This window comes from Epinephelus moara, chromosome 23 (genome assembly GCF_006386435.1).
Source record: "Epinephelus moara isolate mb chromosome 23, YSFRI_EMoa_1.0, whole genome shotgun sequence".
NCBI classification, from domain to species: Eukaryota; Metazoa; Chordata; class Actinopteri; order Perciformes; family Serranidae; genus Epinephelus; species Epinephelus moara.
This window is the reverse complement of record NC_065528.1, coordinates 22,687,155-22,828,628: the sequence shown is the minus strand read 5'-3', so window position 1 is coordinate 22,828,628 and position 141,474 is coordinate 22,687,155. Positions and strand designations below refer to the sequence as shown.

At 41.0% G+C, this 141,474-nt stretch overlaps 5 protein-coding genes and 1 long non-coding RNA gene across 12 annotated transcripts in view; 4 read left to right on the top strand and 2 right to left on the bottom strand.

The window, feature by feature from the left end:
- The first annotated feature begins 16,340 nt into the window (after positions 1-16,340).
- Positions 16,341-16,904, top strand: lepb (leptin b). The gene is made up of 2 exons (XM_050036517.1): positions 16,341-16,496; positions 16,584-16,904. The coding sequence occupies exons 1-2, from the start codon at positions 16,341-16,343 to the stop codon at positions 16,902-16,904; spliced, it is 477 nt and encodes a 158-aa protein (XP_049892474.1).
- An 8,948-nt stretch (positions 16,905-25,852) lies between these two features.
- LOC126385200 (transmembrane protein 53-like) lies at positions 25,853-33,001 on the bottom strand. Its single transcript, XM_050036795.1, has 4 exons — positions 32,896-33,001; positions 31,801-32,043; positions 29,159-29,748; positions 25,853-26,572 (listed from the first exon to the last, which is right to left on the bottom strand). Exons 2-4 carry the CDS (start codon positions 31,824-31,826, stop codon positions 26,211-26,213), a joined length of 978 nt encoding a protein of 325 aa, XP_049892752.1. The 5' UTR covers positions 31,827-32,043; positions 32,896-33,001; the 3' UTR covers positions 25,853-26,210.
- Positions 33,002-46,508: 13,507 nt separating this feature from the next.
- Positions 46,509-80,439, top strand: prrt4b (proline rich transmembrane protein 4b). 2 transcript variants are annotated; one of them, XM_050035758.1, is made up of 4 exons: positions 46,509-46,673; positions 56,321-57,471; positions 67,446-67,589; positions 77,702-80,439. In XM_050035758.1, exons 2-4 carry the CDS (start codon positions 56,412-56,414, stop codon positions 79,744-79,746), a joined length of 3,249 nt encoding a protein of 1,082 aa, XP_049891715.1. In that variant the 5' UTR covers positions 46,509-46,673; positions 56,321-56,411; the 3' UTR covers positions 79,747-80,439. The 2 variants fall into 2 exon arrangements, with proteins under 2 accessions (XP_049891715.1, XP_049891714.1); XM_050035757.1 differs by having other exon boundaries at positions 46,509-46,677.
- A 2,645-nt stretch (positions 80,440-83,084) lies between these two features.
- impdh1b (IMP (inosine 5'-monophosphate) dehydrogenase 1b) lies at positions 83,085-104,384 on the bottom strand. Of its 6 annotated transcripts, none has more exons than XM_050035759.1 (16): positions 103,605-104,384; positions 98,118-98,216; positions 97,859-97,939; positions 93,260-93,308; positions 91,487-91,588; positions 91,311-91,385; positions 90,272-90,478; positions 90,064-90,151; positions 89,772-89,971; positions 89,205-89,295; positions 88,186-88,281; positions 87,455-87,598; positions 87,131-87,275; positions 86,886-87,029; positions 85,313-85,396; positions 83,085-84,641 (listed from the first exon to the last, which is right to left on the bottom strand). In XM_050035759.1, exons 1-16 carry the CDS (start codon positions 103,814-103,816, stop codon positions 84,620-84,622), a joined length of 1,839 nt encoding a protein of 612 aa, XP_049891716.1. In that variant the 5' UTR covers positions 103,817-104,384; the 3' UTR covers positions 83,085-84,619. The 6 variants fall into 6 exon arrangements, with proteins under 6 accessions (XP_049891716.1, XP_049891717.1, XP_049891719.1 ...); XM_050035760.1 differs by having other exon boundaries at positions 97,859-97,936; XM_050035762.1 differs by lacking the exon at positions 103,605-104,384 and adding an exon at positions 100,272-100,531.
- Positions 104,385-116,733: 12,349 nt separating this feature from the next.
- Positions 116,734-119,688, top strand: LOC126384638 (uncharacterized). The gene is made up of 2 exons (XR_007569328.1): positions 116,734-117,107; positions 119,057-119,688. It is a non-coding gene; the product is annotated as an uncharacterized LOC126384638 (long non-coding RNA).
- Positions 119,689-127,835: 8,147 nt separating this feature from the next.
- si:dkey-159a18.1 (sortilin) overlaps positions 127,836-141,474 on the top strand; it is a 19,409-nt gene continuing 5,770 nt past the window's right edge. The window contains exons 1-15 of the mRNA XM_050036398.1: positions 127,836-128,300; positions 129,103-129,165; positions 130,788-130,864; positions 130,948-131,044; positions 132,539-132,706; positions 132,894-132,967; positions 133,191-133,237; positions 134,587-134,723; positions 134,853-134,936; positions 136,878-136,938; positions 139,266-139,418; positions 139,899-139,996; positions 140,106-140,205; positions 140,342-140,516; positions 140,621-140,814. Coding sequence (XP_049892355.1) covers positions 127,863-128,300; positions 129,103-129,165; positions 130,788-130,864; positions 130,948-131,044; positions 132,539-132,706; positions 132,894-132,967; positions 133,191-133,237; positions 134,587-134,723; positions 134,853-134,936; positions 136,878-136,938; positions 139,266-139,418; positions 139,899-139,996; positions 140,106-140,205; positions 140,342-140,516; positions 140,621-140,814 — 1,966 coding nt within the window. The 5' untranslated portion in view covers positions 127,836-127,862. The remainder of the gene's footprint in view (positions 128,301-129,102; positions 129,166-130,787; positions 130,865-130,947; positions 131,045-132,538; positions 132,707-132,893; positions 132,968-133,190; positions 133,238-134,586; positions 134,724-134,852; positions 134,937-136,877; positions 136,939-139,265; positions 139,419-139,898; positions 139,997-140,105; positions 140,206-140,341; positions 140,517-140,620; positions 140,815-141,474) is intronic.

The window sequence follows — 141,474 nt, the reverse complement described above, 5'->3', positions numbered from 1 at the left end:
AAGAGTGCAGCGAACCACCGAAGGACCGCCCTGCAGATTTACTATTGGTTCTGCAACGTAGGGAGTTTTTTTAAACTCTGAAATTGTATCCGCCCATCTAAACACAAAATCAGGGAGAAAGTCATCAGTCTTTAGTTAAGCAAAGCGTCAAAAGACTGACTTGTGAGTCTAATCTCTAATACGATACCGATACCATACAATACCATACCATACCATATATGATATGCTTCATAGTCCATGTAGGGTAATTTGTCTTGGACTCGGGAGCTGCACAGGTATTGTTGCCTTACAATAATAGTCCAGAAGAAATAAAAAGCGTACACCAAAAAACAACATAAAAACACATACTACACATAACAGCATTGCACATCAGCCAGTCATGTATTGCACATACAGCACACAACAGAGCACCATAAGCAAAGCACAGCACAACCCCTAAACCATCAAGCATCATTATTTCAACTCTTAATTGAGGTTGGCACAAATTAATTTTCAAAATGGTTGATTTTGAAGGTTTTTTCTACCTGAATTTCATTGGCATGAAGAAACATAGCAGTATCGACATAGAAACTCACATCAACAACAGCTATATATGTTTCAGTTGATTTCTAAACCTACAAACAGCATCAGATTTACATGAAGGAATAATGTATCAAATCCTTGTATTGTGCAACAAGGTCTCCAAAGACATTTACCCACTCAACTTGCAGAGAAGATCACGCTTTAAATGTTCAGTTATTCACTGACACCAATCTGAACTTCCTTAATTTAGTTTCCTTCCGTCCAGGAGGGAGTCACAGCTTTATATCGGTGCTTTTGGTTGTACACCATGTTGCTGCTGAGGTAGTGAATGGAGCTTGGATTAAGAAGTAACTCAAGATGAACATGATGGTCTTTTGGTGAAGTTATGACCAAAACTTCTCGCTAATCAAACCCCTGATCGGCTCTAAAACCCGTCAGCACAATTCGTTTCATCACAGTTTGATGTAATGACAGTGCTGCAGATTTCACCGTGCGGCTATCGGAAATCAGCTGGATGTGTTTCGGTCAAGACCAACAGTCAAAGTGAACACCATCCAGCCTTCAAGTCTCAGTTTAACATCTGATGAAGACTTACTTCTCACCTAATCATCGACAACCCAGAAGAAGTGAACGGACTCATATACAATGTGTTTGACAGGATGTGATAAAGTCCTTCTAATGGTGCATCGCATTATTATATTTTTTCCTGCATGTATTATTTAAAAATGTAAACTTTTTTTGTCTGCTTCTTGTTCAGCTATAATTGTATGTATCCTTATTTTAGTGCTTGTGCTTTGTTTTAACTGGACTTTATCTTGCATCTATGTTAAACACAGAGTGCTGCCATTGTAATGTACACACCACCTTTCCTTAAAGATACACTATGCAAGATTTTCCTAAAAAAAAAAACAATGTATAGGGCGTCGATGGATTAGTGGGTAGAGCAAGCGCCCCATGTACAAGGCTGTTGCCACAGCGGCCTGGGTTCGAGTCCAGCCTGTGGCCCTTTGCTGCATGTCGTCCCCTCTCTTTCTCTCCCCCTTTCAAAATTACCTGTCCTGTCCATTAAAGGCAAAATGACCTAAAAAATATCTTTAAAAAAAAAGAAAGAAAAAAAAAGTGAATCGTCACTAGAAGTGTGTGACGGTTTATTTTTCTGCAGAGATTTTACGCTCTGCCTATATTTACTTATTTTTTTCTTATTCTCTATGTTTAGGATGTTTATGGGGTGTACCCCACAGCGCTCAGGTGTGGTCTGGGCTTTATAAAAAGGTAGCGACCAGGTGCCAGACTATAAGCAGCAGGCATCAAAGAGACAAGAAAATAGCGCAATTAAATGTCAAACGAGAGTGAATCTGGGGTTGGCTTTTTACTTTCACTTTCAGCAGGAAGAGTGTTTACAAACATGCCCAAAAATTCTGCACAGTATACCTTTAAAAAAAATCATTAAAGATGAAGATAAACAGAAAATATTCACATCTGAGAAGCTGGAACTGGTTAATTTTTTTGCCATTTGGTTTAAAAAATGACAATAAATTGGTTATCAAAATCAAAATGTCAATTGATTCATCAAAAAAATCAGATTTTCACAACTTTTGTTGTGATAACACCGTACTAACAGAAGAGATGATGATCCGGCAACACAACAGCATCACGGGAAATGGTGGGCATCCCAGAAACACAGCGCTGAAAAGATGCAAATAAAGCGAGCCGAAATGCCAAACAGAGAATCTGGGGCTGGCTTTTCAATTCACTTTCACTAGAGAGCGTATTTACAAACAGTAACCAACAATCCTGCATAGTTTTCCTTTAAAAAAATCCAATTATCAATTAGTTGTCATCTATCAAATGACTGTGCAACTAATTTGATAATCAATTTGAATCATTTTTTTTTTTAAAGAATGACTCAAAATAGCTTCCAGCTTCCTAAATGTGAATATTTTCTAGTTTCTTTTCTCCTCTGTGACAGTAAACTTTGGGTTGTGGACAAAACAAGCCATTTGAGGATGTCATTTTGGCACTGGAAACATTTTTCACCATTTTCTGACATTTTATAGACCAAACAACTAATTGATTAATCGCGATAATAATCAACAATGCAAATAATCATTAGTTGCAGCCCTAAAACATTTAAAAGAAAGAAAGAAAATGTGATGAGAACGATACATGGATTCAAACTCATGGCTAATTAATAAGGAAGAAAATGATGGTGTAATTCTTGCATTAAAAACTTTATTCTTTTATTTAGATTTCATCCAGTGTGTTTTTGTCTGATGTAGCAGCAACATGTTGTCACATTTCTGTCGTCCTCCAGTCAGGGGGCGTCTCCTCTCGGACATTCGGCGTTAACAAGCATGCACAACCAATTTCCTAATTCATCACATTCAATTATACCCGTGAAACAATATTTCATGAGTCCAGCTTTGGGTTTTTGTGGGTTCACTTCTGAAGAACGCAGCAGGAGACGTTCTGTGGATGAGGCCTGTTGGGCTCTCTGTGAACGATGGATGATTCATGTTTAGCAGGAGAAACAGTTTGAGCTTTTCTGGACGGAAGAGTCAAGAAAAGGGGGTTCAAAGAAATGTGAGGTGTCCTGGTGCAGATTTTTGAGCTTACACTCCACCAAATCGAACACTTGGTCATAAATTCCAGATGTGCTTATGGCTCTTTTTCTTTCTACAGATGCTGAGGAGATCACCGCAACATGATGAAGTCACATTTTTTTGTCCTTTGCGGGTCTTTTTGCGGTCTGGGCTTGCTGTTCCTAAGGCAGTAGCCAGGAAGCCCTTACCCCAAAAAGTATCTGCACTGGATTCTGGCATCTGAACCAGGCGTCACCTTTCTTTCTTTCTTTCTCCCCCTTGATGGAGCCGTGAGTATCTCTCATCTCTGTGGGTGTTTCAGAGCCAGGCATTTGTGGCACACATGCAGCAGCAGCAGCAGCAGCACTTGGAGGTGCTTTAAGATCGTTCGCAATCTGAAATCGTCAAACGCTTAGCCAAAGTTAGGTGTGGCTTTGGATGAGTTGTGAAATACAAGATTTTTAAATAGGAAGCATTTGAGAGGCATCATACAGGATGTGGCCGGACAGATGTCTCAATCAGAGCAGGCAACATGAGAAAAATCCGATTGCAAAGAGTCTTATTACAGTAAGAAACAGAGAGCAGCTTTACTCCTCCTGACCTCAGATCGAAGAGTGTAAAGCTATACTTTCTAAAGTTAACACTAATATCAAAACTGACATCAGTAAAACACTTATAGTATTTAATTTTGTCACTTTAATATACAAGACAGTGTAGATATCCACTGTGCACAACAAGGGGCGTGCCGTTAGGCTGCAGATAATGCTGTTTTCACAGAGAAATCCAGGTAAAAGACATTATTAATTCCTTATGTTACATATTAATCCACACTAGTGACTATAATAACACAGGAGCAGGTGCAGACAAAGAAATGCAGATGAGTTAGTGAAGATCTGAGACAATCCAGATGTGGATTTTAGGGGAAACATAAGGTTTAATTACTCAAAATGCCAATGACATTCTACTTATATTTTATACCAGTAATGCATGTGGCTAATTAAGGTGTCATCCTGTTGTATAATCTTATTTTAATTTTAATATACTACAAATTGAACATCAAAAACAACAACAGAAAACAAGTATGGTACTAAACAGAACATTCACAGTAAGGCATCATCTTAATATCAACTGCTACGACAGGGCAATACAGTGAGTACTTTGCATTCAAGAGATTAAGACAGGTAGACATCTGTAGCCTTCTCCCTCTCTAGAAATGTCACAAGACGTCCCTGAATCTTATCAAAAGTAGAATATTTACCCTTAATTGTAAAGGTACGTTTTTCTATAGCAACAGAGTGTGACAGTCCGGTAAGCCAGGTATGTAAACTTGGTCTAATAGTGGATTTCCAGTGTCCGGCTATGGTGTGTTTTGCTTGTAGCGAGCAGGCGAGTGTCATGTTGTATGATCTAATATTTATAGGTAAAACACATTTTCATGGGCAAAAATTTCAAAACTTTTCAATGACCTGTAAAAAAGAACCCTATGTTTTTCAAACATCAGATTCAAACTCTGTTCAAATATAATTTCAGTTATCTGGCATACACCAAGGGAGAGACAGAGTGTGTGGGGGGGGGATGAAGAAACGTACATGGTCTGGAGGAATTAAAAAAAAATAAAAATTTGGTTGGGGTAAAGAAGGGGCAAGGTAGAATTTATGCTCTGAGTGTAGATGGAGGTTAGAATATCAGTTTTATTATCTTTTTTCTATCCTTTTAATTAGTTGTGATTGAGTTCTGCTCAAAGGTGTTGATGCATAGCACACCAAAGTTCTTGTTTTGGACCCTATCCTGAGTATACGGATATATGTATCTTTAATTTGATATTTTTCATTAATTTTTTGTTATTTCGCTTTATTCCATGTCATTATGTGAATGGAAAGCGATGTACATAAGGTTTGTGGGATTTCCAAACTGAATAGATGAGCTATGTAAGTTCAACTTCTGTTAGGGCACTTTCATATGAATTGTCACCTCTAGGATGAAAAAAAAAAGAAACAATAAAAACATCACACATCAACGCATATCGGAGGTTCGTTACGTCAACAGCTTCAGAGAATAAATTTGCAGTTATAGTACATTATATGGAAGGTTAACCACTGAAGATTACTGTAATAATTTCATCACACACAACAAAATTCCTCAACACTTCCAGCCCTTGAAAATGTGATTGTGAAATTCCATGACTTTTCCAGGTTTTCCATGACTGTGGAAACCCTGGAACGCAGATCCTTCAAGTCATGTCTCACCTGGAGATTGTTTTGAAAATGAAATCAGCCACTAATAAGCTGTCGTCATGAATTTGTGTTGTGATATCAGTGATTTTGCATCATGTCTGATCTGTGAATTGTCAAAATGTGTTGTGGAAATGACTAGACATAAAGACTGTCAGTGCCTGGTGCTTTTCACACCCACAATACAAGGGCGTATGTTTCATTTTAACACTGGTGGAGGTGGGAGGGGGGCACATATGAAATAAGAGGGTATGGGGGTAATCTGCAACTAAACTCTGAGCATCAAACACGTAATTTCCTGTATTCCTATGACTTTAACACAACAATTTGTGGCTCTTTTTGCATCATTTGATGGTGTTCGTGTCCGAAATTTGTCACAATAAAAGTCCTCAGCTACTTTCATGCTTTTATTGGGAGGGGGGGACAAATGCTCATGCTCTAAAAATACTGAGGGAGGACGTGTCTCCTGCGTCCCCCCTGATACCTACACCTGAGCCCATGACGTCAAAGGATTCATTTTCTTAAGCTCATCAATTTATGCACACAGAATATTTAAGATTATAATGCTACTACATTTACAGATCATATGTTACAGGAGCATCTCTGTCATGAATGAATGTACACACAGGCCAGCATTTACAGAATCACCTCCAGGAGCAACACACAGGATGCACACACTGAACAAATGAGCCGAGGGGGAAACAAACGTGCAGCTCCGAGCCTCTGACGCACGCTGTGTTACATAAACGTCATCATTTATCCAAACCCACGAGCATCCACAATGTGGTTTTTGTACGTCAGAACCCGAAGGCAGCTCTCGTGCGCTGACGAGCACACTTGACTTGCATTAACGGCTGTATGACTTCATCGCGTGTGCTGTGCATACAGTGCACGAGCGGACATGTGACGGGTAAACACGATTAGGAGTTAAGTGAGATTATGCAGATGTGTTTCATCCCTCAGTGCCTCATGTTACATGCTCAGAAGTGAGAGCTGGACGTTGTTACTTGTTAAATAAAGATTTATTAAAAGATCAAATATTGTCTTGTTGTCTGTCCAGTACACAATAAGCAATATAAACATCCTTCTGCAACCATTTTTGTACTTTGAGTGTATGTCTATGAAGAAACACATAGACTAAATATTCCTAAATACTGAACAACACTAATACAAATGTTGCAATTATAATTTGTCATAGAAAAAGTGAACAAATTATGATTTTTAATCCTCTTTTCAACAAGTACAAATACACCACAGCTACTACAGGAGCAAATCAAAAAGAACAATGCTCTGAGTATTTATATCTAAAAGGCAAATAACCTGATAATCACTTCTCTTCCTGCCTCGTGGGTGGCCATGCTATCACACAGATGACCACGAGCTGCATGTTTTCCACTAGACCGGGCCTCTGCATCCATTAATTGACCTAACGAATCTGCGCCTGACCTTCAGATCGGAGCCCGAGATTCCCGGTTAAAGCCCAGCCGTGGCCCACAAACTGTGTGTGTCACACATCGCCCTGGGAAATAGGGCAGTGCCTCATCCGTGTCATCAGATAGGGACGTGGGTTGGTGGATGCACTTTTGCTCCTCTCCTACTCATAATGGAGTAAATTAAATTGGTGACCACAGGCAAAAGACAGCGGAAAGAGATTTTTTTTTTTGGTCTCGTATTACAGTGCAAAATCTATTTTTAATTTAAAGTCATTTTATGCAAAATAAAATCGATGTTGAGGGTTTAAATTTGGGTTGAACTTTGCCACAGGCCCGATGAGAATAAGAGTATTACTGATACAGATAAAAATAAAAGCATCAAAGCATGCCAGCTTCAATGAGATAAACACAGATGTTGAAAAAAGGAATTGTTTTCGAGGGAGTGAAGGACAATACATTTAAAGCATGAAGTGCTTTTTACAGGAACATTCTTGCCGATGATCCGCTGTAACTCAAGGAAATGACTAACAGAGGAAGAATCTCATACAGTGTTGAGACACACTCTAAACAAGCCGGTGAATGGCTCCTCGCTTGAATCTCTGGGTGAGTAAAGCTCTCCAGAGGACGTTTAGAGAACTGCAACCACGAGCACACGTTGCAGCTCCATCACACAGGCAAAGAACAGAAAAAAAAAATCCAGTGTTCCAGTAAAGTTTCTCATGACCCAGTTGGACACAGACTGGGCACAGCAGATAAATGATGATATATGTGTACTGGTAGTCTCCTCCTCCCTGATGTTTTCACAACTAAGTTACGGTAAAAAGCGTTAAACCTGAATAATTCAGCGCCTGGTCTGGTGAAACTAAATCTGCTGCCTCAGGAAAAGTTTGCTATTTTTGGCCAGCAGCCTTTCAGAGATCTGGTCCGTCATGGTGTTTTTGTTAAACACTACCAAGTATTTTGTTTCAAACTCAATGATGTGATTAAATTTAATTGCCAAAAGCCTCCTTGTAAAAAGAGATGTGAAGTGACTTGAGTGGACTCAGAAAATAGATCTTGGCAGGGAATAAATCTTGTTCCAGTCATTCGTTCTGCCGGCAGGACTGGCAATAATATTGTGTTTTCATTCAGGCCACTGGAGATGACGCAAAAACCACATCTAGCACTTCTGGTAGATGAGTTTCATTCCTGCCAAGAGCAGCCAGTTGTTTATGTTGAAGTTATGGTTAAAGCATCATCCTGAGGAGCTCAGTGAAATGTTATTAAATTGTGCATAAACAGAGGAAAACCTGCTGATTACAGTGAAGGAATGTGGTCACATTAACAAGAGAAAATTGCCTGTGTGCATTTACTTCAACACTGCAGCTGCAACATCTTGTAGAGCTACACACAGTGTCATGGAGTTGTGAACTTCATGTAATTAAACCAGCAATTTAACCATATTTTGCAGCAGCTTGCTGGTAATTCAACGACATTCATGTTTGTATAGGGATTCAAAAAGTTAAATGACTTATTTTGCCATTTTTTGTGTAGTTAACAACTGAAACTACAAACAATTTTGGGCCATAAAAGGAAAGGAATGAATTTTTTAATTTTTATTTTATCATTGCTTGGCGACTCATTCGACGGAGCCCCCTTTTCTTTCATCCTTTCATATGAAGGCACCCAGGCATTCATCAGGCAGAATTCCTGAAACTAAACTTGAATGTATTTGGTGTCAGGTAGTCAGAAGCATTAATTATTGCTTTTTATTTACAAATGTTTAGCGAGGTTGTTGCATGCTGTGTTACATGTTACCTGGTTAACAGAGTAAGCCTACTTGGTGTAACACTCCCACCTGAGTTTCTGAAGGCAGGTGTCTTGCACTTTCCCCATAAATAGTGTTTTGTTTTGTTTTTGTTTTACATATGACAACTGAGCACTTTTAGCAATATATTTCTGCCAGCATGCTAACATGCTCATGCTGACAATGCTAAAGATCAGGGCCGTATTCACAAAGTTCTAAGAAAATTTACCTAATTTGCCTAGAATTTCCCCTTAAAGTTAAGACTAGGTCCTTGTAAAGATAAAAAGTTATTCACAGAGCATCTTAGACCTCAAAAGAACTCCTAAGGTGAAAAACTGTTAGGAGTAGGGAGGACGACTTTTAAGGGGTTTAAGAGTTTGGCAGAAACACAGAGGTCGGAGAAATATTCTATAAATGCTGGATGACAGTGAGTAAATGAATTGCTACAGATTAGATCATGCACAGATAATATATGTGGTAAATCTCATTACGTATATGTACACATTTCCCACCTAACGCTATAACTCAGTGATGACTGGTGTTGTGTCGTTCGCAAACGAATCGTTCAAAAGAACAAATCTGTTGAGTGAACGTACTGAACTGAATCACTTCCAGAACTGATTCGTTCATTTCTCAGTTCAGTTGAGCTCAGCAGCGAGCGTGCGGGCCGGGAGTGGAACTGCCGATTCGGTCCACACGAACGATGAATCACTCGCGAGTTGGGAGGCAGCCAGGGTGCAGGGAGGGACTGCCTACCGCGTGACGAATCACTCGGTGAACGTCGTAACCCCGATCCCTGAGTGATTCAAGTCAACTCTTCTCAGCGATACACTTTCATAGGGACCGTTTTCTCCAAGCTCACGGCTAATGTAGCCAGGTGTCAAGCCACATGAACACAATCACACACCTCCCCATTGTTTCAATAGACTTAGTTTCCAGATAAACAAACTTAGAACGTTAGGCTGGCCAGTAATGAGACTCACCAGTGCAGGGCAGACGCAGCAGCAGCTCAGCCGTGTAGGGCACTGAACGATTCAGTGAACGAATCTTTTGAACAAATCTTTTTAATGAACTGATTCTAGTGATTCAGTAACATCTAAAGAACTGCTTTGCCCATCAGTAGTGATGACTTTGGTCTGTCTCAACCTTCCATCAACAGAGTGAAGAGTGATCACACTAACAATGACAACACTTTCACAGTCAGCTGTTCATTTCATTTCCACTGGGTGTCCACACCTTGTAGTCTCACTAAAGGGTGCGTCTGTGACAACCAATCACATCTGTTAACAGAATGCATCACACCTAGCAATAGGGTCGACCACACCTTCTCACTAAGGTAAAAGTTTTTGTCTCTTCCTCACTCAGAGTTACTCTGAGAACTTTCCTAAATCACTCCAAAGCTAGGACTCCTCACTAAAAAATGTTAGGCTAAGTTTGGAGCTCGTTGAGAGGATTCTCAGAATGTTTGTGAATACGGCCCCAGACTGGCTGCACAAAAACACCTTAAGTTTCCTCCTTAAATATGACACTTAAGGCTTAATTTCTCCTTAGCTAAAGAACTTACACAGCAGTTTCCCTTAAAATATGTCATTTGTTAAGAAAAATATTAACTCAATTACTGCATTAAAAGAGATTTGACAGCGGTAAAAGTTTCCATGGAGATTGTTTGTTTGCTTGGACTCGAGCTTGTGATGTCTGTTATCGTCTCACAAAGTTGGATCATAGTTAGATGGATAAAAAATGGCAGAAGAAAAGAAGACAAGAAAAAGATATTGGTCAGAGGAGCAAAAGATTATACATCTGGAGGAATACAATCATCCTATAAAGTAAATTTGATCCCCAAATTCCAGAAAACAGAAAATGACTGTAGGAAGCAACAAAAATTAATTCAGTCAAATCTATGGTGTAAAATCAAAAGTGTGAACATCTGGTTCTCCTGGTCACAGAACACTCTTCTTGGGATGTGTTCGTTTTTTAATTTATCACCATAAACTTGTGTTGCAGTTAAGAGAGAGTCAGAGGTACCTTAAGTTTTTTTGGTGGCTAAGGTCTTTTGTGCAACGGTCTTGGGATTATTTGAGTAGAAAACCAAGACAAGGAGAAAACCATAAATACTTCAGTGAACATTTAAAGGAAACCTTAAGGAGAAAACTTAAGGGTGTTTTATGCAACTGATTTCATTTTGAGGAAAACTAGGACTTTAAGGAAAGTCTTAGCTCAAGGTGTTTTGTGCAACCAGCCCTCAGATGCTTAGCCAGTAATAATATTTACCAGGTTCACTATCTCAGGTTAGCCTGTTAGCTAATGCTAACATGTGCTAATTAGCACTACATGGAAAGTACAGCTGAGGCAGATATTTAGTCATAAAACAAATTCACCTAATGGGCAAATTAAAATTTGAAAAGTGATGTCACGAGATGAAAAGTTAAGGAATCGCTGACATTATTAGAATTTATCCAGAGGGGGACAACGTGTTGAAATTTCACAGCAATCCATCCAATAGTTTTAAGATACCTCACGAAAAAATAAAAATGTCAACCTGGTAATGTGCTAAAGGAAAAGTCAGGGGATCACCCATCAGAATTCATCCTCTGGGGATCATGAACGTCTCCACAAAATTTCATGGCAGTTGTTTTTGAGATATTTCAGTCTGGACCAAACTGGAGGACCGACTGACCAACTAACCAACAGACTGACATCACCATCAACAGAGCAACATTGCTACTGTGTCTGAAATCATGTGAGTGAAAGTATTCTGGTTTGAAATGAGGTGAAAAAGTTCAGATAGTAATTTGGTAGAATGAAGTAATTAAGTAGATTTAAGTCAGTCAAGACATCCACCACATCAAACCACTCAAAATATTACATTTTTTGACCAATTTTATTTAATAGTTTTTTTTAAATTTGAAAGATACGAAGGGAAAATGTGCAACTTTGAGATTCTATAACGGATCTTCAGACAAATCTGTAAGTGATATCCGATGCTCTGGGAGCTTTAGGTCTGCTTTACATTCTCATTCCTTAGTCATGTGTATTAACCACAACTATTTCCTGTGCAGAGAAGTCATCGCCTGGTCTCTTTGTTCCCTATCACAGTGGTGCAATAAGAGATGTTTTCACCAGAAGGGGGGGGTCGTTTTTTGGAGAAAAAAAAAAACAAAACTGCAAAGGGGGTCGAACTGAGTCAGCCATGAGCCACGTCAGCTTACTGGAATTGACCAAAGCCGGCATTCCAATAAATGGCTCCTCCCTGAGTCCTACTTTTGTATCATGTACTTCAGGAGCAAAGTATTTCCATCTGCGTCACCTCCGACATAAAAGAAAGATGTGTTTGTGTGCAGCAGACCTGACTGGATGGACGAAAACAGCTCGTTTTTACAAGCTACTTTTAAGATTTGCTCAATCTCAACAACACACATTAATTAAATGTGTGTTAACATTGACATTGACATTAATTAAAGTTCTGGGAATCTTCCTGTGTTGCTGCGTCGCCAACTACAGAATTGATTAATGCTGGTTTAAAGGGGGAGAACAGGGACAGGAACAATGAGTTTGTGAAAAGAACAAAGAAGAAGAATCATTTACTGGAAGAGCTCATGCCTCAGTGACTGATAAATATAATAATCCTGTAAGACATTACAATGACAAACTCAAAATTATGACTCTGTTTCTCAAAATCATGAGAAACTCTTTAAAACAGTGGTTCCCAACTGGGGGGTTGCGGTCAAAACATGAGTCACAGGTCCATTCTATACGGACAGCAAGTGACTTGCAAATGTGTCAAGTTTGTTAAAAACACACTTTATTTTGAAGTACAGTGAATTTCTGGCACAGTGTTTATTTTGGAGTGCTGTTTCCTGCCGTAGAGTGAGTGGCTAAGAGACAGCAAACTAGCTGGGCGACATGGCCAAATACAAGTATGATTTTGAATATATCAAACTGTGGGACCTTGAGCTAATAACTAAGGAGAAATCTGGACCCCATGGCTGGACCAGTTGGGAACCACTGTAGCAAAATTATACCTTAGTATATCCAAAGTATGACTTAGTGTCTCCAAATACTGATTTATTATCTCAAAATTATGACTTAATATGTCAAAATACTGACATAGTATCTCAAATAATTACTTGATACCTCAAAATCATGATTTAGTATCTCGAAATATTGACTTAGTATCTTAGATAATAACTTAAAATCTCAAAATTATTACTTAGTCTCTCAAAAAAAATTAATTGTATTCTATATAATGGCTTACTACCTCAATATTATGACATGGTATCTCAAAATTCTGATTTCATATCTAAAAGTTCTCTTAGTATCTCCACATACTGATTTAGTATCTCAAAATTATGACTGGATACCTACAAAATTATGACTTAATATGTCAAAATACAGACATAGTATCTTAAATAATGACTTAATACCTCAAAATTATGACTAAGTACTCAAAATACTTACTTAACATCTCAAAATAATGAATTAAAATCTCAAAATTATGGCTAAGTATCTCAAAAACAATGACTTCATGTCTCAAAATACTGACTTGGTATCTAAAATAATGACTTAATACGTAAAAATTATCACTTAGTACCCCCAAATTATGACTTAAAATCTTAAATAATGACTTAAAATCTCAGATAATTACTTAAAATCTCAAAATTATCACTTAGTATCTCAAAAACATTGACTTTATATCTTAAAATACTGACTTGGGATGTAAAATAATGACTTAAAAACTAAAAATTCTGACTTAGTATCTCAAAATTATGACTTAGTATCTTAAATGATGATTTAATACCTCAAAATGATAGATTTTTAAAAATGACTAATGATATGCTGCATAAAATGAGAAATGAAAATAAGCCATTATTTTGAGACAGTTTATTGTTTTCAGAGATTAAGTCATTATTTTTGACATACTACAGTAACTCATTTCGAGAAATTAACTAATTTTGAATTAATGAAGTCATTATTTTAAGAGACTAAGTCATTATTTCGAGAAGGTTTTTCATTATAACGACCTAGAGGATCTTTTTTATGACATTGGGGGAAACTGGTTTCCATACCTCATCTTTATAAGAAGGCAAGATAATTGCTAGAGAAACCAAAAACTTTAATCTCGACAAATGTAAATATAGATGTCCTCAATCAACACAATCAGAAACTCAAAGAACATTCTCCATGTTACGTGGTTAAACTTTGCATAGTGCAGCCTTTCAGTGTCTAATACTTTTTGTTCCACTTGGAGCTTATTAATCCAGCAGTAAACACAGCCAGTGGTTCCACCTCTTCAGTAAATTTATCAACCTCAGCAAATGGTCACTATATTAAGTCTAACTATTAACAACCAACCTACAAACCACAAAATGTCTGCAAGGCTTCATTTTGCATTCGAGCCACGCCTCCTGCATGATAACCACAAATTACCATAGCAAGGATTCCCTCACAGTGAAGGAGGAGGACACAGCCTCCAAAAGTCGTAACTGAAACTTTTAATTGTGAACATGAGCGGCTTAAAGACAGGCTGCCTCCCTGACCTCACATATGCAAGTGTGTTTTGGAAAATCTGAGAGGTATTTAAAACATGCACGTGTCTTTGTTGACTTTGTGGTGTGTCGTCAACTGGAAAACATGACTTCAAGTGTTTTTGTGTGGCTAGTGTCACATTTTTATGTCACTATACCAGAGTTTGCTCTTCACAAAGTCTCTGCAGGACTCTCTAACCTGAAATAGTAAGGTCCAGGAAATAGCCATAGCCCTTAGAGGCTTGGACGTTGGACACTGACACTCTTAAGGCATTTCTCAATACCAAGGGCCTGCCCCAATACCCACACTTGCCCTAGAAATACCCACTTGCACTTGTGTGCATTCACCTTTAGGCTAGTGGTGTCCCAAAACAGAATTGAGGTAGTGGAAGTGGTTTCCAACACTTAAAATCCGCCCTAGATTCCAAGGGAGCCCCGACCCAAACTTTCAACGAAGTGGAAGATGAAGTCAGCAACTTCAGCAAGTTTTGGAAAACAATTTGTGACTGTACGATCAGAATATAGGCTATACAAACAACAGATGGTTGGACTAGCGTAATCTCATCAGCAACTCGGTTGAACACAGCGTCAAAATATTTAAACAAATCGACTTACCCGAACAAAATCGATCAGAACTAGAGGACGTCATAGGTGCCCCCTGTTTTCAGCATTTCTTCTCTGTTGATTCATCAGGCGAAGAATAAGCATAGCACACGCCACAACACAAGCGCTGGATCCTGCATTTTCACTGCGTCACTATTACGCACGACGTATGCCTACACGTCGGCCACGCCGACTTGCATGAAGTGGTGTCCCATTTCTTAGGGAAAGAACTCTACCCTAATATTTCTCACTTCCCTCATCAAGGGTTATCTCGCAAACGAGGGCAGTCAATACCAAGTGGAAGATTTAAGGGGTAGAAATGGGACAGGCCCGAAGTACGCCAAGTTCGGACTTGCGCACTTGGGAGTTCGGACTTGGCAAGTTTGACTCGGGAGTACAAACTCCCAAGGACAGCTGCCATTGCTGCTGGTCTGTGAGAAATTTATTCTTGGATACCTGGTTGTCAAAAGTCCACACAAGTAACCTCCTGATGCATCCCAGATGGTACGGACTGTACTTGGCTGGATGCGGACTTTGAATTGGAACAGTACTTGGGCTGCGACGGATGACATTTCACAAGTCCGCAAGAACACAAGTACAGGCAAGACAGCCGATTGAGAAACGCCTTTAGCCTCCTTTCTGGGACGTTTTTTAGCATACATTTGGGGTGAAGGCCTTTTTCTGACGCACAGAGGCTTTACATGCCACAGAACGCGACTTTGAAGCATCCACAGAGAAACATTCTTGCAGTATGCAGCAAAATGGAAAAATTAATCTTTCCCACACATACAGTAATTAGTCAGGACTTGAAAAACACCTCCGGAAACCACAACAGTTTACCAACTGTGTGTGTGCTGTTATTATGTTTCTAATTTTAGCTTTTTGTTGCTGCTTTAGCCTCTGACAACAGAGTCATAAACGCAGGTGGAAAGACGTCACAGGCACCAGCAAAAACAATTAATGGCGCAGTTCTTTGTTCCATGTTCATCTTAAAAATTGGACCACTGTCAAAGACACACGTAAAGTAAATCCATGATGACTCACTGCCTTTAATCTATATCACAAGAAGCATTTCACCTGTGAATGACGTCGCATTTACCAACACATATCTTTTCTTCATCTTGATTAGCACACATGGGTGTTAGAGGCTTTGCACCGTGACGCCACAGCTACAACCTACCTACACATTTTCCAGGACTTATAAGTTAAGTCTGAATTGTTAACATAAAAGAAAAAAAAAGGCTTACATCAGCAGACGCTCACGCATCATATGAAATCATCTTACAGGAAAACAAAACTCAGAACAAGCGTCTGACTCAGCAATGTGACCAATTGCTTCTTCTCATGGTATTTACTGTGTATTCCTGCAAAAATCAGAGCATGTTAAGTTGACCCATGGGGGTCAGGCTCAGGTTGGAGTTGGGGGGAGGAGCGAGGAGGGGAATGGACCCAGACTGGGACTATTTAAATGGAGGGGGGAAACCTGCAGAGGCATGTGTCATCTCTCTGTCATTCGGTGTTACAGGAGCACAGACACAGTGGAAAAACACAGGTAGGTTTTGTGTCAAGCTTAATATATTTAAAGAAACTGTATACAATTTGAAAGGCATTTGATGTTTGTTATGGTGTCTTAAGTGGTTTAATTTTCCTTTTTCAGGATGCACATCTTCCGGGCCCTTGTCTACGTCTCTCTGGTGGTGGCTCCTGGGTGCTCAAGTCTTCCAACAAAGGGAGACTCCATCAGGAATACGATACACAGCATCATAAACATAGCTCAGATAACCCTGGTCCACATCAAGAAACTACGGACGAGGGTATGCACTGTTTATCATCATTTAATCAAAGTGTCTGATATGTATCCTGCTTTATTTTAATTTCCCCTCACGTTCTTGTTCCCTTAGTTGCCGGTGGCTCCACAGATCGAACCCAGCACCCCCTCCATTGACGGACTAACCAGCATCACTCAAGATCTCGGACTTTTGGACAATGAACTGCAGAACCCCGTCACGGAGCTCCTCAGCCAGATCCAGGCTGACGTCTCCAGCCTGGAGGGAAGGGTGCGCTCCTTCGCCCTCACCATGGACTGTCCCCTTCAGGCTAGACCGAGCGGAGCGACCAGCGACAGCGTGTTCCCCGACAGCCAGCTCCATCTGACTCTGACCAAGGTGCAGCGCTACCTGGAGAAGTTTATTCTCCACAAGGACAAACTCAAGGTCTGCTGAGAAATCCATATCATATTTCATATGCTAAGCCTTGCCATGATGCAAAGATGCAGGCTGCACTAGTAGCTCAGTGTAGCCAACAATTTCATATTTATCATATACTTTTAAAACATATTTCAGCAATAATGCTCTTCCTCTGGTTTGTGCATGTAATGCAGCTAGCTATTGAAGTGCATATTTTTATTTTTTGTACTGCAAAGCTTTTACAGAGGTTTGAAAAATATGCTGTAGATTTATTTATATGATCTGAATTATATATAAAGTGTTTTAATATTGATGCAGTTTGAAAGATGTTTTGTGTGATGGTAGAGGTATTTTATTATGTGCAAGATATTTTAAGGAACAGTGTGGAAAACTCATGTGCAATAATGAAAGTGCAATGTTAATGGTATTTGATTTGACAATGAAACATTAAGCTAAGGGTCAGTTAACATTACTGAAATGTCATTTATATTGTAACATATAATAAAGATTTTAGTCTGACGCACAAATTTAGACTATAGGAGGAAGTAAAAATAGCACATTTAAATCACTATGAATGTGCAATGTGATGGTATTTGATTTGAAGATGTATGTTTATTGTAATATTTGAATAAGCAGAGACTTTAAGCTGATGGTCAGAAGGATGTAAGACTGAAATGTCATTTATATTAAACATAGCAATAAAGATTTTTGTCATAATTTGTTGCCTGGAGAATTTGTTCAAGGTGGGATTTTTTTCTCTATGATCTATAAAGTGCAGGCATATTTTTAAAATGATGTCATGATGTGTGTGTTATTTTTAAAACAAATCTGTGTGACGCACAAAATTTCACCCTTGGAGGAAACAAAAATAGCACATTTAAATCACAGGTTTCTTAAATTATAATTTTTATATGCTTTAGAAATTAAAATGTAAAAGATATTAACATAAATTTGATTTATTTAACTAATTTCTGTACTTGATTTTACTCAAATAAAGCACTGAATCAATGTCAATAAATATACCAAGTATATGTATAGTATGATTATAGCTGAATATGTAAAAAGCCTGCTAAATACTAAATTTAAGCAGTCAAATTGTAATGTATGTGAAATAAGGTTTTTATTACAATCATGGCAGTGTGACACCACAAATGTGTTTGTAATGATAATATTAATAAAAATAATGTTTGTGTTTGTTGATAATAAACTGAGGGGCACTGTGAGAAAGGAATTATTTAAGATTTATGACAAACTCATGGCTATGGTAATTATTTGTTGTCAAAACCAAAAATGTTTGGGAGCATGAGCTCGGGGCAAATTTGACGGATCAATGTTGGGATAAAGCTGTGCATAATATACGCTCAACTACTCCTCCATGTGTGTCAGGCTGCAGCTTCAACAGTTCAAGGTATTACACAGAGTCTCGACTATCTGAAATATATCTAAATATTGTGGTCATATGTTCCTCTTCTGCCCCAGACTACAGAAATTGTGACTTTTTATGGTTTTAACAAAGGTTTTAGGAGTCCAGATAAAAAAAGGATGCTTTTATTGCTGTATTTGGGTTATCATGTGAACAACTCCAGATTAACTCCTCACAATCAGAAGGATTAGCCTTTACTTTCCTTTCGATGAGACGTCACATTGTACTCCTGTTGAAATATCCTTAACCCCGATTTATATCGTTGTGGTTTAAGGATGTTATGTGCTTTCTTAAATTGGAGAAAATAGTTTAACAGTGAAAAGCTCCTCTGATAAGTTTACCCTGAAATTTATTTTTTTTTATAAGCTACTTTAATTCCATAACAACCCAATTTATTTTAATTTCATTTATTTATTTCTACATATTTTTAGACTTAATTAATTTGCTTTGAATTAATAATTTACAATTTACAAATTTGATTTTTATTATTCCATCTACCTTTCCTTCTTTCTTTTTAACCAAGCTTACTTTGGTGTACACTTACAGCCGAAATATAAACACATTTCATTGGACTGTTTTGTTTGGAAAAATATTTCATAATACCAACATAATTTCTGTTTTTTTTCCCCTCAATGCAGGACAATTTTTATTTTTATTGTTCCTGTTCTGTAGGAAAAAAAAAGGGAAGGGTGTGTTTGCACTTGTAATTCTTTATTGTTGTTATCCATCTGTTCCTAATAAAACGATAAAAAAAAGAAAAATATATAATTTGAAATCTGACTAATAAAGAGTATTTGTGGTGACAACATTTCTTTTATATTTTGCACTTGAATGTTTGTTGAACATTGAAAGAAATTATTGCATTATTATTATTTATTTTACTGCAGTGAAATCTTTAGTTATCATATTACGCATTTTTACATGCATTTAAAAATGTGTTGTCTTTTGTTTGAGAAGTTAAATGCACTTTTTCCAATTATTTCCTCAGTGAACAATGGATAAAAAAATGACTGAAATTAAACAAAACACCACGTCGAGATGATTCTCTGTAGGTTACTGCAGAGGTCAACATGCTGCCCGCTCGGCTATTTGGGCTAAGCACAAACATGTGAAGGTTTATGTTGTCCGACATAACAACACACTAATACTGACATCATCATGCAGCGTGGCTCTGAGACACACACACACAGCTGTGAAGTATTACAGTACACTGCTCACACATACAGAGGTGAGTATTAGAGAGCGGCGAGCGTTTATACTGTCACATTTTATGCATTTTTACACGCTTAAGCAAAGAGATGAGGATGCTTTTTTTGATAACCTTATCATGCTAACATCATCATGGAAAATATAATAATAATAGGATAAATCTAAAAAGAAACCTCAGTGCCAAAGGTCAGTCACTGCTGTGGATTCCACCCTGTTACAGTACAGGTTAATGGGGGACATCTTTCTCTTATCCAAACTGAGAGTGTTATATGCTGCACAAGATAGTTTAGTTTTATTTAAAAAGGGACAGTGCAAATTAATAAATACACATTGTATAAAAATGCCAGAATTAACCAAAGGCTATTTTTCATCTGTAGTTATTTTTATTTGTCTGTATAAATAAAATTGACTTGAAGTAACATGTTACACTTTATGCCCTAAGCATATAGTGATGAGAAAGCATAATGTTTTTTAAAAGGCACAAGACTTACTTTTTGATTTACTGTAAAATATAATCCAGAACCAGGACTCCTGAGGGGCACTCTGTGTACAAAAGCGGGGGGAAAAAGGATATATAGGTCAAATATTAAAGTATCTTTCTCAGCATAACAATGTTCAACATGTTAACTCTTCTATTTGCTACATGGCTACTGGAAAAATATCTTAAAAAAGCTAATACAAACATTATTCTACAGATGTAAATAAATGCACTTTAACCCAGTTTCTCTAATTTGTGTGTTTGGCTGTCAGGACTTTCTTATTCGTTCCTTTGGTTTTGTACAAAAGTGAACAAAACTTGGATGACAGGGCTCGGTCATCAACAGAAGCTCATGTATTAAATCTAAATATTAATGGACAGCATATCAAACAGGTCTCAGAGGTAGAATACCTCGGCTTCATGTCAGATTCACAGCTAAAATTTGAGAAGCATGTTAAGATGGTGAGTGGAGTTGCAAAAGCAAACGTACATACATTTAGTGTATGTAATTCTTTACCTGCAGAACTCAAACTGGATCCTAATTAAGATCACTTTAAACTCAAACTGAAACAGTTTTTGAAGCGGAATCAGTCATGCAGTCATGAATAATTCAGTGTTTGTATTGTTCTGTCTGTACTTTTATTGTTGTGTGCACTTTGCACTGTTACTTGTGTTATTGCTGCTGAGTCTTTTGGATTTTAAGGCCCAGCTAGAGACGGGCATTGCTACATACTTGCCCCTATACAAATAAAGATTAAATAAATAATTTAATTAAGATGTAAGAAAAGCAATCTGCTATTTGTAATGTATATGTATTGTTCAGATACAAGGAATTCAGGCTCTTTCCTGCATCATTCTGGGGAAACTTATTTCCAAACAGTGGAAAGAAAACCTACATGTGCCACGTAGACACACATCTGATTAAATATTAGTCATATAGACATGATGAAATGTGAGAACTGTATAAAGAGTTGTGGCAGCGATGCATATCAGGGGCTCGGGTGGGGAACACAGGGGCAGAACTAAGCACACATGTATAAGGTGTACAGCACAGTCTGTATAAAGGTTAGAGGTTAAAGGGGCACTGTAGGGTTTAAGAGTATGATATTACTTGCCAGGGTGAGTGTGAGTGTGTTCATGCTTGCTCCTGACAACACTCTACAGTTATTAAAGGTTATAAAGTATTCTCCATCAGAGTTAGAAACAGTCTGATAGCTTAAACTGGCCACGATAATGATAGTGGCTCCATGCTGAGGTCTGACTGAACACATATTTCTTTGGTATACTTAAAGAGCTGAGAGATTAAGAGGAAACGGCTTAACTGGTTTAACCATTCCTGGGCTGAGATGATCGGCGTGTTCACCTCAGCAGCTACAGCATACACCTCTGTCTGTCCAGCGGTGGAACGTAACTACGTATATTTATTTACTCAAGTACTGTCATTAGGTACAGTTTTGATGTACTTATACTTTACTTGACAGTTTATGCTTTTACTTCACTAGATTTGGGGGTAAATATTGTAATTTTACACCACTAGGCCTTCAATAATTTGACAATCTAACTTTGGTTACTAGTAACTATGCAAATTTAAATAATTAATACAAGATATAAACCAACTAATACATGAAGATATATTATCACCTGTAAGGATTTAGGCCCATCATAATTTATTAGTTGGTTCAAAGCTGGTTTAAAAAAAAATATATATTGTTTGAAGTTGTTAATTTTTGTCTGGAACAAGGATGTTTTCTGGCACAGGCCAAGTTTATAAATTAAAAATGACAGCAGATCAAAACATTTTGTAAATCACATTTCTTTCTTTCTTTTTTATATTTTAACTTATTTATTTTGGCACCGAGGACACGATTTGTCTCAGTTCTAAAGAGAAGTGATAAGGTGATAGCTCCACCTTCACCAGCTGCAAAAATAACAGTGATGTACGTTAATGTATCATTAATTATAATCCAGTTTTATGATGTATAAGATTCTGGAATGAGCCGTTCTGCATGAGTAGGCCTACCTTTACTGAAGTATATTCTGGCGCGGATACATGTGTACTTTTAGTTGAATAAGATAAAGTATTTTTACACGGATGTACTGCTACTTTTACTTTACTTTCATTGGCAGCGTGCTGAGGTCTAAATGAACACATATTTCTCTGGTATTTACTTTAAAGCTGAGATTAAGAGAAACATTTTGACTGGTTTTATAACTTCTGGGCCAAGTTAATCAGCTGAATTAAAGAAAACCTGTTCACTTCAGCACTTTCTGGAGTACTTGTTCTTCACTTTAGTATTTCCATCTTATACTATTATATATTTTCATTCCACGACACTTCGGGTAATAGTTAGGCTAACAGTTTTGGGGAGGTTGTTTTGGAAACATAGCTTGGTAAGCTGTACATTACTACACACAGAAGAAAATGAGCTACAGCAAAGCTAGTGAGTAACCTTAAAATATTAAATTGACAATATAGATGTGATGCAAAATATAATATGCCACTCAATTAAGTTTATTGCAAAAAAGTCAATGATAGGCTAGTTGAAAAGCAATGGTAGAATAAAAAAAATTAACAAATGATTCCTTGTCTTTTATGGCCAAAAATATTTTTATGACACCAAATTTACAATAATATGCTTTAAAATTCACAGTTACTGTTGTTGTTATCTATTTCTATTCAGCACTGTATGTCAATAGTTTGGTATTCTGGTGTATCACTGGGTGACACAACAACATGCTAAAACTCCAGCAGCTGCCATTAAGGTAGCTTCAAACCACAAAACATGGCGACCAAGCCTCTTTCTGGCAACTAGCACACCTTACACTTATGTCTATAACATCACCAGTTAATATTAGTGATGTTACTTTGGAAGAAAAGGACTCAAATCTGTTTCAGCGTGGTGGCCTCATATTAAAATGTAGGCTTCTCATGCAGGTGCGACACTAGAGTTTGTCCAGCAGATGCCGCCATTTTGAATTGCTTCGAAACAGTGAACGACGTGACAGTTTATTCATTTTGACTCACAGCGCTTCAGGAAGTGTCATTTCGACTCAGCATTACAACTTTAGGGACACTTACTTATCTTTATATGAGTCACTCATCCTTCTTCTAACCAGCTCACACCGGCTGCAGTGTCCGCCATGTTCTCCACCACCTGTTCTGGTAACAGGAACACACCTCCCGCCATTAACCACTCCTCTGCTTCCTCTGGAACCTGATGCTGCGTTCAGGTGCTCCTTGCATGTTCCCCAGTTGCGACGTTTAACTTTGGTGTGTTCAATTTGAATTTAAGGGCATCAAAGAATGTGGTGACAGAGACATGTGCGTGTTTTTCTTGAGAGGCCACTATGTTTGAATAGGCCTAGTTGATGTTTTATTGTGGATTTTTGTATTATATTTTATTTTTGTTGCGTTTTAAATGTGCTTTGATTGCCCAGGTCTCTCTTGTGTGTGTTTCAATCTCAATGGGACTTCCTGGTTAAATAAATAAATAACAAATTAGATTTAATGTGAAACAAACATGGACACTAAAAGGATGTTGATGACAGTTTGATGCTTTATATTACAAAATAATTTTGTCTCAGACTTGCTGCTACAAGGGAACATTCCCTAAATCTAAATATTGTTTACCTGATTTAAACTGATATATAACTTGTCTAACTAATCTAGGTCACTCTGTGGACAGCTGCTGACAGTTGCAACCTAACACTTAACTACAAAATAAATGTGAGCAAAAACCTGACATTCGGGAAGTGCAGGCAGAATCTGATTGGTTATGGGAGGAGGCAGGTGAATGTGAGAGCAGTGGAGAGAAGGAGTGGTTCAGGGGAAGAGCTGAGGAAGACAGGTATGAGATGGGGCAAAGAGTAGCGGATGTTTGAAAGTCTTTGGCAGCACACAATGTTTTTTTTTTTTTACCGGCAGTGAGATAAACATTTCCTTCAATTAAACTGGTGAACTGGTTTATAAACAGTGTGCTGTGAGATCTGCCGCTGCGCACCTCAAAACCGTGCGTAATAATTGCGCGTAATGACACGTAATGATAATAATGAGCCTACAGATATTAACTACGAGCCGCTCCGTCACTGACTGCTCTTGTCCTGTCCTCTCCCTCTTCTTTCTCTCCTGTCCTCTCTGACTATCACTAAACTCTGGCTTTTGAACAATGCAGGAGAATTGTTGCAGACAGTTTATATTATCAGCCTGGGCCTGGGGCTTGTTGTAACAGTAAATGGGATGTGTTGTAACTTGTGTAAGTTAAACTGTATCTGCGAGTGTACATCTTACCCCACATGATGTGGGCAGCCGGGTCCAGCCACACGCTGCAACTGCTGCCAAGTACTAACGGCTGCTAGCCCCACCCGTTGGAAAGAGTGTGGGATATACAGTACCACTACTAGCAATGGGAGGGGGGGACTAAATCTTTTAAGACTTAAATAGCACATTATTGCGCTTTTATAATGAGCACCGCTTACATTGTGCTTTTAATAAATACTACTGCATTGTTCAAAAATTATTAATTGTGTTTCAAATTATTCTAGGGGGGTACAGCTTTATTGAAGGGGGAGTCATGTCCCCCCTGTCCCCCCCGGGATTTCCACCCCTGCCACTGTGGATCCTCCTGGATATGAACCTCCCTCCACCGACTTGTTCAGACACAGTTGCATCACTGCTGAAGAGATGGTAACAAATAACATACCAGAGTCAGGTTTAAAAATCAACTGACCCTTTACTTTGAAACTTGTGTACCAACATTTGAACAGACTTTCAGAGATGTTCCAACTTGAGTGGTCATTCACATTCATATTTTCCAACACCAGGGTTATACCTCTCATGGGCCATTTCAATCCTCAGGTGCCCCACATAATGCCTCTTCAAAACCTGCATGCTACCTGACCCAGGGGTGCATTTCATCAGGCTATTCTCATTTCCAAGTTCGCACGTCCTTGTTTCCTCTCCTCTCATCTTAGTCCCCCCCACACCTGAGATGTGAGCAGAGAAGGTGAGAAAGAAACACAAGGAGAAAGGACTCAAGGCAGCAGGCATTTAACAAAATGAGACATCCATGTGTCGGAGCTGTCATTTTAAAGAGATGTCAATTAAAAATGACGTGTGGCACAGCTGCATCATCAGCTTTATACATCACAGGTGCCGAAAAGACCTCTGCAAAGGACACACCTATGCATCCTTGCTCATAGCGCCTCTGGCAAGCCTTGAGATGTTTTTTATGGTGCTTTCACACCTGCCCTGTTCGGTTCGGTTCAATGGAACTCAAGTTTGTTTGCCCCCTATGTGCCTTGTGTTTGGGCAGGTGTGAACACAGCAATCGCACTCAGGCGTGCACCAAAACAACCGGACCGAGACCACCTCTTCAAGAAGGTCTCAGTCCGGTTACAAACGAACTCTGGTGCGGTTCGTTTGTGGTGAGAACGTGTTCCGACCTCGATCTGGACCAACTGCAGTCGCATTACACATTGGGTTAAACAATCATGAGCATGATATCCAGGTTCACAGGCAGGAGAATGAAGATGAGGAGGCACAAAATAGACAAAGAAGAAAAGTGAAGTCTGCTACATACTTCCTGGCATCCTCTCTTCTCCTTTGACCTGGAAATTGCTCCCCTACAGCCATCATGGAAGATCTTCCCATCCCTTAAACGCACCTTAAGGGGAGAGGAGGCTACTCGAGGAGCATAAAGCAAGGAAACATAGGTGTATCCCACGCATCTCTCTCTCACATCCTTGCTTGAAGGAGCTAAAGTGCGAGTGAGGGAAGCAAGGAGACACGTTGGCATAATGAAAAGCACCTTGGTTCTTCCTCTCAAACAAAATCCAGCCATATGTAAAAGTGACGCAAGATTAAAAAGAGATTAAGGACAATCTGAGTCACATTTGAGTTTTATTTTGTTGTGCAAAAACCAGATCTCTGGTATCAAGGTGCAACAACAGTTCATTCAAGAACACTTCCTGTGCAAAGCAAGCATCACATGACAAAGGCTCCACAGTCATGAATCATAAATAGTGCATCACCTTAAACAGAACATTGGTTAGAATCGTAACAGAGTCAAACTATTGAGAATAATGCCTTAAAAGAGAGACATAACGTCTTTGTTAAATTACACCGTTAATCATGCAGCTCAGAGATAAAATGATCAAAGTGTCGTCTCTTTAAAATCATAAAGCTTCTGTACAGTTTTAAAGTTCAGTCAAACCAAACCTCTGCTCCTCCACTTCACATTTTTGCTTTGATGGAGGGAACGTGCAGCGAGTTCAAGTATTTCTCCAGCGTGCAGAGATAGTCTTCTGGGTGGCATCGCATGTGGGCTGCGTGCTTGGACACCTTCCACTTCCTGCTCCTAACAGTCACGCCTCTCTTCCTCCAGAGGTCAATTATCTTTTCCAGGTCAGTGTGGTCGCACAGGGGGTCGTTTTCGCTGTAGAAGAAGAGGGCCGGCGCTGTAACCGGACTGTTGTGGAACACCTGGATGCCGTTGTTGTAGAAGTCTGCCGTCTGGCGTTTGAAGAGCCAGAAGTAAAACATGGCGATGTTTTTGATGAAGCGCTCCAAACGTGGCACCAGAGTCCTGCCGAGGCCTGAATAACAAGAGACAGGAGATAATCAAGAGGGTTAATGTTTTATAATCAAGAGCAAAGTTACATACACTGGTCTTTTTTCTATTGGCGTGTGGGAATCATAAATATTTGGCTCATTCAAAGCCCTGATTGGCAGCCAGTGTGAGCGATGATAACATTTAAAAGGAGAAAGACTTGAGTGGTGCAATGGATCTTTTTATAGTGCGGAGCAAATTACAACAGCACCAGTGAAGCTCATGTCGTGATAAGAGTGATAACACATGTTACAGGAGCTGTTGTGCACAGCTATAAATACAGGTGTGCCTTGAGATTTTGGCTTGCCCCCTTTCTACAGACTAGACAAGTGGATTTTTTTATTCTAAATACAGTGTAACCTCGAAGTAGTTAACGTTATTAATGTATGACAACATTAAATGTCTGTCTTAGTTTGAGCAGTTTACATTTCTTTGACAGAAATTATATAGAAACACATAACATACATTCATTCATTTTCCCATAACTGCTTATCCTGTTGGGGGTCACAGGGGGGCTGGAGTCTATCCCAGCTGACATTGGGCGAGAGGCGGGGTTCAACCTGGACAGGTCACCAGACTATCACAGGGCTGACACATAGAGACAGACAACCATTCACGCTCACATTCACACCTACGGACAATTTAGAGTCACCAATTAACCTGCATGTCTTTGGACTGTGGGAGGAAGCCGGAGTACCTGGAGAAAACCCACGCTGACACGGGGAGAACATGCAAACTCGGCACAGAAGGGATGCTCCACCCTGTATAAATGTGTAGCCTATACAATAAATAAAATCAATGTTGTAACATCTCGTCAACTATGTGCATGATACTTTTGCGGCCTGACGCCTTTTCCTAAAATTTGCAGTTCTGTGAAGCGAACAGTGATGGCTAGTCTAGAGTCTCCTTATTAAGGCTAGCTGTTGATTCAAAATCCAAAAGAAAAAACAAAAGTCTCAGAGAAAAATAGAGAATTTCATAGTGTGTGGACAGATTTATTTGCTTTCACCACTAACGCTGCAAAGTTAAAGTACCGAATAATCATAAATAGCTCACTGCAGAGTAGCCTTTATTGTAAAACATATTAATGAATGCTTATTTAGACCTATTAAGATTGTTTATAGGCTAATTTAGATGAAATAGGATGTGTTGTTGTCACTGAATTGCACAAATGTGTATTGCGGCTCCAGATGAGTTTTTAAAAAAAAATTTGGCCTGGTTCTTTTGATACAGTAGTCCAGGTTTCCGAACCCTGGTTTAGGGGGTCGATTGGGAGAGGCGCAAAGAGTTATGCTGTGGACTACAACTTAGAGCTGTATTTGATATCTCTCATATAAATAAGTTTATAGGGACACAATAAGGATATAGTGACAGTTATATTTAATAAAGTTATCAACTGTAGCTTTCGGCCACATTATATTTATTAGCAGTCTCTATTAAAATGAGTGTTTATAATAATATTTGAGAAAAAATATTACCTATTCTTAAATGTAAGAGACTGCTGCTTCTCCTTGTCTCACACTTTATTAAATTAAATATCTTTGGGTCTTTATCTGGACAAAGCACCCATTGCTGTAAGGTATTGCCACAGGACTGTTTGAATACTATTCATCACGTCCACAGGGACGTTATTGTTCTCTCCGACGGCTGTTAATCATAGTAGTGCTGACGTGACAAGCCTGGATTACCAACCGGATAAAGCAGTCAACCACTGCTTGGCCTAAGTCAGACAGGGGCCCCCAGAAATCCCTGGTTCAGTGTGTAGCAACGGTGTGAAACAATAATAAAGCTGCAGCGAATAGTCAATCAAAAGAAAAGTAACTGGAAATTATTGTCATCATTTCAATAATCAGTATTTTTTGGCTTTAATTATAGCAAACTGATTGTCTTTGGGTTTTGGACTGTTGGTCAGACAAAACATCTGATGACGTCAATTTGTGTTGTAGGATTTTATGATGGTTTTCTGATGTTAATGTCTTTGGGCTGCTGTGAAACTGTGCCTACTTGGGGCAACAAAAAAGTCTGTCTTTGCTGCGTTGGTAGTCTTATAGTCTTATTTACTTTAGACATCTGTGAACAAAAAGGTGCTCAAAGTGGGGAAAAAGATTAAAAAGATGTAACGTTTCAGTGCTTCACAGAACAGATACAGACACAGACAGATTCCTATCAGGTGTAATAAATCACTCAGCTGGTGCCACTAATTACATGAAATCAACTCATGTGATGAGGCACACATATCAGCAGTACTGATGACAGTCAAGGACTGAATGTCAACATTTACCCTAGTGAGTGGGTTGGGGAAACTGTCATAGTCCCTCTTTTTGTAGACTAAATGATCAATCACAAATATAATATAAAGTAACCAATAACAGCCAATTTTATATATGTATGTGACCTGATGAATGTAATAAGTGTTTGCAGACACTGTGCTAAAGTTGGAAACATGCTGCCACATATATTTCCTGAACTCCTGCCAAGCTGCTGCAGAAGGTCAGCTGGCTGGTAAATTATTTAAAGATCTGACACAGATATCCAACACAAAAGTAACCCGAGATAAGTCACACTCACTCACCTATCGCCATGCGCTCCAGGGTGCCCACCACCAAGCTGTCGTAGATGTGCCCTATCACCCTCTGGGCCAGGTCTGTGTGTTTGTTCCATCCCTGGGAGATGTGGATGAGCGTCTGGGTGAAGGTGTAGCCACCAATGGAGGATGCGTGGACCAGCACCGGCCTCCCTGAGAACTGAGGCTCCTCCAGAACTTTCAAAACCTCCAGCCCGTATTCCAGCCCCCATCGAGGCCACAGGAAGTGCATTACATTGCTCTGGACGAGGAGGAAGTCCATGCCACGGTCCAGGTACAGGTCCCTGTACTTGCCTACCGCAGCCAGCGGGGCACCGAGCCACGAGAAGAAGACAAGGAGAGGACGGGAAGTGGCAGGTGATGAAGGATCTGCAGAGGGGGAACGGCTTTTGGGCAGAGCTGAGGAAGACAGGGATGAGACGGGGCAAAAAGTGGTGGATGTTTGAAAGTCTTTGGCAGCACTTAATGTGTGTTCCCCCGGCTCTGAGATCGGAGTGTAATAATAAGTTATGCCAATGCGGATCCTCTTGGCTATGAACCTGCCTTGTTCAGACACAGCTGCACCGGTCCTGAAGAGACTGGAACAAACAACAAACCAAATGAGTCACTCCCACACCCAAATATTTCATATGCTGTTTCTTTGAAAGACAGATTTAACTGTACAGTATATCCTCCTGAGACCCACGAAAACTAAAGGCTAGGTATTGAAGTTAATTCTAGATTATATAAGTTTAAAAAAAAACGAAAAAAAAAAAAACAATGTTTAGAAACGTTGAAATATTTTGTGTGTCCCCAACTACAGTTCGGAGCCAGTATGCTGTCACTAAGAGAGGTAACATGATGCTAATGCTAATGCTACTTTTATGCTAGCAAAAAACAGGCTTAAAACCTTTCAAACAAAATGTGCGTACCAAAAAAAACTGAACATCCGACTCCTTAGAGGGGCTTTTAGTACAACCAAATTTTTTTAGGTGACCTGAATGTTACAATTAACTTTTAAGAACTGAAATACACACTGAAATAGCGATAGCTGACGCACTACGTCAGTACATCAACACGAACTGAGGTTTTTTCCTTCAACAACTAACGTACATGGTTGGGTTTAGGAAAAAAAGAACATGGTTTGACTTTAAATCTTACAGGACACAAACATCGCTCTCCAGGGTGAAAGTCAATGTTTGTTTGAACCCATCTACCACCCCCTGACGCCGTCGAGCACTGTTAAACTATAATAGCAACTGGTCGCATATAATGCTGACGTTAGAGGACGGCTTATTTCGTCATTGTCTGACGCTGCCCAAGTCAGACAATGACACTGCCCAAGTGCTGGCGACGACTTCAGAGTGAGACTGGGTTGCATTTTAACATGGAGGTCTAAAGGGATTGACTCACTCTTGGAGCCAGCCTCAAGTGGCCATTAGCGGAACTGCAGTTTTTGGCACTTGTGCGTTGGCTTCAGTTTTCAGCCCCGCAGGTAGCCGCTTGAAGGCTCCAAGTCCAGTCACATGTATTATAGGAATATTATTGTGATATTATACAGGGTTCAAAATGATAAACTGTTAACTCCCTTTAAAAAAAAAGAACAAGAAAAAAAGTTAGCATGCTCTTAGCAGTTTCTATAGGGTACTGTGTTTATGAACAGTATTAGTGATTATAGTATTCAGCGGCTGGGGAAGATCCTTACTATTGCATCAGAATTAAAACAAGGATTTATGACCAAGTTAGTTTTCATTTACAAGGAACTTGTAAACACCTCAGTGTTTGGTAAACATACAGTAAGGAAAACACAGTACACAGTGTTTGGTAACATCTAAAGCAAACATACTAAACAAATTGAGTGGTTTTATCGACATAATCTGCAAATGTTTGGTAGTTTCTCATATTAGCAGTCCATTTGGGATGTTGTTTTGAATGTTTTATTATTTTTATTATTAATTCATAATTTGTTTGTGTTTCTTTTTCCTTTTCCACATGCTTTGTTCTGTACATGCAGGACAAAATAATATGGTTATAAAATGACAGTGTCTTGTTATCCAAAGTGCGACGGGTCAAGAAAGGCATGTAACTACAATAAAAATGTATGAATGAATTAATATTAGGAGTAAATAAAAATAAAGGCAAAGTACCGCAACTGCTTATGATGAAATATAAAAAGAAACTATACAAATGCTGTAACATAAATATGTACAGCTGTTTTAAGAGGAAGTATAAGGCTGTACTGTTTGTGTGGGATGTGTAAAAATATCGAATACTACAATATTATATTAGATTAAACAATAACATTATTATTATCATCATTATCATTATTAGTACTCATCATTTTACTGTTTGCATTCCATATATACATCAGCAGGTTTCCATATGTCAGATAAACACAGGGGGCAGCCAGGCTGTGAAGGCGTTACAGCGTCACTTTCACCAGTACAACCAGTAAGGTGCATTAAAAATGTGCATAAAAAAAGGCTTCACTATGTATGTGGAAGATGTGGCACAGCATACACCTGCCTTTTTTAAAAGCCGTGCAAGTTCCGCTACAGAGGCCACACACACACACACACACACACACACACACACACACACACACACACACACACACACACACGTTATATGACAGTATATCATGGTGTTACCCGGTGGAGAGCGGCAGGTTTCCCATGCTGTGAGGCGACGGTGTGCGGGGCCGCCCTGCTCCTCTGCAAGTAAAGTAACTTGAGACAGCGGGTCAGATCTGCCGCGGTGCCGGTACGGATCGGCGTAGCTCCTTCTTCTTCTTCTTCTTCTTCGTCTTCTTCTGTTTTTTTTTTTTTTTTTGGACGATTGGAAGGACGAAATGGCACATTACCGCCACCAACTGGCGTGGATACAAACTGTAACTGTAAAATAAATAAAAGAATGAATAAATGAATAGATAAATAAATAAATAAAACATATTTTTTTAAAATTATAATTAGTATTATTATTATTAATAATAATAGTAAGAATAATAGCACATTTTATTTTAAAAATTATACTTAGATTAAATTTGCAAAAGAAGCCAAATTTTGCAAGGCTTCTCTCTGTAAATATGATCAAACTTGTGCAAGTACAACTTTAGAAATAAAATAAATTTAATTTTTTTTTTAAAAAAACAAATATAAATTGAATGTAATTATAACAATAATGACAGTAATAAATTCTGCCACCTTTCCTTCAAAACTCTAAGGCAAAACTTGTGCACTTGTGCAAGTTAAACTTTAGGAATACAAAAAATAAATGAATGAATGAATAAATAAATAAATGAATAATAAAAACAATTAAATAACAATAGTAATAATAATAATAATGATAATGATAAATCAATTAAAATGTAATTCTGCCTCCTTTCCTTTGAATCTCTAAGACAAAACTTGTGCAAGTACAACTTTGGAAATGATGAATAAATAAATTTAAATAAATGAATAAATAATAAAAAATAAATAATAAACAATAAAACCAAAATCTATTAGTATTAATATGATAATAATAATGATAATAACAGTAATGATAATTCATTAATTATCAAAATGTAATTTATGTAAATGTTATTTACATAACTGTGTTACAGGCATATTTAAAAACCAAAAGCTGAGCTACTTATGAATTTCCTTTGATTCCAGTATAAACTGATACCCATAGAAACATCATACTCATGTGAATTCTTTATCATGTCTGTTGTAATAATGTTGTAATAACCAAAATATCTGTACCTCAAACGGCAGATCCGTCCAATAAAAGTATTGTAAAAGTTTACTATCTCCACACTCTCTGTCCAGTAATTGAAAGTCCACATCTGTCCCCCTGAACATAGTAACAGTAGAGTTAATCAGTAAAGTGGCATATTTTAAGCATGCCATAACAGCTTAAACAGTGCCTATCTCTGGATTTGGTATTTATAGTCCAAAGGACATTGTGACCAGGACAAGTTATCACCATGACAATAACACATTGACATGTCACTTCACCCGAACAGGGAAACATGAGAAGGTCATCAAGTAAATTTGTTCTAACCCACTAATCAAATAACTGCAAGACAGTTCAGGGCCACACGATGGAGCCAGAGGCTAACACAGATTAAAGAGCACATACCTCAGTGTGTGGAGCACTTTGATGATTGTGTTCAAATTAAACTTGTAGAATTAATATTGATTACATCGTAAAAGTGGTCAATGTGTCATTTCTATGAATTTTTGAGGATCTGATGTCTTTTAAAGTGACTCAAGCCTTGTGGTGTTCATTTAATCCAGCCCAGGAGAAATGTTTATAAGTAGATAGTCACTGTGCCAAATTTAATACAATCCAGCACTTTATCACGTTCATTATCCTCATGATAATTAGCTTTTTTTCAGCTGCCCACTTTTCTCAAACAGATCTATCTGAGCTGTGACCCTGCAAACCATTTGCAGAAATCACTCCAAAACTGCCCTCATGATACAAGTAACAACTTCCATAGTTTCCCCTGAAATGTAAAGGTATAAATTAGTGTTGAATCAGTACTGAGATATTCTACTTCAGTAAAAGTAGCACTACCACAAATTCTTTGTTAAAAGTAAAAAACCTGCTGAAAAGTACAAAAGTATTAGCATCACAATATACTTGAGGTATCAAAGTAAAGGTACTCATTGTGTTAAATGGACAGTTCTGGCTATTATTAGATTATAATTATTGATGCACTCATGTGTTTATCTCTTTTACATTACAGCTGGTAAAGATGGAGCATATTCAATTACTCAGTACACTGTTGGGTGGTTTAATCTATAATAACACATCATAATGTATGAGCTGATTTACATTTTGTATCAATAATCTGAATATGCAAAGTGATTAGTAACTAAAGCTGAGTAAAATGTAGGATATTTAAAATATAGTATAGTAAAAGAATACAGCAGGAGAAAATGGAAATACTCAAGTTAAGTACAATTATCTCAAAATTATACTTACGTACATCTATGCATCCATTTGCATCAGCTGCTTATCTGAAGCCGGGTCGTGGGGGCAGCAGGCTGAGCAAGGTATTCCAGACGTCCCTCTCCCCAGCAATGCTTTCCAATTCCTCCTGGGGGACCCCAAGGTGTTCCCAGGAAAGACAAGATATGTAATCCCTCCAGCATGTTCTGGGTCTGCCCCGTGACCTCCTACCAGTGGGACGTTCCCGGATCACCTCCAGCAGGAGGCGTCCAGGAGGTTCCTGATCAGATGCCCGAACCACCTCAACTGACCCCTTTCGACGTGAAGGAGCAGAGGCTCTACTCCGAGCTCCCTCCGGATGTCCGAGCTCCTCACCCTATCTCTATTTCCCCACAGAGGAAACTCATATCAGCCGCTTGTATCCACGATCTCATTCTTTCAGTCACTATCCAGAGCTCATGACCATAGGTGAGGGTTGGGACGTAGATGGACCAGTAAATCAAAAGCTTCGCCTTCTGGCTCAGCTCCCTCTTCACCCTGACAATTCGGCACAGTTGCCGTGCCAAACCGCCGATCCATCTCACGCTCCATTCTACCCTCACTCCTGAGTAAGACTCCGAGATACTTGAAGTCCCTTGCTTGTGGCAGTCCTAACCCGGAAGGGGCAATGCACCGTTTTCTGGCAGAAAACCATGGTCTCAGACTTGGGGGTACAGACTCTCAACTGCCCTAGTGCATGCTGGAGGTCATGGTGCGATGAAGCCAACAGAACCACATCATCTGCAAAAAGCAAAGATGCAATTCTGAGGTCACCAAACTGGACCCCTTCTTCCCCCCCGCTCTTTGAGATCCTGTCCATGAATATCACGAACAGAATCTGAGACAAGGGACAACCCTGGCGGAGGCCAACACCCACTGAGACTGACTTACTTACAGTACTTGAGTAAATGTAATTAGTTACATTCCACCATTGCGTATAATTAAAATACTCAAGTCAAGTACCTCAGAATTGTTCTTACGTATAGTGAATGAGTAAATGTTCTTTGTTACAACTTGTCCAAATAGCTTGTTATTAATGTGTTTATTTTATATTGTTCTAACTTAGTTTCTTCTGTTGTGTTTTTTATTTGTCTTATTTTAAAGCACATAATTGCTTAAGTTTATTACATAACTGTATGTGAAATTGTCTGGTCCTCTTCCGTTTCAGTTATTTATTTAAAGCTTGTTATCTGATCCTGAGATGCTGACCACAAAATCTGATGTTTACAGTCGTTTTAGATCATTTTCAACCAGGAAATTGCGTCCTGATGTGTCACGTTGTCTACATTTAGACGGCTCAGTGGGAACAAGAAGTGTCCTCAACCAAACTGAAAAACTAGTGCAGAGACAAAATATACATCAAGACTTTCCTTAAACCCCTTTAAGTTTTCCCCTTTGAATTCCCCTTAAAAATAATCTTATTCCACAGTAACAGCATCGCATATTCATCATCTTGTTTAGCTCTTCATTCAAGCTATTGTGTTTATACTGAGTGTGATAGTCCAAGAAAGAGTCAGTGTTTTTCATGGCTGCATTATTCCATTAACTGTAAATATTTCCTAATAATTCAGCCTGATGTATTTGGTATTATTCCAAACTTTGGGATCTACACTTCATTTTAAAATACACGTGCATAAAGCTTGGCTTCACAACACGAGTTAACAGATTTATGTTACTTGAATTAAGCTCACATGTATGTTACTTTTTTCATTGTGGCTTTTAAAACCACAAAAATGTCCGTGTGACATCACCGTCAGCTCATGTTAGTGTGGCTCGCTGTAAACGTGAGCCGCGGTTGTCATGACAGTGTTTTGTGTAGGTGACTGTAAAAATGGCTGCCACAGTTGTGAGCAAGTCTTTCCATTCTTTCACATACAGCAGCAAAGGCACTTTTAGGTCATCACAGTCGCTCTCTGTCTTTCTTTTTCTCTTTTCCTGGATCTATTTTCCGCTGTCATTTGCACCTTTACACACACACACACACACACACACACAACCTTATGTTTTCCAGTACTTCTGTTTTATGTTTGACCTTGGTTATGAGTGTGGTATAATATTAGAATTTATACTGAGGTTTGTTTCCATTTACATGCACATCAATAACCCCGTTGTGACTGGATTTTTGGTATCCTGGCAACCCACCCAATCACCAGAATAAATGTTGGCGTCCTATGTCTCTGCAAACCACAGACATGTAACATTTGCTCACTATTATGTAGCAGATATGTCGAAATTTTCTGTCTCTAGTGTTTCAACAACCCTGTGGTTTATGTGTGATTACGTTAAGGCACAAAAAACATTTGGTTATAGTTAGGAAAAGATAATGTTTTTGCTTAAAATTACTGATTTTGGTGCCATAATCTGTACTGAAAATGGCACCAAAATCTTGGTGGCACAAACGAAGATGGAAATGCTGCTGATGTGTCACAAGAAAAACACCCGTTTTTTTTAATCTCCACCATAAAGGCCATCGATGTCTTGCTAAAAAAGCACCTTCTAGTCAATTAAACAAAAATATTCAATGATGGAGGATGTACACTTGCCAAATGCCCCACTATGTTACCAGCTACCAGCTACTTACTAACTTTCTCAAACCAATGAGCTGAAAGACGTGAGAGTGGCTAACAGTTCGATTTTGTGTGTTTGTGTGTGTGACAGAAAAAGCCAGAGATTTTCTTTGCCTGGCTCAGCATGATCACTTTCAGGCTCAGTCAGGCAGAAAACTGTTTAAGTCCCACAAAAACATAACCCTCTCCCCCTCGGCCATGCGCCTGCGTTACCCTCCGCACTAGCTGCCCCTCTCTACTCTACATCTCTTACCCCCATCTTACGTCAACCTTTTGAACAACTCCCCCTCATCCCTGCTGATTCTCTATACATTCCCCTCATCAAAACTCCTTCTCCCAGGAAAAGAAAGCCTCCATCACTCTCTCCTGACCCCCCCCCGTAAAGACTCCGAGGCCCTCTCACCCGTCTTCCCCTCTCAGCACCTCAGACCACCCCCATATTGCTGCAGCACAAACCCCCGGCCTTTCCTTTTTGCATTGTTTCACCATGGCCCCTGTTGTCCGAGCAAAGAGCGAAAGTTGGGAGGGAGGGGAGGCAGAGAAGAAAAAGAGGGGAGGAGGGGAGAATGTGCCCTCTCTGTTCTCCGGGCAGGAGGGGTCCACCCACATCAGGGTGTGGAAATTCCGTTACAGCTTCCTGCTTTTTCTCCCAGTCTTTCTCTTTTACACCTCTCACTCATCTCTGTCAGATTTCCTTCTGGCATCATGTGCCTCCATAACTCAACACATACAACACGGAATTACCTCAAGTGTGTCTGAGGCATTAAGACACTAAAAGATTTGTCTTCACTTGAGTTTGTAGGAGCAGTTGACAGTGATGCCATTTGAAGTTAAATGATCACAACAGAAGCATCAAAATGAAGGTATTGGTACTTTTTAAAATACAAACGACAGCATTAGGAGTGGAGACTACAACCAGAACTAACCAAACACAGGAGGAAACATATGGAAATTTGCAGTTTTATGGTTACTCATGCTTGGAAAGCAGAGCAAATCATAATGAACCAAGAGAAAAACAGTCTGGAGTTGTGCTTTTATCCAGCAGTTCTTTTCGTGTGTTCTTCAGGGGATTTATTGTGCTCATTTTCATGTTCATACTGTTCATACTAGAACATGTTTACATGCTTTAATGTTCTAAAAACACTTTATTTTCCTCATATGGTCTGTGCTGGAACACCTGTATTCACCCTCTATCTGAAGTGCTCCAGTTAAGTTCCTGTCACTTTAAGTCCCCCTCCTGAAAAAGCCTAGTTTCATCTGATTGGTCAGTGTCTTCAATATGTTGGAGTCTCTGCACCATCATTGCAGTAGTATAGAGTGGTGCAAGAATGAGTCGTAAAACCCGGGATTTGGTTAGCATTTTGCTAGTACTGGCTCCTCGTCTCAAAGTCAGTGTTTTTTTAATGCATTTTTGGTTAGATGCCTAAAAATAAGGTCTGTGGTTAAAGCTGAAGAGACTTTCCCTTTACACACAAAAAACCCCAGCAGGAAATACCCCCGTTGCTAACAAGTGGCTAAATAGGACTACAGAACGTCATCACGCCAATCAAGTCATGCGACTGTAGCGTAGTTTAATGTTAACTTTTTACTTCTGGCAATAGCATTTACGCCTCAAAAAATCGTAAAAGTGGTGTTCATTTGTGAAGAATATCTTGAACTTGAACTTATTTTAATTTAATTCAATGGGAAAATTCCACAGGCTTTTGGAGAAGGGAACCAGGGCGATGCTAACTTCCACGTCAGCCTACAAAAAATGTCATCTCAGCGGCACTCTATGGTGGCATATTTCTATTTCAATTTCTATTTCTAAAAATCACCAATAAAAGCGTCCAAACACAACCAGACATACTCCAGCAAGAGTTTGAGCTGAAACTGGGGAGAAATTAACAACATCAGCAATCAAGATTACATGCTTCCTTGACGTTAGCAGGTAGCTACATGTAGCAGTGCATAATGCAAACGCTTGCAGTGACGTACATGGAATGCATAGAGATTTCCGAATGGTTTGAAGCCTGAGGTTTTTGCTCACAGCAATTTTCTTTACATGCGTCATTATTTGAAACTTTGGCCACATTTAATAGCCTATGAACATCCAACATTGTTACATTATATAACAGAAAATAGGGAATAGGTCCCTTTAAACATCAGACATTCATGGTAAAGGGCACGACATCATGTTCAGCTTGGATCCAAACAATGGAAGCCAATGTATTTTTGGTTCATCCTGCAAATGAACTCTACGCTAACTATGAGTCCGTCTGACTTCTGGTTGCAATCCCTGATTTGCTAGTATTTACAGTACATTGTGAATCTTGATGACGCCCTCATTTAGTGCCATGTGTTTAGTCACTTGGCAAACCTTAGCCCTATTTTTAGCTCTAGTTTTGGTCTCCACCATCTCCTGAGGGAACTACCCAGCTCTCTCTTTAGCTCTCTAGTTGCTAATTTTGTCGTCTGTTTGATGCTGAACAGATAAAATACAGTGAGATGGAGCTTTCTTACGACAAACACAAAGTTATTTAATCCATTGTTGATGTAAAAATATGATTACAGCTGATTTAAACACTATTTAATCTAAATCTCTCCAAAAACAAGGAAGCAGCTTTAAGGCTAACACAACACCGTGCATGTTCATCAGCCATTTCTTTATCTCTCTGCTGTCTTGCCCGTCATTCTCCCCCTTCCATCCATCTCCATCCATCTTCCACCCTTCTCCATGTGAGGCCTGTGATTTGCATTCATAACATGCTTAGAGGCTGTTGTAGCTCATGTGTGACACCTGTCGTCTGTGGGAGGAGCTTTTTTTTATTCCATCAATCTTCCTTATTGGTATGGAAACCACGTTAAATCCCAAGGAGTTGCACAGAGCTGATGTATTATACATACAGTCATTGATTACAGATGGTGAGCCCCCATCTCACTGGGCCCACCTGCACCAAAATCCCATCTGAAACCTCTGGCTGTCATTTGGTGTTTGAACAATCTGCTGTATTGTTAATTGAGGTGTACCATGGGCAAGGAGAGTGCTTGGTTTTGATTGCCTATAACAAGGCATGCAGGATTTACGTCGCTGCAGGTAATCATGGCTACAGTATTTCTTTAGGCTTCTTCAGGCTTTAAACTTTATTGTTTTGGTTCAGTCTAATGGTCCTCATAAGCATCGTTTCCAGATGCAGAAAAGCAGCAGCTACAGAGCGAACGACTGCGCTTTCAGTACATGTCCCTTTGTCATGGATACCACCATGGCCAAGTTATGCAAATAAAGTCAGCTGACAAACTGCTGCACTTTAAGCATGAATGCATCTTTAAACTGAACTCTCACAAAGCCTGTTTACACCTGACATTAGCATGCGTTTGGGTGATCCGAACTCAAGTGGACAGCCACGACACATCACTGTTCACACCTGTGTCAATCATGTGTCTCCAGCTTGTGCACAGATTCTTTTACTGCCTATGACACTTACGTGAAAAGGTCATAGGGCCCCACACACAGTTATTTATCCATTTATCTAGTATGCTTGGTAATCACGTTGGTTAAGGGTTAGGGTTAGGAAGTTATAGAGAACTAGTGGTGGTGTCAGAAAAGGTGGGGACGCATCAGGACGCGTTCACACATTGGGTCAAATATGTCCCAGACCACCTTGGCAAGTGGTTTGAGTGATCAGAACACAAACCATGTTGTTCATGATTCGTGATGTTAACACCAGGTATTAACATGCGTCAGTCACACTTGCTTTGTAAAAGGCACGCACTTCTGTTACAGTGATTGCAAAGTGATGATGGCACATTATTTGTCCCAGAGGCTTTTCTCTGTATCTCTCAAGGTAATGCAGATGATTTGTCCACCAAGGTCATCTCTGATCCTCATCTACCAGCCCTAATCAGCTGTATCAAATGTGCAGGGAAGGCTGAGGACACATTCATAAAAACACACCAGAACTTACACACACAGCAGGAGTGAGACTTGAAACACACACATGGATGTTGCGTTGCGTGTTAAGAGTCACCGAGTGAGGATTGGATTTCTCCTCCAGTCAGATTGTCTTCATGGATTTTTTCAGAGGTCGCATTTACACTGTGACTGCTTCTGTTCCATATATTAAAACCCCGATTAACGACAAGCCTCAGTCTCTTTTCACTCCAGTGAATTATCATTGTATTAAATGTGAAACACTGTTAACAAATATTCATAGATGTTAACATACGATGAAGTCACGTGCCTACACTATGCAGGCGGACATATGCACAAAGACAGGCTTTTGTTAATGAAACCAAGAGTTAAAAAAAAACTTTTCAGCTGAAGTTTTTGGGAGATTTGGGGTCTTGACCTTGCTGTCACTATAAAAGGCTCTGGGCGGGGTCCATATATAGATGGCAGAGCCAATACACTATTGATAGAGTCCATTGTTTGTTTTCAACACAAAGAAACTTTCTTTGACCTCTACAATCTGCCATTGTCTGGCACTTTCCGAGCGCTGGAGCCAGCTGACTGTACAAGGAGAGGACATCAATGTGAAGTCACACACACACACACACACACACACACACACACACACACACACACACACACACACACACTGAATTCTTAGTATTCTCTGGGGGATGCTGATCTGCTTCACAGTGTCCTCAAGATGCCAGGCAGACCTGAGAAAGCACAAAATATCGCTTTAACACACTGAAGTCCAGTGCCATTAGTCACACTGATAAAACAGGAGTATGTGTAAAAGTGCATGACATGGTGCACAGAGGTTATCTTAAATTAGAACTGGAAGTGTTTTTAGTATTACAGTGGGGAACTGAAGCTTCTTTGATGAGGGGAAGTGGAAGCTAAATAACCTCACAGCAGGGGAAAGAGCAGGAGAAATAAATAACCTGTTGTCATAAGAGTTGCAACTAACAATTATTATCTTTGATTATTTTTCCTTTCTGATTAATAAAATGTCAGAGAACAGTCTCTGATCGAAATTTCCCACAGGCCAAAGTTACATCTTTAGATGTCTCGTCCAAAACCCTAAAATATTCAATTACAATGATATAAAACTTAAAAAGAAGCACATCGTCACATTTAGATAGTCAGTCATTAGTCAAGTAATTAATTCATTATTAAAATAGTTGCTGATTAAGTTTCTGTCAATCAACTAATCAAATGATTGACGGATTATTTCAGCTCTATTGCCATATACTTATATGTAGGGCTGTAGTTGTGTTTGTTTCAAGGAAAAGTTACATTTTAGGAGATATCTGAAGCCCTTGTGAAGAAATGGATTTGCACAGACAATGTATCATCATTCAATGGTTTGTATAATATCTAACAAATTAGCCCCTCACAAATGGCATCATCACGTTACGTAGGTTAGGTTTTAGGTACAGAAACATGGTTGCCCATCGTCACATTATGTACCTAACATTACGTTATGTACTTGATGTAAAGTTATGTAGGTTAGTTTTTAGAAAAAGAAACATAGTAGAGCATCACATTACGTGCTTAACACAGTTACGTAGGTTAAGTTTATAAAGAAACATGGTTGGGTGGTGTCATGTTATGTACTTATTAACGTAGGTTAGGCTTAGGAAAAGAAACATGATTAAGTGTTGTCACATTACGTACTTAATGTAAAGTTACATATGTTAGGCTTAGGAAAAGGAACAGGGTTAGGACTTGCCATGTTACTTACTTAACATAAAGTTATGTAGGTAACTAGTTTAGTTTTAGGAAAAGAAACATAGTGGAGCATCACATTACGTACTTATTAAAGTTACGTAGGATAGGTTTAGAAAAAGAAACATGTCTGAGCGTTGCCACATTACATACTACATGTAAAGTTACAGAGGTAAGGTTTAGGAAAAGGAACAGGGTTAGGCATTGCCACGTTACTTACTTAACGTAAAGTTACGTATTTAATGTAAAGTTACGTCGGTAAGATTTCTGAAACGAATCACATTACATACTTAACGTAAAGTTACATAGGTTAGGTTTAGGTTAAGACACATGGTTGGGTTCTGTCCAGTTACATACTTAATGTAAAGTTATGTGCTTGACGTAAAGTTATGTAGGCTATCTTTAGGAAAGGAACATGGTTGAGCGTTGTAATGTCATGTACTTAACGTAAAGTTAGGTAGGTTAGGTTCAGCGTAACGTAAAGTTACATAGGTTAGGTTTAGGAAAAGAAACAGGGCTAGGCGCCACCATGTTACTTTCCTAACGTAAAGTTATATCGGTAAGGTTTATGAAAAGAACCATGGTTGAGTGTCGTTATGTTACATACTTAACGTAAAGTAAAGTAAAGTTAGGTATGCTAGGTTTAGCTAAGGAATCATGGTTGGGTTTTGACACATTACATATTTAGCATAAAGTTACGTAGGCTATGTTCACTTAACGTGAAGTTATGTACTTAGCATGAAGTTACATAGGTAAGGTTTAGGGAATAAAGACATGGTTAGGCATTGCCACGTTACGTACTTAGCGTAAAGTTACATACTCAATGTAAAGTTATGTAGGTCATGTCTGGCAAATGAAACATGGTTGGGCTTCGTCATGTTAGAAACAAAATAAACGTACAGTTATGTAGGTTAGGTTTAAACAAGTAAAATTATGTAGGTCTAAGTCAAGTTTTTTTTTTTTTTTTTTTTTTTTTTTACTCATCCACCACGTCCACCTGCCTCTTTATGTGGACATTTGCTCTGCAACTACTTCCTTCTTTACTCAGCAAATAAGTCACATGATCACAGCCTTTCCAGTCGTGTGGTTTATATACAAATTACTAGCCTATGATTACGTGGGTTATCCAAATACTGGTGCATTACTTGTTGTACATATACACACTAACAGTGCTTGAGAACAACCTGGCACTGATCATGATAACATAAGTATATTATGCAAAAAATAATTTTATTATCTTCCAGTCAAGATCTACCAAGTATTGCAATGTTTCACATCAAATATTTGCTCAGCTCTCTCTCAGTTATGTGTTATATTTGTATTACTGCAAAGACAACATGAAAAAATTAAAGGAATAAAAAAAAACCAAGAACAGTATGAGGATATAAATAAGTAAAGACTGAGCTGTGACTAAAGATCCTTAATTAGAACAAACATACTCTGTTGCTGGAGCTGTCCTCGAGCACAGTTTAAAGATCAGCTTACTGTGTCCCAAATTCATAACTTCATAAGACAGAAAGATTTCAGTCTGTCCTGAGATCAGAATGAGTTTGGTAAGCAAAGCCTTTGGGCTGTGTGTCTGCAGTTATTACAAAAATTATTTGATTTTCTTCTTCGGCATGAAACCAGGCTTTAAACAAACCTTGTACAATATCTAAAAAATGAGCTGCTTTTACCAATAATAGTACATTCTTTATAGTTAGTTAAATCTTTAAAAGACTGGATTTGTTCCTTCTCCAATTTAGTTTAGTGATGGGAATACATTCGGTGTCAATCTCACAGACATCACAGTATTAGCATATGGCTTTCTTGACTACCTTTGAAGGTCAGAATAACGGAGTATGAATATCAGGTGTTGCGGATATACATCCTCAGACAATGCGTCCAATCTAAATCCAATCATTCTATATAAAAACATGACAATACATCGGCTTCAAAGTAGAAGAAGCAGCCATCTAGCAAGTCCCTTCTATCTCACAGGGGTAAAAGTAAAGGTGGTAAGAATAGCAAGGAGAGTCAAGGTCAAATATGTTATTAAGGCAATGTTGCCGAGCTGGGGAGGGGGCTTCATCACAGAAAGGACCGCTCAGCCTCAGCTCAGGAAATTATGTTTCCTTGGGCTGGGGGTTCACTGATTGTTTCTATATTTAGGAAATTCCTGAGGATCATATGGAGGCACAGATTGGGGAAATGTTGCGCCAAAGTGGGTGCACAACAATGACCCCCGCCAATGATTGGACACCTTAGATGTGGATGCAGATAGGTCAGTGACACTGTGTCTGTATCAAACTGTGTCAAAGGTGAGTTTCCTCAACCTCGTGTAAACTTTGAATAGGGTTGGACATGATGTAAGTGGCTCTGTGCTCGTAGGGTGGGAGGAAACTTATAAAACAGATGCTTTAAAATGGAACCTGGGTCTTATTTTGTAGTTTTGGCAGCCCAGCACCCAGAGGAATTTTGCTCATATTGGACATTTCTGCAACCTCACAATTAATGTCCAGTGCCAACATTCAGTTCCAACTATAGACTGTATAAAAATAACGAACAAAGCCACTGTGACATCACCCATTGGTGTGTGGACTCCCTTTTTCAGGCCTTGAGCTTGGCATTTAGGTCGTCGCCATCTTGGATTTTTTGAGCCAGAAGTGACCAAAGGTGACCATACTTGGACGCCTAGCAGCCCGTCACTCAAAGGGGCCACACCCTTAATTATGTGTAACTAAAAGCCGTAATAAAATTTTAATTAGTGAGTTATATAGAAATTCACCCCCCTACACATTTGCCATGACTTGCATAATGAATTGCGTCTGGAGCCAGCCTCAAGTGGCTATTTGAGGAACTGCAGTTTTGGTACTTCCATGCTGGCTTCATTTTTCAGCCCCAGAGGTTATAACCCATTAAGTTATTTATATTCCATTAGTCCATAAGGGTCCACTGCAACAACAAACATGGCTGAAAGTGAAATAATTAGTGACTCTGCGGTGGATTAAAAAGAGGAGCAGCTTCAGTAGTGTGGAATAAACTGTGGCATCCTGAATGTTTTATGAACAGCCCCGGACTTCTCAGACTCTTTTAGCAAGTTACTGCTCAGAGGGAACTCATTCAGCGGCTCCTCTGGCAGCAGCACAGCGTCTCTCCCTCTCCTCTCTCACCGTGTGCACACAGGGAGTCGTGTTGTCAAGTGATTTTGTCACAAACCTTTGGTAATGTAAACCTACATGACGCTTGCAGCTCAACAAAAAACTGCATATATGTGAATGTGCGATAGCTGTGGTATCATAACAGCCTGTCACAGGTTACAGCGTGATGATTAGAGGAGAGATGGCAGAGCATAAAGGTCCAGGTGGAAAAAAACCAAACTCAGTCATTTAGGATTTTACTAAAAGAAGGAAATCACCTGCTGATTTATATATATAGATCCCAGGAAACATTTTTTTGTATTTGGGAGCTGTTTAAATGTGTAATTTGTGGTAGATTTGTATACAGAATCTGAGTCTCACTCGGAGTTACTGTTGTTGTTTACAAACTAAAGAAATGAGATCATTTTTGTTTAGGTTTTTACTGAATATTTGAAGGCAAACTATAAAACGACATCGCTTATTTTGTCGCAATACTGTTTTGCTTAAATTAATTATATATATATATATATATATATATATATATATATATATCGTTATAACAAAATACCCTGAAATATTGTGATATTATTTCAGGGCCATATCGCCCACCCCTTGCCCCAAACATAGGCTAGTAAGTTTTATGGTAAGCTAATTTTCTATGGAGTGGTGAGTAGTGTTTGCTGAGCCAAAAAGTGAACATCAGCATATTACATATTAGGTCTAAATATAGCGCTTTGAAGCAGCAGTATTCAGATTTTTACAAGCTTTCTGCTTGTGTGTGTGTGTGTGTGTGCGGGTGTGTGTGCACATGCAGGTGTGTTGAGCCTGCACATGTAATATTCAGCATGTATGTTTGCACAACTCCTGTTTCCCAGTGTCCACAGCACTGGCTGATCTCCGCTAATGAACAATTTGCTCGGTGAGGTGTGACCACAGGCATTGTGATAGGACCCACACAGTGGACTACTGATGCAGTGAACGAGAGACATAGAGAGGAACAGAGGGAGAGGCAGAGAGAGAGAGAGAGCGAGAGAGAGAGAGAGAGAGAGAAAGAGAGAGTGAGAGGGAGGGCGACTGGAACTCAATTCCACACAGACAAACCTACACTGGCTCAGAACGACGGTCTCTCCTGCAGCACACACACTGAGACACACACACACACTGCTGGCTGTGGATTCGTCTGATTCCATACATCTGTAGGTAAGACGTGTTTTCATCTGTGTGTTCACAGAGCTGTACCTCTCTCTGTGTGTCTCTCTGCATGTGTGTTAATCAGCTGCTCTGCAACTAGGAATAGAGATGTGTGGCTCTGACTCTAATATGCATGCTGTTCCCCGCTGAGAAACACACTCTAGCTGCAGCTATAGGTAAACACACACACATATTGTATTTCCTTTGGCTCATGTAAGGGGAGCTTGTGGTTGATCTAGGTGCTTTGATGCCAATTAAAATGGAGATTAAGGAGATCAGAGGGAGTCATTGAGTGGAAAATCTATAGGCACACAAGAAATGTGTATGTCGGCAGGTGTATTTATGCCAGGAGTGTGTGAGTCATCTGGATAAACCTGATACATAAAGCTTAACATCTGTAATTTTCATGGATATCTGGCGTGGATTATGCAATCCATGTTTACTCTCTCCATTTTAGCTTGAGGATGTACAGAATATTCATGCAAATGCTCCTGCGAGCATGGATTGTTTGTGTGTGTGTTTGCAACTGGCCATTTGCATGTGAGTGCAGCACACTCCCGCAAGCGGAACAGCGGAGTCCAAAAGGTGCTCAAATCCCGGGGATTAGCGAGACGTCTTTGGCTTCAGCTGTCACCATGGCAAAGGCAGCCGGTGGAACGCCTGCATTTGAGAGCCTCCTTTGTAATCGGCAGGTTCACCGCATTCATCAGCTCTAGGGCTAACACAAGCATTAGCCCGGCCACAATTAATGTCAGTCTCAAGCATGGGGAATATGTTTCATGAGTGGTCAAAGTGGGGGTTTAAAGAGGTGGATTATGAGAGCCAGGGAAGATGTGTGGAGAGAGCCAGGCTAATCTGAGCGAAAGGGGAAAATTGAGGGAGTCAACAAGTTTTCATGGAGAAATCAAAGTCCAGAAAATGTTATTAACCATACTGCCAATATTCTGAAAGGACTTACGCATGTGGAAACTGGATTTGTAAAATGGCATGTCAAAGAATCACCAGAGGGAACCCCGCGGACTAGAATAGCAAGGCTTTAATCTTGTTTGTAAATAGCATGACTCAGGAAGTTGTTTGGTTTTAAAGGCTACAGGACATACGTAACCTGTTGGAGTCCTGCATGGGATGCTGCTCATTTGGCCGCGGACATCAGAGCAGCTTTCATTATGGTCAACAGTGTCCAGGCACTATTGACTGTGGCTGGTTGCACCATTTCTATCTGCGGATCTGTCACAAGTTGGACGTCAGAAATTCAACTTGAAAATGATGTCAAACATGGACTCATACAGATAACTTAAACGGGGACTGATGAAACACAAACAGTAGTAAATTCACAGGTGGAATTGTAATTTTATTTTATTACGCTGTTGTGTATTTTTTGTCTTTTATATAGTGTTACGATGAAGGATGCTCATATAAAGCGTGACGAAACTTTAAATAATGTGCTAAATGTTTGTCGATGTAATCCCTATGAGCAAAATCCTCAGGTTTCCAATCGTTCTGAACACTTCGTCTCCAACAGTTATTTCTACTCTGGCTACATGATGTCATAATGTCTGCTCCATGCACGCTACTTAAACTGTTAGCATTACGCAGCCTATACTGTGTTACCTCTCTCAGTGACAGCTTACCAGCTCCGAACCAACACGCTGGCTTATTAACATTAATGTAGCTTGGCTCGTTATTAGCTGGTAACTAGCTTCTAGCAGTCCGGACCAATCTACAGAAGGAAGGGTGGCGAGGCGTTCGGATGCTGTTCAAAACAATGCCTTTATTGCAGTCTTCACTACAAAACAAACAAACACGGCCTTCTCAGTAGCCCCGATCTTATCTAGACACTTAATTCAGCTGACTATCATCACTGCTGCCCGCCATCTTCACCATGACACCCCGAGAGAGCTTCTCTTCCCACACACAATGAAGTACACGTCACGCCCTCACAGGTTACCCACAAGGCCACCGCCCTGAAAGGGGAAAAAGGCTGAGCTGGTAAAACTGCTACATGTAGCTACATGCTAACATCAGGAAAACATGTAATCTTGGTTACCGATGTTGTAAATTTCTCCCCGATTTCGGATCGCATTCCTGCTGGAACATGTCCGGTTGTGTTTAGATGCACTTAGTGGTGATTTTTCACAGCATAAAGTGCCAATGTTTATAGTTACAGCCATTCCCCGGCTGCAAGTACACTGCTAACATACTTGTAGCTATATGCTAACATCCAGAAAACATAGGTCCAAAGGTAACGCAATCCACCTCCAATTACTTTGGTACACTGTGTTTATTTAATCTGTACAAAAACAAAGTGTAAAAATAAGTACTTGGCTAGAGGCAGTAATTCCCCAGAAACTCCAAGACAGAGTCAGGCTAATTTTTTCACCTGTTTCCAGTCTTTATGCTAAGCTAAGCTAACCTAAGCTAAACAGCTGCTGGATGTAGCTTCATGTTTACCGAACAGATACAGATATTCTCATCTATCTTTCAGCATGAGAGCAAAAAAAAGTGTTTTACATAAGATGTTGAACTATTCCTTTAAAATCAGTTGCATTGAAACAGACAACGTATGTCTGTCTCTGTTTTTAGGCGACAAATTGGGCAGTGGCAATGTAACTACACACAATATACAGGCATATCATGAAGACATGATACTGTAGAATACTAGCAATGTTAGTGATTCATTTTAAATTACAATATTGATATGGCATAAAGTATCTAATCAATATTTATTGATGTAAATATCGTAGTGTTGTCTGTAATGATCAAACGAACGAAGCGTAAAATGAATCCTGGAACGTGGAAGAAAATTAATAAGGTCTTAAACAGTAGACAGTTGTTTTTTGGGGGAAATGATAAAATTGTATTTACTTTTCTTGGTTGTTCACCCTCTTTTCACACTGTCACAAGAATTAGCCGTGACCACGATGACGACAACTGATTGATATATGTATAACCAGACACCCGTTTGCTACGTTAAGCTCTCTAACTCTTTATAAAGCCCTTCAAATGTACTGCTTTATGCAGAATAAATCCCTGCTGGCTTAAAGCGGGCCAGTCAGATTGAATCTGTGCAGTATTGACATCCCGGCGTAGCGTCAAAGTCAGGAGAGGACAACAGGAAAAAGCCATATGTTGACTCCTTAGATGGGCGATAGAGCCGTGATGTTAAAGAGCTGCAATCGAAAACTCAGAACACAGCAGCACGGGGGAGGATGTGCATGTAAATAACAAGCGCACCTACATATAACCATGGAAATAATAACAGAGTGAGAAGTAGTGCTTGTAAATATGCACGCCCACACAGCAGACTCAGAGAACTGTCACCCACAACAGTAGCCATTTGCAGGGAGGTAAATTACTCCATTATCCCGGACTGTGGCATTGATTCACACGCCTTCCCGTGCTCATAGCAAGTTTGTTAAATAGTAATGACATAGGCCGCAGTCAATTCGTCTCCATTTGTGACTCCCCTCGGTGTAGAGCTTCTCCATTTCAATCAGGAGAGACACACACCTCTAATTCAGTCACTGCATTTGTCTTTCACCTTTCTTTTAATCTTACCGTCTCCTTTCTACTCCTCTCTTCCTCGTCCTCTCGCGCATTAGTGGCCTTAATATGATCACAGTGATCACAGAGGGGCTTGTAACTCTGTAATACTGCCATCAGATTAATTTAGAATGGAGCATTTTCCATAGAGAAATATGTTACAGCAGGTTGAAGGCTGATTGAGATCAGGAATGGCTGATGGTCCTGGGAGAAGAGAGCCAGTGGGGGCTTCTCGTGAGCACACAGACTAAATTGAAAGACAGGAGTCTGTTTACAGAGTTAATAAAAGAGGCTAGCAACAAACTAAAGTGAGCATTAGGGAGGCTGCAGCAGAGTTTACACTCCTGGAATGCGAATGCCACCACTGAATGTCAATACAATGTCTTTGTCTCCCTCTCTCCCTATCCTCTGTTGCCCTTGTCTTTTGCTCTCTGCCCTTCTCTTCTGCCTCTCCGTCTCTGCTCCATTGAGCACGCTACAGTGGCGGACCCCGTCTTTGTCAGGAGCAGCGAGACAAAACGCCAGCGAAATAATAGCAGGGACTTGTAAATTCCCCACAGACACTTTTTATAGTTCCTTTCCACTTGCTCTGTTGCCTGTCAAAGCAGACAATGCCTCCGCTAACAGGCATGTGTTTGATGTGGTGACAAGAAAGTTAAAGGCCCAGTGTGGAATGAGAGCAAAGCACAAGCTGTGGTGTGGTTTGTGATTCATTAGTGGCTCGCGCTGTGGATAATTTGTTAGCTTGATGGTTGTTAAAAAAATGTAATTGATTAATGCACTTCTGCACCGAGGCATTGGCAGCTGGACACAAGCTCTTCTTAACTTACAAAAAATGTTTTCTTTACATGTTAAAGCTGCTTTTATCCAAAAATGAAGCCTAAATAAATAAATGTCTACTGTTATCTTTGTCATTTGGAGCCAGAGTCTGTGCAGTCGTGATCAGAAAGTGTCGCTGCAGTATTACAATTCCATCCAAGCACCCATTCGACCCATTCGCGACCCATTTATTGACACACACAGCTGTCAATTATGACATCACACCCCCTTTCTAGAGCATCAAATAACTATAGAAAACCAAACTTATCAGAAAAATGAACACTAGAACATACATTAGTGTGATAAGAATGACCTAAAAAAGACAGAAACCATCTTGCATTTTGATTTATTAGTTTGTTGGCCCTTGTCCCATCTGCTAACATGGAGGGGGCGGGGTTTATAAACCTATACTGCAACCAGCCACCAGCGGGTGGTCCAGATGTTTTGGCTTCAGTTTGGGCCAGCTGCATAGAAAGTATAAAATAATGGACGTAGCTAATGTGATATTACCCGTTAGTTTGTTGGCCTCAAATTCGCACTTCAGCCATCGCTGTCTTGGTTGTCGGGAGTCAGAAGCGACCATATTTAGACCAGAGGGTGGACTCTGACTCGTAGAACGTAGCGACACCTCGCAGACAGCCTGTTACTCAAGCAGCCCTGCTGTTAAATATGCTTAAGTTTTAGCCTTAATAAAATGTAAGCGGGTGGGTTATATAAAAATGTACCCCTGTACAGTTGTCATGAATGTTAAAATTAGCAACGGAGATGAAAACAGTTTTTTGAACGAGGCTGTGAACATGTATATTTCTGCTGTAAAGTTGGGCATTTTAACATGGGGGTCTATGGGGACTGACTCGCTTTCAGAAACCAGCCTCAAGTGGCCATTTGAGGAATTGCAGTTTTTGTCACTTCCATGTTGCCTCACTTTACAGTTGCTTGGGGAGTTGTCATGCTGTCCACCTTTATATACAGTGATTGTGACAAACCCGTGGAAAATTATTAGAATTATTAGGTCATTATTATGGATTCTAGTGTCTTTCAGCTCATTGTTTTGGTTTTTGGGCTGCAGCTTTAATGTTTTGAGTCACTCTCACTGATCTCATTGTCATGTTTTAGATGCAGGAGTCAGCTGTTTTCAGAAAAAAGCTCCACCCACAGTTAGACACTTGCTAATGAACACAGTAAAACATTTAGCAGCTAAAAAGCCAGATTGCTCTGAGGTGGAGGGAATATTTGGATGTAAATTCAGGTGACCAGAAACACAACTCCAGATGAATTCCAATAATGCTACAGTTTGCTGACAATGATCCTTGCTTGATTCCACCAAAAGTGGCAAAAAAACCCATCAATTATTGCAGGTTTTGGAGCAACATTACAGTATACTGGCCGATGTGGTGGGATCCAGGAATACAGCATATGTTAGAAAATCCTGACCTTGAAGTGTGTATGTGTATATTTCCATGTTTAATTAACTAAAAACATCTTCTATTGGGCTTTAAAATGGTAGATAATTGCAATGTGGTGATCAAATCCGAGCTGCAGTAAATTCTGCTACTTGACTGAAGGTGAAAGACTAAAAGGCATCTATCTTCAATCATCTAAAGCATCAGCATGTGTGCCATGACAGGATGAGTCAGCCATCAACAAAATACCATCTGCTATGCTACTTGAGTCAAATCAAACAAAGTACGAATGGAAAAGTCTTCTACTCAGCTCAGTGATCGGAAAGAACAGGAAGGCATGCGCTCAATTCTGCCCCAAACTGCTCCTGTGGTGATAACGTGCATATAAAAATCTTTGTGATTGAGGGATTCTATAATCATAGACTTAAAAACATGCTGGTAGATATACTGTGACGTGAAGAAAATGTTTTGTGCTCTACATGAGTTTCCTTTTACCATGGTGCTGCGCTAAAGTGATACTGAAGTGAAATGTGAGAATGTTAGCCAAAATAAATTATACATATCCCCCACTGTCTGAATTATTGATCAGTTATGCATCAAATCAACAAAAAGGCAATCAAGGATAGAAGATCATTTGCCTCGAGCTTCAAAACTAATTAAAACGATTCTATACTTAATAAGAAACTTCTCAACAAGACATCTCTCTTTTCTCTTTAAAGGCAGATTTAATAGTTTATTGGCCTTTCTGTAAGCACTTAGCTGTTAAAATAACTTGAAGAAAGTGTGTATGCGTGGGTGGGTGTACCTACTACAGAACAGTACATGTGGGCGAACAAGTACACAATTGCGCTAACATGCAGAGTCAGATCCAAAGTCATCTACAATCACATCTCTGCACGCATGAAATGTGACCGTGTGTGGGTTGCTTGGTGCAAGCTGAAGTTCACAGGCATCTATAAACAACCTCACTTCATTGGAAACTGATTTTCACACTGCTCAGTCAAAATGCTAAAACTAGGCAGTGAGTAGGAAGCTCTATGTTTGACCCCCCACCAGTAGTCAGTCTTCATATCTCTGTATCTGACGGTATATATAGGCTGGTTTCATCCCCCCAGGTGGGAACGGAGGGGGAGATGGCAGGCAAGTCTCTGTTCGCCTGATCAGTGACAGCAATCCTGAGACTCATACGGTAGTGGCTAATTGTCTTGTGTGTGGGTACAACAGAAGAAAAGGAAGAACGTGAGAGAGTAGAGAGACAGCTGAGTCACCAGAAGAAACTGTTGGCACTGTATGTTTCTGCAAACCATGGATACGTTACATTTGTACATTTCATACGTATCATATCAATGTTTCCAAAGAGACGTACTTCTGATTACATGTATAAGAGCTGACTTTCATCCGGAGGTGGAGGTTATGGATAGCAGGACACCTAGGCAATATGGCTGCCAAACTGCAGACCACTGTTTGAGACTAACAACAATTCTGGTTATTCATCAGTGAGACATATGCAGCATTTCCTGCAGCATTTGTGGAACCTTATCAGGTGATTTTTAGCGACACATTGCAGCATTTCCCGTGGCAATTATGCCACCAAACCCAAGTGTTTCTTAGCAAAACATCAGCTGCGTTTTCAGCAGCGTTTGTGCCAAACCTAGATGATTTCCAGCGCAACAAACCTTCTTGTTTTTTAGCATGACATCTACAGTATTTCCAGATATACTTGTGCCACCAAAACTGGGTGCTTTTAGAGACAAATTTTGACGTTTCCAGTGGTGATGGTGGCACCAGACCAGATGTTTTTTAGCAAAACATCGACAGCGTTTTCAGTGGTGTTTGTGCCAAACCTGGGTGATTATTAGGGACACATTACGGCATTTCCAGTGGTGATGGTGGCACCAGACCAGTGTTTTTGAGCAAAACATCACAGTGTTTCCAACAGCAATTGTGCCACCAAACCCAGGTGTTTCTGAGCAAAACATCTGCAGCGTTTTCAGTGGCGTTTGTGCCAAACCTGGGTGATTATTTGGGACACATTACGACATTTCTAGTGGCAAATGTGCAAAAATCCTGGGTATTTTTAGCCTTACATTGCAGCATTTCCAGTGGCAATTGTGGCACCAAACCTGGGTGTTTCTTAGCAAAACATTGGCTGTGTTCTCAGCAGCGTTTGTGCCAAACCTATGTGATTTTTCGTGATACATTGTGCCATTTCCAGTAGCAGTTGTGCAACAAACCTTTGTGTTTTTAAGCATGACATCTACAGCATTTCCAGCTGCAACTGTGCCACCAAAACATGTTTTTTAGAGACAGTGATGTTTGTGTGGCAAACCTGGGTGATTTTTAGGGACACATTATAGCATTTCATGTGAAGTTTTTTTGGCGAAACATCCGCAGCATTTCCTGCCACAATTGTGCCACATTATGGCAATTCCAGTGGCAATTGTGCTGCCAAACCTGGGCGTTTTCAGTAGCCTTTGTGCTAAATCTAGGTGATTTTTAGTGACACACTGTGGCATTTCCAGTAACAAACCTGGGTGTTTTTACCACCTGCAGAATTTGAAGCTGCAACTGTACCACCAAAACCAGGTGTTTTTAGAGACACATTATGCCATTTCTAGTGACGTTTGTGTGTCAAACCTGGGTGATTTTTAGCAAGACATCAGTGGCATTTCCTGCCGTGATTGTGCCACATACTGGTGTTTTCAGCAGCAATTGTTCTGCCAAACCTGGGTATTATTAGCTATACATTGTAGCATTTCCACTGGCGATTGTGCAAGTATTTTAAGCCAGAGCATGATCATTTCCTAATTATAACCAAGTGGATTTTGTGCCTAAAAATAACCACGTTAACCACAGCTATATCTGCTAAATAATCATGAACAAATGTGACATTTCCTTGGAGTGTAGCAAGATACACTGCCAACATTCATTCTGACAAATGAGTTGACACAGACGATTTGGGAAAAAAGTAAGTTGTGAATAAACTTGTCAGAGAAAAGAACAGAGGCTGACAATGAAAAAAAAGTGTGAAATAACACTCATGAAGACAATGACAGCATGATCGAGAAACAGGCGAGAACTTCATTGTGATAGCGGATTTCTGTGAATATTGATGTTTTTGTTTCTCTCCCACACAAACAGATCTTATTCATTCTGCTTTAAAGAACAAATAAATCTGAGATTGAAAGAGAGCAAGGCCAAAGCTGGGGGGGAGTTAAGTACAGCTAAAGCATACAGGTTGTTGTTCTCACAGGGGAAATTCCTTTGGTGCTCCAGTCTTTTCACTGAGGCAACAGGCTAGTGACTTTGAACCACTCGGCGCTCCACAAAAGAAAAAGAGGTCCCTCCATTCTTATGTTGGCAACCCAAACCCTAATTCTTCACTAGCCTCCCCCAACCCTACTCACACACATTATGTCTTGACCACTCAATAGAATACACATGGATGGAAGTTCTTTAAGTTTTCTAATTGGTCAGTCCGTGTAGGCACCCAACTGCTGCAACACAGCATGCATGTCAGCAACAGCGTGACATAAATACTGACCACCACATCTAACAGGACACCACTAATTGTGGGGTGTCTATACTACTTAAGTTCTTGTTGTGATTTGTGGCATGTGACATATTTTTTTTAGCCTGCTAACTTCAGCAGTTGCTTGTAATGGGTGGCATAGTTTCTATACTTGATTTACTTCACGGTCTGGAAAAACAGCTGAAAGCAGGTCACACACTCTGAGAAACTGACCCTCAGCCTTCCAAAAGTGTTCGATGAAAAGAAAAACCAACAGATGCGAATTCCATCAAGTTTTCGTCAACTCAAATTTAGCTGACCGAGAGAGCGGATGAAAAGTGTGTCACTCTGTGTCCTGTGTGTTCTTGTCTTTTAGGCCATTTTGCCAGAGAGCCAGCCAAACCCGCCTCAGGGAGCAGGAGAATGGAGAACAACATGTGACCGATCCGCGCGCCACTGTCGACAGCATGCTTCGCCTCCTCCCGACCTTGGCTCTCTGCTTCTGGTGTTTTTTGCTACTTCACAGGCAGGCTGTGGCAGATGAAGAGGCCTTCTGGGGACCGACGCCATCGAGAGAAAACACACCTGAAGTCAAGCAAAGCTCTTTCTGGTGGGCCCCGTCTCTGCCAAAGCTCCCTCCCCTTCCCTCGCTTCCGTTCCGTATCCCCTTTTATGGGAGCTCGGATGAGAACGATGAGGCTGCTGCATTGACCACAACCGCCAAAGAGTTGACAGAACCAATCAATCGCTTGCAAGAATACCTGGGTTCAGGGGAAGGGAGCATTTCTGAAGCCTCTGAACCACCCACCACTGTGACTCAGGGGCTCGTAATCAGCGTGACAAAGATAAGAGCAGAATCACTTCCCACGGGGACATCAGATTCTCCACACAGCAGCACAGCACAGATCGACAATGATACCCTTGTTTCAGACTCCTACTCTCCCACAAGCAGTTCCATCAGAAACACTCTGTTCACCAACAGTCCCACCAGCACAAGCACTCCTGAACAAAATGCAACACATACCCACCCGCCGAGGGGCACCACAGGAGCAGCTGGGCCCAGCACGGGTGCCACTACACAACACCTCCCAGAAGAACACACTGATAAAGAGGAGGCTGAAGCTTTTACAGGAAAGATATCTTTGACGATAGAACCAGAAACTACAGTTCCCACTGCCTTGACGTGGGCAGCAGCCCAAACCACAACAACAACCCCAGCGCTGGTGAAGACCACACTGACCAGCAGACACCCTCTGGGGCCTGTTACTAACCCTGAGTCCTCACAAACCACGTTTGTCAGAAAACCACAAGACCCGACTGTTAGTATTACCCTCCATGCTGGGGAGGCTGCATTCACAGAAACTCAACCCACTCAGGCTGACCTGGGCTTCTCCCAGGCCAGGTCAGGCCCTGTGGAGGAACAGCCAGGGGTAATCACCACTGCCATGGGGATCGATCCCAAACTAGTGCTGGAATCCATAACGAGCACAACCCAGAGCCAAAGGGATAACTTCCCAATAGCAAAAGGTAAGCAAAGTTAAACCAATCAATAGCAGCTGGATTGACTCTATAGATGTGATCAATCATGTGCAGGCAGGTCTAAAGTGTTCAATAGAGGGCTGTCAAAAGGCTGCAGACAGTTCCGCTCGATCGATGACATTTCTGACATGGTGACAGGTCAAAGGTCTGACATTAGCGTAAATCCTGATCTTGTTGAAACCCTGTCAACACTCATTAAGTACAAGTCTGGAATGACTGAAATGACGAGTTATGCGTTGGAATTAATGTTTCTGTAAAAGTATCTTAAAGGTACGGTTAACATTTTTTCCTATAGTGTGGTTTTATCCGTTGCCGCATCGTACGCTGTAGCCTAATGTGCACCTCCCCAGAAATGTAACTACATGTCACTGCGACGCAGACCTCCTGTCTATTTTTGTAATCTGAAACCATTTCCCTCAGTGGAAACAAAGCTTTTATTTACTTTACTTTGCATCCACAAAAATAGCATTTTAAGTCTTGTGTGTGATTTATCCTGGCTTCATATGAGAAGAGGAAATCTCCCCGAGGCTAATTTATACAATGTAAAATGCCATAGGCTTGTGCTAAAAACGTTAGCATGTTATATTTGTTTGGAAAACATGTTTAGTATAAGACAGTTGTTTTGTTGATGAACCTTGTGAGTTGTAATGGAGCTGAATTTTGTAACGTTACCTCTGTTAAATGTTGCTGTTGTCCCTGGCTTCATATGAGTAGAGGAAAAGTCTGCTCGTTGCTAGGCTAATTTACACAATGTAAAATGCCATAGGCTTGTGCTAAAAACATTAGCATGTTGTATTTGTGGGGAAAATGTGTCAAGTGTTTGTCTGTGAATGCTGCGAGTTATAGTGAAGCTGATTTGTGTTTGAAATTGTCTCTATTCATTCATATTTAATAAGTGTTTTGGTTGTGTTTTGAATCAACTAAACTTTACAGCACTTCACAGAATCCTCGCCGCTGACTAGTGTTTTGGAGGTGTAACTGCAGCAGACGCACCACCTGACAAGTAAAAATGCTCACAACGGCGTAGACTATCTGCATAGAGCTGACGCACTAGTATAAATCCTGCCTAATCCTGCAGACATATACATTTCAGCAACACAACAGCTCAAGAAATGGAAGTTGTTCCACAGTACAGCAATCAGAACCATCCACAACAGAATTAAACATCTTTATTGCATTTCCAATGCTTGTTTCCCACAGACTTTGAACCATAATAGTTCCATGACGCAGAGAAAGAAGAATAAAGCATCAAAGTCTGTTGTGCAATCTGTTGTGGATAGTTAAAAATCTTTTTTGAGCTATGTGTTGTTGTTGTTGACTAATTTAAGTTTGCATTTCACAATCGCTGCCAGCGAGTAATTCATACCACCCGATTAAAAAAAAAATCTTAACTGTCCCTTTAACAGTCTATAATGAGTTTTCAATCAGCAGTTCCACTCCAACATTGCATAAGCCATTACCTCAGTGAATGGAAGGAAATAGTATTTGATTGAACGCTGCTCAGTGGGGCTTTGGCTCTCCACAGAGCATGAAAAGGGAAAGATGATGAGCTGAAACCGCTTCTAGTAGCCAGTAGGTTTCAGGAGACTTTGACTCGACATTGAGGCAATACCTCCTTCTTCAAGGCCCATCCCCCATCAGTCGTGGCAGTCTGGTGTCTGTATGCTTAATGAGACTTCAGAGGAAGGTCCTCCTCCAGGTACAGACGCATTCATCATGTAGGGTCAAAGGTTGGGACAGAAAATGATGGGTCGATTATTCTCAGCCGGGGAGGGCTAGTGTCCAGCTGATAAAACCATGATTGTTTGGTGGATGTATAGTGTCTGCAATGTGTTGGACATAATGATATTCTGCTTGTGCAAAGTGATTTGCTTTTATGATTTAATGCTGACATCCCACAACATGTCCATTAATATCAGTGCCAACATTTATGTTTTTGAATTTGAAATTTAAATGAGTCCATAGATAATTAAACAAACCATCGTGCAAAATAATGATGAAGCAATTAAAATGATTACCCTTCATACAATACATAATCTATGTGGTGTAAAAAATCATATTGTACTAATGCTTAATGCTATTTATGCTCACACATTTTCATATTTATTAATTATTTAATCAATTTTAATCAGTCAAGTGTTCAGATCCTCACTGCACCTGCTCCAAATGTTTATTTGTTTTTCTAAAATGCAGTTTTCTCTAAAATCATCTCAGCTTTCTGTTATTTTAAATAACCTTTAGCTTATTGCTCGACAAAATCTCATGTTACGGGTGATTTAGTAGCTGTTCTGGTGCTTTTAATCATATAATACAATCTCTCTCAGCGGACAGCTGAGTTGTCATAGAATTGTGGGTGTTTCTATTTTTATATGCGCCTTTAAGGGACAATTCACCCCCAAATCAGTTGCCGAATGTTGGAGATACCGTCCGTAGAGATGTGTCTGCCCTCTCTTAAATAAAATGGAACTAGATGGCACTCGGCCTGTGGTGCTCTAAGCACCAAAAAAAAGAAAAAGAAAAATCTCTAATATTCAACAGCAATGTCTCTTCACAGACTCTAGATAATCCTCAGACCTTGTTGTGAGCAGTTTCATGTAGGAACTAAAACACATCATCACTTTGACCTCGTCACATATCAGCGTTTGAATATGGACTTTCCATGTCCAGATATGACATGCAAGGTACTCTGAGTGCATTGGTTGTTCTGGGACACCCTTTTCAAGTTCTGCCTGTTACATGCATTGTCGTCCTTCAAAAAACACTTACGTTTACCACAGCACTATACTGATACAACACAATGAATTGACGTTTCATTTCCTTCAACAACTAACGCACATGGTTAGGTTTAGGCAACAAAAGCCTGTGCTTAGGTTTAGGAAAAAATGTCAGGGTTTGGCTTTGTGATCTTACAAGACGTGAATACTGCTCTCCCGGGCAAAATATGGTGTTTGTTTGCCCACCTTACTTGTATTTTCGACTCCCTGACTTCTGTTCTTGTCTACCGTTAAACTATAGCGCCAGCCAGCTGCGTACAACAGCGACGTTAAAGGATGGCTTTTTTCGTCTGTGTCTGACAGTGGAAGTCACTGCCCAAGCGCCGGATTTTGTCAACTTCAGAGTGAGACTGAGTTGGTGCAGAAGGAAGTGTACATCTACTGCAAGCGTACATAGCACCACTGAGCTAGCTAACATTACAGCTCAGCCAAGAATGACGCATTAATGTTTACATCTCATATTGTCAGGAGCATTTTTTTTCTTCTGTGCTGTGAAACGGTTGGTGGGTGTAGATTAGTACAAAGTTCCACATGAAACTGCTCACAACAAGGTCTGGGGATTATCGTGATTTACCCGGTCATGATTTCTGAAAAAGAGACATTGCTGTTAAGTTTGTCAAATGTGTTTTTTGGTGCTTTGGGCACCACAAGCTGAATGCCATCTAGTTCTTTTATACTGGAGAGAAGGCAGACATCTCTGCGGCCAATATCTCCAACACTCGGCAACTCACACCAAAACAATCTAGACTGATAAATAGCACTACAGGTAAGAGTAAGAACATGCATGTGCAATACGATCAAAAGCTTGAGAAGAGCCACCAAATGGACCTTTAAATGAGGTCCAACTGCTGTTTCCCTGGATTTTGAGGTTCAGATCTTAAATACTTAAAGATAGAAATGTGTCCTGCACAATGTCAAAAAGTACATTAACAGTTACTTATCTTCAAACAAAGGTTGAAAGTGAATGGGTTATTCTGCAGTGTAGGAATTCAATTGTTCCAGACCTCACATGCTGTTTTGCGCTGCTTGAATTAAAACTGGTCATGTTGTGTTTTGTCTGCAGCACCCTGTGTTGTGTCTGCACTTGTTTTCGGCTGTGCATCGTGCGGCGGCATACAGAAAAGATAGGGGCCTTGGCCCCGGGTGGGGAGGGCTGCTGTGGCCGTGTATCAGTATTCCAAGCGCACACTCAGCGAAACCACCTCCTCCCCATTGGGACCATCCGCTCGCCAGTCGCTGTTCATGGATGCTGAACATGCTTCTTGCCATTTAGTCTACATCCTCCCACCCTGCACCCCTCCTCCTTTTGCAATCTTTCTGCCTCTGTACAAACACAAATCCCTGTCACTTTTTTTTTTTTCCCGTGGACAGACATGTCAGCTACGGCTGCTTTGAAGAGTGAAAATGTCCTGACAGGGATCAGAGAAGCTTCTAGTCATCCATGGAGAAATGAAAACCAATACGGAGCTTTCTCTGCACCCCAGTAGTCTGCTTGGTGTGGTATTGTGCTGGAGTCTTGCAGCGTTTAAACGATCACACCTTGCCAAAGGACACGGGAGGAGACTAATAAGAAAATGAAAGCACCTGCATTATCATACATTATCCCAACATGAACACTCTGTCTGTGCGCTGTAATGTATTTTTAAGCTTCACCCCTACAGGAGGTGTGGAACATCTTCACCACACAAATGAGTGGGTTACCATTGATCGAGAGAGCGTTTGCCATGTGCCGTTGCCCTTGAGGAGGCTGTCAGCTTTGAAAAAAATGCTCTGCATCTGTGTCAAATCCTCGACTAAGGGACACTCCGACACTCAGATGGCGAGGGCAATTATGAGAAGAGAGCGAAAGCCAGGGAAAAAGAACTGGAGGTTGAGGCTGATGAGACGTGGGGGTTGAAAATGTAGGTTTTTTAAAATTATCCCAGATAGCCACTGCTGTAAATTTCCCTCCAAAAGGCTTTCCTTCATCCTGCTCCTTCTTACCCCTCCTCCCACCTTTTCCATTACTGTATGCTGCACTAATAGGCAGCGGCGAGACCAGACCCTTAACACACTCCATTAACACCTGCGAGGATATATTGTCTCTGATTCGAGCGCTGTACCAAACAGCTAAAGCTAAAGCACGGCCATTGACAGATTAATTGATTAAGGAAATGGATTTAAAGGCACAGCATGTGACATGAATATTTAACGCCCCTGTATAGAATTGACATGGAAAAAAGGGGCTTTAATGCAAATCGAAAACTGTGCGGACTTTAATATTATGTTAATCTCTTCATAATGACTCCTTTGACTTGACAGAGTTCGCGAGTTTTAAAAAACTGCATGGATTAGGCCTGTTTGTTTATAGGATTTGACCGCAGCTCTCAGGCTGTGACTTCCAAATATGCAATTATAGAACAATCTGGATCATTTCTTCACCTTCATTCAGACTGATTTTAAAGTAAGAGAGTGTAATGGAGTTGGAAAACGCCATAAATCCCGCAGTATCTATCTTAGGAACGAGCCAAATTAGCAACAACGTGATGTAATTTTGTGCAAGTACATTTGAGATGAGCTATCTCAGTCATAATGTCCCATTTTTATGCATCTGATTATGCGACTCTCTGCTGCACTGCTATCCAACCCCATTCCCTTTTTCTGTCTTATCACTCCGAGCTCAGTGTGTTTGTTACAAGCTCGTGTATTATTTCACAAACTCACTCGGGGCTTACGTAGATAAAACGGAGTGTAATGGAGTGCAGCATCATCTTTTGTTTATTATTTCTGGAAGCTGAAGATAATGAGGAGAAACACTATATGCCGTGAATAACTGCCGCGCCAAAATGGCCATCAATACCTCAAAGATTTTGCCCACTGTGGGCGCTACTTTAAATTCAATTTACGCTGTATCTCGGGATGAAACCTAAATTAGAGAAATATCCATTTACAGCCTGAAGAAGAAGATTCTTCTCTTAGAAAGAATGGATAAACAATCATACTTTAAGGTCATAAAGACCAAAAGAAATGGTCTGTGTACTCATTAGGTAAACAGCAAAATGATAACAAAGCAACCCAGTTGCCAGAATAATGGAGGATTTATACTTCTGCGTCAAAAGCCTGCATAAGCTCTGCGTCGATGTAGAGCCTACGCCGTACCCTGTGCCACATGCTCCTCCCCAGAAAAGTAACTACACGTCGCGGAAACGCAGACCTCCTGTCTGTTTTTGTAAACTGAAAAACATTTCCCTCAGTGGACACGAAGCTTTTATTTACTTTAAATTCACAGATGAGAAACAATAAATTGCGAAGACAATAAAGCCTGCACAAAAATAGTATTTTAAGTCTTGTGTGTGATTTATCCTGGCTTCATATGAGCAGAGGAAATCTCTGCTAGTTGCTAGGCTAACTTATACAATGTAAAATGCCATAGGCTTGTGCTAATAACGTTAGCATGTTATATTTGTTTGGAGAATGTGTTTAGTATAAGACAGTTGTATTGTCAGTGAACCTTGTGAGTTGTAATGGAGCTGAATTCTGTAACTTTACCTTTATTAAATGTTGCTGTTGTCCCTGGCTTCATATGAGTAGAGGAAAAGTCTGCTAGCTGCCAGGCTAATTTATACAATGTAAAATGCCATAGGCTTGTGCTAATAACGTTAGCATGTTGTATTTGTAGTGAAAATGTGTCCAGATAAAGACAAGTGTTTGTCTGTGAATGCTGCGAGTTATAGTGAAGCTGATTTGTGTACTTGTGTTTTAAATAGTCCCTATTAAGCTATGTTTAATGTGTGTTTAATGTGTGAATCAACTAAACTTTACAACACTTCACAGAAACCCCACTATCGACTAGTGTTTTGGAGGTGTAACTGCAGAGTGACACAGACACTCCACCGCACAAGTACAAATGCTCACAACTGCATAGACCACCTGTGTAGTCTATTATGTAGTGCGAACTTTCTTTATGTGTCAACAATCACTTGTGGTTATGTTTACGTTGATGTGATACGTATGGAACGTACAAATGTAACGACTTTGTGGTTCACAGAAACATACAATGCCATCATTTATTCTGTTGTCTGGCCTGATTCAGCACGCGTTTAGTGTTGAGCTGCTCAGAAAGTAAAATCTCTCATCCCCCCTTGCTTTCGTTTAGCTGTGTCAGCAGAGTCTCTGTAAATAGCTGGTCATCAGTAATTTTGCTTGTGATGTGCTAAAGAGATGAGTTCCACTGTCTTTACTGTGTGTGTGTGTGTGTGTGTGTGTGTGTGTGTGTGTGTGCACGCACATGTTTACTGTCCTTACATCTCATTTGTAGCAAATCTTGTTAGTTGTTGTAATTGAATCTGCTGGCACATCAGTGTCTGTGCTGCACAGTTGAGATGCTGCAGTGATCTGGCTGTGTTGTTCAGTGTCTCCCTTCAACTCACTTGACATGCTCAACAAACAACAGCTTAAAGGATAGCAACACCTAAATTAGGGATTCCAGTATGTTATTCCCGGGTCCATGTCATTGGTCCGACATCCCATTAGTCCGACGGTCCGCAGTGCTGAACGGCTCCCGGCAGGCGTATTTCTACCTTGACAGTGCGCCGCGACCGGCTCTGGGTCAGCTGGGAAAGGCTTGAGGCGAAGCAGGCTCACAGCTTATGTGTTTGTCACTTTCTTTTTCATTTTAACCCACACCATGATCTTTTCCTGACCCTAACCAAGTGGTTTTTGTGCCTAAACCTAACCAGACCTTAACCGAAGGGCATCATGATGATTTCGGAACAATGGGACTTTGGAACAATGGGTTTAATATGGTCGGAACAATGGGCTGTCGGACCAATGGGCAGTTCCCGTTATTCCCATGGCCTAGGAAAGTTCAGTCAATATTTGTGAATAAGAGCTACTCTCTCTCTCAAAGCCAGAAAAAAAGAGAAGTCTCAAACTTGTGATGTTATCAAGTATAAAGTCTGGAGCTGTTCCATAGACAATGAATGGGAGCCTGTCTTATGGACCCCAGACTGTTTGTTTTCTCTTTTATGCTATTGTATTATTCTCAGTTCTGAAACAAAAAGTGTACTTATATACATCCCCCTGGGTGCTGTCAGTATCATCTAAAACATCTTTCCCAATTTATTGTCTACTGAACAGTTCCAGACTTGATGACATCACATATTTGAGCTTTACCACTCCAGTTTTTGGATTTGGGAGAGGGTTGCTCATGTTGCTAATATTTTTGGACTGTCTTAAGCCCAGTTCAGACCAAAGATTTTAGGACGAGACAATACCGTTTTAGAACGTTGCAACGGTGTGAACTGGCCGTCTGAGCTTGATGGTGTCACGTGCAACTCCACTGGTCAAATCGGCAGCACCTGGATTTAGAGCATAAAGCACGTCACCTGTTTCTACAGCCCAACGGCTTGTAGTGAAGTCAGCCAGTCAACTCAAAATGACCACAGACATTTATTTATACTTGTGTGTCGGCTCTATGCTGTAGCCTACGTATAGGGCGTTGTGAGCATTTTTACTTGTGCAGTGGTGTGTCTGTGTCACTCTGCAGTTGCGACATGGTTTCTGTGAAGTGCTATATAGCTTAGTTGATCCAAAACACACATTAAACATGACTTATTACTGACAATTTCAAACACAGCTACACAAATCAGCTTCACTATAAGTCGCAGCGTTCACAGACAAAGCACTTGTCTTTATCTGGACACATTTTCCCTACAAATACAACATGCTAATGTTTTTAGCACAAGCCTATGGCATTTTACATTGTATAAATTAGCCTAGCAGCTAGCAGACTTTTCCTCTACTCATATGAAGCCAGGGACAACAACAACATTTAACAAAGGTAACGTTTCAAAATTTGGCTCCATTACAACTCGCAAGGTTCATCAACAAAACAAACACGTTTTTCAAACATATACAACATGCTAACATTATTAGCACAAGCCTATGCCATTTTACATCATATAAATTAGCTTAGCAAATAGGGGTTTCAGCTTACAAAGAAAGACAGGAGGTCTGTGTCGCCACAACGTGTAGTTACATTTCTGGGAAGGTGCACGTCAGGCTAAGGCGTAGGGTATGGCATTGATTTGTGCCTTGTTTACATTCAGGTTTACTATCATGAAGTTGCTTCTACTAATCAAAAACTCCATGGGGTACCATTAAAATCTTAAGTTTTAAACACAATACAAAAAGTAAAAAGCAAAACACAAATCAAGAAATATTTGTATATATGGGGCTCAAAATATAACTAAACTGTGGTCTGTTGTGTGTTTAGCTGTGTACATGTGTCAGTATTTGTTTCTCATCACTCTTTCCTCCTTTGGCTGAGACATACCCAGCTGTGTCGGAGTCGACAGTGCAATAAAGCAGATTTCACTTTGGAGACTTTTAAAACTTACGATTAACTCGGGAGCTGTGAGCATGACCTAGATTACACTGTACGATTGTGGCTTGCATTGCCTCGTAGCTGTTTTATTTTCTAACTCATTATTCCTCCCACTAGCCTTATGCCTCTGTGTCTTTTATTAATATTAATTCTGAAGCTATAAACTCGCAGTGTACCTGCTATCCCCGGCTTCATCACCAAGTCAGCTCATCGGCTTTTCCCCAACAGATTCGCTCGCTGAATATTGTCCCAAATCTCATCTGGTCCATCATTCATTTATAAGTGCCGCACTGTGATGTAAAACACACAAACGCGGTGCAGAGGGCCGACTGTGAACACATATTTTGTGAGTGAAGCAAAGGGAGAAGAGAATAATCATTACTTTATTATTCTGTCTGCCTCTTGCTTTCTTTCTCTGTCTGTGCTCTTTATGAAACGGGTCTGGGGTCTTGATTTGTGATGGACTAGGACGCACACTCACAAACTTGCACACACACACACACACATCAGGATGTCAATGTAATTAGACTACAGAGGGCCAGACTACTGCGCTATGGATGACTGGCTACAACTAAGTGGGCGATAGACCGATCCATTTGACAGAACTGGGTTAAGAAATATAGTCCTTCAACGATCTGCAGCGTGAAGTCTCAGATATGCTGCGAGCAGAGGACAGAGAGGGTTAAACTTTCTTTTGGCAGACTCCACATTTGCTAATCTGTTTTCCTCAGACTATTTGGAGCTCCAGTGTTGTGTCCTTTATATTGCACTCCTGATCGCTGCAAGATCACTCAGAGGTTAACTTGCATGTGTCTTCCCAGAGCTGCCAGGCAAAGAGGATAAGGAGGCTGAGGAGGCTGAGGAAGGTGTGGTTCCTCCAGCAGACAGTGATGGTGACACCAGGCTGGCAGACGTTTCCACGCCATCCGCTAAGCTGCTAACTGCGTCCCCGCCACAGAGCACAGGTGAGCACACAAATCCCTTGAGGTGTAAACAAACACATTTTGAAAATCCCATCCATTTTAAGCATGTGTTTGCCCCGGCATAGTGTTAGCTGGACTACCAAAAGGACTGCAGGCTGTTTGTTTCATGAGCCGTCCTGTAGCTGTTTGAATGTCTGTCAATCTGTCAGAGGACGAGCAGAAACAATTACCCTGCATCCTTTGCCTGGAGCCACTAATTGCTTCCAACGGGAGGAGAAAACTGCTAGTTCAAGCTGTGGTTTTGGAGAACTCCGGAGAACGGAAGAGACAGGGAACAATGCCACTCGATAAACAAATGTGTCTCTCAGATAGATAATCATTGATCCAGTGACAATAGCTGCCTTTAGAAAACACACATACAGGTATTGATTATGTGCTGGCCAATGACAGCAGAGTAGTTTAGAATGAGTTGCTGCACACGTCAGTTCCAATGAATAAAGTATTACTGTTTAAATGGTTTTAGAATCTATTCATTAAGGCAGGGTGTCAGAGCACTCTTATTATAGGGTTAGAGACCGAACATACAAAAACATTAGAAGGGTTTATCTCTGGGTCTGAGATGTGAAGCCAATGGTGATGTGCCTTAGGCCCCAGTCACACAGAAAGGCAAGGCACTCTGCACTGCCTTTTTTAAGAATTAAATGCCACTAGAGAAAAAAAAAAAGCTTGCTGTGCCTTTTTATTGTTTTTTTTTATTGTTTTTTATTGTTGCCAGGCAACCATGGACTCACCTCCTGATTCTAAGCTTCCGGTGAAATCCATCTACCGTTTATTTCTTTATTTATTTCAGCAATTAGTATCTAGTTCCTAAAATGTTGAGGCAGAGGCTACTTGCTGTAGCTCTGGTTGAGGGTGAGAGGCTGTCAGTAAATAGTTTGTTGGGCACAGGGAATCGGAGATCTGTGTGGGTACATGAGACCCTAAAAAAGATGGTGGATCATGGGGAGCACCACAAGTTGGTCCAGAAGCTTCTCCTCCTCGATGTTGGCCATTTCTAGGCATATTTTAGGATGACTCAAGGGAAGTTTGGCAACCTGCTGTCTATCGTCGGGCCGTATAACTCTGGGTATCCAGCAACTGCTACCACCAGTTTCTCCTCCATTGTTTACCAACTGTTAACATATTGTCGTGACCACTACTGAAGGCCTGCCTCTCAAATCATCTGATCGGACAATGGGAAAAAAGATGACGAATAAGGAGATGACGCGAGGCACCTTAACGCTCTGAGTTGAAGTTTTTTCAACTCAAGGAGTTCAGCGTGCGCCGGCAAAAATGGCAGGTGCCTAGAGCACAGAAACACCAGGTGCGTTGCAACGCAAAAACCGTGAGCAAAAAGCTCCATTCTCATTAAAAACAACTCCAAAAAGGTGACTCCAGCTGCTTTCTGTGTGATCAGGGCCTTCAACCTGCATTCTTTCTAATGGCCAGCAGGGGGCGACTCCACTAGTTCCAAAAGGAAGTCAGATCTGTCTCTGTGCCATCTTTGAGTTTTGAAGTAAACTGTTAAACTTTATCGAGTGGTCCGGTGGATTTTTTTGTGTGTGGATTAAGACGAAGGTGATGATTAGAACGTTAAGCTATGGCTACACTCAGCCCCAAGCTCAGTGGCTCCTACTGATGACATAAAACCTTATAAACTGCTTTCAAATAGCTTTCATTTCTACAAACAATACTCAAATAGGAGGAAAAGGTACTTTGGTTGGGGTCTACCGTCAGTGGTGGATTAATGCACAGTTGGTGCTCTGGTGAGTGTTGGCAACAGAGTGTTTAATGTGGGACTGACTCAGAATAAACTACACTGCACATGTTTATGATATGAATGGTTCATCAGTGAACCAATTGTTCTATTCATTGATGCATTGTTATTAGTTTTTGGGAAACAATGGAGCTCTGTGGCTCTGAACAATAAGCTTTATCAGGCTTTTGCTACACAGCCAATACATGTTGGCAGGATCAATTCTTTGTTGTCTTATTGTCTCTTTGTGGGAGTTACTGACTATAAGAAAAATACAGTGTCACCAGAGTTACCCCTAAGCAAGTAAAATCTAGAATAACATCAATATATAGATCATGAACTTGACTTCTGGTGTGATATGTTTAGTAAAAGACTCACTTTTAGCCCAGTTCACAGGAGCAGATGTAACCCACATTACCTTGCCCAGAATAGCAGATGTTGTCAAGTGATTTTCAAAAATAGAGCTGTCAAATGTGCCACTCGCTGATGATGGGGCGCTACAGGGCTCTCTATCTTGGTGTGTCACAAGTGAGCGAGTGAAACAATAATGTTGGTCGTGTGTCTGCCTGCCATTTGAATGTGTCCTGCCTAAAGCCAAAAAGCTGCTGCTGCTGCTGCACATAAACAAATTTACGGTTATCATACAAGCCCCCTCCGTTTGCTTTAATGGACCCACAGCAGGTGATTTAGCATTAAGTGCAAGTGTTCAGGAAACAGATAAACCCTCAGCCGCACATTTCCCAACACACTACCGGCTCCTCCTCAGTATGCATGATCTAACTTCTCCACGTGCTCCTACTAAATTGCTTTTTCTGAGGTGAGCCAAATTGAAAATGAAGGCAATCAGATGAAAACTACACAGCGCTCTCGGTTTCATGATGCAAAATCAACACACAGCCAATTAAAAATGAGCGTGTGGGGTTGTTGGCCATTTAACACCAGAGGAATCCCTCACCTTTATTACCTCGGCCGGTCTGCAGATTAAGGTGCCTTAGGTGAGACCTTTCAAGATTTACTGGGAAAACCCAAAGAAATTAAGACATAAATAAAGCCTCTGTGCACTAATAGCACCTCCACTGAGACCTAAATGAAACCACTTCTCACAATAAATGATCTCTGAAGCGATCTGTGTAATGTGGGTTTGCTGATTTTCAGAAAATCAGCGTTCATTTATCTTGCAGACTGTGTGCTATTGGTCTGTGTTAATAATTAAGTGAATCATCTTATTAAGACAGCTCTAGGATCTTAGCTTCTTTTGATTTATATTGAATGTTCCATCAAATATTCCAAGTAATCGTCACTTAGTAGCTGCAGGCATTACGGAAAAAAGGGCTACATGTAGAGTATTGCCATGTACATCAAAATCAAAATTTAAAGCCATGCTGTGGTAGCCTAGCATGCTAGGAATGGCAGTGTATTGGTTGGTCCACCTTTTTTTCCAGACTGAAATATCTCCACAACTATTGCATGAATTGATGAAACATTTTGTACAGACATTTATGTTTCCCAATTGACTTGTAAAACCCTGACATTTCCCAAACTGCTATCATCCAGTGGTGCCCCCAAAGCATGGTTTGACTAAAATGAACAATGACAGCAATATAGTCCACGATGAGCAGCGCTAAAATCAGCCTGCGTAGTTGTCCCTCCATTGTGACATTAGAAAGTGTCACATTTATCTTGCAAGTGTACTCTTCTTCAACGTTTGGTTTACTTCCTGGATTTTTCCCACATGGAAATTCTGACCAATCGAGATCAGCTTTCTCACACAAGGCATTTGATCTAGTCCACTTGTAAATGCTGCCGTGAGAACACAACCAACTCTAGGCAATAATACAACTTTCTAACAAAATTAGTCCATGATTCAGACCAAAGCAAGACAACTCTATAGGTCTGAAAGCACCCCAAGGCATCCACTGGTACCAACCATGTCATGCTAGCTTGTTAGGAAGAGGGCTTAGAAATAACAGTCCAAAGTGGCATGGCCATTTTCAAAGGGGTCCCCTGACCTCTTACCTCAAGATGTCTGAATGAAAATGAGTTCTATGTGTATTCTTGAGTCTCCAGTTTACAAACATGCCCACTTAATGCTAGTTTCATACAGTGTTTTGCAAAGACTATGCAGTCTTTTGCATGCAGTATAAAAGTATAATGTGTATGCCTATTCTACCCTATTTAAAGGAACAATGCATCGCCTAATGTCGTGTTCACACTGTGCGAAAATAAAACAATTTGAATTACATGTAAAGTTAATGTAAAGCCGCAATTAGGCACAAATTCCTGGTAGACAGCACAGTGGATGCGATGCAAATGACGTGAAATACGCAAATTAAGCCACAGAAAGGAAGCAAGTAGCATGATTTCGTGTCATACGCTTATTGGCGACAGTTAAAAAATCGGAACTTCAGCGACTGATTCGTTCCGCGATAGCCAATTAGCACCGAGATCCTCCGCGGGTGTATGACACCCAGGACGTACTGGCGGAAGTTCATTCATCAGTTCAGCGATTTCACGCACATATGACATGAGTTATTTGCGCGTATGAAGCGAGTCAACCTTAAATATTTGAGCATTCAAACTGGTGTGAACACAACATAACACGTGCAGATACATAGGCGAATATTTTGGTGATGACGCAGGGGACAATCATTAGGACATGTGCATTTGCCCCCCTGAAACTGAAGAACTGGGGACTTTTATTTTGACAAAATTAAAGACCATTTTAACATTTAACATTTTAACTTGCTAGCCTCAATAATGTGTTGTTTTTTTTAAAATGCAAACCTAATGACGTTTCTATTATTCCTGGTTGCAATTTGTGTTTTATGCTAATCTGCAAATGTTAGCATGCTAACAAACTAAGATGATGTTTAGCCTGTTGTATGCTACCATGCTAGTGTAAACATTTAGCTCACAACACTGCTATGCCAAATTCCACAATCCACTCTATTAAAGCTCCAGAGAGGTATATCTTTCTCTTTAGTTGCTGAATGCTCCACAGTGTTTACCAGCTAATCACAAACTGTGTCTGCCTGCTGTTTGTTGCTGAGCAGTCAGTGGAAAGTCAGTGGAATTTAAATTTTAATTCTTTAAAGGATGACATTTCAGACATTGTTAGTAGTTAAAATGAGCCCTCAGTTGGTGTCCACAGTTTAAGTTTAGGTAAGTTCTGTCTATTATAGATGTGTCTACTATCCCTAGCATGGGAGACTTGTTCCCACAGGAATGTGTCAGATGACCAAGCAACATGCAGTGGAACGTAACGCTCTGATCCATCCTTGTACTGTAGCCATCACATTCCAAACCCTGTCCAGGCCGCTCGGCCTGCCCCGGCAGCTCAGATGTGACATTTATCGACATGAGCGTCACGTTTTCCACTCGGCCTGACTGGCATCCAAGTCATCACCATCGCCCTGGAAAGTAAACAAATGGACGGACGAGTCATTGGCATAACACTGCACTGAATCCCACCTACTTTATCAGTGGCCCCCACATTCAGAATGCCTGCAGCTGTGTGTTTGTTTTACAATACAGCCACATTTCCCACACTGCTCCTGTCTGTTTTGATAGGATGATACTGTCAGTGCAGTCATACAGTGCAGGTGGACTAACTTTCAACAAGATTAAATGGAGCTCCTCATTTTCTGACATTCTGCACTGTTTCATATGGAGTGGTCACATTATTGTCAGTGTTGTGCTAAAGTAATGATTGCTGTTATCATTGCTTAATCTGTTGATTATTAGCCATGCTTGTGGCACAACACTAGGGCCGGCAATGTCGGTCAGTCAAACACTTTGGTCCAGGCTGAAATATCTCACACTACTGGATGGATTACCCTGACATTTGTTACAGATTTCAGTGGTTCCCAGAAGATAAATCCTAATGACTTTGGTGATCCACTGACTTTTCTGCTAGTGCTACCATGAGGTTGACATTTCTGATTTTGAGAGAAAAGTCTCAACTAGTTGCTGGTTTGTCATAAAATATGGTGCAGATTTTCATCCTGGTTTAGCTGTACTTTGTATTTAGTGCTTACTGGCAAAATTAGCATGCTAACACCTGTAACTAAGATGGTGACAGTGCTAAATAATGCCTGCTTAGTGTCCATAATTGTATTACTATACATATATATGAATACATCCATGTAAACATCAGTATGTTGGCATTTTCACTATGAGCATTTTGCTATGCTAGTGTTAGCATGTGGCTTAAAGTATAGCCTTACACAGCCACGAGCGTAGCTGTACACTCTTATTTTAAGCATAATTCATTCAGTTAGATTCAACTATTTAGTCCATAACATGCCAAAAAGAGTGAAAAAATATCTGCTGCAAATAAAGTTCTTGCTTGTTTGGTCTTGTACTCAATTTACAGCAATACAGAACAAAAGTGTAAATTTGCCATCTAGAACCAACAAATATGTAATTTTGAATTCATAAATCTTTTTCTGTTATTTGTCTAATTTGATTACTCAAAAAATGTTTCAGGACTACTCACATTTTTAAAAATGTATAGTTTAAGGTCTAGTGCATGGATGTATTAGGGACCGTACACATGCTGCAAGCTCAAATTCATTGTTTTCAATGTAGATGCGTGGCAGGTGTGCACCTATTTTTCAGGGTGCAACAGCCCTGAGATAAACTGAGTTCAACTTTTGGAATGCAGCAGCACGCACTGCATGTCAGATGACGAGGAACAATCAGTCACAGCCGACAGATATTTCTTCCTTCATCTGTGAATATCAGTCCATGTTAAATACATAAGAGTTGATCATGTTAGTGCAGGGCTACCCAGAGTTTTACATCTGTCCCATAGACAATAGGTCTACACACTTATAAACAGCGCCTGGAAGATCAGCTCTGCACTCAGGATTTCAGATAAATAGGCTGTATGGTGCTTCTTAAGGTTGTGTAGTAACCTCAGCTGCAACCTGCCGCCAAGCTCTTGAAAGTTGGCATACAAAAAAAAAAGCACAATAGTAGTGCCTAGCGCCTGACCTCGCGTCAGGTGGTTAAAGACGCCACATGTGCACAGTCCTTTAAGAGACGTTGCTCAGTTGGTGCATGAAGCAAAAAAAGTTGTTTTTCTGTGTGCATCCGCATCACTGGGTCCATAGAGCAGGCGCACTAGAGTCTTACGTCCTGCACCCAAGTGGCTGACTTACGGTTTAGCGCTCTGCTAAATGGATTCAATCTCAACAGTGGCAGTGAAAGTCATTTCGCGGGGGGTTGTGACGTTAAAAAAAATGTATCACTGACTTAAAGACATCTCTTTCCCAACGTAGGTCTATAGGAAAAATTCTTTTTGGACCTGGTAGCATCACGTTACGGACCCTGGAAAGTGCAGTACCACTGTTTGGCCACTACGAAAGTTGGCTTCATCTTGGTGCTCTTCCTGGGGGTGTGGTCTACTGTGTAGGATTTGGTGGCATCTAGTGGTGAGGTTGCAGATTGCAACCAACTGAAACTTTTCCTGTGTGCCAAGTGTCTAGGAGAACTACGGTGGCTGATGTGAAAACATGAAAGGCTCCATCTAGAGCCAGTTTTTTGTTTATCCATTCTGGGCTACTGTAGAAACATGACTCTTTGGAAGAGGACCTACTCTGTACGTAGATATAAACAGTTATTTCTGAAGTTACAAAAAGACAACTATTCTTAGTTTCTGGCGATGATACACTAAACATAAAACATAACTGTGATTATCCTATTATATTCTCCTTGTGTCAGTATATCCCCCTAAATCTACACACAGGGTTTTTAATGTTCCAGACACCTCAGATGTGCTTCTAAATCAGCCACTGTGTTTATAGTTCAGTCATTCTCTCCTGGCAAATTAAACATCAATATGGAACAGGATGTTTAGTCCAGTTGCTAAATGGACTTAATGTCTGCTCTGCTTGTACTTTCCTGGCAGAACAGCAGCAGTGTGTGAATGTGTGGCACATGTGCTGACTGATGTTCACACATCTGGCCAGTTCTCTTCTCTGCTGCCATATTTGCTCTTAACAATATCGTCCAGCGCGACGCTAATGGATCATTATGAGAATGATTCACGAGGGAGCTATCTCAACAGCATTTCACTTTTTGCTATTAAAGATTCGGCAGGGTTTAATTATGAAAACAGTCCATCAGTGCAAAAACAAAGCCTCGCGAAAACTCATCCATCCTTGTTTTTTCCCTCCTGTTGACGACGTGATTAAGCTTCAATAGACAGCTCAGGATGTCTGAAATAAATCTGCTGTGTCATGCTACAGTAAAAGATGCACCAGCATCTGGCAGCATGGTCATATTTCCTCCAGCCTGACGTTTTCATCACAACCTGGGACGGTGATTCAGCTCTGGGGTCTGGAGATGTACGAGGAAAAATGATAAAGACTTTGTCAACAACAGGCAGACAGCAGGGCAGTGCTGAAGCTCATTCTAAAGCACTTGTGAAAATCCTCCGCCACTCTTAGGGATCTGAGGTGGGAAAAAGAGCAAGGCTTTGCTCACCAGGGGTACTTGAGTATAGCAAAGTGTCAACAGCACATATACATGCAAATGCACCGGCAGACAACATGAGCACTCATAGACACATATTGTACAAGAAACACATTAATATGAATCCAAGTGAAAGGGCTTCAGGCCGTTTGCATCCCAGTTAATGTTAGAGTGCTAAAAGCAGACACACACTGTCAACCATCTCCCCGCAGAGCTGCAGACCTACACATGCTAAACATAATGGAAGCAGCAGCTGCCATGCATTGGATCCATACAACTTAGGGGAGGGGGAAGCAACAGAAGCAGAAAACATAAAGCATGGGAAGAGACTTGTAAAAATCGGGGCAGTCTACGAGAACTGAACACTGTCCCAGTTTAAAAATAACAAACCCACCTATGGGAGTTTCCCCTTTTTGAAGGCGGGTGTTGAAGGGAAATCATAAACAAATGAGCGAATTGAGGAACCAGGACAGGGTGGGATGGGAAACGCAACGCAAGGATACAACCCATAAAAGTACATTAAAAGACAGATGAGAAAGACTTGAAACAAAAAAACCAAACCACACAGATTCCACTTTTAGTTTTACATCGGAAACGAAGTAGACATCTTCAGTCTATACGTAAAGATTTCAGGGTTTTGTGGTGCTGATGTCTGCACATTTAAGTTCTCAAACTGGCACATAACATTACCACCCGATATAATGTATTCCCCAGGCATCACTGGACATATTTAAACCCCTTTTCTTTTCGCTGTTTTACGACAATGCTTTTTGGCTCGATTTACCGACATTTTTACTCAAGAAATAAACCCTCTAATCTCGCACAGAAATTACAGCAATATCATTTATGAGCAACCACTTCGCTAAACCAGCCTGCTGTGTGATTTACTGCGCCGTCAGTTTATCAAGTCCATTTGTCCCCGCCGTCTCTGTGGGTCCATTACAGCACCTGGCTCTTTATGGAGGAGTGATTGTCTCTGATATGCAGCAAAATGACGGATGAGCCTGCGTGTGTGCGGCTGATGGAGATGCAGTTGGAAGCTGCCTCTCCTCTGCTGCCTCTTTAAGGGTTTGGAGCTGCCATCATTAGACTGAAGGTTTCGCTGTGTTCTTTTCTGTGGTGGAAAGATTGCATGTGCGTGGTTCTGTTTTATGGAAAAGAACAAGCTCTGTGATGTGAAGCTCAGTGATGTGGAGTCCAGGAGGCGGAAAGAGTGTTTGTCTTGTTGCCAATCTGTGAAGCATTATGCAGTGTGAAGTGACTTGTCCCATTCAAGCCATCCTCCAGTGACTGAACTACCTAAACACGTACGGGCGCAGATGAGCTCTGCAGGCGTCTCTGTAATGTTCACGCAAACACATCTACACATGGATACTCCTTAATTTCCGAAGCTAAACCATTTCCTTCGCAGTGCTAAAACACGTCTAACACAATCATAATTAACTGCATGGAAACTCCAGATGGCTTATGTAATGCAAGAGAAGCTGGCTCTGTGGTTCTGAGTGGGCTGATCTCTAACTCACACACACACACACTCACACACGCCTCTGATTTGGGCCCAGCTCAGTTTGAAGTTGCTTTCCTACAAGCTTTTAAACAGGATTAGCACATTAGGAGGAAAGCACGCTTTTACCATTATGGATCTGAGCCAATTTGTTCTCTGGCTCAGATAGTTTGAACGTTGATTAAATGCTTCAGTGTATCCTCATGAGTGGACGATTAGTATGCTTTTAAGTGAATTAAAAGTAGACGTTTACAGCTGTTGCCTTCTCCAAGTTTTGGATTTTCTTGTTCTCTTACTTTTCAATGACTCATTCAAACATTAATCTTGTCTATTTAAAGACAATTTGATCAAACTGAATTTGTACTCTCTTTCCAGGCATTCCCACGAAAACGCCCCGTATTCCTGTGTACACAGAAGATTGGATGTCCAACTTTGTGGACAGTGACGCCACCTTCCTTCCAGACTGCAATAAAGAGCGCTCCGGGATCTGCAACCTTTCCGACACTTGGGACTCCACGACAGCCTCGGACGTCAAGCCCACACAAAACACCACTGCCCCGAACCAATCAGTCAACCCCTTCCTGATCCCGGCTCCACCCATGTTGGTGCCGCTGTACACCGACTGGAACAGTGCCATGGCAGCGTGGGGCCTGGCCTGGGAGGCACACGTTTACGGCGCTGGTTGCGTCTTTGCGATGCTAACGCTAGCCTCGGCGCTTAATCTGCTCTGTTTGCCTCTACGATGCCCATCCGGATGTGGCTACTTTGCCCTGGTCAGCCTGTTTCTACTAGCTGCCGGTTGCACCAGGTCATTCTCACTCCTGTATGATGCCTATGGCCACCAGGACCGCTTGCCCTCCACAGAGGCCTCGCTGGTACTTTATGAAGCACCGTTTCCCTGCTTGACTGCAGCTTTCGGACTGGTTTTCCTTCTCCTCTCCATGCGCTCAAGAATGCAGCTCTCCTACTCAGCTTTCCAGAGACCGTGTTTCCTGGCCTGCCTGGTTGTCCTGCACTTTGGTGCTGCATTCGGACCGGTGACGTTACTGAAGTTCTACCAGCAAAAGCCTCCCCTTTGCCTCTTCCTTTCCCTCATCTCCCGTGGAGCCTTCGTAGCACTGGCCACATTTCTGTCTGCTGCCTATTTTGTGTTCTACATCTACGTGCGGGCAGATTCGAAGCACATCTACCACCTGAACAACACATCTCCAACACCTGCTGAGCGCTACAACCGCTGCCCCTTTGCTGAGAGCCGGGACTGGGACCGTGCAGCTGTAACCGTTTGTATTTCAGCATTGTTTTGTTTAGCATGTGCAGGACTGCAGTTATATGCAATGCTCAATGCTATGGGCATTGCAGGTGGAGAGGAGGTGTTCCACCCTTGGCCCTGGTGGGCTTTTCAGTTCAGCTGCAGACTGTGTGAGCTCGGGGTTTGTCTCACTTTAGCCTTGGTGGTCGCGCAGCCAGTCTACTGCTCTGACCACCTCCCAGATGCAGGGAGCTGCTGGACTGAACTGTTGGCGTCCAAGTCACCCATCCTGCCTGGGAGCTACCAGTGGAGCCTGAGCCAGCAAGAGAAGCTTGCAATCGTTGATACCGTTGGGCTGGGGGAGACGGAGAGCCTACCTCTTTATACTCTAGTGGATGAGAGGCTTGGTAGCAGTCTGAACGGTCTGGACCTTCTCTACCACAGCAACCGGGCCTTGGCATACCGGGACCTGGATTTGGATTTGGACTTGCATGGTTCAGTAAAACCAGAGGACGGAGGAGGCGGCGAGCCCTCAGGTGGATCCTCGTTTACCAGTGACTCCACCACAGACCTGCGCCCACCATCACCCATCAACCTGCGTCGCAGCATCGACGAGGCACTCTTCAGCGAGGCCCTCTTTCCCATGAGCCTCTTTAGCCCCACTCGGCCAATCCGCTGCAGTGATCTATCCATAAACAACCACTGTGCACTTCCCAGCAACGGCTTCTGTGATCCCCTCACAACTGATCCTGGCCTTTATCGGACCTCTTCCTGTGTGGAGATGGCCTCTCTACCCCCGCCCCCTTCGGCCCAATCTCAAGGAGACACTGTTGCTCAACCATCTCCCTCCCTGTCCTCTTCCTCCAGCAACTCATCTCCTGAACGCTGGAGGGGCAGCTCCTCCTCCTGTTCCCTCTACCGAGAGTCTTTCGGAGGCTCCTCGCTGGTCCTCTGCCCGAGCCCGGAGAGACATGCTCAGCAGCTTCTCCAGCAAGGGGGGACGGGCCACACCGACCCACAGAGGCACTATCAAACACTGGGTGCGGCCTCACAGGAGAGCCTGGACCTGGACATGTCGTCCGAGGCAGACCGATCAGTGCAGGAGGAGTTCATCAGTGTTTGCAGACAAATCGATGCTTTGAGCATCTGCAGCGAGACTATTGATTTATGAAAGGACAGTCTGGTCAAACAAGGGTTGCTCAGAGGACTTATTAAGGAAAATGTCAGAGGGGTGACTGTCCAGGGTTTTGGTAGTGCATGGTAGCTTTTGCATTCACCATGAAAGACCTTTAGCTGCCAACAAAGTTTTGGGAGGTTTGATGAGCTTTCTTATGTGGTCATTAGTGAATGTTTATGAGGGTCTAAGTGCCAAGAATGTCAAAAGCCAAAAGGTAATTTGTAACTTTTACATGTTTGATAATGGTTGGTGAAGTTTGATACAGTCAAAAGACATTTTACTGAGTGGGGATCAGAATTTATTTGTACAAATGTTTTTATTGCATTCCAACATTCCAATAGATAGTACTGTGACTAAAATTAAGCACTTATTAAATACTACTGAAGTCATATGCTTTCAAACTCAGAATATCACTGTCATTAAAGGTCATGTTGGATAAGTGGGATTAAAATTAAGTTTGTCAAACTATAAAAGCTCCATACCAACATGCCGCACATCTTACCTGCAGTAATGGTGCAGCAGTGCCCTCTACTGGTGAAACGCATACTATGTTATCCTCCTACATTTATCACCAATGGACTGTGCTTCTACATACACTGACAGCATCTTCTATGACTGGCTTACTAATTTATTTATGTTCAAACATAACTTTGCTCAACATATTGTTTAATAAAGTTTGTTTTATAACATCCGGCTTCTTTTATTTGAGGTTCAAGGTGACTCCACAGTCATGGGCGGATTATGAGACAGTTCAGATGATGGGTACAGACATGCAAAGGGCCCGCCCACCTCTCCTACACAAGCAGGGTGTCTGCATATATAACTAACTTGAATTTAAGACATTTTTTAATTCCATCTTATATAAAATTTAAGACCAAATCTGCAATGGAAATACACATTATATATACTCTTTGTTATAGTACTCTTTCCAAGACACTCAGGTCAAAATGAACAGTAGAGAAAAATGACAACAATTGGGTGAGTTCAAGTTTAATGTAAAAAAAACAAACAAATCTTGTCCCTGTCAAAAATGCTATTTATTATTGCAGTTCTTTGGTCTGTCCAATGATTCTAAACTGTGACGGCAGAAATTTTTCGCAGTAATGTGACTGAAAATATTTAAGACCAATCGAATCTGAATGTAAGACATTAAAGACTTTTTAAGGACCTGTATACGCCCTGACAAGAGCAAGACACACAGACTTTGTGGTGATTTTGAATCTAATTCCATTCTTGAGAATTGGGACAAATCACATCTAACCTTATAAAAAAAAACAACCCTCAAAATTATAACTTATCAACACACTAATTGCATTTCTGGGGTGAAACATTATTTTTTAAAGGTTTTAATATTATGAAATAAAATTCAATCAATTAAAAAACGTGTCAAAGCTGCCTTCAAAATCTAAAACTAACACTACGTACTTTTTAGTATCGGTGTTAAAATGTTCTGCTATAATCATTTTGTTTTACAATATATATTTTTGGTGAAAATGTCAGCCCTTTAATGATGTGTCCCAGATGTTTACCAACTCTTAAGATTTTTAACAATAACATAATTTAATCAGGTGTAAAAGAAGTAAGCTATATCCTGAGGACTTCTGTCTCACTTCCCGGTTTCCAAAAAGGTGGGAATGGTGCTTAAATACTGGAAAGCTTTCTATTTTTTTGATAAATTTACTAAATATTCATTCATATCATTTTTTTAAATTTCAAAACTTGTCCTGTGCCAGAAAACACCTTAGTCCCACACATGAATTCACAACTTCAAATAATTAAATGTGTCTTCCTGCCTTCAAAATCTAAAAGTATGTTCTTATAATATTGGTGTAAAAATGTTCTGCTATAATCATCTTCGATTTAAAATATTTTTTCTGTGAAAATGTCGGCCCTTAAATATTGTGTCAAAGATTTTTGTCAACTCTAAGATTTTTACAAAAACATAATTTTATCAAGCGTAAAAGGAGTAAGCTATGTATGTCTCACTTCCTGGTTTCCAAAAAGGCGGGAAAGCTGCTTAAGTACTGGAAATCTTTCTATTTTTTGATGAATTCACGAATTATTGCTATAGAGTGTGTATCAACCATACCAGGTCAATTCTATAGCTATTCTTCCTCTTAACTAAATAAGACTTATGGTTTTTAAATGAGTATTTTGATTAGCATTAAGAGAACTCTGAGCAACATGAAAAACAAAATGTCTACTCAGTACGACTACTGTGAAATTAATTAATATATATCATTTTGTCAACTCTATAAGCCATCATCTCCATTAGATCTTACCTCTGACATTAAGTATGCTATTAATGAAAAAACAAAAAACAAATCACTGGGACGTTGGCTTATTACAGGGTTCAACAGTCACGACTTTGATTATTTCAAATATATTTTCGGAGTCTATTTGAAGAGTAAAAATCAAAAACCCCAAAAACTAGGATTCTGTCTGAGTGTTATTTTGCATCTCTTTGTAGCCGTTGTGCATCTATATTTGTCTCTTTATGGTCACTTTGTGTCTGCTTGTTGTTGTGTTGTGCCTTTTTTGATTGCTCTGTGTCTTTTGTGGTTGTTCTGCCCCTTGTGTAGTCGTTTTGTGTCTGTTTGCAGCTCTTTGTGGTCATTTTGTCTCTTCCTGGTCTGTGCATGATAATTTGAGTCACATATTGCAGGTGAAGGCCAGACCGCTCAGTAATGCATCCTCGTGTGCAGTTCAAGTTCAATAAGACAATAGTCCACACACAGTTTAATTTATTTATTCTTTTTTTAACCATACTGAAAGCAAAAGCAACTTTCCTTTGAGTGTTTTACTGTAAACATGTTCTGAAGTGATATTCCTCAAAAACCCTTGATGGATTTATTGAATACTGAGTCTTTCCATCCATCTAAAAAGCCCTTGTTTATTGTTTTGGTTGTTGGTTGCAGCTACGACTGTGTTCTGGCAACTGTAGCTGCTTCGAAATAATGAAGCTGAAATCATACAAAAGTGCAACTCTTCAAAAAAACAATACCGTAAACCTAACACCTCAGTTATCACTGTGTTTGAGCTTTTCAGATGGACTGACTGGACTCAGTATTTTACAAATAAGACATTTTAAAAACCTGAATTCTCTCTTTAGATGGGACACCGAAAACAAGCAGCAGTCATTTCCAACTGGATATAGGTATATATTTCTCCATATATTTCCATGTACATTTTTTTCGCAATTTAGTCCAATTGCAAGGCTTTTGTTAGTCAAGTGAACCCTGTGCGGGGTAAAGTACATTAGCACATTAGAGAAAGCAACTCAACTCTTACAATCTGGAACATTTTATTAAAAAAAAAAAAAAAGAANCAATCTAGGACATTTTATTAAAAAAAAAAAAAAAGAAAAAGAAAGAAAGAAAGAAAAAATTACATCTGGCCAAAAGGACATCCAGTATGAAAATGTTAGAAAAGCCTACTCCTACAGAAGCTGAATGATAACAAACACAGCTGTTTCAAAGTAAGAAAAAGAGGCGAGAGGGTGTGTAGCACTATGCTTTTTCACTGAGCTGTTGTGTGCAGCCTTTATCCATCCGCGTTTCAAGGCATATCTCCGGTAAATTAAAAAAAAAAAGAAATAAAATAAACCTAATCGCTGAGAACCTATGCCACACTGTGAGAACGCAGGAATGGACAAGAGACGAGGGGTAACAAGCGACTCGTTGCGCCAATTTTGGTTTTGAAATTACAAAAGAAAAGACACTTGGCAGTATGTATGCAATTACAACAAAGCAGAATATAAATACAGCCAGGTTTCGGCTTCGTGAAAAAACAAACATGCATATCAAAAACACTTCATGCTCGATTTCAAAGCCCCCCGAGACTATACAGGTTTAATATAAAGTTTGCTTTTATCTAAAAGTATTCAAATTTCGGCCAGAGAAATAGTCCTCATTAGGAACTATTTTTTGATTTGATTTTTAGGTCTTTCAAACATACCTGATCTTCAGCTTTTGGTCCCTTCCATGCTCAACATATGAACACTATGCACTGAGATGGGACGCTGATTATTTGTCATGATGTCGTTGAAGGGGAAATGAACGTCCACAGTGGTGAACTGTGGGTCTGGGTCCTTACTGCTGATCGTAGGGGTGGACACAAAGTCGACAGGATAATAGTCACGGCCATGTCTCGTACCTCGGGATCCGCAATAAAGGAAGTAAACAAAATATAAGAGCTACTGTTCATTCAGTAGCTTCTACCTGTAACATTGCAAAAACAAAAATAGAAGATTGCCAGGATACACTGACACGCTGCACAGAGTGTGTTCTTCACGTACAGGTGTGTTAAATAGCTGGGGTGTGACAGGCTTCAGACGGGGAACATGCTGGTCAGCGTGGATCCCAAAAAAAGCCGCATTAGATGCTGATGTGATCTGCACCATGGCTGGTTTAGACTCACTAACATGAACAGGACAAATAAACACAGTGCACCTTCACGTTGTTTGTCCCATGACACATTTTTAACTACATCACACACGCCAAACACGCATTCATTCTCTCACTACTGTCAACAACACACGCACTAAACTGGGATCAGCTGCATACTCAAGATAAAGGTGTGTGTATGTCATTTTGGAAAAACCCTGATGCGCCGCTTCTTGAGTGCAAAAATCCCAGGTGTCAGTTTGGAGATTCTCACATCGCTACTACGTCTCTTTCTTCCCGAAAGCAGCGGGCCGGGGATCGGAGAGAGAGTGAGTAACGGTGGGATACGACGGAGGAGAGGGGGCAGAGAGGGTGTAGTGGGTGGTGCGTATTTTTAGCAGAAGTGGCGGTTTTTAACATTTGGTCACTGTTAAGATTGGGTATGTCACGTGCACCGATGATCTGCGATCCATCCCCCCTGCTCAGTAAAGCCGCTTCTCGTAACTGTGGAGGCAGAGAAACATCGGAAGAGAAATCAGCGCTTGCTCGGATATAAATAAAAGTATTGCTGGTTTGCCTGTCCTCCCTTAAATTCAGTGAATCTCTCAATGTGCTTCTGAATTCGCACTATGGAGCATGCGGGTACAAAGTGTGGGGACCAACAGGAGAGTCTCTGTGCTCCTAATCAAGCTAATGATAATGCCAAGTAAAAATGCCAGTACTCTTTGCTGCATCATCCTTTCTTTATTGCAGCTAAAAAGCAGGTTTACTTTCCATTGCAGTGTTTGCGAATGCCAACACCTAACAGGAAGTCCAGGGGCATTAGAGCCAAGCTGTTTCTTAGCAATGATGAAATCATTTGCAGAGCAAACAAAGAAACCACAGTTCCCGTTCCTGCTTCTGAAGAAGACGTAACCTGCTCTCACTGTAGAAACAACCTCAAAAACAACCTTCTATTTAAGGAGGCTGCAAAAATGGAATACTGCAGCTGATCAACAGTATCAAACTTTGTGTATGATCCCCACAGAGGACAAACTAAAGTAGCAAATTTATGGCGAGTGCAACAAAACAGGTTACATGTTTTGTTGCCCCAGAATAAAATGTTCTCTATTTCAGTAGCTAAATGTGTTGTTTAATAAAGCAAAGGTGTTTTTTTGTGTGTGATATGTACTTACGAGTGGAGTCCATGAACTCCTCCCTCCACCTGTGCAGACATGGTCCTCTTTTCAAACTTCAGCTCTCCAGAGTACATCATGTAACTGAGAAAGACAGAAGATAGGAAAATACAATGAAAGTAGGAAATAACTGTCACACATTCTAGCTCTATGTGCATTTCTCTTAAGTCATGTTTCCATCACACTCTTTCGGAATAGTACCATAAGAACCAGTGCATAACCTGTACCTAAACTGTAGATCTACTTAGCATTTCCGCTAGATTTCAACCAATTTATCTGTTTGGCCGATTAAGCTGTGACATTTTACAAGCTATCGTTATCGGCAGAATTTCCCTCCAATAGTGGCGGGGACATACATCCCCACGAAAGCTTCTTCTGTGGGTGTAGCTCCAGCGAAAGCAGGCCCTTCCCTATCGACCAATTATTCAGCTATCAGCTTTTTCCCACTCCAAGTTATTGTTTTTATGCTTTTATAATTCCACTGTCAGTCAACCTCTAGTTTCTACTGTAGACAGTATTTTGAAATGTATGCGGTGTTGTTACCAGATGGTGATAGCTGCATCACTACTGCATCTAGTAGCTGCAGTCTAGTTGTAGAGCAAGAGTGATGATTCTTTCTGGACCAATCAACAGACTGCAGTGTTTCTAGCTTAGATACTAGTTCAGTATCGGATTAGTGTGCTTGGTACTTCGACAAGGGGGGATGACTAAAGAAATGTGACAAAATAGAGTGGTTCTGCTGGTACCATCGACTATACTAATGTGTAACAAACTGAACTGAACTGCTTGGTGGAAACAAGGCTTCTTTAAGATCAACAATCAATTCATTTTCAAAATTCAATCGTTATTTATATGGTCTAAATGGTCCAAAAATATTAGTAAACATGAACAACTCTCTTCCAAATCCAAAAAACTAGAGTACTAATACTCAAATTTGTGACATCATCCAGTAAAAAGTCAGGTGCTGTGCCACAGACAATGAATCAGGAAGGATGTTCTAGATCAGTGGTTCCCAACTGCTTTGTCATGGGGTCCAGATTTCTCGTTAGTCATTAGTTCAACGTCCAGACAGTTTAATATATTCATACTTGTGTTTGGCCAAGTCTTCAAGCAGCCCTCCATTAGTCACTCATTTTACAGCAGGAAAACAGCACTTCAAACTAAAAGCTTTATGGTGGAAAGTGCGTTTTTTTGCAGACTTGACATGTCTGCGACGCACTTGTGGTCCATTCAGGAACCCACTTTTGGACCACGACCCACTAGTTGGGAACCACTGTACTAGATGACAGAACACCCAGGGGAATGTTCTGAGTATAAATAAAAACCGAGAACTTTACAAGAGAATAAAGCTAATTTGGGTATAAAAAAGAAAACCATGCTGTTCGTAGTCGATGGAGCAGCTCCAGACTTTACACTTAATGACATCACAAGTTTGAGACTTACTTCTCTGGTTTCTGGCTTTGAAAGAGAGCAGCAAACTCGACTGAACTTTTGCAGCCATGGAAATAACATACTGGAATTCCTAATTTAAGTGGTGGTGGTTTAGGTTCCCCTTAATTCACACACGACTCACCGGAGAATAGAAAGACTCTTCGCCCCGATGTCCTGGCAGCCATGCTGGATACCAGCTATCAGGTAAGGTACAAACTTATGGATGGAGCCTTTATCCTGGACTGAGCCTGACACACCCTGGGCTACCTTCACATTGTCGCCCTCACTGTGGAAAAGACATTAATCAATATTCCTTCAATGGAGTCAGAGCACTTTAAAAGCTGCTCTTGGAAAACTGGCTTCCACTACTTTGAGCCTCCCACATACCTAAAATAGCGCTTCTGGCTGCTGGTGCTCTTCTCCATAGCATCCAGGGAGCCCATGCCACGGTACTTTTTCAGCCGCACGCCATCTGAGAAGAAGTACTCCCCTGGAGCCTCAGTGGTTGCCGCTAGCAACGAGCCCATCATAACTGGAGTGGGAGACAGGAGAGAGTTATCTGTGTTCTTTTATTACCCAATCTTACACCACCGCTGCTGTGAAGACTGGAGTCGTCTACGAGTTACAAGCTGTATGAAATATAATGACGAGATAAGGCCGTCTTTTCACAATGGTACAATGTTCTCTGTGTCGCAGTCTTTGAAATCTCACCAGTCGAGGCCCCGAGAGACAGAGCCTTCACCACATGGCCCACAGTCTGAATGCCGCCATCGGCGATGACTGGCACACCGAAGCGCCTGGCATACTCTGCTACCTTGTACACTGAGGTCCCCTGGGGCCGCCCACATGCCATGACTACAAGGTGGAAAACAAATCAAACATGACTGCCATGGAAACAGATGAGGTAAAAAACACAAACAGCCATATCAGACCTGGAGACAAACAGAAAACAGCTCATAAAATAAAAGGCAGCAACTGTTTTATTTCATGTTTATGTCCTGTTGCTGCAACATGTCTGTTCTGTTCTTGTTCATGAACGTGACCCAGTCTGAGCATGAGAGCTCAGTCCCCATAGCAACCCAGAATGGGGCCTTGGCAGATCACCATGACAACTAGGAGGGTCTCAGGATATTTTGTACCGTTAGCTACTGATAGCCTCTCTCTGCTCACTGTAGCTCACAGCCAGGATAAGAACAGGTACAGCTCAGACTGCTGTGCAGAAGTTGAACACGTATGCTTCTTTATCTCAATTTATTCCTCTTAATACATTTAAATCCTCAGCTAGCAGTTACAGGTCACATTGTTTTTGTAGTAACGTGTGCTTTATTAACTATTTATCTCAAATCTAATTCCATTTTTGCATTTCCGGAGCTCTGATGATGACAAAGACAATATGTTGTAGCTGTGTCCAGGACACGGCGTTAGAAAACAACAGTGCGTACCTTCCTGTGTGATGCAGATGGAGCCGCAGCCCATGCCAACTCTCAGAGCGTCGACACCAGTATCGATCAGATTCTTGGCCTGGGCTGCTGTAACCACTGTAGGTGAGGGAGGAAAGAAGAAACATGGTCAGTAATGTGTGCAAACAAAAGCATGGAGTGCTGTTGACTAACACTTAATTTCCACTGATATTAAAGTAATATTATGCAGGATATTACTAAAAAACAGTGTATAGACTCATATGATAAGGAGTGCAGTGATGTAAATGTGTGGTTGATCGATTGTGAGGAGAGTGTATTTATGTAGTATAGTTTGAGATTGGGGGTAAGACTAGACAAGCATGTTGCTTCTTCCTACTCCTTTTCGGATATGAAATGTTAATTTATATTTCTCATTGTAAGGCTCTTCATGATTTCTCGTTTGTCTCTGTTTTGTTGTTTTTTTCCTCCAATATATTCTACTTTATTTTATCATTATTCTTTTTTAAAAGTTGGAAATAAATGAACCAGAAGTGTGTGCGGAGACCCTCCCCTCTACCTGTATTTTCTCCTTATTTTGCTGTGTTTGGGACGTTTCCAGGCACGTTGCGCAGGTGAGGCCGGGACTTTATAAAAAGGTAGCGACTAAGTGCCAGACTATAAGCAACTCACATTCGAGAGCAAGCTGCGAAAATCATGGGCATAGTGCTGAAAAAAACGCAAATATGGCGAGGCAAAACACCAAGCACACAAGGCTGAGGTTGACTTCAACTTTGACTTTCGCCTGGGATACTGTTTGCTCCCGGCAATCCAACTCACATCACCATCTGCCTGCTTGACTACCATGGGATCTAGAGCCTTCAATGGTTCTATCTATCCACTATCTGTGGATACATTGCTGCTTTTTTCTTAAAACTTTGTCTTATAAAGGTGTCATTGAGTGCTCTGAATGGTGCCTTTAAATAAATAAAATGCAGTGGCTAACACATCCTGCATAGTATACCTTTAACTGAGGCTGAGTGTTTCCTTCTCCAAAAACTCACCATTTCCTCCCACCACTTGCAATTCTGGATACTTCTGTTTAATATAATTTATCATGTTGATCTGATACACCGAGTTGCCTTGTGAAGAGTCCTGGAAAAGAAAAACATTCATTATTTCAGTACAATTGCACTGGAGCTGAGGATTCAGCAGTCTTAACAAATAACACACGCTAAGGAGTGTATACACTGCACATATTATACAGACACATTTCACACACACACAGGCAAAATTATGTTCCTCATACTTTAGATTTAGACAATACTTCAACATGAGTGTTGGAGGTTGAGTTGAGATTTAAGTAAACACATAGTTCCCAGTAACTTTCCACCATATTTGATCTACCATTCTGTTATTGTAATAGGACCCCATGAGAGTTGTAATGCACTGTTTTTCTGTTGGTCTTGCACAACACTTTACCACACTTCCTCTTTTATCAGTGAAGCAGATCAAAAACAGCACTTATTTTTAGGCAACCTGCACTCAAACAATGGCCTAACTTTGGTCTAAGCCTTCTCACACATTTATGACACACTCGCACCAGTGATAAGTTCATCAAAAACACCCACCAGCACAACAACATCCACTCCAGCCTGCACCAACAGGTCCAGTCTGTATTTGTCGTCCTCCCTGGTGCCGATGGCGGCGCCGCACAGCAGCTGTTTGCGTGAGTCTTTGGAGGCCAGTGGGTAGTCTCTGTTCTTCTTCAGATCCGTCCTGGCGATAATGGCCACCAGCTCGTCGTTATTATTTACAATGGGAAGCTTGCCTAGGTGCACAGAAAGTGAAATTATTATAGAGCATGAGAGTGACCAAAATCCAACTAGAGAAAGCAGCTGTAACACATAAACTTTTATTCACCTTTTTTACTGCGCTGCAGAATATCATTGGCTTCTTTCAGTGTAACACCAGCTGGAGCCACGACCAAATCCTCCCTCTTTGTCATGGCCTTAGAGATGATTAAATAACATCAATTATTATCAATATTAACATTCTTAAATTGATGGATATACAATTTCCTAAAAAAAAAAAAAAAAAAAAAAAAAAAAAAACACATTAAAATACACACCTCCTCCAGGTGTTTGTCATGGTCTTTCTCAGACAGGAAGTCAATATCTCGGGAGGTGACGATTCCAACCAGTTTGCTGCCCATTTTGCCCGTCTCCGTGACAGGAATCCCGGAGAAACCGTGTCTTACTTTGGCCTCAAACACATCCCCAACTGTGTGGCGCGGACTCATCACAACTGGGTCTGTGATAAAACCCTGCTCAAACCTCTGGAAACAGAGAAAGCAAACACAAATTTAACTTTTATCATGTTCTATTTATTTGTGCAAAGCCAGCCTGACATCAGCTGCAGCCATCTTGGTTGCTTCCTGAAAAAAAGTTGTTTCAAACTTTAATTATAATAAAGTGTTTGTATGACTAAAAAACAAAAAAAGTATGTTACTATTCCTCTAAAGGTCGACACTTATACCGTAGAAATCTGATAACACTCTGCATCCTTAGTCATCATGTATTTCCCCTAAAGCTAAAAGCCTCTGCGAGACGTCAGTCACCGTCTGCAGCGTGCCCTATATTAAGATAAATGGTTGTAATTGGCCGAGGCAAGCTGAAAATCTGTCTTGGGAGGGGAGGGGAGGGGATGGAACCAGAAGCGTCTGCCAGTGCAAATAAAACATGAGCTTGCAGGTTTGTCTGGTACCCAGGTTTCTGCAAAACAGCAAAAGCAGCACAAAACCAAGCGCCACACAACACACTCAACAATAAATGAACATTCATATGAAAAAACAAAACACACACACACACACACACACGAAGAAAAAGAAACACAGATAGAAGACAATTACCATAAGCTACATAGGGACAAAATGGGACAAGATAACAAGACAGGTCAAGAGGATGGTTCATGTGAGAGTTATGTTCAGTTTATACAAGTACTTTGGTCCTTTTGGTGTGTTGACAGATTTGTACAGGCATGTTAGTGTGAAATGGTGACGACGACAAGACAGTAAAACAATTCTACTGCTACCAAACATGACTTGACTTGGCTACATAAATGCTGAGATACAGTAAGATAAAATATACAGAAGTATATTTATTGTTTACCTTGACCTTGCGGACTTCGTTGGCTTGGAATTCTGGCGTGCAGTTGTGGTGAATGATGCCAATGCCTCCCATTAGCTACCACATTTAAAAGAAGCAATAATTTCAGATTTAAACAACACATGAACATCAGTGCTCCTTCATAAGATTTCAGCAGTGCTGGTGAAGCAGTGTCTTACCGCCATAGCGATGGCCATGGCCGACTCTGTGACAGTGTCCATGGGAGAGGAGATGAGAGGGGTCTTCAGTGTGATCTTCTTGGTCAGCGCCGATGTCAGGTCCTGAGAGGAAAAAGAAAAAGAGGGGAACAAATATTTTAATGTCCTCAGAAAGAGGAGTTTGCTTGTTATGTTGCACATGAGCCACTAGGGGGCAGACTGAACTTGAGAGATCCAGCACACTGCACAGACGTGTCTTTAAATGTGCTTCACTGACACTAAAGGACGTGGCCTCATTGGCTTCCTGTCATTTGAGGTTACCAGTGCTTCAATATTTTAAAACTGAATGTACGTTTGAGCTAATACGTAATACTATTTAATTACGTTTAAGGTAAAGCCCAAGATTTCCACTGAATTTAAGACTCTTTAAGGAGCTGCAGACACCCTGATACCGTGTCATCAAGTGTTTATCTGTGATATGAGATGTCTGCAAGCAAAATAAAATGCATGTCCCATCAAAAACACCGTCCTGCCTCTCAGGGACAGAAACCTGACACTGTCTGGAAAAATGGAAATGAGCCGTACCACTGTATCTCCGAAAGCAGCACTCGACTTCTACAACTTTCTGATTCCCACACCGGCTCTCGTTATCTTCAGCTGTGTGTGTGTGAAAATAAAGACATTCCTCACACATGGGAAAACCAGCACATTGAGTTATACAGTGTCTGAGCGTTTACTCCTTATCTGTGACAGACATAAACTATGGAGGCTTTTCTCAGGGGTTCACGGTGAAGGCAGGAGAAATCACCTAATACCACCTCTCCGTTTAGAGAGCACAACTGCACTAACCTGCTAAATTCAACTGAGAGTTAGGAAAGCATGTCGAGAACATCACGACTCCGAAGAATTTCCCACAATAGCTCCACGCACTCTTCGGGTTTCAAACACCTCACACCTCACAAAACGTAGAGTATGTAAGTATTATATTGCAAATTTCAGTCCAGCCTACTGAGTCTCTGTATGAACATGAACTAGTCCATTCAAAGTTGTGACTGACGCCAAATGTGGAAGTACTTGTGTTATTCAAGCTTGAATAGGCTCAGTGTCCAGTGGAAAACTAGGGCAAGACAAAGACTCTGTGGAGACAGCCCATGACAACATGGCGAGGCTGACAAGCATCTCGCACAGCGACGAGAGCTCTCTGCGACTCCGAAGGGAAAGATTAGTGATATCAATTAAACTAAAATCTGCTGAGATGGATGCAGCAGAGGAAGGGGATTTCATCTAAAGCCCGGAGATTAACTCTCCCGTCATCTGCTGAGAGAGGTGGATGAGCAACCGACCAGACACAAACGTAAACACAAGGGTGAGGGAGCAGCCAGTGGGTGACCACATCGGGCAAAAATAGCAGGGCGGCTGGGGAGAGGAGCTGTGATGCAGACTGTTTTAAATGGGCAAAAACAAGACTACTTTTGTGAGAGCTGCCATTATAGAACGAAGCTGAGGTCTGGAGTAGAGAGGTTTGTTTTAAAAAAAAAAAAATTGAAGAGGCTCCACTGTAATAAGGCTGATGGTTTAGGATGTGGCTCTGCCAAGAATGGTCTGTCTGCTGACACTGCCACATTATCATCATGAGGCGTGTGGAAGAAACTGAAGAGGCGATTGGCTGGTCCTTCAATATACGCAAGAAAGTCTCTTCTCAGATGTGACAGACACTTGCGACATTCTTTTGAAACAACAGTAGACCTAACATGACCTTTTGTATTCTCACACGTGTCCTTCAAGCGTACTCACCACTTCGTCTGAGGTAAAGTCGATGAAGCCAGGTAAAATCAGGAAGTCACTGAAAGACAGAAGCAAAATGTAAAGTAAGGGACCGATGCAACTTAGCATAGCTGTGAGGTTTAAAGCATCCATTAAAATACCAGAAGCTAATGAGTTCCTCATGTTTTAACCAACATAAATGACCAATATGTGTAATATATTCTTACAAATACCTCCAAGCAAAGCAGAGAACTGAAATGTTCCCTACAGTATGAGTAGCTCTCATTGTGAACTGTAAAGCAATTAAATGTGAGTCGGGGAGTGTTGCCTTAAGGGTAACGCGTCACAGTTTTAACACGCATGCTTTGTCTTGCAACATGGATGTCATCATGTCGGCACGTGGCCAGTACAGTACTAAACATTCCTAAGAAATATCAACAAGATTCGCTCCAACTTGTGGAGCTAAAATCCACATGGCTGCCTGCACGTATCTGTTCTTTAGTTAGCATCATTTTCACATTTGCATGCTAGTTCTGGTCTGTACGGAATATAAGCCCCGTTTCCACCAAACACTTTAAGTATGGTACCTTTGGAACCAAAAGTAACCCTTCAGACATGGTACCTAGACCCTAGTGTATCCACCGCAAACAGTACTCTTTTATGTGGGCGGGGTTGTTGTCACTCACTGCTCCGTCCAGCACTCACTGTACTTCCTCATCACGGGTGACAAAGGAAAGTCTGCACCTCGTTTATCGTCCACAGAACGACACACCGACATTTTCAGAACACAATAAAACAGGCTGCAGTGAGAGTCTCCCCATGGGATACTATATACTATAGTCCTTCTCAGGCAAGCTCAGGGGTTTAGTGTTGCTGTAGTCCACAGGAATGACGCTTTGCTATGCTAGGTACCACAACAGAGGGGGGGACCAAAAATGGGGACGTACGGAATGGGCCCATTGGTACCATCCACAACTTTTCACAGTGGAAATGGAAAAAAAAGCGCACCAATCTGAACTGCTCGGTGGACAAAGGGCTATATATACAACTTGTATGTTTTTTGTCAATAAAACTTGCAAAGAAAAATGGACTCTGTGACCGTACCACAGACTACATAAGGGTTGTGTGGTATTTTTATAACTTCCATCCATCAAGTTTGTAAAAGATAAAGGATAATTAGGTAAACACAGATGATATGGGTGAAAAAGATCACTGATTTAGAATATCAAAGGTCTTCTGTGAATCTTTGACTAAAATTTTTGTTAGATATTTATCTAGTTTTCTCTCTTTCTACTCATTTCCTTCCGTATAACTATTTCAACTAGGTCAGCGCCACAGTTCAGAGCCTGCCACCTATTGTTGGATACTCTGTTATGGCTCCTCATGTTCCCAAAATATTGCAAAGTGGCACAGTGGCTGAGTACAGACACTGAGTGCAGCTGGGTGCGTCCTGTACTTGGTAAAAAGCTACAGTTGATCTCTTTCAGCTCTTGGGCTGTATAAACACAATGAGAAATAGAAGGGGATGAGTGGGAGTGCAAGAGCTAGACGCAGGAATGATGTTTGTTTTTCAACCAGGGACTGTATGTATTTTGTGGTTTCTTGCAGATGGGTGTGAAAACGGAGCAGGAGGGGACAGAAGGACAGATGGGAGGAATAAGGGAGGCTTTGTATGCCATGTGGATGTTAGGGGTGAAACTACAGAGCATGCTGAGCAGTACAGGTGGATGTAAATGAGTCTGAATGAAGGTACAGGGCTGACGCACTAACGAATCTGTGCTGCCTCAAGTGTGGGTGGAAGGAAAGTTAAGTCTGAAAACGTTGGGACACTGCAAGAGAGGATCTCTGTGTGTTTGTTTGTTTGTTTCCAGTCACTTTAGAGCCCAAACACCCACAAAATTCAATGTGGGGACGAGCAGGAAGTCCAGCACACATCTGCTAGCATTTAGCAACTGCCACAAAACCTCAGCTGCGGCACACAGGCTGCACCTACTGACTCAGGGTCAGCGCTACGCCCGAGCTCATTGTGTCGGATTTGAATCCTAAAGGCAACACTGGCTCACCGAGGCTTTATTATGGTTTAATTTGAATGCTAGATGTAAACAAACGCATGACGCGGAGTGGGAGTGTTTCAAAGCACAACCGGAGGCTGTAACCGATATTCCCATGCCTGCACAGATGTCTGGGCATAAAAGAGATTCGCCCCACCCAAACAACATCAAAAGCAGCTCAGAGCATGGCACCCAGTGTTTTGTAAATGCAGCACCAAGTTTAAAAGGGGTTAATCTCAATGAGTAACATCTGTGTGTCTGACTCACGTTGCTTTCACTGGTTTGTGTGACACGACGCCGACGGATCATTATACGGCAGTTTGTGGCAGAGATTTGCTACGGTAACTCTGTCAGAAGTGTTACGACAACCAGAAATATGTGTGTTTATGCCAGTCCTACGTCTGAGATAAATAACTGCGGTATGATTTATAGGAGTCGGTTTGAGTTTGCCAAGTAACACGCCCATAAGGCATTAAAAGGAAGACAGACCGGTAGCCCTTCTGTAACAGTAGTCAATGATAAGTGAATTCTCTGCACAGACTTCGTCCGCAAAGCCCACAGATTTAATTGCTCATGTAGTTTTGGAGCATATAATGTATACTTTAAATTATACGGTTTAGTGTCTCGTCTTGTGTGAATGGCAGTGACCCAGTATTTAACAGCCAGAAGCGTGTATGGGAAAGTCGCACAAGAGTCGTGTTTTAACTTGATTTTTAATTTGATGCCAGTGAAGGTTTACAAATGCATCTTACAGAGTCTACCTGTATATAAACTACAGTCATACCTTGCCTGATAACGTAAGATAACAACTCTTAGGATTTGCCATTGCGGTGTATAATTAGGCAAGAGTGTTGACAGAATAATGGAGTTGGAAAGTAGCTCTGATTGAAAGAACATGTTTGCGATCACGCCCAGGACATGATCTATGCACCTGGTATAAGGTCACAATACTGCAGGAAGCCATTTCTCTGACAAGGCTGTTTCGGTCTTCCTGTGTCTCACATTCTCTTGGTGGCTTGCTTCCTTTTCCTCTAACTAATAAGCAAAAATAAAAAGGAACTAAAAAGAGCAATTAGCAATGCTTAATTGTGTTTCAATCCAGTATCAGTGATAGGAGTGTATAAGTGCTGATCAAGTCATTGGGGATGTTAAGGTTTATATCAAAGACATCCAGGGAAAGTGATCAGAAATTTAAAATCTGCTTGAGAGAAATGGGGCAATAGAAGTTGAAACCCTACTCATACTCTTCATTATCATACCACTCCCATCCTCCCAAATTCCTCCTGCAATCCACATGATGCCAATTCAGGGCATCATGTGCACATCCTTCCTTTGGTCGTGATGCACATTATTAGAGTGGAAAGGTTGCTTGATCACACGCGGAGACACTTACACACCATCACGTTTTCTATTCAATTAGCTTCTGTAAAGCATGAGCCGTGTGATCAGAGAGAAGGATTGGTGAATTTTTAGCTGATACAACCTTCCAACTAAAGTTGAATTGATGCATGGAAGTGTTTAAGATTTAGGGGGGTTATTGGCATCTAGCAGAGGTCTTTTTCTCTCAAAAACAAACAGACCAGGTGAAAACTGGTGAAAACACTTGATAAAGCAGTTTCATGTTACAAATAAGTGTTTCTCTGACACTGTTTGGCATATCAGAGATAAACTGCTAGCCTAGCACCTGCTAATGTGTGCTCGCCTTTTTTTCTCTGATCACTTAAGATCCAGACGTGCAAGAGGTTTTTACCCTGAGCGGAATTATCCACAGAGGTCTCTTCCTTTCCAAAATACACAAACCCAGTGATTTAAACCAGTAGAAACACTTGATAAAGCAGTTGCACGCTAAAAAAAAAGAAGTGTTTTTCCTCCACTCTCGTTGCAGAGAGGATGCTAACTATGATGAGTGACATGAAAACATCTAGAGCCAGTGTTTGGTTCTCCGATACAGTAGAAACATGGCGGTGCAACGTGACAATCTCCATGGACAAGGACCCGCTGCCGATGAAGATATAAACGGCTCATTCTATGGTAACGAAAACACAATGAGTATAATTCTCAGATGACTATACACTGGGTAAAACATGCAAATTATTTTTTATTTCTGCCAATATATCCCCCTAAATCCTACACAGTGGACCTTTAAATCTAAATATAGTTGTGTTGTGCAGACGATAATGCATATCAAATAGATTAATACAATATCTAATGGTCTTTCAGGAAACGCTGAGAGGGCATCTTTAGCATTCTTATAGTGATTGTTAGGCCCTGCTGTAAACATATTCAAGAGGTAAAGCACTGTAATGGATTTAGGGAGAAAGTTCAAGAAGAGAAATGGCATGGCTCAGTGCCCTGCAGCCACTGCATCTGAGTTGCACAACACTTCCCTTCTTGTTATTCAGAATTAAGAAAATCAAAGGGTATTACATCATGCCAATAAATCCATTTGAATTCAACTGAACTGATTACATGGAAAGTCATTTCAGTCAAAGTGCATGATGAGTTCAAGTACAAAGCATTTCTCTCCATTGTTCACAGGACAGTTTCAAAACAGTTTGAAGATGACTGTTTTACTCACTTGTAAGTCAACCCATCTCCTTTAGAGCATAGCTCTTCAGCCGTATGACCATCGGAGTCAACGCACTGTTGGTCAGATCTGCTGATTCAGAACGTGTTGGCCATTACAAAGCACTTGTGCGCACACTTCACCCACCACTGCGCACGGGTGAGCTTTTAAAATCATTCAGGAGACCTTACTTTGAATATATTTCATTACTTTACTCAGACTTTTTGAAAAATAAAAATAAAATCATAGTTTGTGATGCAGGGAAACTTACTTGTACGTGAGGCCGTCTCCAATCGAGAAGAGCTGCTGAGCAGAGAGACCATCTTCGGGGACGTAGCCTGTGCCACCGCTGATTAAGTAATCGGCCATGCTGCCAAATGATAAGAAGAGGCAACTTCAATCATCTGTGCAGCCCGGACAAAGATGGATATATAAACACAGTGTAAGGATGCTCTACAAGAACACTAGACATCCACTCTGCAGGCAGAGCTCTGGTGACCTTCTCACAGGACGACATAACCATAGCAACATCAACATCCCCCAGTCAGCAGCAGGTCAGTGCGACTGCGTGGCGGGGTGCAAGATGCAAGGCTTCCTCAGCTTACATTTCATAGAAGCTTTGTTTTATGACTGCTGCCTTGATATAACAGGAGGTAACGTTGCTTATAATCACACGAATTATCACACAAATATTTATAGTACTGTATAAATGCTCCTGTGATGTACTGCCGAGCGGATTTCTGTCTCTCCATCTAAATTATTAATGACGTTGCTATTTTCATAACATAAATCGTGCGCAGCAGGCAAACAACAACAGTGCAACAGTCCCCACATGACCGCGTGTGGAGACAAACATGGCCGGGTGACCCACTAACATTCATCTAAGCCTCTCCAGCAAACACCACACAGTTTCTAAAAGCAAACAGTGAAAGCACATTTTGTCCTAAGACGAACACGATATCCTCAAAATGTCCTATTGTCACGACTTGGAGCGGTGAAGTCTAGTCGCTGGCCCGGTGACCTACATTACGTTATCAGTAGCTAGCAAACATTAGCTGCTTGCACTGCACACCCGCAGTTATCAATGTTTTCCTACTTGAGACCTGTCTTTGTTGTTGACACAGTGAACGCAACATCCTTGTTGCAAATCATCCGTGCTACAATTAGTATTCATGCTAGTATCCATGCTAGCCTCAACAACACATCTGTCACCTCAGACGCCCTTAGACATATTTTCTGAAAGTGACACATTCAGCAAGCAGCACTTATGGCAATAAAATGTCGTTTTTACGATTGGTTTACATGTCTAGTCACCACCCATTACAGTCCAGGAGACACATCTAAGAGGAATAATATGGGAATAACACACACAGTAAAAGCTGATATTTTATGATAATGAGTGGTGTTTCGGGAGTTAAATGCATGCCGAATTGAAGAGTGGCTCTTTTTATGTATTATAAGATATAAAATGTGTGTCTAACCCATGTGACGCCCTTTTAATAACAGGAAATCTATTTTCACTGATTTTTAGAGGGAGTTTGGTGCTGGGTTCGGGCATGCCTCGCGCTTCACGCCAGTACAGTGTGTAACGTTACGCATGCAGACTATGGACTAACATTATATCAAATATTTACAGACTTTCGGTTAACGTAAAAAATAACAACAATAATAGCTTAACATTACCGTTAAAGTTTAATGAAATAAACGCGTCTTGAACACTTCCGTTACATTCATATTTGTTTACGTGTTTACGACAACTACATTATTAACGTTAACACTTTAAGCTTGAGATAATATTGCATGTAACGTTAATGGTAGCAAACCGTTAGCCGAAGAATTGGAAACACCGGTTAACTAAAATAACTAGCTGGCAATATGGCTAGCACTTAACCACAAAACATTCAGTGATGTCAGTGACAAAATAACAGTTAAGTGAGACTTCGTGTAAATTAAAAGTCGATATTTGACACAAAAGTTAGCTTGTCGCGAGCTCAAACGTTACCCTATTCACCTTATTTAACCCGTCACACGATGTCGCCCGTACAATTCTGATGTAACCTCGTTAAAAATTAATATTAGCATAAACAAGCAGATAAACTCTACGTTATTAGCGCTATTAAACCGTGCCAACCGATGCAGGTGTGTTAATAATCCACTAATACGCGTGTAAGTGAACTTTTACCACAGCAGACATGAGCTGCCTCCAGACTAACGTTGCGTTTTGCTTGCAGACATGTGGGAGCAGCCGTTAGCATGTAGCATTAGCAGCCCGGTTATTCTAGCTTGACCAACGGAAAGCGCTCGAGCGACTTTAACACGAGCTCTTCGACCGTTAGATAGGTGGTTTAAACTGTGTAGCTTCTAAGCTAACGTCCACTCCAGCATCTTTCCTCCTCCACACACCGAGTTACGTTAGCTAGCTAACCTTGTTGGAGCTGATGCCCACGTTGACCACGGGGAAGCAACTTTCCAGCTGTGGATCTACAGAGGTGAGGCTAAAAAAAGAAGGCGATGGTGGACTCTGTATCCTTTCTCTCTAAGGACAACCTCGATGAAAAAACACACAAAGCTGGTCGTCGCTGGCGTCTCCAAGATGTAAAAGTACTGTCTGGCAGTAAAGTGAATCAGAAGTGATTGCCTGTCGTTGCAGACAGTGCGTGTTGGTGTTACGTACGAGCAGCAGCCAGCAGCAGCGTCACATCCCCTCTCTCCTCCTCACAGAGGCGTGTTCTGCATGTTGCTGCTGTGAGTTCGGGACCAACAGGGGCACCAAAAGGGTTAAGTGTGCAACCAAGAATGTTTCACATGAGAGTTTTGCTACTAATATGCAGGCAGACCAGTTTATCAGAGCTGATAGAGCATCTCAGTTCATTCCAATGTTCCACTCTGGGGCACCCATAGAGTGCAGAGGATGGGAAGTTTCTTTGTAGGCTGCAGTTACTCAGGTAATTTGAGACATCAGGTGGAATGGGACAAATAAGGTTTAACATTTTGGGCTCTTTAAATATTAGCAGCCATAAGTCATTTCAGAGCACTGAGACCACTAAGGAGCGCTACAAAACACACAGGAGATCTTCTCTACCTGTGGCCATCTGACAGCAATATTCACCTATATTTACATGCACTATTATTTAATATGATGCCGTTACTGCTTTTCGACATCATGTGCAATAATATTCTTCAGTCTTGTCAATGTCGTGCAATTTCATTTTCATTTTAACAACAGTATGTGTGGTTAAATTAAGCCCAGATTTACAGTGCCAATCACATTCAGCACCCGCAAATGACCTTATGAACTCAGTATAAAGTGGCGGAGGTTAGGTTGGGGCAAGTTAATCACTGTGGTTAGGTTAAGGAAAAGAAACCTGGTGGTGACTCATTAGAGACTCGACAGTGGATAACATCAACATACATATTACTCAGCAATCATCACTGCATATCTGTGTCACAAAATATACCAGAGAAAATAAGTCCTGAGGGGAAAGTCCCGTGTTTTGTGACCCATCCACCATCCTAACCTGCCTCCTAATGGATCACTTTCTAATTTACTCCCGTCGTCATGTTGGTGACGTGATCTCAGCCTTCCCAAATTTGTGGGTTATGCATGAATTATTGGCTAAATGTGGGATATGTACACATTTTGGTGCATTACCTTTGGTAGGAAAAAACTGTGATGATCACTCACTGATGGACACATTAAGATGACCTGCATTGCCAGGACTAGAGGTGGTACCCCAACTGAAGACTCATCTTGAGTGCTATATCGTAGGCAACTGGACTTACTTGAGTTTCTGAAGACGTTTAACCTCTCATCCAAGAGGCCTCTGAAGCTTATGATATATCACTTCGGATGTGGTATTACCGGTTATACTAAACCAACATTCTCTGGCAGTTTCAGTTCCTCTTTCACTTTGCCAGTACTTCTAGATTTTTGTATCACTGGGAAAGTTGCCACTTTAAGTGTAATGACAGGGATTCAGAGCAAAATATAGTGTGAGTGAATGATAACATTGTGTATGATCTTTAACACTTTGCAATAGGAAATCATGTGGCTGAGCAACTCTTACAGAAATTCTCAAATGGGCGTATTGAAAGCCTTTCCAAAACTGAAAACCTTCATGCCTTAATTTACTTTAACTTAGAGAAACGTCACGCTGAATTTCAGCAGCTCTCTGTGAATTCTGGTCACATGTGGATCATCTAAACTGGATTAAGTGTACCGAAAAGCCAGCACCAATCACATTTCATTCACATGAGAACAATTGGAGGAAGTGTGCAGAGAGGCCGCATGTTGAGGAACACAAAATGTCAATGTGGATCAAATACAGTCTCTTTTTTTTGTTCTAGTATCTAACATGCACCACAACATACAGTACAAAAACCACTATGAGAGAAAGGAGATCTATTTAAGGATATTCCAAGAATACACGGGGTCACTGAGGAGAATGACAACACATCTCTTAAAGCTTAATTCATTAGTGACTGTGAAATCTAATGAGGAGTCTTTTAAGAATTAAATTGGCGCTACAGAGGAAATGATCGTCGGCCAGTCACATCAATTTCTGGCTATTAGAGGTAACATAAAACCGCACATACAGGCACGTCTCTTTCCAGCATGCAGAGCACACACGTGCACATTACTTGACAGAGAGTCAACATGCTGCCCTTTTCATCAGGCTGTCAGCTGCATAAATGTCTGGCATGAGTCGCCGACAGAAAATCACTTTTGTTTTCTCGCAAACTAAAAATACGACTATCAGCTTCTTTTATCGTCTCTCCTGCAGCTTCAGGGAGCAGAAGATCAGAGTAAAATACATCACTACTGATAAAGGTTTTGTCTTATCTGCTGCCAAAAAAGGAGGGACATAATTTCATGACTTTAATTACATCACTAGCTGGTTTTACTTGAATAACAGCCGATGAAGTAATTGTTCCCTGGGCAGGCATTTCCGGTGTATTGATTATTCCATGCAGAGATGTTTCACTGATTACATCTCAGATACTGGCCACAAAAGAGAACCACGTGATCGTCCCTGTAACCCAATATGCTTTACACTCCACTCTTGTTCTATATTAATCTTAGGTGATGGCTGCTAGATTGGTCTGCCAAGGTGAGCGAGGGGGGGGGGATCTGTTTCCAACTCTGCGTTTGTGTCACATTAAATGTAGGTCAGTGCAGATATGGGTCAGTGGTTCCTTTATGGCACTGCAGCTATTCTGAGCACTTGATTCAGCCTTGTTGATCCTCCCTGCAGCGTGCTGCTCGCTCCTGCCTTGATGTTGCATCACAGGATTGTCTGCGCGCACGAGGGGCTGAAGAGCCACGTTAAAAATAGCACCTGACGACTCGGGATAAGCCATTTTCTGTTGTTTTAGCATCATGATCGACACGGCCAACTCAAAAATGAAGTGTGTCATTCAAAGCTGGGGGTTCAACCTCGTGGGCATTTGCAAACTGATCTAAATGCAACATGTAAACTGACCCGGCGGCATGTAGTTAATTTACATGTGCAGCTTTGAGGGTACAGCCGGTGAAAGTGAAGCGTAAAAGCTGGAAGGCTGACAGTGGATATTGGCATTCAGGGTTGAAACTACTATGGCATTCTTCATCTTAAAAAGTTTGATCTTTCCAATCAAATATAGCTTTAAAAACCTTTCCTGTCACCAAATAATGAAACACTTGGATGTTTTTTAACCTAAATACTGTTGGAGTTGCACCTCAGCGTGGCTCACTCACTATACTCTATACGTCACTTACCTCTCTGGGCCTAGACCGGCCTGAATTCGTGTGGCGCTGTATCGCTGGGCCGCAGTTTCATGTGAGGTTTGCCGCACATACTGTTCACATTTGGGAGTTGAAACATCGGTACGTGGCGGCTGAGTATCTCCTACAATTCTCCGATAATCCACCTCCTGGCTCGTCTCCCCCGCTCCATCTGCACCAAAGTGCTCAAAACCAAACCCCTCCATGGTCCGTCCAAGGTCAGCTTCTGAATCCAGCGGGCCCCTCGAGCCTTGCTTTGCAGCTTAAACAGAAAATATCCAACCAGCTGAAGGTTACATCTGTGTCAAAAACCAGTCCTGAAATCTTGAATTCATGTGAATTTCATCGCCCAACTTTGGATCAATGGAGGAGTCACAATTTGCAAAACAAATGCAAACTCCCCGATATTCTTATCTCCAGTGTCTGCTCTTCCACAGCAGATATGGAGCTGCATTGGTGTTCCCACACAGAGGAAAACAGCAAAACATAAAGACCTGTGTCAGGCTACTCCGTCTGCCCCTACACAGGATGCACCTGCCTACAAAAAGGCACCAGCCACCTCTAGGCGTGTCAATAGAGGGCGTCACCTAGGAGATTCTCCCACTGAGAGAGTGTCACCGTGGAAATGATGCCAGCAGCCGCAGCAGAGCGTTGTTGTGGAGAGGCGTGCGCTGATGTCTTTGAAATCTTGGAGGAGAGGAGGGTAATGGAGAGAGTAGACAAGCCCTGTACTGTACTCACATGTAGGATAAAGCAGCCGTGGCCCTGAGGGTTTCTCTACAAGTTGAATGGAGTGAGCGCTGCCATCCTGCTGAGTGCTCCATGAAGCTCCCTCTACGTCTTGCTCCCTCTCTATGTATGGGTTAATCCTGCTTTCTATCGGTGGCACCACGTCACTTTCACAAAGAGGATTTCAGAATTAAAATGGACAGGACTAGCTTTGCAAAGAGAGCAGCACGTTTTTACACCCAGATCATCACTGTGGTGTGTTGTTTTTATTTGTCTCAGTGAGCTCCACTCAAACCAAACAGCAAACATAGTATTTCTGGAAGTGTTTGGCACAAAGACACGATAGATTTAGCTCCTCACACAAGGACTTACGGGTGTGTTTTGTGTTGCTTCTCATCCTTTGTGCGGGCCTCATGGAAAATTTTGGTTTCTGAGCCACAGCTGAGTAAAACTGGAGCTATAGAAAATGAGTGTGTATAAAAATAAGCTCTGGTGTGGCTTAAAAAAAAGTCAGACGCCCGAGGTTAAACCCACAAGCTAACACAACATGTATTTGAACCTTGATGCTGCTGAAGTTTGCACCAAAGTGTCAGTGTTACAGAATCACTCCAAGATGTTTCAAAGCATTTTGTTTTTAAAAGAATGCACCGTAGCGTGTTTTTTACATACAGCACCACCCTTTCACAGGGCAAACTGCAATGTACAGAATGCATGTGTTGACTTATGCTTTGTTCTTTTGGTTTTCTAAAACGTGTGTATAGTTTAGTACGTGGAAGGGATTCCCCCCATGCACTCTTCTCAGAGGGATCACCTCCAGGTGACTGTGACAGTTGGTGAGACGTTAAGATGGAAAATCCTCTTAGCATGTCCTGGGAGGTTCCCCACTTAGAGCTCACATTCATCTTTAGCACATGGTAACGGAAACCCCACACCCACACAATGAAGATAAATTAGGAACCTGACATCCTGAGTATGTACACTTTTGAACTGAATGGATTGAAAAAATAATGCTGCTGCTGTTGTACCTTAAAGGGACAGTTCACCCCCACAATCAAAACTACATATTCTTTCTCTTACCTGTAGTGCTTTTTATCAGTCTAGATTGTTTTGATGTGAGTTGCAGAGTGTTGGAGATATCAGCCGTAGAGATGTCTGCCTTCTCTCAGATATAATGGAACTAGATAGCACTCGGCTTGTGGTGCTCGAAGCGCCAAAAAATACATTTGAAAAACTCAACTGCAATATGATTTTCCAGAAATCATGACCGGTTACTCAAGATAATCCACAGACCTTGTTGTGAGCAGTTTCATGTAGGAACTATTTTCTTTCTGCTGAACTACACAACTACACACTCACCGCACAGAAGGAAGTGTGCATCTACTGTTAGCTCCATTCGCACCAGTGAACTAGCAAACGTTACAGCTCAGCCAAGGAGGATGCCTTAAGACAGAGTGTCTTTGTGCACCCAGATGAGAATACTCACACTGCAGCAATTTCACTATTCACACCAATCCCTACAACGTGTTATTATGGATCCCGCTGCATGCTGGGATTAGCTAATGCTTGTCAAGTTGATGTGCCGAGGTCAGAAGTGGTTCGGATTAGGGCAAAGAGGTCATGGGTAGGGCTTGTACTAGCCAGTCTCTGATATTGTGAGATTAAAGTGGTGAATTTAGGAGAAAAAAAGATATCTTCTTGTGAGCACTTTCATAGGAACTATTTTCTTTCTACCGAACTACACCTATCAACTGTATCACTTTGCAGAAGGAAGTGTGCATCTACTCATGGACAAGAGGCTTGTGCTTGTAACAGCATGAGACATAAGGTGCAATTCATTGTTTCTGTCTGTGTGTCTGCGAGGGTTCACATGATGTAAATGTTATCATCCACCCATGTCCATTAGGGGCCGACAGGGACCCCTAGTGAACGTGCGCCTGCAGCCCATTTTTTGTGACCATGTATACTGTACGCGTAGAAAGTTTGCCAACTGTACGTTAAAATCTTGAGCCCAAAACACTGCGGTCAAGCCAACTGAAGCTGCTACACCACAGGGAAGTTAGTTTAAAGTTGGATATTTGATAAACAGTCACTCCTATCAACGTTCTCAGTTTCACTTGAGGTTGGTCTGAGGTTGGCAGCCCTCCCCGTCATTTCTGGGGCTGATGTTGATCCTCAATTGTACTTTGTACCAGACATTAATGTTGTCCTCTTCAGCTGAGATGTAACGTTAGCTAGCTGAGTGGTGCTAGGTGAGCTCGCAGTAGATGCAGTAGATGCACCTTTCCTTCTGCGCAGTAATATGGCTGGCGGGTGTAGCTTGGTAGAGAGAAAATACTTTATATAGCCTATTAAACTGCTCACATAAAGGTCTGCCAATTATCTTGAGTGAATGGGTCATGATTGCTGGAAAGAGACATTGCTGTTGAGTTTTTTAAATGAATATTTTTAGCACTTTGAGCACCACAAGCTGAGTGCCGTCTAGTTTCATTATATTGGACATCTCTATGGCCGATATCTCTAACACTCAGCAACTCACACTAAAACAATCTAGAGTGATAAATAAGGTAAGAGGAAAAGTATGTGTTGTTGATTTGAAGGTAATTTGTAAACTTTAAAATCATGTTATCAATGCTATTAAAGGATTAGTGTCTCTGCTCTGAAAGGGATGGAAGCACACTCTTAACTTCACATGTGCATGTCCTCAGGTCATGCACGGTCCTCCTCTCATTCAGTTCAATTCATCATAATGGATTTCATGTGCACAGCGTGGATACTCATTGACTGGCTGAGGCAAATCAGAGTCATACGATTGAACACAAGGGTAACAATTCCCAAGAAGAGAGTACTCCTTGTGTGTGAATGTCTACAACAGATTATCTAAATCTACAGTAGATCTGTAACTGATTTTACGTCACAAGATTTTGATACTGTAATTGCACAGTATGTGAAGAAACACTTCAGAATATTTAAGTAAAACTCCACCATTTTTCCACATCAAGATCAATTTACCGACCATGGAAAACACCACACAGCCTGTACAGACAGTTGTATAGTGTATTCTGTGGTTGTGGTGAGAGCTTTCTAAAGTCAGAGAAAGTAAAAGGAGCCTGAGTTACAAACAAAAAAACCCCCGGGGCAAAAATTTGCACTTGGTCCACTGCCACCTCCCATCCCCTGTGAATGTATGTACCCTGTCACATGCACTTCCACCATTAGGTACAAAGCACACTGAAGTCTATACATGGCAGCTTCTTTATATTCCCAGAGACCAACCAGCACCATACCAACACAATATACCTGAACTAAATATGTGTATTTTTTATATTATTATAAAAAGGAGTATATTTTGATATACTCCAATACTGTTCAATGCCTGTGCAAGAGCGTTGAACCTTGCCTCTGACTCCTTAACCTCTGCCCTCTCTCTTTCTACACCTCCCCCTCCTTCATTCAGCTCCTTCCTCTTGACTTCTCAGCCCCTCACACACCTCTCCCTGTTAAACTATGTATATTTCTATACGAATGTTTTCCACAAAAATTGCAAGTTATATTCTGATAACATAAATTAATTCATTTACAGCCCAAAAAGTCACTACAGATGAAGTACAAGTTGCAGTAATGGTATTAATTGTAGTTCAAATACAGCCAGTGCTGCATGATGTCCAGTTTTATGGACAGATGATTAATTGTAATTTCCTCCCAAAATAAAATTAATACTTGGAATTTTTAACAACTGTATTACTCCTTAGATGTTACTTGATATTTACAAATTTTACTTACCTGCCAGGGCCTCCTACCATAGAGGGATTGGCAATAAATTCCTGAGCTGCACATTTCTTGCATTCCATCGGCCATCTTGGTTTTCAGAGATTTGTGTTACACTTACAACACCTGGCCAGTAGGCGGCAGTGTATGGCAAGATGGACTGGGATCCACTGTAGTGACTTAAATGCAACTATAGCATCAAAACCCAAGCATATACAAATAACTGTCCCCTGTAGTGACTTCTATGTGTGAAAGGGTTAAAGAAGAATGAGTTACTCAATTTACAAGCGGGAGTGAAGCCAAAATCCTACTTCTTTAAGGTGCATGTACAGTTATGCAAAAAAGCCTGGTTAACTCAGGCTCAGGTTCACATAGGGTCAGGCCTGATATCTTGGCCCTGAAAAAAGCTCAATTCCAGACTTGTTCAGCGCACAGCCCCTGAGCTGAAGAACGCGTCATTCGTGAGCACACACTCTTTGGGCCGAAGAATGAGTGAGAGCTAGAGCCTGGCACGGTCCGAAAACTCCAGCCCAACCTCAGCCTGTGGTATTGACTAAAAAGAATATGTGAGCATGTGGAAGTATGTGACCTCGCTGCGTGCACACATTTCCCAACTGGAGCTAAAAGGTAGGGTGGGGTGGGGTTATAGGTTCACCAAAAGATTTAGAGGACAAACAAATGATCTTGCTGCAAGATCATTTGACAAACAAATGATCTTGCAGCAAGATCATTTGTTTGTGGTTTCATTATGAAAAATGTATTTAACTGAAAGTAAACTTAGATGAGTGAAAGGGTCAAATTAAAACAAAAGTTAAGTGAAAAAGATGTCATAATATTTCAGGCTGCTGGTGTCTGGTGTGGCCGTAGTTTGACCTTTTTTTCACAGAGGACATTTTGACTCGTCAAAGCAGACAAAGCAAATGTGGAATGCTGTTTATGATGGGCCTATTCCATTTAGGTGTCCCAGTAAGCCACAGTATGCTATTAGAAGACTAAAATGCAGTCGAGCAAAACTGTATTCTCAAAGCCTGGAGCCTGTGTCCTGAGAGCCTGACTGTGATACACTGACCTCCACTGGATGCAATGGTTTATTGCACCAAATACCAACACAACTTCCTGAGTAAGGGATTTCTTTAGGTGCAGTTTTCTTACCACTCTACACAGATACACTCGCCTGCCATTTTACCATCTCTGGGGTTTACAGAGGATGGTCCCAGAAAATATCCAGTGAGCAGCTGCTGTCTGGGTGAAAATGCCTTGTTGATGCCAGAGGTCAGAGGAGAATGGCCAGACTGGTTCAAGAAGATAGAAAGGCAACAGTGACTCAAATAACCACTGTTACTAATCACCTCACAACAATTGGATGTATGATGAAAGAGTTTCCTCGGATTCAATGTGCTTTCTCTCTGTCCTATTGTTTCCTCTTTTTCAAGCTCTGCCAACCTCTAAGTGTATATAAAGTAGTCGTAGCAGCCTATAATGAATTCTAATCAGATATACCATTGTTTCTCCTTGAGAGTTGTTCTTTAAGGTCAAGGCTGTGAAATGAAAAACAAAAGGATTTAATGCTTGTGTGTAGATGAGTAATCTGAGCTGTGGGCTGCCTGTCAATATCTGGCAATGAAAACTGTAGAGTAGTCCCAGACTCTAAAAGCTAAACAACACCCCTTTTTTTTACCTCACGAACTCATAAGACTCGAGACTTCTCTGGAAACAAATAACTGCGCAGGTTTGACTGAGTAAAATGTTGCAGCACACTCATCTTCTCTGACTCATATCTTACAGTAATGTTGCCTTGAAAGTTTAGACTGTGCCAGGTTTTAAGATAAAAAGGTCTGAAGTAGGGTAGTACTAAGTGGTCATATCATCTAATGCCCTACATCTGTGTTATTATCCTTTTAGTAAACTGTACTGGAGTTTCCTCAGAAACTGTGCCAAGCCTCAGGGGAAGTGAAATCATGACTGTTAGAGAGAAAGTCTAGAATCAGTGCTCCGGCATGTGAATAAAGTGGAAATTCCTATTTATTTATCTCATATGGCATCATGGTCTGGGTGACTATTTGATTCTACTTGGCTGCAAGGTGTCCGTTAAAAACTGATTCACTAGCAAGGACCACGCCTCAACAATGTCGTTTAAAGGTTTAAATGTAATTCAGGAGGTGTTAGTTGTTAAGGACTGGGGAACGGATGTAAGTAGGGGGTGAAAGTAGAGGAGGGATGTCTTCTGTTAGGTTGGTCTGGGAGGATGTGCCGAAGGTCAGGCAGAGGGAGACTCAGTGTGGGGGTTCTGTCTCAGGCATTTTTTCGCCCGAGCTGATGGTACCTAGAGTAAGATGTGGGAGAGGTATGCACCAGACTGAATAAGAAGATGAGGGGAGAATGGAAGAGAAGGTGAAGGAATGTGGTGGGCATAAACAGAGGATGGCGTTGGGATTAGGTAGGGAGGATGATGGATGAAGGGAAGGGAACGGGAGGGTAGGTTGATAAGTCTGGGACATTTCGATTCTTTTTTGAAATGCCTTTCCCTGCTGTAGAGTGAGTGACTAACGGACAGCTACAGAGACAGCAAACTAGCTTGACAACATGTCCAAACACAAGCATGATGCTGAATATATCAAACTGTGTGGACCTCGAACTAATGACTAAGGAGAAATTTGGACCCTGTGGTTGGACCAGTTGGGAACCACTATTCTAGATGAGTTAAGGAACCATTAAGTTAATCACACATTCATTACACTTGGTGCTCTGCTGCTCTCTCTCTCCACAGATGTAGTGCCCAGACTATACGCTTTGCTGCTCCAGGAGCGCGGTGCTCTGGCTTACTGAATGGTACATTCCAACAGCCCTTTGAAATTTACGATTAAAAACTACTCTTATGGCGGAATGTTGCATCGTCTCTCAGACAGAGATCTAAAGATTGTTGGTGAGGGAGGTAGATCAATGGAAAATCATACTTTTTTTCTGTTACTGCCATGCGTGATTGCAGATCAAAGCCCAGAAAACAGTTTATGGCTCTTGTATCCTGGATCCCATATCTTGTGGTGCAGATAACAGAGTTTCTGCCCACATTCTGGCAACATTTTCCTTGAAAAACAACTCCAAATATGCATTTGGCTGATCATTGTTTATGGACCTCTGATTGATTTCTGTTTCCATTTTAAAGCAAAACACCACTATTTTAAGAGGCTTGCCACGGGAAACTTCAAGAACATTACAAAGACTCTTGCCAGATGACACCAATTTTGGCAGTGCTGAGAACAATCTGATACAAAATGTCTGAGTAGCACTAGTGAAATTGCAGATCCATGATGCACATGCTCTGGGTGTTAATGCAAGTGCAAGTGGCTCCTTGCCTACCACTGCCACTAAAACAGCATATATCTATGTAAACAAGGAGGTGTACCACGCAGGAGACTACATCATTGTCAACACAGTCGCTGCAGAGGAAATACCAGAATTTATGGAGGTGTGATGGACATATTGTGTCAATCAAACCTGGCTTTTGTCCACGAGACTGCTTTCTCCATCCTACTCTGACAGTCACCCCCACTCATATGTCCCCTTACAAAGACCATGACATGTATATGGTATAAAAGTGGTGTTATTTGGTTGACTATAGGATTAGGGACAGATGGGTTGAGGGTCGAATTCAATGCGATGGTTAGGGTTGAGGGGAGGGATAAAAAAGGAGGTCGTTTGCCAGGGGATGAACGGTACCCAAAGGTTGGTAATGGTCGTGTATGATGGGATAATAGGGGGTCGAGGGCAGGGATTAAAAGGGGTTAAGTGCATGGGGATGGATGGGGGATGAACAGAGTTGTGGTGAGGTCAATCAGATCCACCCATCGCTCTCATCCAAATATGATTGTGTCCGCTTGCTGCTGGTTGCAAAAATCCAAGATTTTGCTTGAATTGAAAAGATGATGCTGCTGCGAGTGTAGACCCTTGCTGCTGTTGTGTTGAGCACCTCAAGCCAAACGCCATCTAGTTCCATTATATTCAAGACTAGGCAGACATCTCTATGGCCGATACCTTCAACACTTGGCAACTCACACCAAAACAATCTAGACTGAGAAACAGCACTACAAGTAAGAGGAAGAATATGTGAACTGTCCCTTTAAAATCATGTTACCTATGCCATTAAAGGGTTAGTGTCTCATGCAGTAACTAAAAGGGATGGGAGCACACTCTTAATTTCAAATGTGCATATCCCCAGGTTGTGTACGGCTCCCCCCTTCATCCATGTACGTTCATCATGATGGATGTCATGTGCAGTGTGGATACTCATTGACTGGCGGAAACAAATCAGAGTCATAGGATTTAACACAAGGGTAACCATTTTCTAAGAAGAGAGTACTCCTTGTGTGTGAATGTCTACAACAGATGATGTAAGTCTACTGATTTCACGTCACACGACTTTGATACAGCACAGAATTTCATTTTCTAAAGTGAAAGAGTGATTGTGATTAACAGTAATTGCTGCAATTATTTATTTAATTGTTTTATCAAAGATAAGTGTCATCTTAGGAAGAGCAAAAGAACATGCTGTACTGTATGTACAGAGTATACAGAAGTGGTAAACTCCACTTATTTTCCACATCAAGATCAATTTACCGACCATGGAAAACACCACACGGCCTGTAAAAACAGTTGGACAGTGTATTCTGTGGTTGTGGTGAGAGCTTTCTAAAGTCAGAGAAAGTAAAAGGAGCCTGAGTTACAAACAAAAAACCCCCGGGGCAAAAATCTGCACTTGGTCCACTGCCACCTCCCATCCCCTGTGAATGTATGTACCCTGTCACATGCACATTCATCATTAGGTACAAAGCACACTGGAGTCTACACATGGCAGCTTCTTTATATTCCCAGAGACCAACCAGTACTCCAGTGTGTGTGGTAATTTGATTATACATAGTATACCGAAACTAAAAATGCATAAATTAAAATAAATGTCTTAAAACTTTTGTCACAAAGCTCATCTATAAGACAGCTCATTGCAGTTTTACATCAAGCTTTTACACAGACTAGTGACGTTAGATACGTAAGCGAATCATTTGTTTTGAACGACTCTTAAAGAGTACCTAGTTAACTCGATTTGCAAGTAGGAGTCAATCCAAAATTCCACTTCTGTATGATGCATGCACAGTTCTGCATAAGAGCCAGGTCAACTTACACTTCCAGAGCCACAGGTGTTATGGGTTAACCAAAGGATTCAAAAGAGTTGCTCATGAGTCAACTCGCTAGTGAACGACACAAATTATGTAAAAAAGCGTCTTCTCATCAGTAACACAGACGTCTCGGCACAAACCAGCAGCAGCAACTTTAATGCAAGATCGTAGACTATTTTGTGCATGGAAATGTAGCCAGTGTCATGGTTTACTGGGACATCGTTTCCTATGACAAGTCTGCTAGGAAAAGGTCTATCATGATACAGTATTATATTAGATGACTAAATACTGTACAATATAAACATTTTATGCTACTGAAATGCAGTAATGCAAGACAATACTCTCCAAGCATAGTCTGTATTCTGAGTCCCTAACTGTCGCACAGTGACATCTAGTGGATGCAATGGTTTATTGCACCAAATACCAACACAACTTCCTGAGTAAAGGATTTCTTTAGGTGTAGTTTTTTTATCAGTCTGTACACATGTACTGTACCATGTGCTTGTGTCTGAGCCAGGTTACAATTTCTTCTTTTTATTCCAGAAAGGAAACCAGGATATGTTTCCTGTCCTTCAGCAGCAAGTTAAACACTAAAAGTGACAACTATAGTCTCTCACATAAATCACCATAATGTGCTCATGTTTTCACTGGTAATGATCACCTCATTAAAGTTGGACAGATGTGTGATGAGTTTCCTCTGATTCATAGTCTTGTGCTTTCTCTCTGTCCCCTTGTTTGCCTGTTTGACCGGCTCTGCCAATCTTTAAGTGTGTATATATAGTGGAAGTAGCAGCCTGTGTTTAACTCTGACGAGACATACCATTGTTTCTCCTTGAGAGTTCTCGAAAGGTCAAGGCTGTGAAATGAAAAACAAAAGGATTTAATGCTTGTGTGTGGATGAGTAATCTGAGCTGTTGGCTGCCTGTCAATTTCTGGCAGTGAGAACAGCAGCGCAGTCCTAGACTCTAAAAGCTGCTTACACAACTTTGTGCTTTTTTTAACCTCAGGAAATCATATGACTTGATTCTCTGGAAGCGAACCATAATTGATGAAAGAATCAAGCAATGCACAGAGTAATTATTTGGAAGTAATTTACGAGTGTGAAGGTTTGTGTGAGTAAAATGTCACAGCCTGCTCATCTTCTCTGACTCATATGTTACAGTAATGTTACCCTGCGAGTTTAGACCATGCTAAGGTTTAAGATAAGAACGTCTGGAGAAGGGTAGAACCGCTTAGTCATATACTCTCATATCAAGTATTTGGTGTGGATTTAAGGGTCAGCCCTACATCTGTGTTATTATCCTGTCAGTGAACTGTACTGGAGTTTCCTCCGAAACTGCCAAGCTTCAGGGGAAGTGAAATCATGACCCTAAGAGTAAAACATAGAACAGCTTTGATCGGCTCGTGCTTCCGAACGGGGAATTTTCCTGAGATAAAAATCTGGAATCACCACTCTGGCATGCAAATAAAGTAGAAAAGCTGTTTAGTTATTTATTTTCTTGATAAAAGAGAGCATGCTTTCTAAAAAGTTTACATAGTGTGGGTCCTGTAGGAGCAGGTCCGAACAAGTCCATCCAGGTGAGTATGTGAGGGGCGAAAGTGTAATATGAATTAATTACTCTTTGGCGGTGAGTCACTGAGAACAGACGTCAAATATGTTGCTCAACAATCGGCTTTCTTTTGTTTTTAAATGTCATTCTCACCTTTTAAACAACGACTTCACTGTCTTATGACCAGATCAAAAATAAGTGAGTGAAAACATGTTTTTCATAAGACTTAATCTGGCTCTTAATCCTCTTTAGTGGAACATTTATATAAATATTTTCTATTAGGGTATGTTCTGAGAAAGGCTTACGTGCCCTGAGTCCATAAAAAAAGTCCCTCCACCACTTTGATTCAGACTAACATCTCTACTATAGGATGGATTAAACATTCATCATCCCCAGAGTATGAATCTTAGTGACACTGGTGATCCTCCGACTTTCCCGTAAGTGTTTACATTTGTAGTTTCAGGGGAAATGTCTCAACAACTGTTGGACAAATGTTCACGTAACATGGTTCAGACATTCCTGTTCACTTCAAGATGAATAAACTGACCAAAAAAAGATTATAAAGCCAAACCCTGTGCTTTTTACTAAACCCAACCAAGTATGTTAGTTGTTAAAAGAAAAAAACGTTGATTTGCGGTGTTTTCCTGTGAAAGCGGAAGTGTATTTTGAAAGAACACAATGTAACAGACAGAACTTGACACAGTGTCCCAGAACGTCAGCAACCAACACACCCAGGGTACCTTGTACGTCGTATGTGGACGTGGAAGGTCCATTACCAAACGTCAATATGTGACGAGGTCGGAGATGACTTTACTTTCAGTCTCTGCTTATCCGGGGCTGTAGTGACTCCTGTAGGAATGACAATTAAGATTCACTAAAATAAAACAGTTACAACCAGCGGGTCACACATTGGACCCAGTTTGATACAGTACAGTGTAACAAATACAGTATTAAATATCAGTCAAAACTGTCAAAATATACAAGATATAAAGTAAACCAGTGCTTAATAGAGTAACATAGAGGTAAGCTAAGTAACACGCTAAACTAAGGGCCGTTTCATAGTCGATGCAAAGCCACGCAGACGCGAACGCATTGGGACACATCACGTAAGGTGGCCGCCATGATGTGTGCTTGCGTCTCAAAATGTGTTGTCCATTTTTTGGATACGCGATGCAGCAACGCGTGTAATACCATGCGTAGCCAGCGGGGGTGATAATGCATGCAACATACTTGAAATTATCCACTTTTTGTTATTCACAGAAGAAGCAGGTATGAAATATGGCGGGTGAGGAGGAAATACTTTGTGAACTCGTACGGGCACACCCCCATTTATATGACAGTTCTAGTGCCCTGCACTCTAATAAAATAGCAGTACTAGCTAGCTACAGCAGTACTAGCTAGCTGGAATATACCGGTTATTCTGCTACCCCTTATTGCGCAAGCGATGTATTGCATTTCAGGTGTGACCTGAGTCGCTTGCGTTCAATGTGTTGACTATGAAAGGAAGTGCGTCGCTTGCCAGCATTGCGTGCGTCGACTATGACACGACCCTAAGGCAGCAAACTACTCGCTAAACATCAACATGTTAGCATCGTTGTTAGCATGTTAGCATGCTGACTGTAGCGATGGACTGCCTTTACATTCTTCAATAATTTTTGGGTATTTCATAGGTTAAACCCTATATATCTAAAATACACACCTTTAAATCAAATTAACTGACACATATTTAATATTTTTGGTGAATTATTGGGTTGAAAACATATATAATTGAGCATAAATGAATGAAAAAAGGCAAAACTGAATGTGTGCTGTCCCTACTTTATCCTAGTTGTTCTCATTTGACAGTATAGGTAAATTAAAAAAACAAAAACTAAGAATTGACATCACAAGATTAAACTGTGAAACATCATGAGCTCTTTTAAGTATGAAGTGAGCACAATAAAGCCGCAGGAAAGCCCTCAAGTCTCCTCAGGTCATTCTCCGTGAACACATTCAGGAAACTGCTGCTGCTGTTTGAAACGTGATGTCACAGGCACGCGTTATTGTCTGCCGAGCTGCTTCATATACAGCTCATACAGCGGCGGAAAGGAGGCAGACAGACCGCAGCTGCTCACATTCACAGGAGTGAAGAGTTTCTAGACTGAGAAAGAAATAACTTATTACTGACCGACACATATCGGCGGATTCCTCCGAGGCTTACCTGTTTGTTGCTAGAAACGACTTCAGCCGGCTAAGCAACGAGAAACAGAGAAGTAAGGAGCCGCTGCAGATCAGCCGAGCCTGTGGTGAGTTACTAAACCAAACATATGCCTCTGTTTTAATGAACTATTGCGTAAAAAGACGAGATTCAAGCGTTCATGTCTCCAAAGCCGTGTTCTCTGTTAGGATGCTGCCCTCACGTTCGCCTGCATTTGTAGACTAGCGAGCAGAAACATGGAACAGTAATTGCTTTAACAGCTGCGGTGTTTCGAGGCTTTTATCTTAGAGGAGGAAAAGGAGAAATAGAGTCTTGCTGCAGATGTTAAAGCTAAATAAAGATGGAAATTAAAAAGAGAAGTATAGTTTCTACTTTCCTCAAACCAAACAGCTCCAGTGTCAAAATAGTAATAAAACAAAATCAAATGAGGTTTGTTGTGGGTTGCCAATGATAGATAAATTTGATAGTTAGCCTGCAACAACATGTGATTGCACCAGTAGCTTGTTTCTTCCTTTTGGTAACTTCCTTGTAGATAAACTTTCTCTGTACTAAAGGTCAGCAACCTTCAAACCACAAGAGGCATTTTGGCGTTTTTTTTTTTTTTTTTTTTTTTTAAAACTGTCAGTTTGTTCCTTAAAATAAAGGTAACACAGTCTATACAGTCTAAGTTAGCCTATAATCATTACTAATAGTTCTAAATGAGCATTCATTAATATGTTTTACCACAAATTTGTTCCTCTCCAGTGGGATATTTAGGATTATTTGGTGCTTTTAATGCTGCAGCTTTGGCGGCGAAAGCAAACAAATCTGTCCAAGTACTGTTAAATTCTTGATTTTCCTCTGATAGTTTTTCCTTTTTGGAGTTGGAGCCTGTATTCAGTCTTGCTAGGGAGAACCAAAACTAGCTACCACTATTGAGGTTCACCAAATTCAGGAAGAAGGTGCCAGGCTGTCGAGGTATGACGCACATTTCAGTTGACAGAATGTTAAAACAGTACAACTGGAAAATGTAAGAACCACTTTTGGCCTACAACAATGATAAATGAAAATTAAACTTGTTAAAAAAAAAATGTTATTAATTAAAATAAAGGGCTAAAGAGCCTCATGCAGCTCCAGAGCTACAGGTTTCTACCTAACCCTCTGTGCCAGATCCTGAACAGAAATGCATTGTGCACTTCAATAATTCATTTAACATGTACATTTTGGTTTGAAACTTCTTCGGCATTTTCCAGTGTTAATTGTCCAGGAGGTTTTTAGCGGCAGCTGAATTATCTGTAGGGGTATCTTCCCCTTTGGTATGTGCCAAAAAATATTTGACAATTTGTACAATCAGTCTTCCACCTCACCATCTGCGTCACCAATTTCCAGTCTCCTAAATGTTCCTAAGTCTTCCATCAAGTCTGTTTTTATACACATCAAAAATCAGTGTTTCTGGGGTTCTGTTTGGCTCATGGCAGATGACTGCGAGCCCAGACCTGCTGATTTGTAGTCACCCTTTCTCTGATAACATAAAATAAAAATGTTCAGGAGGCCTTTACTGGAAGCTGAACTATCCGCAGATGTCTTCTCCTCTCTAAATCAAATAGACCCGGTGATTTAAACCGGTAAAGACGCTGAATTAAGCAGTTTCATGTTAAAAAAAAATCAGTATTTTTCACACACTTCTTGTTGTGGAGGGATTGCTAACTGTGGTGGCCGATGTGAAAAGGCGACTGGCCCTTTCCAGAGCCATTGCTTGCCTTGTCCGTTCTGGGTTACTGTAGAAACATGGCGGTGCAACATGGTCTATAGAGAAGGACCTGCTCCCTATGTAGATATAAACAGCTCAATCTAAGGGATTGAAAACACGACAAGTCTCACTTGGCGGTGATTATACACTAAAGAAAACATGCTCATTATATTTTATTCAGTTTCTGTCAATACATCCTCCTAAATCCTACACACTGGACCTTTAAAACTTGCAAATATAACCAAAACCCACCATAAATCTACAGAACAAATAACCTAATCTTTAAAACTGATCTTTGTCTTTTGCAGCTTATCGTCCTGTACCGCAGCAGCCATGGTGACAGCAGTCCTTAAGCTGTACTTTATCGGAACGGCGCTGAGCGTCCTCGCAGTCATTTATGGAATCGTGGACTCCTTTGGTGGGCTGATGTACGAACAAGACCATCGCTACATGTGGGACCTGCACCAGCAGACACAGACCGAGACGCAGCCCTCCTCGATCAGCCATCGGAGAGGATCAGCTGTGACTAGAAACACCGGCTCATGAGGGAAACATCTCGGTCACGATTTACAACAAAATGGTAGCTTGATGGAGGGACATGCTGGCTACTGTGGCGATGGATCAACAGTCAGTGAGACTCTATAATCACTGGGAACAACAACAGTCCTGGTTCCATAGCTGAGCGTGGACATCATTGTAATGTCTAACTTGCTGGACATGTTGCACACTGGACAGTTTGTTGCTACGGATACATAATCCCATGGCATTTGCTTGTGTTTGTTCCACTTTGCCTCAACTGCTGTCAAACACTGAAGCAGCTAGCAACTAAAAACCTGATGAAAAATGCACCGGCACTACTGAACAATGATTTGCACTGTTTTTTCTTTTAAAGTGTGTTTTGAGTTTCTTTTCTTGAATAAAAATGTTTAAAAAGTCTAAAGTGTTGCAATGAGTATTAACGAGAAGTATACTGCAGCCTGCACCGAGGAACATAAGTCATAGGCTGTCAGCTGTGGGAAACCAGGCTGACTCAAAAGTGTCAAATACAGTGGAAAAATACTGAAACCATTTCAGAGGTAATTCAGGAACTAAAGGTCGAGCCTCACATTATTGCATAAGTGCTCTATGATCCTCATACAAAGGATACAAAACACAAATTTAGGGACATGTTAAGCCTCGTGCCATCAAAACAATCGACCTGTGCTTTAAAACAGTTGGACTCAGCATAAACAAGTAAGAACCTGGTCTCTTTTTGTCTGACTAGAGCAAAGACCTGATCCTTGCATGCCAGACATAACTATAATTGAAAACAAGTGTGCAGAAGACAGTGCAATCTAAGCACGTCGAGTTTCTTTGCAGAGATTCAATTGGTATCACATGCAGTGTCTTAACAGGTCCTCGCACAGCCCAAGCTCTCTGGCAGAAGAGGAAAAACAACATATAAGAAAGGGAGAAACTGCAGCAGAGGCATCTCAAAGTGAGGTCATTCCCACTTCCAAAGGCTGGTTGTGCAACAGGAGCCCTGCTGTGTGTACAGTCAGGACAGTCCCTCTGGTCTTTGTGCATTAACAATGAATCAAAAGGATGAATCCATGTTATGTGAAAAGGATTGCTCAAAGAAATGATGATACAGGGAGTTATCTGATGTCTGGACATGCAACCGAATCACCAGAAAAAATGCTGGCATTGTACAATTTGTGCAAACCACAGATCTGTTACATTTGCACATCATTACGCAGCGGATACATTATGTTCCAACAATGCTGTGGCTAAGTTTAGGCACAAAGCCACTTGGGATGGTTAGGAAAATGTTTTGGCTTAAACTACAGAGTTTGGGGGCGTAATCCCGACAGGAAATGCAGCTGTTTCAATGTAAAACACAACCACTTCTCATGCCACAATCCCAGCAGCAGAAGCACTGACATTTCAGTAAGAAACAACTGCTTTTTATGCTAATGTCCTGGCAGGAAAGGAACTATGTGCCGGTAAAAACAATTGCTTTTTGTGGCACTATCCCTGCCGACGGGTTGCTATAAAACACCCATGACTGGAGCCTAAAATGCAGCCAGACAAATGCAGATGAGTCGCAACAAAACACCCACTCTTGGAGTCTAAAAAGCCAATGGAAACACAGCAATGACTTGCCAAAATGCAGCTGGTGTTATTGGTCTCGATCAGAGGTCTGCAGCTTGGCAGGTGTCTCGCCACCCACCATCCCCTCCGACTCTTGTTGACAAAGTCACCTGACATATCGTACCACTTAAGGCACTTAATGTAACATATTCATGGTTTGCAGAAACATACAATGGCAACATTTTCTTCCCTTGGAGCAGTTTAGCCTCTTTTAGCTCATTGTTTTACTCTATGGGGCAGTTACTGTGTGGATCAGTCTCATTGCTCTTCTCAGAACCAGGTATTTTTCTGATAAGTTGAAAAAGAAAGTAAATACTGCACATTCATTGCATTCATCAGATAAAGCTGTTCAGCTCAAACAGATCTTCTAACTATTTGAATCACCGCTGTCCCTGACTGAGTCGTAGCGGTGGAGTTCCCCTCACTGGTGACTTGAAAGCAGCCCTATCAACTGAGCTGTGATATACAAAATGTTATTTCCTGTTTAAACGCTTGTTAAAAGACCTTGAAAGCCACAAAAATGAGCTTGTGTAACAAACGGAAGGTAACCAGAACCTGCCACAGACTGAATTTACAACCAAACTGAAGACAACGAAGCAGCATAAACTGCTTTATGAACAGAGATGGCTCACTGATGTTAGATAAGATGAGCCTTTATAAACAATAAGATAAGAAAATACAAGCCTTTGCTGGTTGCTGGAGGGGAAATTTGGGTGTTGCAGCAGCACAAGGACAAAATAAGTACAGATTTGAAAAAGGAAATAAATAATGAGAAGTGTACAAAAGAAAAATGGTGCAATGTTGTCTCAAGCAAAGTGACATAGTGGTGTGATTATAATTTGTGTAAAGTAATATGATTCAACTTAATTGCAGAATAGTATATTATATAGCAACTCCTGCAACTCAGTTGCCAGAATAGATGTTGGCATTATATATTTCTGCATGGATATGTTACATTTGTACATTTCATATGTAGCTGATATGTTGAAACTTTATGTTTCATTATGTTGTGAAAACAATGTGTGGTTAGGTTTAGACACAAAATCAACTTGGTCAGTGTTTCTTGTTGAAAAATATCCATTGATGTCATTACAAACATAGCTGGAAATGTCTGGAACTCTCATCAAAATATACCAGGCTTTTTGACCACAAACACAGCTGGAAATGTCCTGAACCCTGGTTAAAAAATACCTGCTTTTGTTGTTGTGAACATGACTGGAAATGTACTAAACTCTCATTAAAAATACCCACTTCTGTCACTACAAACACAGATAGAAATGTCCCAAACTCTGGCTAAAGAATACCCATTTTTGTTGCTACGAGCATGACTGGAAATGTACCAACCTCTCGTTAAAAATACCTGCTGTATGCACTACAAACATAGCTGTAAATGTCCTAATCCCTGGCTAAAAAATACCACTATTGTTGCTACAAACACAGCTGTAAATGTCCCAAACTCTTGTTGAAAAATATCCATTGTTGTCATTACAAACATAGCTGTAAATGTCCGGAACTCTCGTCAAAATATACCAGGTTTTGTAACCACAAACACAGCTGGAAATGTCCTGAACTCTGGCTCAAGAATACCCATTTTTGTCACTGCAAACACAGCTATAAATGTCCCAAATCCTGGCTAAAAAATACCCACTTTTGTTGCTACGAACATGACTGGAAATGTACTAAACTCTCGTCAAAATATACTAGGTTTTATAACCACAAACCAAGATAGAAATGTCCTGAACTCTTGTCAAAATATACCTGGTTTTGAAACCACAAACACGGCTGGAAATGTCCCGAACTCTGGCTAAAGAATATCCACTTCTGTTGCTACAAACATGACTGGAAATGTCCGGAACTCTTGTTAAAAAATATCTTTTTTTGTCATGACAAACATAGCTGTAAATGTCTCGAACTCTCGTCAAAATATACCAGGTTTTGTAACCACAAACACGGCTGGAAATGTCCCGAACTCTGGCTAAAAAATACCCACTTTTGTTGCTACGAACCTGACTGGAAATGTACTAAACTCTCATCAAAACAAACCAAAATAGAAATGTCCTGAACTCGTCAAAATATACCTGGTTTTGTAACCACAAACACGGCTGGAAATGTCCCAAACTCTGGCTAAAGAATACCCACTTCTGTTGCTACAAACATGACTGTAAATGTCTGGAACTCTTGTTAAAAATGATCTTTTTTTGTGTCATGATAAACATAGCTGTAAATGTCTCAAACTCTCGTCAAAATATACCAGGTTTGTAACCACAAACATGGCTGGAAATGTCCCGAACTCTGGCTAAAGAATACCCATTTTTGTCACTGCAAACACAGCTATAAATGTCCCAAACCCTGGCTAAAAACACCTGTTTTTGTTGCTACGAACATGACTTGATATGTACAAAATTCTCGTTGAATATACCCACTTCTGTCACTACAAACACTGCTGGAAATGTCCCAAACCCTGGCTAAAAAATACCTGTTTTTGTTGCTGCAAACATGACTTGATATGTACAAAATTCTCGTTGAAAATACCCACTTCTGTAACTACAAACACGGCTATAAACGTCCCGAACTCTGACTTAAAAAATCCCTGTTTTAGTCACTGCAAACATGGGGAGAAATGTCCAGTACCCTGGCTAAAAAAAACAGTTTTTGTTGTAATGAACACGGCTGGAAATGTACCAAACTCTTGTTAAAAAAATACCTGATTTTGTCGCTACAAACACATAGAAAGAGAAGAAGGAAATATACTTCAGTGGGGAAATTCATTTTTTTCATTCTGTTGTCATATACACACAGATCTGAAATACACACACATGCACAAACAGCACCTATACATGCAGTACATGGAGGGATGTCAGAGTGAGGGTGCTGCCCATAGACAGGCGTCCCGAGTTGTTGTGGGTCCAGAGCCTTGCTCCTCGGCAGCGCCCAGTGGGCGAACTGGCACCTCTCCAGCAACCAGTCCATGCTCCATGCTTGGTCCGTGCGGGGACTTGAGTTGGCGACCCTCTAATTCCCATGCCAAGTCCCCATGGACTGAGTGACTGCTGCCCCCAAAACACAGCTGGAAATGTCCCAAACTCTCATTATAAAAATACCTGCTTTTGTTGGTGTTGAACAGTGGTCTGCTGCTGTCAGCTGCTGGAAACAATTACGTATAGTATGAGCATAGCATACATTAACATGAAACTACTACTAATAGTGATGATATAGTGTAATATATAATGAAATATAAAAACACTTCATGTATTTTGTGTGCAGTATTTGCAAGTCAAGTCCTACAGTAACAATAGAGATTGTTTCTGATTTTGGTCAGCTGGTCATAGTGACTGAGACTGCGCTGCTGTTGTACAGTCTGATGGCAGTGGACACAAACCAGCGCCTGCAGATCTGTGTTTTGCACGCAGTTGGGATGATGAATATGGGTGCGACTTTGGCTTTGAACAGTGAAACAGTCACTTCGACAAAAATGAAAAACTGCATCGACTATGAATTGGACTGAGTAGTTTAAATCGGCATAATTTCCCTCCTCTTTCATCACATGGTCACACGTGGTCAGTGTGAAAATAGCAACATGTTCGTCAAATTAAATGACAAAATCAGCCTTCTGTTGTCGTCTTTCATGGTGGTCCCTCTGTTTGGTTTGCCCTGCTTCTGTTTCTCTGTTTTCCATCTCCAGGCCTGCAGGGCGACATTAGTCAGCACACCTGGGCCCAGCGTGCCTCATGCCTGAAGGCTGGAGCAGCAGCCAGCCCATTACACATCTCCTCTCATCAGACACCTCTGTGTTGTGGTTTTTGTTCCAATTTGTTTTTACAGTAAAAGAGCTATGCAGACCACTTACACTCATCCAGTCCCTGCTCACTTTACAGAGTGTGTGTCATGGACCAAGCAGTCGAAGCACAAAGAAGACAAGTTTCAACACAAATGACTAAAGATAATAAAATTAAAGTTACAGGGCTCTTGAAAGACGTCAGCAAAACATAACTATCCTGGAAAATAAGGCTAACAAAACTAGACCAAACACAATGAGACACCAGGGCAACATATATATATATATATACATATATATCTGGCTGATCAAACCAAATTAAACACAAAGGGGGAGAACTTACATACAATAACCAAAACTAACACAAAGAAACCCCTGATCCCTCCAAGATGTCACAGCTCTTAGTCTGGTCAGTGGGATGGCCCCCTGCATAAAACCCGGCTCCGCCCTCAGCCCCATCTTTTGCCAAACTCCAACCGGGAAGTGACTTCAGGTAACTCAAAGACAAAGAGCAATGAATAGGCTCGTTTGAGTGCCTCGCCTGGAAAGTAGACGAGATCAGGCGGCTGCAGGCGACAGTCTCCCGAGAGATTCCAGCAGCCTTCAGTCTGTACAGGAAGTCGCAGAAACACTCGCATCCTGTCAGATATGATGTTAATTTATTAATCTGGATTACGCCTAAGAAAACATTCAGATAGGCTAAATGAAACGGAGACTGTTTTTGGAAGCCAGAAGCCGGTAGTGAACTGAGAACTGGCATTATGGAAGTGTAGGATTCAGCATTTTTTTTAAGCCTGACCCATATGGGCAACATGGCAGGGCTTTGAATTCTCAGGCTTGTTGTGGAGTTTTTGTGCCCTTAAGTGTCCAAAAAAGGAAGAAAAAACAGCTTTAACAGTTAGGTCTCCATTAAATCCTCTGCTGTGGACATGTGTCTTTGTCCTCTGCTCCTAGTTTTTCCTTTGCCCACAGGCCAGGAAGCTTGTTCTCCACATGACCAGACCAGTCCCTGGGTCACCAGAGGTGAGTCATCACAAGGCTGTTATGTTCAATGCTTTAAAAAATAAGGTAAAAACTCACAGTTTGCTACTTGCCTGATTTGACCTCTTGTTGTTTTCTGTGTGGCTCCCTTCCCCTAAACAGCATGCAGCTGGTATATCCAGTGGGTTTTAATTATGTATTCATCTCTAATTGAATCCCATGTATGGTTTTAGAACGCAAACATCTGGATGAGATTAAAATGTGTAAAATGTTAACATGAGCTGAAGGACAAAGAAACCTAACTCCTCACTCAAACACACATTTCTGAGGTGATTCTTTGTTGCTGCTACTTTTATACCTCTCAGTAAAATAATTTATTTATCTCACCACCACCTTGTATTGTGCAACTTTTAAAATAAAGACATAAACCCAACATTTATCTTTATCATTTTACATGGTAGTAGGTTAAAGTAGACACCTATGGCCAGGGGCGCACCATCAGGAGAAGCAAACCAGCCTAATGATGGCTGCTCATGCTGGCAAATTATGCAATGACAAATATAAACCCATTAAACCTCCCATAAAGGTACCATACAGTGCACCGTTGCTCATAAATGGATTACTTAAAGGACCTCCTGGGGTCACAAGTGTCAGCAGCCCCCCGGCCTTCACCTGCAAAATGTTACTCAAATTAACACATACCAACACACACAACAACCACAAAGGGATGGAAAGAGACACAAAATAACTACAAAAATGGGCAAAACAACCACAAAATGACTAAAAACAGACACGAAACGAACCAGAGGAGACACAAAACTACCTCAATGAGACACTAAACAACCACAAAGACACATAAATGAACCCAAAGGGTCACAAACTACCTACAAAAATGGGCAAAACAACCACAAAATGACCACAAAGAGACGCAAAATCACCAAAAAAGACACAAAATAAGCCAGAAGGGACACAAAATTACCTACATGAGACACAAAATGACCTCACAGACACATGAAATGAATCCGAAGAGACACAAAATGACCTCAATGACACACAAAACAACCAAAAAGACACACAAAATGACCTCACAGAGATACAAACTGAACCCAAAGAGACAAAAATAACTACAACAATGGACAAAATAACCACAAAGTGACTACAAAGAGACACAAAATGACCCCAGAGAGACACAAATGAATCCAAAGAGACAAACTTACATAAAAGACACACAGAATGACCCAAGGGCATAGGTTTGATTTTCACATTGGTGGGGACATAAAAGTGCTCCATGGCAGCGACCTGTACGTTGATGATTTTTTAATGTAATTTCACGTCATGTGAAACTGATCACTGCTTTATAATGCATATTTAGATATCTACACTAAATACAAGAATGTCTTGGTTAATGTATTCTCTAATGTTATCAGTTACATGAATATACACTGATAACTTCACCACATCTGTCCGTATGTGCCTCCCAGGGTAAACTATAATATCTATGATTATCAAGTTTTAATAGAAACTTGTTCAGGCCCAGTCCCGACTTGATAGCATATTGTCATGGTGGCTTCGGTCAGAGACGCTGGAAGGAGGCAGTCCTTTTTTCAGGCAAAATTTGACATACCTGCAAAGCCATGATGTCTCCCTATAGTGATCCGAATTGATGCTGATAAAATCATATATTATGCATGAATCAATATTTTTACTTACCCCTAGTCACAATGCTGAATCTCACTATTAACATATATCCTTCACGATTCAATCTCACATGTGAGGCTCCTGTCTCTCCTCTATCTCCCCTGTCTCTCTTCCATTTCCTCCTGTCTCTCTTCCTGCCTCTCCTCCATCTCCTCCAGTATCACTGGTGTCTTCTTTGTTGTGCGTAAAAGCGCATAACTTATCCTGAGGCACTTTGGCACGCGACTGACAGCTGGAAACATTAAAGGTGAACACATGACGTCCTCTTGCGTTCAGCTGTGCCCACTGCAGATAACTCATGGGCAAAGTTCTCTGTTATGCTGCATTCACGCCTCCTTTCTCTGTCACACCTCGCAACAACTTCTCCATTCCGGCTATTACGCATCCCTTTCTGCAACATCAACCCCTCACAAAGTCACTCTGATTCCCACATTTTCCCTTCTTGCAGTGGTTGCAAACGGCCACGGGGCGCGTTTGCATTAAATCCACTTGAAATGTAAATCCTCCCAGCAGCTCAGGTCACCTGGATGCGGGCAGAAACACCTGCTGGTGGAGGACGCACCCCTTCACACAGCACTTTTTTCATGTTAAGCACCGACCAGGCACGTCCCACCCTCACTTGCTCTCAGAGCGCAACACTAATAACCGAGTCAGTGCCGGCACGTCTCAGTCACTGGTGCACTTATTTCGAGTCAGGGTCCTTTATTCTCAAGTCTGACATGATCTGGAGACTCGTGGTCCTCGGTGGGATGTTCGTCCTTCTTCTGGGTGCTGAAGGCAGCAGGACGGTGACTTTCCGTCGGACTCAGCAGGATGGGAACCAGGGGCAAACGCGCGCGCGCTCTAGGAGGGATATGAGCAGCCCCTCCGGGACCCCCAGGCCTGCTCATGGTCCTCCCTTCACCTCCTGCAGGACCCCCCTCACCCCCCACGAGCACGATGTTCTGGATGCCAATAGGCATGAGGTGAGGTGTGTTTGAGTTATGGGACAAAGGCTTGCGCACGAGCAATGTCCATCAGATAAGAACTGTAAGCTCTATAAATATGCAGTTATAGTTTTATTAAACATGGAAAATTAATTTCAGTCCACAGATTAACTTGTTTCCAGGACAAGGAGTGATCACTTTCTTGCTCTATCTGTTTTTTGCACTGTTTCAGGATATTAAAAGGTAAAATATTTGTTAAAAATACAGCAGAAATTAGTGGAACTATGACACCAAATGTCATTTTAAGCATGATTATGATGACATTTATGCAAACCGACGATCAGGTTACCACTGTGGTAATCAACCAGTCAACATTTTTGTCATGTTTACTGGCCCAGTAACCCAGTTTGGCAAGCAGTGTTGCTTGACCATCACAGGAAGTGGAAATTACACATACATGGAATTTAGTTAGTTTTTTGTTTTGTTGTTAACCTTTAGATGAGATGCTGTCACTTGCATTGGCATAGAACATGTGCATTTGTCCCCTCGCCCCCCGGGGGACCCCCAAACCCCCCATTTCATATGTGCCCCCCAACCCCCAATAAAATATGAAAGTAGCAGAGGACTATTACTCTGACAAAATTAAAGGCATTTAACCATAAACTGATGCAGAAAAGGCACAAACTGGTGCATAAAAATATCAGAGATGAGGAACTTAAGTGTACGGTGCTCAAAACCCCCAAACCCCCTATTCCCTGTGTGTGTCCCCCACCCACCAATATTGAAATGAAACCTAGGCTCTTGGTCACATGTATGATGATCTCTTCTCTCTCTCTCCCAGACAGGGTTTAACGGTGATGATGGCTCCTATGTGATTCTCACATGGGTGGGTGATGGTACAGGGGTGAGTATCTTACAAGGTCACATCATTCTCAACAGATTTGTATGTCTCTTTAGAGATACACAGACTGTCTTATCTGTGGCAGTGCATGCAGTTTCCTTATTTCAGATTCACATTTTTCAGCAAAGTATTTGTTGCAATTTAGGGACTGATCTTGATTTATCAGAGGGGTGTGGCTGGGGTGTGACCTCATTTTATTTATTTATTTTTTTCCCAACCCTTTGTGATACTACAGATGTTTTTCCTTAAGCACTCTTGTTGTTCATGCTAGTTAGTTGGCGCAAATTGTTGTTGTTATTTTTTGGTCCTAACAGACATAGAATTAAGTGATTTTGATTTCAGTATCACTATTTTGAGCTCAGATTCGTTTATGTTTTCTTAAAAAATGTATTTCTGACAGAAACGTTCATCCAACATGATGTGTCCGAAGATCATCAGAAATTCAACTTATAGAAGTTAAAAATTAAGAAAAAAAGCCAACAATATTTTTTGTTGGTACAGTTTCAAGTTATGATAAATGGTGCAATTTTGGCAATTTTCAAAAAAGACATTCCTTCCCAAAAAATTGGCGGTAAAATAGATACAAAATACAACCACTTAAATTTGTATGCTCCTTTTCCTTTGCCAAAATTAAAAACATAAGTCCCCCCCCCATGCTTGAAAACTTATTTGACATGCCTCCTCCTTTTTTTTTTACCACCCCCTTTCACCTCATAAATAATGAACAGTCCCTTATGATTATTAATTTTTTGTGTATTTTTTTGTTGGAAAAATTGATCTGAAATATCATTTTTTAAGCTCCCTCAAACTTCAAAAATCAAAGTATGTCATACTGAATTTGAAATTAAAAGTGATTAAATCTTCATAGCTGGCTGAACATGATTCAGATATATTTTATACTGTAAAAATTTCTATTAAAATAATTAAACAAATAAAAAAATAAATGAATAATACATAGAATAATATTTAAAAAATAAAATAATAATATTGAACCCTTTTTTGAATCACAATAAAAATGCAACAAATTAAAACAAGAGCTAAAAGAATAACAAAATTAGACAATAAAAACACAGTAGATGATAAAGAAATATGAATGACCAGTAAGAATAATACAAATTAGAGAATTAATTTAAAAGAAGCAGAAGAATAAGAATTATTACATTAATTAAAAGCCAAACTAAATAAATAGGTTTTTAGCTGTTGCTTAAAAACGTTCACCGAGCCTGCATCTCTTATAGTGTTTGAGAGGGTACTCTATACTTTTGGATCATACTTAACAAAAGCTATACCGCATGTTTTCTTGTACGTATCAGCAGTGAGAAGATCTGAGAGCTCACGAAGGATTATAAAAATGACTGAGACTGGCCTACACTTTACACTCTAACTTCTAAGAGCTTTTGAAACAAGTAAAAGAACCTTAAAACCTGTTCTAAAAGACACAAGGAGCCAATGGAGTGTAGCTAAAACCAGGGTAATACACTTTCTCTTCCTTGTGCTGGGTAAAAGACCCAGCATAGCAGCATAATTCTGAGTAGGTTTTAAAAAAATGTAATTGACTGTTTTGGAAGGTCAGTTAAAAGCACTACAATAATCTCAAATTGTAACCATATTGCTGCTTTTCTCAGGTCGTCCTGGTGCTGTCAACATTTAGTGCTCCGATAGACTCGTTCCTAGAAGGCGGCTCGTCTCGACTCTATCGAAGGTGAGTTCTGACAGATTTCAAGACATTGCTCAACTTGAGTAAAACTCAAACATCCAATAAAAACTTCTTTCCTCTCTCCTCAGCACGGATTACGCAAAATCCTTCCATGACATTTCCCATCGGATCAACAACACCTTCATCAGGGAGGAGTTTGGAGTCAGTGTTGGACCAGGGAGCTCTGTAAGTGTACAGGAGGGCACGTACTGTGTGAGCCGTTAAGAGTTTCACTTGGGGAAATCGCTTGAATGTTGCTACCTGGGAAGAAGTGTGTGATGTTGCCTCACAAAAAGTGTGAAGACATCTGGCTGGTTGCTCAGCTGTCTGATCATCTTGTGCCAGATCTTCACTGTCAAACCAGTTTATTTTGCTCTTGTCTTGGTGCGTAGATATTTTGGCTCCAGATACAGCTTTGTGAAACTAGACAAGAAGAGTGTAACAGAGTGAGAGTTGCACTGTTGTACAGGTTCAGGATTAACAGGGTTATATTCACAATTTGGATGCTTTCTTTTGTTTTACCAGCCACAACAACATCACAATGGCTGGTGATGTCATAATGGTAAATGTGGTCCTGGTGACAGCAATTGTAGCGGAAACAACCACAGAATCTGTTTTGAGTATTTTGCTAGGGCGCAGCTGTGCAAGATGCAGACAGGAAACTTTACAGATGTGTAGCTGAGATCAAAATTCAAGTGAACTTCAAAGATGGGTGTGGTCCGAGCAAGAGGGCTGGAAGTAGGGGGGTAGGAAGTAGGGAAGGGACCATTACCCCCTCACATTACGTCCTTGGCCTACATTTGTTTTACATCAGATTTTGCAAATTAAAATATGAAGTAGCAAGCAATGTAATGTTTATATTTTCTTCCCTTTAGCTTATGTTTAGTAACCTGTCATCAGCCCTGCCCACCTTCCATCTCAGGCTTGCTTTTAATGATTTGAAAGGTCCAGTGTGAAATGGAATATAACATTCGTAACTATGTTTTCATTGGTGCAGAATCACTAAGACATGTTTTGTTGCAGCGCATTTTGTACCACTTTCTGTGGTGCTGGAGAACACAATAATTTTACGTCGTGTTGCTATGAATCAATTGTAGACCCCACTGTGCTACCTGCAGGTAAATCAAAAGATAATTGTGACAAGTGTTACTTCCTGTTGCCAGTCGGTGGCGCAATCACTGTGACACCTAATGTGCATGTCGTTGGCCTCAGGCCTGGAGCCTTACAAAACATGTGAAGTCTGGGGCAGATTGGACCATGTGTGCTGGAGTTACAAACCACTTCCTGTTGGGTGGCGAAACATTGACATTTGACACCTCGCCACAGTCACACAGTTCAACCAAAACTCAAAGTTTAAGCAACTTGGATGTCCACAGTCTTCAGATGGTACAGACAAAATTTGAAGTCAATCGGATCAAATCTGTTGGAGGAGTTCGTCAAAGTATGATCCCTTGAAAGGGTTAAAGATTACACAAAAGTGGCAGAGTAAAATCAAAATGGCCGACTTCCTGTTGAGTTTAGGGTATAGCTCCAAGAGGCTTTTTTGTATGTCTTGGGACGTTACAAAAGCCTACAAATTTTCATACCTCTAGGTGAAACGTAGGGCAGGGGCTGCTTCGTTGAATTTTTCTAGGGGGCACTTCTGCCATTAATCCTACACACTGGACCTTTAATTGACAGGTGATACTGACAGCAGACATACCTGTGGTGGACCACCCAGGCGGGATCATCTTCATCTCCACAGACGCCGGTGCGACCTTCAAGTTCATCCAACTACCCTTCCACCTGGCCCAGCCAATCACGTACCACTTCCTCAACCCCGACTACCTTGTGGCCCTCAGCATTGATGTGAGTCACACTGCCATCCTTTATACGTTGTTTGTCTTACTTTATTATTTTCATTCACAAGGTCACGATGGTCTTCCTCGCTGTGTGTAATATTCTCGGGTAAAACACACAAACATTATGCCTGCACACATCAAGCACACACCTTAAAGTAAAGGTAAACACTCCTCTGTTCCTTCCTGACTCGCAGGGCGGTCTGTGGCTCTCTCTGGACTTTGGCGCCAAGTGGACAAAAGTTCATGATGGAGTGCATTCTTTCTCATGGTGAGAATAAACAGGAAGAAAAACCACACTGAATCCCAGTACATTTAAAAGAAAGCACGCTCCATGAAACGTATATTTTGTAAAGCTGTATGTCAGTGTTACAATTTTACTGCAGTGTTTTGTTCTGCAGAAGAAAAGTAATCTGTAAAAACAGCTCATATGGAAATTGTTGTGACATTTTTTCAGTGTTTGTGACATTTTTTAACTTCCTCTTTTCCATTAGGGGGGCCGGCATTAATTTGTTCTTCAGCTACAGTCAAACAGACACGGGTAAGAAGCTATATGGAATGCACCTTTAGCAATTTTAACCTCTGTGGTGCTTAATTAAAGGAAGCATGTACCTAAACACAAACCTCAAATCCCAAACCGACTCTAATGCAAATGTTCAGCTGTAATATTGTTTATTGTTGTCTGGTTTCATATTTTTTATTTACTATGTGTGTTTAAAAGCTATTCAAGATTAAAAATCTGAGAAATCTGACATTAAACCTACAATATGTAATTTTCTATTGCTAGGGGGTCTCTCAATCAATACAGTAACTAAAGATTGTGTCATTGCAGTCAATTTCTCCTGGTTAGAATTCCTTTAGTGTTCATTGTTCAGGAGGTTTTTACCAGGAGCCGAATTATCCACAGAGGTCTCTTCCTCTCCAAAACAAACAGACCAGGTGATTTAAATCAATAAAAACACTGAAGAAAGCAGTTTCATTTTAAAAAACAGTGTTTCTCTAATGCTGTTTGGCTCGTTGAGGAGGGGCTGCTAGCCCAGCACCTGCTAATGTGTGCTCCCCTTTTTCCTCTGATAGGTTATGATCCAAACATTCAGGAGGTTTTTACTGGGAGATGAATTTAGTGCAGAGGTCCCTTCCTCTCCAAAACAAACAGACCAGGTGATTTAAATCAATAGAAACACAGAATAAAGCAGTTTCATATTAAAAATTACTGTTTCCCTAATGCTGTTTGGCTCTTCAAGGAGGGGCTGCTAGCCTGGCACCGATAGCTTAAGATTCAAACATTCAGGAGGTTTTTACAGGGAGCTGAATTAAGCCTAAAGGTCTCTTCCTCTCTGAATAAAGCAGTTTCACGTTAAAAGTCAGTGTTTTTCTGGTGCAGTTCGGCATAGCAGGGGCTTGTGCTGAGCTGCCGCGAACATTTGCTCAGCTTATTTCCCAAATAACTTCAGATTCAAACATCTGATGACTAAAATCCTAAAACATAAAGTTAAAAACAACCAAAATCTAAAAACGCAATGTAAAACACAGTAAAATTTGATAAAATATTAATATATAAGAATAAGATATTGTTGGAGAATCCAACAGCATTCATTACACATGGAAAAATGAGCAGCGTTTGAGCTTGTTGCCCCTAATTTTCAGACACCTGTATCTCTGACGAGAGGGGAGGATGTCAAACTTTTTACACAGAGGATGGTCTGGAATTACTAGAATGCATTTTACTTTCAATCCAAACTCCGTCTGATAATCTTTAAACAAGATTTGAAAGATGTAGCAGCTAAAATATCAGGCATCACTGAATTAAAATCAGAGGGAAAAACAATACATAAATAGTCTTGAGTATGTCATATTCCTGTCACTGAGTCTTCCTTCTTGTTGCCACAGTTGAGGCAGATGAGCGGGGGGATTTAGTGCTGAAGAGGACCAAAGATCTGGGGAAGACCTTCACCACAATCCACGAGGACATCTACAGTTTTGGCTACATCGGAGCGTTTCTCTTCTTCTCTGTGATGGAGGACTCGGTAAGATGTGCGAATACAAAACCTCCTCTTCATGTCAGTATCACATGAAAGACCGCTAATGTTACACTTATACGTCCAAATGAGAGCATCAAGTATTAACAACACTGTGATGCATTGTTCTGCTCGCAGAGATCCCCTCGTGTCATGTACTTCTCATCAGACCAAGGAGATACCTTCAGTCGAGCGCTGCTGCCCTCTGCCTCCACTGAGCAGGTGAGAGAGAGATTAAACTAGACTACTTGTTTGGTATTGGTGAAGCGCACAATCTCAAAAAACTGCCCAGTTCCATTTTTCAATCAAATTTTAGACTAAAATAAACTGAAAACTCTGGCACTATTATTCAGATATTTCAAATGATACATTGCACTGTACACAGGTAACGTACAGATGTTAAAGGGGCAGTTCATCCCAAAATCAAAAATACATATTTCTTGTTATACCTTTAGAGCTTTTTATTAATCTAAATTGTTTTGGTGTGAGTTGCAGAGTGTTAGAGATATTGGCCATAGAGATGTCTGCCTTCTCTTGAATATAATGGAACTACATGGCACTCAGCTTGTGGTGCTCAAAGCGACAGAAAAATACATTTGCAAAACTCAACAGCAATGTGTCTTTCCATTAATCATGACCCGGTTACTCAAGATAATCCACAGACCTTGTTGTGAGCAGTCTTGTGTAGGAACTATTTTCTGTCTATCGAACTACACCTGACAACCGTATCTTATGCAGAAGGAAGTGTGCATCTACTGCTAGCTTTTACTTACTTTAATTTCACAGATAAGAAACAATAAATCGTGAAGACAATAAAGCCTCCACAAAATAGCATTTTAAGTCTTGTGTGTGATTTATCCTGGCTTCATACGAGTAGAGGAAATCTCTGCTAGTTGCTAGGCTAAGTTATACAATGTAAAATGCCATAGGCTTGTGCTAATAACGTTAGCATGTTGTATTTGTTTGGAAAATGTGTTTAGTATAAGACAGTTGTTTTGTCGGTGAACCTAATGAGCTGTAATGGAGCCGAGTTATGTATTGTTACCGTTGTTAAATGCTGCTGTTGTCCCTGGCTTCATATGAGTAGAGGAGAAGTCTGCTAGCTGCTAGGCTAATTTATATAATGTAAAATACCATAGGGTTGTTGCTAATAACGTTAGCATGTTGTATTTGTTTGGAAAACGTGTTTAGTATAAGACAGCTGTTTTGTCGGTGAACCTTGTGAGCTGTAATGGAGCTGAATTTAGTTATGTTACCTTTGTTAAATGTTACTGTTGTCCCTGGCTTCATATGAGTAGAGGAAAAGTCTGCTAGCCGCTAGGCTAATTTATACAACGTAAAATGCCATAGGCTTGTGCTAAAAACATTAGCATGTTGTATTTGTGGGGAAAATGTGTCCAGATAAAGACAAGTGTTTTGTCTGTGAATGCTGTGAGTTATAGTGAAGCCTGTTTGGGTACTTGTTGTTGCTATTAAGCCATGTTTAATGTGTGTTTTGAATCAATTAAACTTTACAGCACCCAGCTTCAACTGCAGAGTGACACAGACACACCACCACACAAGTATGAATGCTCATGTAGCATAGGCCATAGCGTAGGCTCTGCATAGAGCTCATGCACAACTATAAATCTGCCTTTAGTCCATAAATGTCTCTGTATGTATATTTTGATCCAATATCTTTGTTTAAATAGCTTATTTATTTATTTTTTAATCTTTATTTTATACATAATTGGGTGTGAATTAACTATTTCCTGTAAATATCCCCTTTGTCACATGTTCCTCTCACACTCTTGAGTAAGACTTGAGGTTTAGGAAGTTCTAAACTCACACACACAGACACACTTACTTCATGGTCGGACGTTCTGGAGGTTGGTTCACCTAAAGTAAAAGCATCGATGGCAACATTTCCTTTTTCAACACCAGCTGAACACACATCTGTTCTGGCGATACACCCACCCACATACACATCTTGTTGACAGCACAAACACACACACTCTCTCACGACGATTAGACAAGGTTTATAGCAAAGATTAAATTAGTCATCACAAAGTTTGTTTTTTTTAATTGCAGCTCCAGATTTTCTCACCCACATGTTTTCTCTTACTCAATATGTGTGTGTGTGTGTGTGTGTGTGTGTGTGTGTGTGTGTGTGTGTGTTTGCAGTTTTACTCCATCCTGGATGGAGATGAAGATATGCTCTTCATGCATGTGGACAACCCAGGAGGTAACAACACACACACAAAAAAACACACACAGGCACAAAGCTCTGTCCTTATTTTCCACCCAGAAGTCACACACACACCTACCTTAAGAAACTACTATAAAAACACACCTGACACGTATTTGCAAATATGCCCATGCTGTGACAGAATTTATAGCTCTCTCAGCCTCTTTTGTTGTAATGGAAAAGCTCAACGGTGAAGGCCGGACTGGTTTCACAAGTTCTCGGTGCTGCTGACAAATCATTCCATCATACTGAGAGTGTGTTTGTGCATGTGAGTCCAGCTGCCCAGTCTTTGTTCCTTTCTCTCCCTCTCTCCCTCCCCCCTCAGTTTTGTCTTTCTCATTCACGTCTGTTTCTGTTTCCTCTCACATTGTGATTTTTTTTTTTTTTTTCCCTGGCAAGTGCTCCGGTTGGTGCTGTGAGGGTTAGTTGATGAGACTTTTGTACCGCTGAGATAAATAGGGGAGATATGGGGGAGAGGGGCTTTATCTTTTGTTGGCTGGAGGGAGGGAGATTTAGTTTACACTGCAAAAGCTGACAAACATATCTTGGGATCAGGGTGTAACGCAAGCACACACTCACACACAAGAAACCATCACGTCCCTCAGCTGAGCTTGTCCTTCATGGCTTTAGCTGACACGTGTGTGTGTGTGAGTTTCACGCAGTAAAAATATGATTGATGATGACTAGTTGTTATTATGCTGATGTTGAAAGGTTTGTGTCAGCGTTGCATCACTTGTTCCCAGGTGCTGATTCCCTTTGAAGGTGATACATGTCGTAATTATTGTGGCACTGGTAAACTGTGTGATGAGAAGACAAAAAAAAAAAAAAAATCACTCTCTGTAGTTTTTGTTGAGTAACAACATCCCTTTTGCACCAGGAAGTAATGCGGTTTGTTAGAAATGAGGTTTTGATTAAACCCTAGAACACTGTCAGGAGCATGAAACAGACGTAGTGTCTGTTTCATGCTCCTGACAGTTCAATGTGATGAATACTGTATCTATATGCTACGATATCACTGTTGATTTTATGATGATGACTTCATGCTAAAAGATGCAACAAGAACTCCTTTACATGTATTTTCAACAATGTGTTTCCATTAAAGGTTCTGTATACAACATTCAAAACATTAAAAAGGTGCATGTGATTCTAGAGAAAGATTTTTGATTCATTCCCAGGTAATCAAATACTGCTTTTTTTATGACCTAGGAATCAACTAGCTTTCTCCAGAACTGCATACCGCAGCTTAAATGTAGCAGCAAACAACTGTTTGCTATGTAAAGATATAGTGGAGTAATGACATCCTGAGCATGCCACCTCTTTAAGGGTGCTTTCAGACCTAGAGTTGTCTTTCTTTGGTCTGACTGATCATGGACTAAATTTGTTCCAAAGTTGCATAACTGCCTAGAGTTGGTTCGTGTTCTCACGGCAGCATTTACAAGCGGACCAGATCAAATGCCTTGTGTGAGAAAGCTGCTCTTGATAGGTCAGAATTTACATGTGGGAAAAATCCAGGAAGTAAACAAAATGTTGAAGAAGAGTACACTTGCAAGATAAATGTGACACTTTCTAATGTCACAATGGAGGGACAACTACGCAGGTTGATTTTAGCGCTGCTCATCGTGGACTATATTGCTGTCATTGTTCATTTTAGTCAAACCATACAGTTTGAAAACGAGGCGCGGCTCCAACTAGAAAACAATGTTTTGATGCATTGGATGTGCTGAATGTGCATATTAAGGCAGTACAGGAGGAGGTGCACATTAATAATCCTCCAGGACTGTAACATGCTCATGTTTAACCCAAACAATGTGTCATGTGACTGCAGTTGGTTCAGATCGAGTCAGAACACGTTCGAACCGCACCAGAGTTCCTTTGTAACCGGACCGAGACCACCTCTTCAAGAAGGTCTCGGACCGGTTGTTTTGTTTTGCAAAGGAGGAAATGTGTCTTTTCATTTTTACACAGATAGAACAATAAAATGCATTGGACTCAGTGTGCAAGATTTCTGTGCTTTCTTTTTAATGACTGATTTTAAAAGATGGGCTTTGTCAGCACTGTTTACACTGTTAGCACTGATTACGCTATTAGCACCATTAGCTGCTAGCTGCCAGCTCAGCACCTCCATGTTGAGAACCACGTGCTGACAATCCTCAAACTCTGAATCATAGATATGCTCTGAATGCTGCATACAGCGCCTTAAAATAACCAAATCAGCTACTTGGTAACTTTGGGCTTTGGATTTAGAAGAGTAATGATGTGTCTTAATGTAGCAAAAGGCTAATATTGTCATTTGTCTCTACCTGTTGTCTTCTGTTTCACCACAGACACCTACTTTGGAACCATGTACACGTCCGATGACCGGGGCATCTTATTCTCCAAATCGCTAGAGCGCCACCTGTTTGATGGGCAGAGGAAGAGCGATTTCACCAACATAACGTCACTGAGAGGAGTCTACCTCACGAATAAACTGGACGAAGGTGGGTTTTCTGTGTAACTTTAGCACTTTTGGCTACATTTCTACCAATGCATTGAGTGTACACTAAATTAGTCCTTTTATTTTGTTACACTGGGTGACGTTATTCTTCATCCTGATGAACAAAGGCTGCTGTTGTTTATTTCAAGTCAATCCCACATTCACCAAGCTGCTGCTGTAAAGCCTCGCCAGGGCACCAAATGTGTATTAATCCACCGCAGAAAATAGTCCCCAACAAATGCACTACTTACTCTTGTTTAAGTGACGTTTGCTTGAAACTACAGTGCCCAGCTGTTTTAGAAGATAACTGAGCCTTTTTTAAATATTTGTACATTGTTGATTTTTGTCTTCTAATGGGATTTCTTGACGACAAAAAATGTAGAACAATGCCAGCCTTATATCTGCACGGCTAACTTATCATCCAAACACCTTTTCAGTTTGATAAAATAACAAAGTATGATTTTAATTTTGTGTTTTGTTGCAGATGGCCGTATAAGATCTGTCATTTCCTTTAATAGAGGAGGGACGTGGAGGCTACTCAACAAACCCGAGAATGTGGAATGTGTAGAGCATGTCAGGAATGTATGTTGTATGTGGAATAATCTAATCTCAGGCTGCATGTGCACATTAACATTATATTCTACGTGTTAGTCAGTGTTCAGTAAAACATCATGTGTGTGTTTTTCATCAGTGCAACCTTCATATTCATGGAGAGCACAGTCGCAACATTCGCATCGTTCCCATGCTGGCTCTGTCTGAGCCAACTGCTATTGGTCTGGTTATCGCCCATGGTAAGTGAACGGCAATGTTACTTTAAACAATTGTAATTTTTTAATTCTGTTTTCAAGTAAAGTTTCCATAAATGGTTTCAAATCTGACGTAATGATGACCTACAGATCTATTTCGATGATCTCCTCTCTTCTCCAGGTACGGTGGGTGACTCTCTGTCATCGTCGCAGCACCCAGATGTGTTCGTCTCCTCAGACGGGGGTTATAACTGGAGGGGGACGCTAAGGGGTCCTCACCACTACAGCATATTAGACTCTGGAGGTCTCATTGTGGCTGTGGAGGCCCAGCATGAAGGACAAGTCAAGACTATCAAGTACTGAGCAGATATTTATACTTAATGCAGAATGGAAAAGCAGTATTATTTGGCAATAGGTGGCAAAACTGTTACCATACTTTTCCTTGTTTCTCATCAACCAGGTTCTCCACAGATGAAGGCCGGTGCTGGAAGTCCTACAACTTCACCAAGCAGCCCTTCTTCTTCGCAGGCCTGGCGTCCGAGCCGGGGACCAAGGCCATGAATGTGAGCGTGTGGGGCTTCCGGCCTGAGGACGACGGACAGCCAATGTGGGTGGCGGTCACCATTGATTTTCAGAGCCTCATTACAAGAGAGTGTGAGTCATCAAAATGTTGTAATTCAATCTACTTCCATATGTAGTCTTCCTCCGGCTCATCACCCCTTTATAGGGCCTGTTACCACCTGGTGCTAGGTGTATCAAACTGCCTCCGGCAAGGTATTCTCTATAAAAAGAAATATCTGCATATTGGCAAGACTTTGGCATTGGAAATGTTCTGGTTTCCGTTTGTAGTCCATTTTTAGTCCGAATCATTGATCATGTTTTAGCAGGCTTTGGTTGCATGCAGGCAAACAGTCCATGTGGAGAGGAAAAGAGGCAGAACGCATTGGCCGACATGTAATCTCAGAGTCTAGTGTCTGATGATGACTTAGCTTTTATTACCTCTGCCAAGGAGTTTATGTACTTGGCTCAGACTGTTTGTTTGTCTGTTTGTCAACAGGATTATGGAAAAACTTGTTGACGCAATATTAATTAAATTTGATGAGAGGGTGTAGCATGGGTCCAGGGAATAACCCTTTAAAGGATTAACTTCGGTATTTTTCAACCTGGGCCCTATTTCCCCATGTGTATGTGTGCGTATGATTCATAGGTACAACTCGTTTTAAAATTGGTTCAGTATTGAGGGAGGCGGATGCAACCGGGAGCCACGAAACGAGCTAAAACGGTAACGGGGGCAAATGCGTCCCGTATAAGTTT

Coding starts and splice junctions, on each gene's coding strand:
- LOC126385200 (XM_050036795.1), bottom strand. CDS start 31,826: ATGGGAAACCTGCCGCTCTCCACCGG. Junction 29,749..31,800: donor AACCTGCCGCTCTCCACCGG/GTAACACCATGA, acceptor TGTTTGTTCCAG/TCTCTTCAGGACCGGTGCAG. Junction 26,573..29,158: donor CCTGGAGCGCATGGCGATAG/GTGAGTGAGTGT, acceptor CTTGTTATTCAG/GCCTCGGCAGGACTCTGGTG.
- lepb (XM_050036517.1), top strand. CDS start 16,341: ATGCACATCTTCCGGGCCCTTGTCTACGTCTCTCTGGTGGTGGCTCCT. Junction 16,497..16,583: donor TCAAGAAACTACGGACGAGG/GTATGCACTGTT, acceptor TTGTTCCCTTAG/TTGCCGGTGGCTCCACAGAT.
- impdh1b (XM_050035759.1), bottom strand. CDS start 103,816: ATGGAGGGGTTTGGTTTTGAGCACTTTGGTGCAGATGGAGCGGGGGAG. Junction 91,386..91,486: donor CCATGGCCATCGCTATGGCG/GTAAGACACTGC, acceptor TAAATGTGGTAG/CTAATGGGAGGCATTGGCAT. Junction 87,599..88,185: donor CATCTGCATCACACAGGAAG/GTACGCACTGTT, acceptor TCCACCTTGTAG/TCATGGCATGTGGGCGGCCC.
- prrt4b (XM_050035758.1), top strand. CDS start 56,412: ATGCTTCGCCTCCTCCCGACCTTGGCTCTCTGCTTCTGGTGTTTTTTG. Junction 57,472..67,445: donor TAACTTCCCAATAGCAAAAG/GTAAGCAAAGTT, acceptor GTGTCTTCCCAG/AGCTGCCAGGCAAAGAGGAT. Junction 67,590..77,701: donor GTCCCCGCCACAGAGCACAG/GTGAGCACACAA, acceptor CTCTCTTTCCAG/GCATTCCCACGAAAACGCCC.